We start from the raw sequence: 106,893 nt of genomic DNA on the forward strand, positions 1-106,893 counted from the left end.
GACTGATGTTGTTTAACAGAACGATATGTCGTTTGCGGAAATAAGATATTTCCTGTGTTCTGCCGTGCCATCCCGAACCTTCGGCAGTCGAACGTTTGACCTTGTGCACAGCTGCGCCATGAACTTGCCGCTGGGTAAAGTTCGACCGAGAGGCGACACCTTGCCTAATTTGACATTCAAAATCAAGGCATCACTTGCGAATTCTCTCGACTTTTTTTGTTTGTTTCTTCAAGCAATTTGCCCTTCCCGCCCAATCTTTCATTTCCGGAGGTATCGCGCTGGCTGAACTCAAAGGAAAGCTGCCGAGAACGCAGTAGAGGTGAAGTGCCCTCTCGTAGCCGTGTGTTTCAAAAACGCGTGTTTCACTGAATGTCTAAAGCTGCTACTGTTGCTTATTTCGGGGGCATTTAAAGGGTCAGAAAAGAAGGTTTTTATGGTTTTGGTGTCTGGTGACGTAATAAGACGTCACTGTTTACCCATGCTACATTGCAGTTTTTAACATGTCGTCCACCATCTTTTGAGGCAACATCAATCGGTCCCTCAAATCCACTCCATCCAGGTAAATAATTAGATGATACGGCTTTCGTACCCGAAAAATAAAGTTTCGACTGCCTTGACGATGCGCCTGCTTCCGTTCGTTTGCAGTGCAACTTTTTTTCACCTAACTATGGGCACTCCCCGCAGAGCCCCTGCATGTTTTTGTAGTCGCCATGACTGCATTGTCTTACGAAAGAAGTTGCAGTGCGTAATTTTTGCTGCGGAACACCGTTTCGTGTACCAGTTAGGCTGTTACCTTGCTCTCTGTTTTGTGGTGCGGGTTTAATAGCGACGGCTTTTTAATGGTCCTTGTTTGCAGCGTGAATGAAGTGGTTTGAGCAACAGGACCCCAGCAGCAATGCTCGCCAACGGCCAAGAAATGAACCCCGTGTCTAATGTGAGGCATGGGGCTACTCGATCGCAGGACGATGCAATGGTCGGATACTTCTTCCAGCGCCCGCAAAGTGACCCGGATTTCCAAAACTACAACAAGCAATCCCGCTGGGCATTAGGCGACGACAGCGTACTCGAAGTAAGTGCCGTTCCTCCCGACTTCCTCGCTGATCTGCGTGCGCGATCGCATCGCGTGAACATCGTGAAAACTGTGTGCATCATTCGTGTGTGTGTGTGTGCGCATCGCGAAGCTCGTGCTTGCTCGCGCTGATACGCGCTCGTCTCTTGTCCCGACTTTCTGCACCACTCGCATTCCGCGTCGCCGTGGTAGGCCTACGCACCCCCTGATTTGTTTATTGCCGATCGTGACTAATGAAAAGCGTATCTTTTGCAGTCAGGCTAGTATCTGCGCAGAATGGCTCGTAGATAACGTATTCCAAGCCTCTGGTGCAGTAGTCGACCGCACGTAGTCGCCGATTGATTAGTTTAGTCGCATCGAAGTGCTCGTCCTTGTGCCGATGTCATTGGTTCACTAGCCGTCCGGAAAAGTTGCTCCGAAAGGAAACGAGTTGCAAGCCGCGAGAAGAACGTATTTTACAGCTACAACACTCGGTGGGCTTCGAGGAATTAGTGATTCAATTATCAGCGCCTAGTTTTTGCTTGCACGGTGTCGTGTTTCACGACTTTCCGTTCGCGGGAGGGGGAAAAAAAAAACGCAAATGGCAGCCAAGGTGTCGGCGCAGAAGCGTGGGGTTGTTTTGTAACGGTGCCGGAACTACCTGGTTAATGCTTATTTAGCGATGACAACTCTCCCGTTGTCTTGTGTGCCTGGTCTGCGTCTGTACGTTGCTGTCAGTGCCGTGCCGTTGCTGCTTGTTTGCCGCTGGTAAGCCTAACCTACACCCCTGCACGAGCGCAGCTCTTTTCGCATTTGCCCTCCCGACTTACATGCAAATCAGCAGCGCGATCGGGCGATTAGCGGCGAACGACAACTGCAAGCTCGAGGCGGATCAGCTGTGCAGCAAAAGAAAAGTAAACAAAAACATTAGCCGTTCACCATGCCATGCCTCAGCAAGTTCGTGGGCCGGTCTCAGTGTTCCGACAACGAAAATGGAGAAGCGCTGGTAAATTACCACTCTTTATTTCCTAACCTCAGTGTTATTTTTGCCGCCGAGTGTGAAAACTTTCCGTTTAAAGTTTGTAGAACGGACTCGTGAACTTGGGCAACTCGGCAGACGTTGGTCAGTGGCCAAACGGGATGTGTCATGCAGCCTATATTTAGTTGCGGTTGCTACACATTTTTGACTCGCATATTGGTCGGGTGTTTTCGCTGCAGGGAACTGCATAAGACAATTGTGCAGCTTTGCGATTAGATTGTTACGATTACCCAGCCATCTTGGCCCTGTTGCACCATCATTGAATTATGGAATGCAGAATGTAGTCGCAGTGATGTAATCATGCTATGTAACTGGTTGTGGCAACTGAAACGCTTAATAAGCGAGACATGTTTCGCATGTTATTGATATTTCAGTGCATGAGTGACGGTCATGGCTCTTGATGGCAGCCTATTTACTTGGTGACCTTGAACTATTTCAACAGATTTTGCAAACAGATTGACAAAATTTTTTACGCTAGGAATGCTTTCTCTTTTTTACCTTTTGCACATCGAAGTAGGTATCAGTGCTCAACAGATTTCTCCTGTGTATGCGAAAATTCTATTTTGACGTTCCTAGATCTCGTGAAAATTCATATGCCCTGCATACCGCTGCAGTTGCGTCCAATGACCTGTATGTAAATAAAATATTTTATTCGAAGTCAGCATTTTCAATGCTTTATCGCGTGCATAGGAAAAGCAGCAGTTTTGCTATTGTATCCGAATGATACATTTGCAGTTGTACTTGGGTAATTTTTCATGTGGCAACTTGTGTCATTATAATTTTGTAGGGACTGGCATGTGTATATTAAAAGCAATTCCACTATTTAGGGCTGTGGTGAGCTCCTCTTTGCCAACGTCTTTGTATGCCAGGCTTGTGGTGCACATTCATCATTTAGGGCGTGTGCACTGAGCCTTGACCCACAAGGGGGCAATACTATCGCTGCACCATTTTGAAGGTCCGTTCGTACGTGGGCCCAGCTGTTCGGTCTTCGGCGTGCAGGAGGTGTTACAGAGGTCACCAGACATCAAATTTTCCGCATGAATCTCGGACCCAGCACATGCAGCAAGCTTTTTGCGCTTGTGGCGAGCGCGTTGACTGCCATAATGGCGACCCAGACACTAGCGATCCTTACGGATGGCGTTAAGTGCATACCCCTTATGCACACATTCTTGTGTAGCTTTTTGGTTAATAGGCCTTTTCCGGGTAGGTAGTGTGCGCACGCGCGCCGGCCTCGAAGAGGCACGTGCCATGATTTTTGGTGGCTGAAACGCGATGCCACGTGCGGACCAAGTGTCATCTGGTGCCACAAACATGCAAAAGTTGGCCCCAAAGGGAGGCGCAAACGCAGGTCTCCGAGATTGCCTACCGGCATGTGGCAGGCAGTTTCGGAGTTCAAGAGCCACCAGTTTTCATTTTGGTGACCTCCACTTGGGTTGCTGTTCGGACTAGGAAAAGGTCCATTGTTATGTATTTTTAAAGGAGCGCTGAAATCAAATTTACTCATGTCAAGATTTTTGTGTCGAGTAGCTATCGACCCCCTAGTAGCGATTCGCGACCTAAAATACATCTGAGTGATGAAATGTGTGGAAAGCTTGCCAAGTTTTAGTGCTGGCAGCACTACCTCGCAGCAACATCGAGGCCGCTGCACAGCTGATGCCGCTTCCACAAAAAGTGGTGACGTCACACTGGCGTTTCGTCTGCTAGGAGCGCACGTACAGTCAGTCCAGCTGTGTCTCTTAAGGAGTAGACATGCCTACAGGTCGCCAACATCATCGTCCTCGCCGCCGTCGCGGTCAACATCAGCTAGTGGCGATGACAGCGACCTGGAATTGGGTATCGCCGGGATTCGTGACAATCCTTGCTTGACAAGCTCCGCATTAAATGCAATGTATCAGTCCCGACTGTATTGTCGCGGACGTTTGGAAAGTGAATCACTGCTTTCAGCTGCAGCAGGGCATAAGGTAGGAATAGCCGTAGCCTCGAGAAGAGGCCTCGTACTGTCAGTGAAACCCAACTGGTTCGCAAACACAGGATTTACCCTGTAGCAGCTCGCCGCAAATGCGGCTGTTCTCACAGGCATCGAGTCCCTCTGTTCAACGGCGCTTACGAAGTCAACCCACTGGCTGCGTTGAGGTTCGTGGCTTGGAAAGGCATGAAACGCCACGCACTTTCCGCTTTTTCCATGCCTCGACGTGCAGGTTCTCATTACGTAGCGGTTCCCCGACATTTCGGCACGTATTGTCGCTCTGAATGACCGTACTCACACGCAGTGGAGCACAACGCAAATCAGTCAATGCGATACGATGAATCGCACGCACGCTTCAATATACCAAGGAGAGCCACTAGTGTGGGAGTTGGCTCCAAACACACTCCGAGATCGTCGACTTCATCGTTACTAGCGTATCGTCACTCGGGATAATATTTGTAGAATGTATCACACCGAAACACGTAGCACTAGTGTCGATGTCGCAGGGCAGTCTTATTTTTCGCTTTTTCTCTTTAGCTTTTCTATGCTGTTTGACGTTGAAATAAAATAACTTCGAGGCGACGGGCGCCATTGAAATTTGGCCAAGAAGACCTATGCATATCAAGTGATCGAATGATGGGCACATCTCGATCTTGAAATTTGATGTCAGTGCTTCTTCAAACATCACGCTTTTATATAACATTAAGTATGTCATCGCTGACTGTCCTGTCTAGCGTACCTCACTGTTTGACTGTAGAGAACGTGCTGAATCCTACTGATCATTTTACTATTTTCTTAGTGGTCTCGTATTTTGTTTCATCGTTCAGCATGAGCAAAGTATATGTCCATTTTTATATTAGCAGTCATATAAAAACTGATATCAATGTTCTTTTTTTTTCCCTTTTTGTGTTGGTTCTTGTTTTTGCATGTTGTTTTTATAATTTTTTACGGTGTTGCGGGATGCGCCAAGAGGAATGCTGAACATGAAGTTTTTTGGATTTCATTTCTGGACTGCAGTGATACGCTGAGGAATTTTTGGGATTGGAAGTGACGTCTGCGCACATAAATTCAGGGTTGGCACACGAAGTTTCACGTAATGTCTGTATGTAATACAAGCATGGTCATAGCTTGCCCGCACTATCTGTACTGGGGATCAAAAGCATTTATTGTATAAGTAAAATATTTTAAAAATAATTGCCACACTACACTATGTGTGCTGAACGGTTACCATGATGCAAACGTTCCAGTATATCCCTATTAAAGGCACACAGTGATTTGAGGCAATTAGCGACATCATTGGCTGAGTGAAATGCAAAAGAGAACATTTCGTGTTGTCCTCTGCTTAGGTTTTTCAACTTTGAAGTTAAATAACTTCATGTTTTCGGGCAACAGTCCAGTGCTGATGAATGGCAAACGTTGCAGGGCCTCTTTAATAGCATTAGTTGCACTCGTATTATTGGTGGCGTAATACCTACATCGCTGGAGAAATTTATCACAGCGACAGGTGTCGTTTTTGTGAACAAGTGTCGTGTAAAAAAGGTGTGCAAGTCTTGCACCAGGGTGACGGGATCAATTCTTAACCTATTCAAATCTGGCACTCGAGAATTTAATAAGTGTAGATAAGCATATCTTGCTAAAATACATTCTTGAGCCACAGAAAACAGATCAGGTTACTCGGGAACAGCAAGGGCTATTGATGTATGTGGTGCAGTGCGACAACTAGTGCTATTGATGTGTGTGGTGCTGTGCGACAACTAAGTATTTCATAACTATGGCTTGCGAACTTAAATTGTTGGCTGCCTTCAAAGGTAGCATAAATCATTTTTAATGTATGTAAAACAAACCACACGATTGCCTCTATAATTTCTCTAAACCACGAGCATTGGAAACGTTCACTCCTTTTTTTGTTGTTGTTGTTGTTGTTCCTTGCTCTGAGAAAAGTAGTGGAGATCGGTGCCAGTTTTATGTCCTATGTGATGGTGTATGGAATCTGTGTATAGGCAGCGATTTCCAGATGATTACAGAACATCCTTCTCATCTGCAATAATGGCCAAAAAGCTTTTAAGCCTTTCTTTTGCTCTAGTATATATATTGATCGTCAACATCTGTAAAAGAAAACTTAGAGCGCACAGTCCTAGCACCATTCAAATGCCACAAGCACATAGTCGTAAAAATAAAAATTATATGTTACCTTTTGAAATACTCTTACTCGTGTTAACAACCAAAAAGTGAGGGGCTCGGGAGGCAGCTCAAAATTTAATTTCTAAAATGTTTAGTAGCCATTGTGTTTTCTTTGTGACTCACGTTTGCCAACTGTTGTGGCGAGGCTTGGCGGCACACTGTTGAGAGTTTTAGTTCGTCTCGAAGTGTGCATTTGCTACTACTTTTCTTTTTCGTGTTTTTAAACTTGCCTGTCAAGTCTGTGCAATGTTTGCAGGATTAGTGAACAATGTTGGCATAAATGAAGTGCTTTTGCTTTGTTGCCAATGCTGGGTACAGTCTCGAAATGTAAAGAGAACTGGCACAGCTGCGAACAATTTTCACTGTCATATTGCCGTGTACTGCAGTTAACACGTTGACAATATTGCCCCTGTCTACGTAAGTGTTCAGTTGGCAAGCCGATGTGGATTTTATTGTGTTCTAGCTAGAAAACGTGTTCATTCACTGTCTCCCCCGTGTTCTTAAAAGTACAAGCAAGCCGCAGGCAGAATTGTCTGTCTGAATGGCCCTAGTAAGAAATACTGAATATTTTAATGGCGGGGGAAAAAGCACGAGCTCTTGAAGGTTTCGATTCATCTGTATCCTATTTTATTGATAATAGAACATTTTCCTGCTATACATCCACGCATTTGGCCATTTTTTAAAGTTCATGACGAACTTGTTAACGAGTGCTTTTATAGGCTCAAAAAGTTCATGGGGGCAGAACTTTCTAGTTGCAATTGAATATAGTTAGCATTTTATCCTTGAATGCATTCATTATAATGGAAGAAGCTGTTGAATAGTTCACAAGCATTAAGCCTCAAATCCTAAGAAAATCGAAACTGCAGGGAAACAGCGGGGGCAGTGTTAATTCACGACTGCTACCACTCCTGAGCTCTGCAAAATTATCGCCAAGTTCTTTGAGCAGTGTACGCAATTTTGCATGCACTGTCAACAAAACTTGTACAGCACATCTTTATTCTCTTTCGCCGCAAGGATACTATTCTTTGTGTTTTGCAAAAGCCTCCACAAGGCTTTCTTGTTACTTGTCCAATGCCACTAGACGGGATGGCAAAATCGCAAAGCTGATTGTTCCAAAATTTTCGCTTAGGTAAAGATATGCATGCCACATCAGCTGATGTGCCATGTGTGACTGAATGCGAGCATATCTTTGCCGCGTTGACTCGGGCAATACAAAGGTAAAGCTTATCATAGGTTGAGAAGTGTGCTGCCCTGTTTTATTTATTTATTTCTAGAAGAAGAAGCCTATTGCCAGATGTATTCAGTGCATCTGCGTGATTGAATGCCTCATTGAATGATGCCACCTGTAGCTTTCTTGTAACTGCCAACACATTGCAAAACGGAGCACAATTGTTTACATTTATTACTCTTACAGAAAGATATTGCATACTTTCAAAATTGCCTTAGGCATATATTTGTTTCTAATACTATTACATCTTTTTGTTAATTTCGGGGTGGGAGAGAACTTGTTGCATTGCTTCTAAATGAAACTAAATGCAAAGCATTAATTTTAGTCAAGTTACCAGTAGCGATTTTTCTTACAGTGTGCTCAACATGGCTGAGAGCCATTAACCTCTTAACTGCTTTTATTATTATTTTTAATTTCCAGTGAAAAGTGCCTTTTTTTATTGCTAATTTTGATCTTGGTTGTACTAAAAAGTAGCTAGTCAGTGTTGAATAAATATTTTCACCACATGCTTAGTCAAATCAACGGAATAAAGTTTATTTCTGAACAATATATAGGGAACCAGCTATGTGCTGCTAATCAAATTATAAACACAACAGTTACAGGTGCCACATCTTTCTTCATTTGTGTAGGCTAAGCACACTTGAGGTACTTAACTTGGGAAGCTTCGAGACTGTGTGGAAAATTTCAAAATTCGGAAGAACACAAAGCGGCTTCACTGACAGGCACTTGCAATGTTAGCGTCCGAGGTGTCTTCATCATCACCGGAGGAGCTTCTCATTCACCGTCTTCGCTGTCTTCACTTCCGAACAAAAGATAAATATCTTTACACGAATCAGTATCACTCGAAAAAGATGGCGAAAACGAATAGCTTTTTTTTCATCTTCACGGGCCAGCTAGGCATGGGTCGCCACCACCGCATGCCGGTTTCAAAAATCTATACAAAAGCCACGCTCCTGCCACAGGAAAATGCTGCTATCTTGTGAATAACACGCAATGTGACCCATAAATGCACACTTCTCCGCCTGAATACTAGAGGGGAGTACCTATACCACTAGGACGAGCTCTGCTCGTGCAAAGCACTGAAGGGGTTAATGGAAGGTTAGAATGTTTGGCAGTGCATTAATCACTTGCAAAAATACCCCCCCCCCCCCCCCCTATTTTTTTTGTTTTCGAATGTCATTTATTCATTGTGCATTGCATGGCCCTGTAAAGATGAGTACACCACAGCTGTCTTGTGTGTCCTACGCATTGATTTCCCGCTCTCTCCATTTTCTGCCTTCAAATAGGCCCGTGGCACAGAAGCACCAGAACTGGAGACAGACTTTCAGGCCCTCGCCTTAGAAACTAGTCATCAACTAGAGGTAAGTTTTTTTTTTTTTTTTTTTCCCCGAATCGCCTCGCACTAATGGTTCCTCGTAGCATAGCTGCTCGAGTTGGGCTTATTGTTGCATTGCGGTGTCACTTTTGCCAATGCCAGAGCGCAGATGCACTTGGTGCAGTTTTTTTTTTTTTTTTTTATTAAAACATTTAAAATTTGTTGTATGTGTCTCACTTTTTGTTGACTAGAAAAAAAAATAGTCACGTCGTTGTGGTAAAGAAAGTGGGATGCAGTCGGCAAATAGGAAATGCTTTATTGGACAAGCTTATGTGCCCAGTAAAAGATGGACCTAATGTACAAGCAACACTCGCAACACTGATAATAGCGGTGAGCATGGACATCGGGCATCGACTAATCTGCTTGTTTGTGAAATGCACTTGCTGTTGATGCTTATCTAACCTTTTAGCACCATTAGTGGTGCCCTCATCAGTCGTATAATAAACACGGTTACTCGTGTCCTGCACTTGATTTTAACAGAACAGTCTGTAACTGTCGTGAAGTTACGAACATTTCAGCATGGTCTGTGACGAGTAATGGTGAAGGGCTTTCATGACTGAAGCCCGATCAGATTAACTGTTAACTGTTTTGTATGAGCTCTGCTTGACCACTTGGGATATTTCACCATGAGCATTTGAATGAGACTCGCTTTTTTTCAAGCTAGTTCGTGTGATGTTTCACAGGTGGCAGTATTTGCTTGGCAATTTTTTATTTGAACTGCCATTTCACATTTTTCCGCTGTTTGTGTTCAGAAAATGTTGTGCAGTGAAGGCGACACTTGTGTTGCTTGCGCATCGTTGCAGAAAGAAGCCGTTCGTCATCGTGCAGCCCTTCAGCCGCTGATTATTCAAATACGAAAGATTGATAAGTGGGGTTTAACGTCCCAAAACCACCATATGATTATGAGAGACGCCGTAGTGGAGGGCTTCGGGAATTTCGACCACCTGGGGTTCTTTAACGTCAAATACGAAAGTCACACTTGGTAAATTCACCAGTTCCTCGGGGATGACTATTTTACAAATCGTGAAAGACTCTAATGGGCCATGGAGCAGTAAACTTTAAGCTAATTTCTATGAATGTATGACTGAAAATTTTTTCGTCAATCCAAACATACTTTTTAGAAGCAAAAAATTCTATATAAAACTTGGCCAGCCACACTAATGCTTAGGACAGATGACCAGTGGTCAGTAAGAGCAATGAAATGGATACGAAGGTGCAGCCGAGTATGGCTGACGGTTAGGTTAGGGTAAGGAAAGCCAAGCTAGCTGCCATGAGCACACTTCAGACACACAGGGACACATAGTGCCCGTGTTGCCTCTCTTGCCTGTGTTGTTGTGTGTTTTTTGGGTTGTTTCACAATAGGTTGAGTGATAATATGTTTGCAGGCATAAAATGGAATCTTTTTTTTTTTTTTTTTGCAAGGTGATAAATTTTGTGGAACACCTTTGTCCTGTAGTGGACAAGAATGGGCTGAGGATGACATGCCATAACAAGTACACTAACAAGTTTGCAACGGGGTTGTTGGCACATTGTATAGAATGTTCCAGAATGTCCAGTGTTGACTCACTTTTTTCTAGCGTTCAACGAATTTTCTTGTAATGAGATTTTTCGCTGTATGCTTGTACAGCTGGGCACCAAAAATGTTCTGAATTTACCAGAATTCGTTTTAAGCTGAGGTTTAGAACATCAGCCTTCTCTCGAATCTCTTTGAAGGTGTAGCTTATAAAAAAAAATTAAAGTATAGTGCGACTTAATTGGTTCTCTGTTCGTATCTCAAGCTGAGCTCCTAGCGCTCACCTGTACACTTCATAATTATAATGCCATTTATAGCAGTTTCCTCTTACATTGTAAAGTTACAGACGACGAAAATGCGTGCCAATATCACTGCCCTGCTGTCTAGCTGTTGCTGTTCAGAGCATCGTCAGAGAAATGCTCTCAACAGCAGAACTCCTCGCCATCATGCTAGGCAACAGATGCATCATTCCTCACAACACTCTGCAAATGGCAGTCTTACTCTACTTACGAAAAGCCACATCGCACTTCCAAGAACTTCCACTTCTTCTTTTTCAGGGCCCATTGTCAATTAACACAGTGATAAAGTAGTGAAAGATTTTGTGAGGCTGGACGTTGGCAGAGAAGAGTGCATTTGGCCACTGGAGCTGGCAACAACTGCACAGCAAGATGGCCGACTGATGTGAGCAGTGGGGTATTTGAACAGTAGGAAATTCCAGTCGCCACAGGCTTTAATTGAGAATCAACGATTAGATGGAAGTAGGTGGCTTGGTTTCTGTAGAGGTTGCGATTCAACACGACTGTTCCACTTGCCAAGATGTAGGCGACTGCATCTGTCATGTTGAGCCACCATTTCAGGTAGAATGCATTATTGGGGCACAATGCTACGTTGACAGCAGACGTCTGGCCTTCCGCCTTGCTTTGTGTGATGCAGCTGCCGGAAGCTGCTCTGTGAGGGAGTGGGAATGGAGGTGTCGCGGGGTGGTGACACTGTACCCTCGTGTGGCGTGCAGATCCCCGCCTCAACCAAGAAGCTGTGGTCACTTGAAGAGACGGGCCCCAAGCCCGAGGACAGCAAGGGCCTCTTCCTGGGAGACCAGTGGAGGGACCCCACATGGAGCACAGGCGGCCATGCCAGCACCTCTGGTGAGCACAACTCTGTTAGGAGTTTTCATGGAATTATTGTGCACCCTGTGCACTTCACTGATAGAGCAAAACTCGTGGCTCACTGGGTCATTGCCGTAACACAGCATCCTCAAGTTGAGTTTCGTTATTTCGACCTTTATTTCTTATTGTCATTACTATTATCATTTTCTTTTTTCTTTGACATTGCTTGAAAATGTGGCAGCCCAGAATGACAGCATTTCACACTGGAAAGATGTTAGTCAGCTGAGTGCCTTCGAATAATAAAGTTACAAGATTTGTCAAGATTGTTTTTTTCCCATTTATTTGTACTGTGGTTACTGGCTATTGTGGGTCACTGACTCGTGAAATACACGACAGTGCTGAGTTAGTGGCGTTCGTATGTATGCAGAGCATGCCGTGTCACAACCAATCATGGTTCAGCGACGAAGTGGTTCCTACCCCGGCAGCGAGGGTGCCTCCATGTTGTCGCCACGCTCCTCTGAGACCTCGGGCCTGGGTGTCAAAATGGTCGAGTACGTGCTGGGAAGCTCTCCCACCATCAAGGATCTAGACTCTCGCATGGTTGGCCGCATGCACGTTGGTCCTCCGGTGAGTATGGCATGTTTGCTGCCTTGCTTTCTGGTCTTCTTCTAACATCTTTGGATTGTCATCGACATCCTTCAGAAATTAGCGGACAAATTACTGAGTTGTGCTTGGACCAAATGTTATGATGGTCTGTCAGCTACCTTGGAAGCTCTGCAGGAGATGAGAGTGCTTGCCAGTTTATCAGTCTATAACAAACCGGCAGATGAGATTAAGAAGTTTGCGGGTATAAATTGGCAACAGCAAGCACAGGACCGGGTTAACTGGCGGAACATGGGAGAGGCCTTTGTCCTGCAGTGGACGTAGACAGGCTGATGATGATGATGATGAACAAACCGTGTGTTCCAAAATAACCAGGACGGGGTACTTGCCTCGACCAGGCCTTGCACAAACAGACTAAAAATTGCCATGAGTGCCATTTATGTGTTACACACACGTTATTATTGTGATGTTCTAGTACTTAAAGACATCATTATTCTTGGCTGCTTTTGTGGTCATATTGGGAGTGCCTATTGGCACTTTCTTCTAATCAAGTAATTGTTAAGGGCCATGAAAATCATATAGCTGGATTCTTTCCAGCCATTCACATGAAATTGGCCTTTTGGGAGTGCTTTAGAGCCCTCAAGAGTTCTCTGGAGATATCCATCTCCAGATGACGGCTCTCGAAGGCTCTAAAGGGAAGTATGTTGCAACAAAAATTATCCTCCTAGCGTCATTAGTTTGCGAGTTACAGCAAGTTTTCTATACCCTATGCTCCTATAGCAAAACCGAAACCACATTTCCAACTGTGGTTTTGGTTTCGAAAAATCGCTTTCAAAAGCAAGTGTTGTTTCGTCTATATTAATGCTATTCAAAATACTTTATGCATTTTATTGTGACTGTTATATAAGATAATGTCATTAAATACAACTTTGTGTTTAAAAGTCTTCGTTAATCTCTAACAACAGCCACAAGGGGGGCGCACGATGCTCGTCGGAATTTTTGTTGTTTGCCTTGGTCAGGCTACGTCAGGCTTCGTTCTGCATTTGTTCCATGTGTCAACGTTACTAGGGCTGTATCCTTAGGCCACCTGGACCATATTACGACCAGCATGGGGAAGTGCAGAACACAGGAGACGAGGAAGCGCAAGTTTGCTGGAAATCGCTACACGACGACGAGGCTGCCTACTGACACAGATGCCGGTATTTCGGCGACCGCGAAGAAGCATGGGGACATAAACAAGGCGTATCAGGCTCCACTAGAGAATTATGCGCTCAAAGGGGCGCAAGACTGAAAGTTGGGCTAGTTGGTGATACATTATGGGCAGAAACAGTGCACAAACTCACGGGACGAAGAGAAGAGACACAAACAAGCGCTGACTCTCAACTGAAGAATTTATTGAAATATACAAGTTATCTAAACACATAAGGTAAAAACGCACAGAACATGCGCAGAGGCCTGGCGAAGGATCGTGTCGACGTCTTTAAAAATTTTGTGCTGCGGGTGGTGAGGAGTGTACACATTATTCCTGATTACCTGAATTTACCGCTTTTCGTAAAGTTGAAATAGACTAGTTTCAAGGAACTATGGTCTAGAGTGTGAGTGTGTGTGTGTGTGTAATTTTTTTTCTTGGGTAACTTTTAGTGGTAGAAGTTTGTCCTGATAGTTGTCTGCATTGGTTGCACTCAGACCAACGATCCGGAAAAAGTGAAGAAAGGAAAAGACGGCAAGCTGAAAGATGCAGACGGACGAACTGCGGTGATGCAAGCCAACGGCATCATGCACAATGGAATTGACGACGACAAGGTCTACAAGTGAGTGAGGAACCTCATGGTCATCACCTGGTGTGTGCCACGTTTTCTGCAAACTGTTAGGTTACACCTGACAAGGCTACCAAGCTCATAAATTCTGCTTAGTGGTTGTGAAAGTAAAAGGAGGGGTCATACAGCTTTTAAATTTGTGCAACGCCGCCTATACTGACACCGAAGCCGCGCACATTATATCTGCGGTCTACAAGGACGCAGCTATTTACTTTTCTGGCAGCAAACGCAGGAGGAAAATGGTACCGACACACCTGCAGATGCAGCGGCACATTTTGCACAAGAGATCGAGCCTAGCCGTTGCTGCTCTCGCCTTGGCAACTGCCTTACTTCACTACAGTAGCCCACAATGCACTGCTGCAGTTATTTCAAGTGTTTGATTACAGTGTATTTGTTCACTTTTCAAAACTAGTGCCTGTACAGTTACTTGCTTTTGCTTCTTCTAATGCAATGCAGAGGTACAGCAGGTGCAGCACTTACTTATATGCTGCCACCATTCCTGAACTCTGCTAAAGAGATGATCGAGTCGTTTGAGCAATCTGTGCCTCTTATGCACACGGTTGTATAGGGCACTCACACATACATACCAGGGACGGAAAATAAAAACAATTGTCCATTTGGATTGAAATGCTGATTGGTCAAAATTAAACAAAAACCCTCCATTGCATTGTGTATAAACAGCCATTTAAAGGGGTATATTGGTAAGCTGGTCTTGATGAAAGTACAGTTAAACCTGGATACATTCGAAACCCGCAATAACAAAACCCTGCGAGTAAGAAATACCCCGCGGCAATGAGATATTTCCAGATCCCCGGTGAACGTTCACAGAAGCCCATGTATTATGTATCTCGCGGCAACGAAATGTTTTTTGACAGCGATCCCGCATTAACGAACTTTCTACCACGGTAAAACACTCCGCAATGTGCACTTGCCACTTTGGCTTGGCTTGGATTGGATTGAATCTCCGTGCAATAATAATACGCTTGATGCTTAAGAGATGGTGCGTGCTATCGTCAGTGGTTTGATGTGCAGATGACATTATTGGGGCAGTGCGCGACATGGGGGGTGCGAGAATTATGCGAGTGCGAGGATTACGCGAGTGAATACGGTGTGTGTGTGTGTGTGTGTGTGTGTGTGTGTGTGTGTGTGTGTGTGCGCGTGCGGCGAATGACGGCGGCGAAAAAAATCTAGCGGAGACTGTATGTAGTTGCAATATCGCAACAAAAAAAAGAGTTTAACGTCGTCAGGGCCACACTATGCGCGCGTAGTGAAACTGTGCACATGTGCACAGCGTCAAAACGAAGAGCCAACAACACAGACACAGAAACCACGGGAAACTATTTGATGAAGCGCCCTTCATAGCCAACGCGGCCTCAGATATGTCGCTAACTAAAAGCGGGGCAATGCCAACGTGCAAAAGTACTTTTCTTGTGTGGTTTTTTTTTTGTTTGTTTGTTAAGAGGGGGGGGGGCACACCCGAGCATGCGCACGCAGCGGTGAGAACGGCAGAAATGCCGGCTCGTGGGGTGCAGGCCCGCCTGCCCACATCCGCGCGGGGGGGGGGGGTTGGTGAGAGCGAGCGATCACTCTCACCTGGTCTGACGTGCGTGCCGCCGCCGCTTCGCACTTTGTTGACCGCGGGGAAGTCGCAAAGATGCGCGCTCGTGCAAAAGTGCCAAAATGCAGAGCAAAATTCCTAGATTGCCAGTGGGAAAAATTCATTATATCAAGGTTGTCTCCCACTGTTACTTTGTTACATAGAAGTTGAAAATACATGTACTTCTATGGAGCAATGCCGGGCAATAGGAAAACTTCGTTATATCGAGGAATTTGTTATAAGAAGGTTTAACTGTAGTGCTACAGGAGCTTTGATGGTGCATTTATGAAGTCCGAAGTATCCAACAAATAAAAATTTTTAAGTCCGAAAAATGTGTCGACGACTTTATTCTATGTGTATATTAGTACAAAAATTCCGTAAAGCTGCTGTCAATTTAATTTGCACCTCATTCGTTTTTGCAGCCCTGTTGGGTACAGAGGCGGGGGTGGCAGCCGGCAAGCGTCTCCTAGTGAGGACAAAGGTGACAAGCTGTCCAAGGCTCCTCTAGAAGCCCTGGTCATGGGGCCAGGAAGTTCAGGGCCACCACTGGAGGCACACTTTGATCACCACACAATGGACTTAAGCTCGTTTGATTACCCACCACATGGACTGTTGCCTACCTCTATGGAGTCTCCAGGAATGCTCGACTATACCTCACAGGTATGTACAGACATTCAAGGGATGCCCGACCAACTTGCATAATGTGCAGGCATTGTGAACTCTGCCTTTTTCACGATGCCACAGCAGTTCCGCCCTCATAAATGGATACTTCAATGCTTAGCACATTTTTATTTTTATAAATTCTTTTTCTGAAGATTATGGCATAGGGCTGAATTTAAGCTGGGGATTAGGCTTATATTTCCATCAAATTTTAACTACCATCACAAATTGCAGACAATAACTTGAAAATGTGGGCCATGGTTTTTCAGGAACAGGATAAAAAAAAATGCCTGCTGGAAATTTGATCAGCGTATCTTCAGGTAAAGTCTTCCTTCGGCCACCTTGAGTCGCTGACCATTTATTTGGACTTGGCGGGACTTGCTGAATAGTACGAATAATTGAGAATCTGAAAAAATAATTCACCAGGAAAAAAAAGTGCCTGCATCGTCTCAGTGGTTGAAAAATCTTGTCAATGCACGTCTACACACAAGCACAATCCCAGACGACGCAAGTCAGCCGCTATTTCAGCCAGTTTTTAGCCATAACTGTGGTTGCAGAACTGTGTCAGCCTGCGCAAAATAAGCGTTTGATAACAGTGGTGTGGGCAGCGCTTCATCAGAGTTCACCTGCGCTAGTTCATGGACATGATAGACGATCTCGTCGTCTTCCAACTCAGCACTAAGTTCAAAGCAACATTGTATAGTCGAATCTCATTAATTCAAACACGCTTAATTCGAACTTCCGGTTAATTCGAACTCACGATGAGGTCCCGTCAAAGCTGTGTGTATTTCAATGGGTGAAAACGACCAATAATTCGAACACGCAAGCACTTGCGATAGTGAATTCGAACATATACCGCGTTCTGAAAATGCTCTCAACACCCAACCCAATGCCGTCGCGGCACCTCCGACACCTCAACACTGCGTGCGTAGGAAAGGAAAGGGAAAGAAAAGGCGGCGGTGGAATGTTTGCTCTCTCTCAAAGGCCGATCTGCAACGCGCCTGTGCCATGCTTCTTCTTTTTCCGACCCTGCCACTTAAAGACCCTTCTCCTTCTAACGCAGTGCGCAGAGAGAGAGAGAGAAAAAGCTGCCGTGGAGTGTGGCTCTGTCTCACGCGCCGGTGCCTTGCTTCCCCCTTTTTCGTCCCGGTTACATAACCCTTCTCCTTTCAACGGCATGTGCGAAGAGAGCAAGAAAGAAAAGCTGCCGTTGAGTCTTGGTTCATCTCAAATACCGATCTGCTTCTCTCAGTCTTGAGAAACTCCTCCTTTTTTGTCACGTACTGGCCACGCTGCGGCTTTGGCGCAGAGGGTAGTAGCGCAGATGCAGTCGTCGTCGTCATTGTCGTCGTCTTTAGAGAGTGTCGGCGCTGGACATTGCTACGTGCAACTTTTCTTGCAAAGAGAACGCTGAAGCCGAAGTAGACATGCTTTGCAAGCTGCGTGCGAAATTGACTTGCTGCAAGGCAAACATGTGCAGACGTGCATGTTTGTTTACTTCAATTAATGACAGATGTCTTGGGATTTGTGAATAAATGTAGGTCTTTTGAAACTTCGCCCTTGTGTGTTAGCTCAAGGCACATGCGCCACTGCATTTGGAGCCTTCCGTTTACTTAGTTTTTATTAATTCAAACTTCTTTTAATTAGAACAAATTTTCAGGCCCTTCGAGTTCGAATTATCGAGATTCGACTGTATTGAGGTCGGCCGCCTTGGATCTGGCAGATGATTGTACCGATGGTGCAGATAGAATGGGTGTCGTCAAAGCCATTTCAGTAGATTGGGCCTCGCATGTCAGTCAGCAAAGTATACATAAGTGGACACATATCAGGCCTAGCCACAGAAGCAACAGACAGGCAAGTTCTCAAATGCCAAAAGGGAATGACATCAGGATAGTCTGTGCAGCAGCCTTTGTGGTTCTGTCCTTTCTTTCTCCATTACAGATGTTGCACCGAGCTGACTCAAGAAAGTTGCTCGGCTTGGCTTGCAGTTTGGTCGTGGTAGCCATTGAATGAATACTCTGCTTTAGAACAGCCATTGCGTCTAGCATTAACACACAACTTTTGAGATCAGGAATTGTAATTTACACATTTACACTAGCCAGTGCAACTGTTCAACATTTCAGTGCTGGAAACCTAGCAAAAGGAAAATAATGAAAAAATCCCAAACAGCTGGTCATGTTGTTTGACCTCGTACTGAAGCTACCAGCCAGACTTCGATAAATTGAACAGCGCACCATAGGGCACCCGAATTTTCACTTGGGGGTTTACATTACGTCACTGCTATAGATGAGTAGTGTTGCCGTGGAGGTGTCCGAATTAAGGGGAGACGCGGGTCGAAAAGTCGCGTTTTTTTTCCAAATTTCACCTTTTCTGTTTTTTGTTGCTTTATCATCTTTATACATTATATTTTGACATCTGAAAATATCACAGCGAAATAAGCATCAGAAGTCAGTGAAAAACGCGTCTGAGTGAGCGGCAGTGACGCGCGGCATCACGAAATTTACACAAAACGGGCTGCTGTTCGCGTGCTCGCGGGGCCGCGAAGAGAGCTGTCCGCCATATTGCGGCCGCTGGCTCGTGTAGAGTTGTCCTTACTCTCCACGATCCCGGTTCTTGAAGTCTCGTACGTTCACGAAAAATCTAAAAAAAAAGCAACAAAAACAGTCTTTTCCCGCCGTTTCAAACCGCGCGCCACTAACGCAGGGCCGCCATTGGCTGACAGCACCCGTGTTTTCTTGCCGTAGTTCGCTTCACTGTTTTCCGGAGTTATTTTTCGCTGTTTTCGTGCGATGGCAAGCCCGAAAAAGGCCGTTGCCGACCATCGGAAATACAGAAGTAAGAACAAGTTCAGAGGGAAGCGGCGGAGGACGTACAAGAAAGCCACCGCCAACGAAAATGTCCGCGACGGGCCAGCGGCCGGTAGGCCTAACATCGACCACGGCAACGTCGACCATGGCAACTGCGACGACGAGATCAACGCTGCAGTGAATTTTGTGAGTGCATCGCAGAAAAAGATCGCGTTATTCGAAAACGACGTCAGGCCGAATGCCGATCGTGCCGAAAGCGTAGTGCTGTGCGAGTTGGGTGCATTGACGGCCGTCGTCGCAGGCGCGGCATGCCCCGTTTGTCACGAGAGTAAACTCGCAGTTCGGGCACCGAATAAAAAGCGGAAAGGCCTTTCGGCGTTTCTGGAGCTACACTGCGAGAATGCGGAGTGCTCGGAGAGCATCCTTTCGTCCGCGTACTCGTCGAAGCGGGTCGCGTCAGATGGCGGCCGCGGTGCAAGCAGAAGCTATGACAGCGGGAGTTCGCGTGACGCCTTTGCCGTGAACCTGAAAGTGGTGCTTGCAGCGCGTGCCGTCGGTATCGGGCATGAGCAACTTTCACGATTTTGTGCAGTAGTTGGATTGCCAAACCCTATGCACCATAAGACCTTCCATGCTATCGGCAAAAAGATTCACAGTGCGGCAGTGAAGGCTGTCTGTGAAAACATGCAAAGGGCACGCAGCGTCACCAAAGAGGTGGCTGGTAACAGTGACGTGCCAGTCATGTTTGACGGCACATGGCAAAAAAGAGGCCACAAAAGCCACAATGGTGTGGGAACTGTAGTGTCCTTGGACACTGGTTTGTGCCTGGACTATGAAGTGCTTTCCAACTTCTGCCTGGCGTGCAGTTTGCATAACGACATGGGAGGCGATGAAGAAACATGGCAGGCGTTTCATCATCCCGTTTGTGAGAAGAATTGCGACTGTTCTTCGCATGCCATGGAGGCCGAAGCTGCAGTGCGCATTTGGCAGAGGACTGTGGACTATGAGACACCCCTGCGGTTCACCATCTTCCTAAGCGATGGAGACAGCAAGGCCTACAACGGGGTCTGTGATGCCAACGTGTACCCTGACACTCCAATTGAAAAAGAGGAGTGCACCAACCACGTGGCGAAACGTCTGGGCACCGGCCTGCGGAAGCTGCCAACGCCACTTCCACGAGGGGAGAAGCTGAAGGAGACCACCATCCAGAAGCTTCAAACTTACTTTCAGGTGGCCATTGTGAACAATCGGGGAAATGTCCACAAGATGTACACTGCCATATGGGCCTCATGTTTGCACTCGTGCTCAACAGACTGTGCTGGAAGTCACAAGTTCTGTCCTGCAGGCCCAGACTCGTGGTGCAAGCACCGACGTGCTGAGGCGCAGGGCCAGCCTGCACCGTGCCACACCCCCCTCCTGACCAAGGCCCAGGGTTTGGCAGTCCTCCCAATCTACAAGCGTCTCACAGATGCGAAGCTGCTTGCCCGGTGCCTCCACGGCAAGACACAGAACGCGGCCGAGTCCCTGAACAGCAAAATATGGCTGCTGTGTCCAAAGACCCGGTTTGCTTCCCGGACTGCTGTGGAAACAGCCACAGCCATTGCAGTCCTGTGGTTCAACCGGGGCCACGCGAGCTTTGAAAAGGTGCTGGAAGAGCTTGGGGTGCTTCCTTCGGAGGCCCTGGTTACCCTCAGCGACCGCCGAGACAGCATGCGCATGCACAAGATGAATGTGCGTCAGACCGCTGAGGCGAGGGCACACCGTCGCAGTGCAGCCAAGAGGGCCCGGGTGGAAGAGTCCTGCCGCACCAGCCGGGAAGGGAAAACCTACGGTGCTGGAGAGTTTTAGACAACTGATATTCCCTCTGGACATGTGTGTATGTGTTCAGCACAAGTTTCGTGCTACTGCGTTTTTCATTTTTGTAAATACAGACTTTCAAACTTTCAAACGCGTTTTTCTCATTTCGCAATTTTGGCCAATTTGCATTTTTTGCGGGAAGTGTTTCGGGCACTTAGAATGGTCATACGACGACGAAATTTGGCACACACATTGAGGAGAGTGCGTAGGGTGCCGATATCTACTTGAATCAGCACAACCTATCAGCTGTAAATATCTATTAATAAATTTAATGGTGGTCGAGTGGAAAAAAAAGGGTACTTTGCTACACAGATGTTTTTTTCATAGTTTCAAAGTTGGAGCACAATTTCTAGCTAGATATCGGCACTCTATGGCTAATAGGGAGCAAAAGGAGCCATTGAACAACTCTCTGCATGAACATTTAGTATGCGCGAAAGTTCCCGGAAAACTTATCAAGTTTCACCATTACTTGAAACACAACTCCCAAACTATTGCACTTATGTAAAAACTGATTACAGATTTGGAATCAGGAGGAAAAACTGCATCAGTGGTCCAATTTCTGAAGCTCTAAGTTGAATAACAAAAAAAAAGTGCTTTCGAGGAGCGTCTCCCCTTAAGGGGGGACGCGGCCCTTGAAAACCGAAAAATCGCGAAAAAGTCGGTTTTTGAAAAACCACATTTTTGGGTTGTATGTCTCATAAACTACCTATTCTGTAATTATCAGCACCTAATTCAACCGCAAAGTGCAAAAAAAAAAAATACTATTTTCGAGGCCGCCGCGGCGTCCAAAACAGGCGCAAATCCCGAAATCAAACCAAACTTCGCGCGCGCGCCATTCCCGGACCATGCGGTCGTCCCGCGCCATCTTGGTGTTGTTTTGACCGTGAATTCTTTCTCTCTCGTTCGCCGCCTTGCAAAATGGCGTCGGCAGCACAGTTGAGACGCTATTGGCGTTTTCCCGCGATGCGATGCGGAGCGCTGATTGGCTAGAGCAGCGCATTCATATCTCGCGGGAGAAAGCGTGCCCGCCATTGGCTGCTTTGCAGCAGCGGGGGCGGTCGCTCCTCTCGATGGCGCGTCCAGCGCGCTCGCTTCGTTGTTGCTCTCTGCTCCGTCCGCCTCGACAGACGTCTGCTTACGAGCCGCTCTTCGCCTTGTGCTATCTTTTCGATCATTTCCTCTCGTTTTTTTTTTTTTTTTTTTTGCACTAGTTCTGTGCTTTTCGTCTTTGTTGTTGCGGGCGATGCTGGCAACGAAGCCGAAGTCAGTGCGGAAGTCCGGTGCGCGGAGGCGCGCTATGCGGCTTGTACAATCATCGAAATTCCGCTATTCTGCTGCGGGTGCCGACTGCGTAGACGCTTGCAGCGACGGAACTGTGTTGTCGGCTGTCGCCAGTCGAGAATCCGACACATCGAGTGTGGCTGGAGCCGCAAATGCACCGAGTGTTTCCGAGATCGCCGGGCTCGACACGTGCTCCGAATCGATGCCATCCAGTGTGACACCGAGTGCTTCTGATATCGCCGGACCCAGCACTTCGTCTGAATCGGTTCCATCGAGCGTGACACCGAGTGCTTCTGATATCGCCGGACCCAGCACTTCGTCTGAATCGGTGCCGCCATCGAGCGTGAGTGGACCGTCGCTTTATCTGCGGACGCGTTTCCTAACGAAGGAAGAAATCGATGCAAATGCGAAACGTCGTGACGCCGTTCGCGCTGAACTCGAGTCTACGCCGGTGACGCAGAAGAAATTTCAACTGATGCAGCCGGCTCTTGCACCTGCAGTGACAAGTGAGGGCGAACATTTTTCGCTCGTTCAAATGAACATCTTTAACGTCGTGCTCAGCCGCACAGTGTGCAAAGAATGTTTGAAAGGTGCTATGACTGTCCGAGAGAGCACCAAGCTTGGACTTGCAACAAAACTTGAAGTCGTGTGCGCCTCTTGTGGCACCGTCGATAAATTATGGACATCACCCCGCAAAAAGGACACGCAGGCCTTCGATATAAATGTCCGCGCCATAATGGCTATAAAGCAAATAGGCAAGGGGCAAACAGCTCTTAATGACTTTTGGGCTGCCATGAACGTCTCTTACAGAGGTCTTCACCACAAGACGTTTCAAAAGCACTTGAAAGAGACGTTCAGGAAGCCAGAGGCCACCGCTTTGGAGAAGTTTTATGCTGATTCTGCCACAGCAGTGATCAAAACATATAAAGAAATGGACCCCAGCTTCTGCAAGGACATCACCGTAGTGTACGATGGCACATGGCATAAGCGGGGTCACACATCACACATCGGAGTGGGATCGGTAATTGACTTTACAGGTCTCATCTTGGATGCTGTAGTTCTTTCAAACCACTGCCTTGGATGCCAAACAGGGCCCAAACCTGGAGATGCAGCATACGAAAGCTGGCAGAAGCACCACATTTGCCAGAAAAACAGACGCAAAATCAGGAAGCATGGAAGTGGAGGCAGGCTTGACTCTCTTTGGGCGGTCTGTATCCAAGCATGGCCTGCGGTACACCACTCTTGTGTCCGACAAAGACAGCCGTACCTTCGCTGCCCTCACAGAAGAGAATGTGTACGGGCTAGTGCCAATTGTAAAAGAAGAATGTCTGAACCATGTTCAGAAAAGGATTGGAAGTGCTCTTCGAAACGTTGTGCAGAAAAGTGATAAGCCACTGAGTGGGAAGGGGAAGCTGACTAAAGCCCTCATTGAAAAGCTGACAGGATATTATGGTTGGGCCCTGAGAAACAATTCAACTGACCTAACAGCCATGCAGCGTGCAGTGATGGCAACACATCACCACGTCACATCGACTGACCAGGACCCTCACCATGAACTTTGCCCAGAGGGGGCTCAATCGTGGTGCCGCCATAGAGCCACAGCCTACCGGACTATGTCGCTGCAGCTATGCTGCCCATCTACGAAAGACTGTCACAAAAGTCGCTTCTTCAGCGCTGCCTGGGAGCGAAGACGCAAAATGCATCAGAATCATTCCACTCCATTCTTTGGTCTCTGACGCCGAAGGAACAACACTCATCCTTTATCGCGGTAGAAACAGCACTGCATGAAGCAGTGCTGCGCTACAATGCCGGCTGCTGCAAAGCAACCCAAGTGATATCGGACTCCATTGGACTTCAACCAGGTCATCTGGCCATCCAGCGAGCTCGTGAAAAAGACGCTTTACGACTAAAAAAGAATTCTAAAAGACACCAAGAGAAGATGGAGGCCAGGCAAAAAAAGAAAAAAGTGCGCCAGGACACTTCTAGCTACTGTGCTGGAGCTTTTTGAAGAAAACACGTGTTTTGAACTTTCTCGGCCTGTTTTCTCAGAACGGATTTTTTTGCTAGTTGTGGTGCTGAGGAAAGCAAGAACTCGAAAACCGTTCATCAGATTTGTGTGCCGTTTTTTTTATTCTGTTCCTGAATGACCTTGCAAGGGTGTGACAAGCTCCTTTTTTTTTGAAAATTGGTGCTGTTAATTTATAATAAACAATTAATTTTTGATGAATCTGGTCATTACTGGTTAGATCAAATTCAAAGTTGCGTGAAAATTTGGGGGGGGTTAAAAAAACGGCTTTGTAGCGCCCTGGGATAGCTATCAAGGAATGACCACAATGAATTTCAGCTTTCTACTTTGTCCTGGGATTTCTCACGACTCTTCCTCAGGCACCCATGTGAAGCACCCAGTTAAACCTCAATAACTCTGGAACTAAGAAACACAGCTTCGTGAAACTTAGCAGTAGTGCTAGTTTTATTGTAGTGGACAACCCCTGAAAGTTTCATCCAGATATCTTAAAAAATAAAAAAGTTCGGTCTCCAGGGTAGCCTCCCCCCTTAAGGGGAGATGCTCCTCGAAAACAATTTTTCTTTAATATTATACCTAAAGTTGTGAAACTTTGGTCATAGACTGAGTTTGTAACGCTGATTCCAAATATATGCTTCTTATGTAGCTTTATTAGTTTTTGTGCGAGACACCTCTCAAGAGAAAAATATAGGGCGTTTTGTGCACATCTTTTTTCATAATAAATTTTTGTTTAGAGAAGTCTGCAATAGCTCATTTTGCTGGTTAGGTAAAATAGTATGTTAGATACTACTTAAAATTTATTCAAATAATTTCTATATTTCTAAAAAAAATCAGGAATACCAAAAGTACATACTTTGTGTGCTGTGAGTCAACATTTTAATTGTTTTCAAAAAATGTACAAGAGATATTTAAAATGCATATAGATATCGACATTCTACACACTTTGAAGAGGCTGTGTGCAAAATTTCATCCAGATCTGACCATTTGAAGTACCTGAAATGTGGTGCACAAAACGTAAAAAATGCTGAAAAGTACAAATGGAGAAAAATGCTTTTGAAAGTTTCAAACATCTGTATTTTTCAAAAACATGACGAAAGCACATGAAATTTCTTGCAAATATAGAGCAATATGTCTCAAACACAGCACAGCTGTTCAGAACTCCCTTGGCCCATACGTTTGCCCCTCAGCATACGTTTGCCCAACATCACTGCTGCCGACCATCTCTTTCGTGTGAACTTTCGCTTTCTCCATGTTTTCCTCCACGGCTTTCATGGCCGCAGCATGAACTTTCTTGCCGATCGCAATAAAGTTCTTGTGATGTAACGGCGTCGGCAAGCCAAGAATGGCGCAAAAACGTGAAAGCTGTTCGTGCCCGATGCCAATCGCGCGCGCAGCTACCACTGCCTTGACGTTCACGGCGAAGCTGTCGCGGGAGCTCCCACTCCGATATTCCCGGCTTCCGCTAGCACCGTTCGCAAGCTCACCAGGCACAACACGGCTCGAGGTGTGCACAGAAGAAAGTACCGATTCAGGGCACTCACTGTTCGCACAATGCAACTCAAGAAACGCCGAGAGACCCTTCCGTTTTTCGACCGGTTCACGTACCGCGAGGGTACAAGTGTGGCACGCAGGGCAAGCAGCTCCACTTATCAGCACCGTAAGTGCACTGATATCGCATATCACAGCACTCGCAGAGTTCCGATCGCTTGCTGCTCTATCGTTCTCGAAGAGTCTAATCTTCACCTCCGAAGCGCTCACAAAGTTCAGCGCGGCGTCGATTTCGTCCGAGATGTCGTTGTGCTGGTTAGGGCTAGCCGGAGGCGTCGGGCAGCTGCTTCCCGCTGTCACTTTCCGTAGAGGTTTGCGACGCCGCACTCGGTACGGGATCTTCGCCCGAGCCTTCCGAGCTCGGAAATCGCGCTTTTTCGGTTCGTTCATTACGAAATAACTGAAAAAACGCAGGAAAAGGGCCACAGAGTTCGATCGAGTCGCCGTACACAGTCGAGGACGGATGCAGGCTTTGGAGCTTCGCCGCAGCAACGTCTTCGTGTAGGCCAATGGCGGCCTCGCTAGAGCACCACGTGATTTAAATGTCCAGTAGAAACGCTTGAACAGGCGTCAAAACGTGCCTTTTTTTATTATTTTGGGCCAAAATGCGAAACTGAGGGAGGTGCTGTAGGCTAAACGAAGGCTTTCTCAACCTCTCCAAGCAAACAGCAATGGCGGGAGACGCCGCATTCTCGAGATGGAGACGATCGAAAGTTGCTGATTTGCGACGAAACTAGCACTTTCTCGAGCCACCGTGGCTGAATAAAATAGAATTTTTACTAAATTCTCGTTCGAATTTTGCCTTGATCTTTTGCGGAGTTGTAGCTGAATATACAAAGATAATTTTACAGGTAAAATCTTAAAACTGAAAAATGCCGCGAAAAACGCTATTTTTCGACGCGCATCTCCCCTTTTTTTTTCTGTTATTGGCTCAATCTTGACCAAACCTCACCATCTTGGACAGTTTTTCATGCTGATTTCAAATGTGTAATTGTTTCTGAAATAGCTTCAGTGGATAAAAAGATATTAACATCCGTAATTTAATTAATTATGCACTTCATTGGGGGCTTTTTGGCAACTTAATCAAGCCAGATCCAAAAAATAAATGCATAGCCCCAATGCTGAGGGCTTTCTGTATGGGGTGATGCTATTATTAATTTTTAGGCATTATATAGATAAGAAAACAGACCAGCACTTACAATGGATATTCTGTTCAATTTTCGCTCATTACTATCCATAATTGTAATTAACAGTATGCTTCTAGAGTAATCAAAATAGCATCACCCCATAGGTAATGTTACTACAAATAAAATGATAACCATGTTTGTCATTCTCCATCAACAGTAACATATAAGAAAAACCCCTAAGGTTTAGTGTGGTGCACAAAAACATCGAACTGAGAAAAACTCATTTAAGGGGGGACGCGCCCTTTGAAAACCGAAAAATTGCGAAAAAGTCAATTTTTTGAAAACCACATACTCGGGCAGTATGACTCATAAACTGCCTCTACTGTAAATATCAATGTCTAATTCATCGCGAAAGTACGTCAAATAAATTTTATAACATGCCGCGGCAGCCGGCAAGCGGCGAGCGAGTGCCAAAAATGCCCCAACTTCGCGCGCTCGCCATTTCCCGATCGCCGCCATCTTGATGTTGTTTTGCTCGTGAATTCTTGCGCTTTTTTTTTTTTTTTCGCCACCCGCGGCAGTGGCAGTGACGCTCCGAGGCGGGAGTCGCTCACGATTGGGGGGCTCGCGGAAGCTTTCGAATGTCCCGCTGCCTGGATGCGAAGCCGCGATTGGACAAAGCGCGCGCCTCTCGAGGGAATGGGGGAACGCGCAGCTCCTATTGGCTGCTGCGCGCGATGACGTAGCTGCTTCTCCGGCATGCGCCGGCTCGTCGTCTGCACCGGCGCTTGCAATGCCTGCGTTCTTTGTGTGCCCCGTTTGCCATCATTCCGATCGGTCGTCACACATGCTCCTCTATCTTTCACCGTCTTCACGAGACGATCATCTACCGTCTTCACGAGACGATCTTCTACCGTCTTCACGAGACGATCACTACCGTCCTCACGAGACGATCTTCCGCCGTGTTCACGGGACGCGGATTGTTGCGCTGACGGTCACGATGGGCATTTCGAAGTTCAAGACTCGGCACGCGTTCGGTTCAAGAAAACGTCAGCTGAAGCTCGTATGCATGGCGAAGCTCACCTGCACGCCCACGCGCGGCGACAGTTGCACCGATGCTTCCGCTTCATCTTTTCAAGACGATTGCGTCGACGCTTCTAGCGACGAGACTTCTACACCATTGGCACAAGGAGCCGTCGAGACGAGTGAGGCTGGTGTTTCGTGCTCAAGTGCGCCTGGTGTGTCGCGCTCGCCAACCGCATTGATTCCGGCCCCGAACAGTGAGACCGCGTCGTCGACTGTGCACTTCCAAACACGTTTTCGGACGTGCGAGGAGTTGGCGACGGCGGAGAGAGAACGTGCTGCTGTGCAACGAAAGCTTGGCGCTATGCCAGCGACCGAGAGGAAGTTTCAAGCGATGATGCCTGAACCCGAAGCTGCCACCGCTACGACCGAAGGCGAGAGATATTTCCTCGTGCAAGGGGATGCCCTTAGCGACATGCTGTCCAAGACCCCGTGCCCGCGCTGCCTCGCGACCGGGATGAAAGTTCAAGGAGGCACCCAGCTTGGACTTGCCACGAAGCTTGAGCTGGTATGTCCACATTGTGGAATAGTTTCAAGTTCGTGGAGCTCTGCTCGTCAGAACGAGTCAAGGGCCTTCGACGTGAATATAAGAGCCATTACGGCCATGAAACAAATATGGAAGGGACAGACAGCCCTCAACGACTTTTGGGCAACTATGAATGTTTCCCACCGTGGCCTGCACCACAGAACTTTCCAGAGGCACCTGAAGCAATTCAGAGAACCACAGCAACAGACCCTGGATAAATTCTATGAAGAATCGGCTTCTGCTGTGAAAAAGATGTACAAGGAGATGGACCCATCTTTCTGCGAGGACATTACAGTGAACTATGATGGCACGTGGCATAAGCGCGGACATACATCTCACATTGGAGTTGGTGCAATCATCGAGTATCACACAGGCCTCATCTTGGATGCTGTAGTTTTATCGAATCAATGTCTCGGCTGCCAGGTAGGACCGAAGCCTAAAGACGAGGGCTATGCAAGCTGGTTGAAGCACCATGTGTGCCAAAAAAACACTGATGCCAAGTCTGGGAGGATGGAGGTTGAAGCAGCTGTAACTCTGTTCTCACGTTCACTGTCCAAGCATAACCTCCGGTATACAACCATTGTATCTGATGGGGACAGCGCCACATTCTCTGCCCTTCAACAAGACAATGTTTATGGGCTAGTCCCTATTGTGAAAGAAGAATGCTTGAACCATGTCCGGAAGAGGATGGGCACAGCCCTACGTAATCTTGTGCAGAAAAGCGAACAGGCTCTGGGAGGGAAGGGCAGATTGACAAAAGCCCTTATTGATAAACTCACAGACTATTATGGCTGGGCACTGCGGAACAATTCAAACAATGTGGCTGCAATGCAGCGTGCAGTGATGGCGTCATATTATCACGTCACCTCAACTGACGAGGATCCTCACCATGACTTGTGCCCGGAAGGTGCAGACTCGTGGTGCCGTCATAATGCCTGCAAGGGGAATGGCGTGCCACCTCCAAAGCACAAACACAATCTTCCGGGCTACGTTGCAGAAGCGCTGCTGCCAGTCTACCAGCGCCTTTCGCAGGCTTCTCTACTGCAACGCTGCCTGGGAGCAAAGACGCAAAATGCATCGGAGTCATTTCATTCTGTCCTATGGTCCTTGATGCCCAAGGAGCAACATGCATCATTGATTGCTGTCGAGACAGCACTGCATGACGCAGTTTTGCGGTATAATGCCGGCTGCTACAGGGCCACCCAAGAGTTGTCGTCATCAGTGGGACTCACACCTGGCCACCTAACCATTCAACGAGCTGCGGAGAAAGACTCTCTGCGTCTGAGAAAGGCTCTGAAACGGATGAATGAGAAGCAGGAAAAGCGGCAAAGAAAAAGAGAGCCTAAGGACACATCTAGCTACTCTGCAGGGTCATTTTAGACCATAATAAATGTTTGAAACTTTCGAAGTCAATTTTCTCAGAATGACTTTTTTGGCCAGTGAGGCTGCTTAGTCAGGTGATCTCTCTGGAACTGCTGGTCTGATTTCTATCAGGTTTTTTTATTATGCACCTTAATAAATTGCCCAGGGCAAGACAAGCCCGCTTTTTCAATTTATTGTGTCTGTAATTTGCAATAATTAACTAAAACTTCATTGATGAGAGCCAAATTGTGAACACTAAATTCAGTGCTCTGCTAACATTTTTTGGCAAGGAAATTTAAAAAAAGGGCTCTGTCTTGCCCTAAAGCACCTATCCAGGAATCATCATAGTGAATTTCACAGTGCTAGCACATTTTTCAAATTCTCCCGACCCTGACTAAGGGACCCATGTGGACTACCCTGATAAATGGCTGTAACTTGGGAACCAGTGAACATAACTGCATGAAACTTTGTGGTTATTCAAATGGCTTTGCTATTAGTGTACCCTGAAAATTTCATTAAGATATCTCAACAAACAAAAAAGTTGCCCTTCGAAGGTAGCCTCCCCCCTTAAAGTTTCTAATAACTGTAACTTTTGCTAAAGTGAAGCTGGAGCAATAAAAATGGCACCGTTGTATAGCTCTACATTATGTGAGTATGGCTGTACCAAATGTGACAATGCAGCTTCCCAAAATATTTGCCACAGCTCATTTAAAAACTGTGTACTGGCCGTTGAATCAGTATAAGGAACCCAGTCTACAACTTTGTGGCTGTTCTAGTGCACTGAAAACCAAAGGAAGACACATGTTATATATAAAAACATCGCCCTTTTATACATAAGACACTATTTCAAGTAAAACACACATTTTTGTCCCAGACATCCTTACAATTCTACAGCATGCCAGGGTTGTATGCAGTTTCTCTTGCAGGCTTATGTCGCTTTGCAAGTGTTGCCTTTGTTGAACTGCTCTGCAGGTGCTCCCTCCGCGATTTGTGAAGCCTGGTTTTATCCTTTTCAAGGCTACGACGCATGAAGAGATTTCCTGCACTGTAGCCTAGCTTCTCAGCAATTGCTTCATTGCTCTTCGTGGCCCCCTGATTAAAGTGGCTGATGGCTTCAGCCACTGCTCTTTCTACGCTGCGCAGTGAGGCATGGGTGGTCTTGGGGACTTGTTGCCAAATTGTAGCGTGTAAGCTCTCACTAGGATTCTGGGTGATCCCATCACTGCACCATGAATGATTCCATTAGTGCCGGATGACGATCCGCTGACGTGATGATCCGACGAAGTGCTGCAGCTGGGCCGAATAGAGTGCACCGCTTCGGCAGGCATTTGCGCCAGCGAATCGTCGTCTGAATGTGCTGCCTCGGCAATAACAGGCACTTGCGCCAGCGAGTCGTCGTCTGAATGTGCTGCCTCCGCAATAACAGGCATTTCCGACAGCCCGTTGTCGTCAGAATGCGCTGCCTCGGCCATCTCCGGCGCTCTCGGCAGCGCGCAGGCCGCTCCCTTCTGCCGCGCATTCCACGCTCGCTTTCGTTTCCTGCCGAAAGCTTGACGAGTGTTCTTCTTCAGGCGAGCTTCCCAAGCCATGCCGGCGAAATGCAGAAAGACGTATACGTCGGTACACGAGCGGGTAGCAGACGAGATAACACGCACGAGAGCAGGGGCCGACGGAGCAAAACCAAACAAACAAAAAAAAGAGCGAGCAACAGTGGCCGCGCCGCCGCGCCAGCCAATGGTAAGCGCGAGACGGGGGGGCTCGCCGGCGCGCGCGCGCTCTAGCCAATGAGTGGTCCGGCAGACGGCTTCGCAAAACGGGGGAGGGCAGTCGTTCTGTTGGAGCTACGCCATTTTGAGAGCCCGCAAAACGCGCACAAAGGAACCAGCTTCAAAACAAGCCCAAGATGGCGCCGATCCGCCGGCTGCTTCGCTGGCGGCGCGCGCGGGAAGTTCGAACAAATTTTCTGTTTTGCGACTCCCGTGATGGTTTCAAAATAGATTTTAACCTATTTTTTTATCGAATTTAGCGTTAATAATTTGAGGAGAGGTGCTTATAGGTTCAAAGATTCGAAAAATGCGTCTTTCTCAAAATCGATTTTTTGGCCATTTTTTACTTTTCTAAGACCCGCGTCCCCCCTTAACATAAATGTCAGAATTTTCAGCATCCGAATAAACAGTCGGTGGCTGCCAGCAAAAAAAGATCAAATATGAGAAAATGGGTTTTGATAGCTGCGAGTACAGCTGGTCATGTTGTTTGACCTCGCACTGAAGCTACCAGCCAGACTTCGATAAATTGAACAGCGCACCATAGGGCACCCGAATTTTCACTTGGGGGTTTACATTACGTCACTGCTATAGATGAGTGGTGTTGCCGTGGAGGTGTCCGAATTAACAGGAATGTCAGAATTTTCAGCATCCGAATAAACAGTCGGTGGCTGCCAGCAAAAAAGATCAAATATGAGAAAATGGGTTTTGATAGCTGCGAGTTCATTTTTTGGGTCTAGACTGACCATGCAGATTTTTAAAGTGTCTTTATGCACCTCTGTCTTTTGCTGCTTCTCCTGTTTGTTTTCTGGCTTTCTCTAAGTCAGAAATGTGATCACTTCAAAGTTCATTTAGACGCCAAACCCATTTCAACTAGGCATTCATATAATGATGGTGCACGCGAAAGAGACAATCACAGGCTGCTACATAGATGCGGGGGGTTGTGCACCTATTTTACGAAAGCTATTTGTATGAGAGAAAGGTGGTTATATTCATTGGTTTACTTCACTTTTGGGACAAGGTCTGCGTAACACTTTCTCATGGTGCCATGAGCGTGACCGGCCGTGTTGTCAGGACACCACTCAGGCAGAAAGGATGTCATGAGATTGTAAGCATAAACTTAAAACTCTTGACTGTGCCATCAGTTAATGAAAAACGAAGTGAAACAGAGGTCGGCAGTACAGCGGCAGCAATATAAAATATAGAGGTAGCATTAGCCAGAGTCAGCCATGCATGGAGCAACCGCCGGAGAAGACTACCGAGTCATCCCACACAGCAGCCGATAGTGGCCACGTTCTTGCCCAATTCCTCAAGGAGCACACGCCTAGTTCAGATACAGCTTTGTGTCTGGGGTGAAGAAAACTGAAAGCATAGGCAAATCATGCTTTGGCCGTACCGCCACTGCTATCGCCGAAAAAATCGACTTTTTGAAGTTGACCTTTTCGGAATCTGCAACTGTTTTTGCACTTGTCTGAGAAGTTTCTAGCTTCTCGCGTCATTATTTCTGGCACAAAATCAATTTGTGGCACAAAATCGATCTGTTCCCGGTGAACGTGCTCGCCGCCCTCGCAATGGAGGCTACTGGGAACAGGTAGAGTGCTTGTAACGACGCATCCGCAACGAACAAATTGCGCCGCGGCCTCCACTCGAAAATGTGGCACTCTTACATGAAAAAGAAACTAACATCTCGCTGCTCTTGCAGCCTTGAAATTGATGAGCGAGTGCGCTAGTTTGGTCTGCGACATTAACAACTCAATCTGGACAAGCCGAAAAACATCGTTTTATCATACGACAGATCGCTGATAACATGCGCACATTTGTTGCACATAGGCGCGTCACCGAACTGATAAGCGGCCTAGTCGGCATACGAGCCCACGGCGACCGCATCAGCTCGCAAGTGTGCCTCTGCGGAAAACATGCAGTATGCATTGAAAAAACGTCATTTCGGTGATGCAAAACAAAACTACATGCCTGGTACCTACTAAGAAAGCTGAATTTGCAAATCATTGTAAATAAACAACTTTTCCATGCTACTGTTTGCCCAAAATGGACTTGTTGTGCTACTGTTTGCCCGAAATGGACTTGTGTTTTTGCATGATTTCTCAAGATTCAAATTTTGCTGCAATTACAAATTTTTCTAAAAGATATCTCTGCCTCCAGAGCAGCTAGGACTGTCATTTTTGTAGTGGCATGTAGCTGAATCTTTAGTTTATACAATGGTAGGTGTGAATTTTTGATTGTGATCTTCAAAAATTTTATTTTAAGCGGAAATTGGAGTATAAAGTGGGTGTGTCTGCAACACTGAAATGCAAGGTCCAACACACGTTGCTAAAATTATCAAATCAAAAAAGCACTCTTATTAGTACACAGGCACGTGCCAATAGTAGCTCTGCAATACAAATTTCGTGTGTCATCATACTGGCAAACAATAGGTAAATAATTTTAGGATATTTCAAAAATAAATGCATGAAAATATCTGGCATTTCTTCTCAAGTACAGCGTCCCCCCTTAAACGGAAAATGCTCGTGCTCGGTGCGTTCAGGTGCCATCGTGAGCAGCAGATCAAGGACAAGCTCACTGCTTGCAACCTTGTAGTCATACCTGGCGGCATCACGTCACTACTTCAACCGCTATATGTCGGCCTGAACAAGCCCGTGAAGGACAAGATTCGGGCGCTTACACCAACTGGCGGATCAATGGCCATGATTTCACACAAGGCAACAGGATGAAGCGTGCCTCTCTGCAAGACTTCGCTGCATGGGTGAAGGACGCGTGGTGTGCAATACCATCAGCCATGGTCATCTAGGCATTCAAGAAATGTCGCATCTCGAATGCCATGGACGGTACTGAGGATAGATGCTTTGGGCTGTTCACAGCGATAAGGAGTTGTCCGACAGCGATGAGGACTGACCTCTTACGATACTCGTTACGCCGCCGTAGTGGTCACAGTTTCAGCTCCAGGGCCGGCTTTTTGACTCGTGTTTTATCTTACGATCCAGTGCATTGAAACCCTAATACTTGTTCTCAATGTGCGAAGGTTGACTCCTAATAATTTTTTTTTTTTCTCTTTTGTCGCGAAAAATGGGTGCGTGTTACAATCGATCTCTTACTTTTTTTTTGGCGTGTTATTCGGGTGCGCATTACAATTGAGGACGCGGTAGAATTGAGTAAATATGGTACTTCTTTGGTGACTTGGGCATTCATGATTAAAGGAGAGCTAGTTGATTACACTTGCAGCCCTTATATACAGTGTTCTCAAAATTGAGTTCATCTTTCATAATCTGCATCTTCTCTACAATTGTAAATGTAGAATTGGTAGTGTAGGGAGGTTTATGCGAGTTGATGTGCTTCTTTGCAGTTGTATCAGCAACACCATCAGCAACAGCAGCAGCACCAGACGCAACACCAGCAGCACCAACAGCACCAGCAACATGCTCAGAGAGGTCAACACGGAGGCCCCATGGCGTTGGTACCAGGTGCCCAGTACTCCTTGGGCCAGGGGCAACAGCAAGGAGGCGCACTTGGCGTACCACCTCCCACGGCACCCACTCCTTCACCCTTTGCACCCCCTTCCACACCATACCTGCTGAACCAGGATCCTTATGGAGCACCACCCCATCCTCTGGGCATCGTCACGGGTTAGTACACGCTGCTGAGTGGGATGTTGAGGGAAGGCTCAGATTAGGTATTTGGCACAAGACTCTCGTGATTGTTGGGGCACCATTCTTCACAGTCATTGCTAGACCTAGTGGTGGAGCAGGAAGAGAGACTGCACAGGGATGATGCAAATGGTAAAGATATCGTATGTTTGGTGTTCACGCATGGGATAATCCTATACAGTTTATTTGCCATTTATCCGCGTAAGTGCAATCATTTCTTGTGTCTCATGTTCCCCTCTTGAAGTGGCAATGTTTTTGAGTATACTCAAACCTCATTGTAGCAAAGTTGCATGTTACACAAAAATAAGTTTGTTATATCCCAAAAATTCGTCGTGAAGGTATATTTCAACACTGTGTATATATATTGCCAGACTGTTTTTTGTGTACTTCGTTTTTTTTTTCGGTGCTCTAAAAGGGGGGCAAATAAACAGTGTGACCCCCCTTTCTCATTGCGGAAAATCTCCCAGATTTTGAATCCTTTATGAGGGGAGGCTACCATCAGATATCAACTTTTTTTTGTTTATTGAGATATCTCAATGAAATTTTCAGGATACAGTCGAACCCCGCTACAACGAAACTGACAGGGCGCGGAGAAAATTTCGTACAGTGCAGACCACTTATAACGAAACCGCTTTTTGCGCGAGACCGGTTATAACAGGGGTTTTTTTTGACCACCGGTATGTTGCCCTATAGAACTCAATGTATAGGCCGACCGTTTATTGAGTAGGCGCGCGAAGGAGAATACCGGTTATAGAGCGGAGTCTTTAGGTGCGCGACCATAAAATCGGCGAACGTGGCACGGTCGGCACGGTTTCCCGGGGCGCCGGAACGTTCGGAGTGTGAGCGGGAGAGCGCACGTGGAGACCGCCGCGAAAAGTCAAACATTGCGGAGAAGAGAGGGTACAGTAATGAGGGAGTCAGGGCGACCTTGGAAGGAGGGAGCGTGTTTTCGTCACCGTGGCGACCGTGGCAGAGTCCAATCCGGGTGCGCGCTGCGCGGAGGGGGAAGGGGGGAGCGGTAGCATGGTTTTTTTTTTTTTTTTTCTCAACCTCTTTCTTTTGCCTCTGGATTTGCTGTGTGCGCTTCGCCGTGTCGTTGCTGTCTGAGAACCCAGAGCACGTGTGTTGCGTAGCTCCTGTCGCCATGGCATCGGCGGCGCCTTCAAGCGGTGTGAAGAAACGCCATGCCTTATCACTGGAGATTAAAGAATGCGTCATAAGGGACATTGAGAGTGGCCTAAAGAAGGCGTCGGTGGCGGCGAAATACGGCATTTCCGACACGGCCGTGTCGACCATCTACAAAAACAAGGACAAACTGCGGCAGCAACTGCAGCAAGATTCGTCTTCCCTGTCACGGAAGAGAATACGTACGTCAAAATACGAAGACGTGGACGCAGCGCTGTTCAGGTGGTACCGCGAAGTTAGGGCTCAGAGCATCCCAATAAGTGGCCCCATGCTCCAACAAAAGGCCAAGTGTCTCGGAGCTCTTTTAGGCCACGACGACTTTAATCCACTCAACGGGTGGATTCAGCGTTTCAAAGATCGCCATGGCATCAGCTGCAAAGTGGTGTGCGGAGAAAGTGGCGCTGTCGACGACGAGTCTATCGAAGTCTGGCTTCGCTTGAACTTGGAGAGTACCGTAATTACTCGAATCTAACGCGCACCTTTTTTCCGGTTAAGCGAGTTCATAAATCGCATGCGCGTTAGAATCGAGTACGAACAAAAAATTGCGGTCAATCTATTGCCATTGGCAAATCCAAAATGGCCGCCCCCTATGTGCGTCGGCATGGCGCGTCGGCCATTTCTGCCTATGTGTTTCCCATGTGCGGCACTTCGTACGTGTGCTGAGGAGTTCGTCATCTAGTAGTGCATTAGCATCGACGGCGTGGAAGGGCCGACTCCAAAAACTCGAGTGCACCTCGATGCCGCCTTTAAAAGAAAAGTCATCGCGTGTGCAGAAACGGACGGAAATCGGGCCGCATCGCGGTCGTTCGGAGTTCCCGAAACGTGAGTGCGGGACCGGCGGAAACAAAAGCAGATTGTCGACAGCAAAGCTTCACGCAAAGGCTTCAGTGGACCACATCAGGGTCGGTTTCCGCAAATTAATGAGCTGCTCGGCGAGTATGTGCTTGGGCAGCGAGCGGCACAGCGGCCCGTGACGACAGAACTGCTCCAAGTGCGGGCTATGCAATTAGTCTTAGAAAAAGGTCTAATGCGGAGCCAGTTTAAAGCGAGCAGGTGCTGGCTAACTAACTTTATGAAGAGGAAAGGCTTTTCCCTCCGAAGGGGAACATGCATATGCGAAAAAAAGTTTTGCGGAGGAGTACGATGAAAAGCTTCACAGTTTTCAGAGGTTCGTCCTAAACTTGCGGCGCAACAACGGCTACCTGCTTGGGCAAATCGGGAATGCCGATCAGACGCCTCTTTACTTCGACATGCCTGGCCCCATAACCGTCGAGAAGAAGGGGGCGAAGCAAGTTCACGTGCAGACATCGGTCCACGGTAAAACTACAGTGACGGCAATGCTCTGTTACACGTCAGATAGGCACAAGCTCTGCCCGTACCGTAGATAGGCACAAGCTTTGCACCCACTTTTCTCGCGGGCCAGCGAGAAAAGTGGGTGCGCGTTACAATCGATGTCTTACGTGTTTTTTTTTTTTTTTCGCGGTGGAAATCAGGTGCGCGTTACAATCGAGGGCGCGGTAGAATCGAGTAAATACGGTATGCTGTCGACCTATACTGACAGAGACATTTATAATGCCGGTGAAGCTGGTTTATTTTATAACCTTTTGCCCAACCGCACGCTTTCGCTGAAAGGCGTAGCCTGCTCCGGCCGCAAGGTCTCAAAGGAGCGCATAACTGTATTGTGTTGCGCCAATTTGGACGGGAGCGACAAGCACCGTCTCTTTGTCATACGTAAATCGGCAAGGCCACGTTGCTTTAAAAAGCGAGAGTGCCTGCTAGTGATTTACAAAACCAATAAAAAGGCATGGATGACTTAGGATTTGTTCACCAGCTCGCTTTGGAAGTTTCATGAGGATATGGTGGCAGAGAAGCGGCGGATCGTGCTTATCCTCGACAACTGCACGGCCCACAACGTCAAGCCGAAGTTGACCGCAGTCAACCTAAAGTTTTTGCCTGCCAACACTACAGCAAAAAGTTAACCTCTCGACCAGAGTGTCATTGCAACCGTAAAGGCACTGTACAAAAAGCACATTTGCGAGAGAGGTTTGCTGGGCATGCAGCAGCAGCAGCCTCTTAAAGTGAACTTAAGAGGCGCGCGCAATTGACATGGTGGTCGCTTCATGGTGGCAGGTAAAGTCCGATACCATAAGCAAGTCTTTCAAGAGGGCAGGCTTCGTGCGCAATGCAGAGGCTCTGGAAGACGATGAACAGAGCGACACATCGCTCGCCGATGAGACCCTCAACACTGACGATGTGTGGTCCTGCCTCGTTGACAGCAACTTTGTAACCGCCACCGATACTTTCCAAGAATTTGTCGATGCCGGGGAGTCGGAGCTTTCTGTCTGCAAGGAAGCGAGCACAGATGACGCCATCGTCGCTGCGGTGTGCGGTAGTGCGGAGGTTGCAACGGACGACGAGTGACGGCGAAGACGATGTCGACCCGACGCCAGAACCAGATTTTCCGTGCAAAGACGCATTGGAATACCTCACTAAAGTGAAAACGTACTGCGCGAAAAACAGTTTGAGCGAGAAATCGCTTCAGTGCTTAAGCTTTGTGGAGGATGAAATAGTTCGCAGCGCTGTTCACAAGCATCGCCAGACGAAAATACAGTAAAAGCTTGTTAATTGGCACCCGTTAGTTTGGAAATTCGGATAATTCAGACGGTTCTATTGGTCCCGGCCAAAGTGCATGTTAATCTATGGGACCAAACCTTTGTTATTTCGTCTGAATTCGGCTCCGCACCGCTTAATTCGGACAAATGCTGACGGCTGCTGCTACACAAAAGTGTGATAAAGCAGCGCTGGCACCACTGGAGTGAAACCGAAACCTGAGCGGCATCGCCATCATCAAGTAGTGGGGGCGATCGCAGCGTCACCGAACGTCAGCGTCTTCTTTCTTCTCCACTCAGCGCCTCCGACGCCATTTTCCCTTGTGTTGTCGTGTCGAAGCCATCTCTTCTTGCGGAGTTTTTCTTTTTTCTTTCATTGTGACCGTATTTGCACGCCACCGCCATCGTGTGCTACAGTGATGGCAACGCCGAAAAAGTGGCAGAACTACGACGCGAAGAACTTGGCGACTAAAAGTGGAAATTTTGGAAGCACTGAAGAACGGCGAATCGCAACAGCAGGTTATGACCAAGTACAACGTGAAGCGGAGCACGTTGGGAACGTACGTGAAAAATTAACAACCGATTCGACAAGCCTTCGAAAGCGAGAAGTTTCATGCCTCTAGAAAGCGTTTGCGAACTGCAGCTCATCCCCAGCTCGAAGAAGCTTTGCTCCGGTGGATTACTGACTGTCGCAACGCACATCTGCCTTTGAGCGGACCTCTCATCATGGCGCAAGGTGAGAAGTACGCTGCAATGATGAACATTGAATCGTTCAAAGCGTCAGAAGGGTGGTTTGCGAGGTTTCGAGAGAGACACGAACTTGTCTTCAGGAGTGCGTGCGGCGAAAAGGCCAGTGTTGACGAAAGTGTGACCACCGAGTGGAGAAATGTGAAGCTGCTGGAGCACATCGCCACATATGAACCACGTCACGTGTTCAATGCAGATGAAACTGTTCTATTTTTCAGAGCTCTGCCCGACTAGACGGTGACTTTCAAAGGGTACGCGTGCATTGGTGGCAAGAAGTGCAAGCAAAGGATAACTGTGCTTCTTGCCGCCAATATGACTAGCACGAAGCGCTTGCCACTACTTGTCGTTGGGAAGGCGCTTAAGCCACACTGTTTCAAGAACGTCCAAAGCCTTCCTGTCGAGTACACAGCGAACAGAAAGGCATACATGACATCGGACATTTTTCGCGACTGGCTACAGCAGTTGGACCGGCACTTCACGTCGAAGGGCCGCAAGATAATTATGGTTGTTGACAACTGCAGTGCCCATAACTGTACAGTCGAACTGAAGAGCATCAAAGTAGTTTTTTTGCCGCCCAACACTACGTCTGCTCTTCAGGCGATGGACCAGGGTATCATTCACTACGTGAAGTCGAAGTACCGCAAACACCTGCTAGAGCGAATGATCCTATGCTCAGAAGCTGGAAAGTTGTATCAAGTGGACTTACTTGGCGCAGTGTACATCATCGCCCACGTGTGAAAAAACACTCCGCCGCAAGTCATCGCCAACTGTTTTCGGCACAGCGGTTTTGTGAGGCCCGAGCATGCAGCAGTAGCTGACAATGGCATCGAGGAGGTGTCAGCCGAGTCCACCGACGATGACTGCCCGACTTTCGATGCTGTCCTTCCCACAGATGTGACCTTTCAGGACTACATCGCGATTGATTGTGGTGTCGCCACCAGTGGTCTCCTGATCGATCAAGAGATTAATAATGATGTCACGGGTGCCCATGAAAACCGCGATTCCGACGAAGAATCATGCGAGGAGATTCAGCCGTGACCTCATCGCACCTCACGGGAAGTCTCGGAGGCGCTATTAATATTGGAGGACGCTTGCCTGAATACTCCCGACAGCTTGCGTGCTGTTGGCCATTTGGAACAGTTAAGAAAAATTGTGATGTCAGCCGGAATCTGCGCAAAAACGCAGACAATTACAAAATACTTCAACAAATAAAGGTATGCTTCTGCAGCTTGATTTTAAATGTTGTTTTCCCTGTTCATTCGTGAATTCGGCATTCGGTTAATTCGGACAATTTTTCCGGTCCCGTGAAATCCGAATTAACGAACCTTTACTGTAACGGCGTTCTTCCGCTGATGCCGGACTTGAGAACTTTGTTTCCGTGCGGTGTTGTGATTGTGTTGAATGTGTCTGCGAGTGAAAAGTGTAGTAAATTGCTTTTGAAAGGTGGGTTGCCCTTTTGACATTGGCAAAGGCCGAAAAAAGCATGCTTTGGTTACCGTATATACTCGTGTAAGGGCCGCACTTTTTTTTCGAAAATTTTGCTAGGTGCGGCCCTTACACGAATCAGGCCGATTTAGTACAGGCAGTACAGGCCAAAGGTCTGTACTGTTTATGCAACAGTAGCAGAGTGCAAGAGTCACAAATGACATGCCAGAAATGTTTTTATTCGGATTCCATTTCGCTGTCCTCGTTCTCGGAGGAGCTCGCCTCGGCGTCCGCGTCTTCCCAGAGACGGTCATCTTCGGTGCCGTTCATGGAGTTCGAAATTCCCGTTACCTTGAAGCTTTTAGCAACTACTTCTACTGACATGGCACGCCACGCATTCAAAATCCATTCACACACCTGTTGGAGCGACGCCCGCTTCAGCCGTCCTGTAGGGGTCTTCTCGTGGACGCCTCCAGCCATCCATTCAGAGTAACATCGGCGAAATTCCACTTTGAATGGTCTGTTGACGCATACGTCGAGCGGCTGCAGCACACTCGTCAGGCCACCGGGAATGACGGCCAAGTCCGTACGAGTTGCGGCAACTCGGTTCTTGACGCGGTCGGTCAAGTGGCCCCTAAAGCTGTCCAAAACAAGGAGGGCTTTCCGTTGTAACAGCCCTCCAGGTCTGTTTGCCCAGACGGTCTTAATCCAGTCAACGACCAGTTCCTCGGACATCCAGCCCTTCTCTTGCGCACGTACGACGATTCCCTGAGGGAACTTCTCTTTTGGGAGAGTCTTCCTTTTAAATACGACGTACGGCGGAAGCCTCCTGCCGTCTGCCGTGATGCACAACATCACAGTGCACCTTTGGCGTTCTGCACCAGTCGTGCGCACAGACACACTTTTCGCACCTTTTAAATCCACTGTGGTGCTTTCCGGTGCATCGAACCACACAGGTGTCTGGTCCGCATTCCCAATTTGGGACAGGTCGTATTCATGCTCCCTCCTGAGAGCATTCACGAAGCGATGAAACTTAATGACGTGGTCTTCGTACTCGCGCGGCAGTTTTTGGCAAATCGTCGTTCGGCGCCGAATAGAAAGCTGGTTACGGTTCATAAACCGCGTAGCCCAGCCCCGACTTGCCTTGAATTGTGCCGGGGGTATTTCCATGTGGCGAGCGATGCTGAGGGCTTTGACGCGTATCATGTCAGTCGATACGGCGTAGCCGTCCCTTCGTGTGTCGACGACGTAGTTGACGAGCTCGCTTTCGAGTTGCGGGTACTTGCACTTTTTCCCGCGAAACGCCTTTCGGCTCCTGTTAGTAGCGGCGAGGGCATCTTTCTGATTCATCCAGTAACGCACGCGCTTCTCATCGACGTCGTACTTTCGTCCAGCTTCCCGCTTCCCGTGCTCCTCGGCATAGTCAATCACTTGCAGCTTAAATGCTGCAGTGAATGATCTCAGATGCCGGCCCATCGTCCGTCACGTGCGCTGGCTTCTGCAGGGTTCACTACAACCAACAAAGTGACACCGACGACACCGATCTGAAGTCGCGCTGCCAACGTATCGACACGATGCTAGGAACGATGCCAACAAAGAGGCCGCACAAGGCAAATATGGCGGCGCGCTGTCAACAGCGTGGTCGGCGCGTCGGCGGAAGTAGAATAAAAGCGGAAAAGCGTGCAGCGCCATCTGGCTGTAAATGAACTAACTACACTTTTCTGGCGGGACATTTTGAACTTTTGTTTTTTTTTTTTCGAAATATCCGCTTTCAAAGTTGGGGTGCGGCCCTTACACGAGGGCGGCCCTTACACGAGTATATACGGTATGCTTACAAAGTGGGTAAAGGTTTCGGACTGCAAAGGGTTAAATATCAAGTTTCAAAGCTTGAAACGCACACTCTGGTGTTTGTGCAGGCCCAGCCATGATGCCACAGTACTATGGGATGCCTCCATGGGGTATGTTCCCAACGCCAGCAGCTCCAGGCCTCCTGCAAGGCCAGGGGGGCCAGGGTGCACCACCCCAGCAGGTGCCACAGCAAGTGCAGCAGCAGATGCAGCAGCAAATGCAACAGCAGGTGCAGCAGCAGATGCTCAGAGGCAGTGGGGCACGACCCATGACACCACAGGGAAGTGGCGAGCCACTGTCTCAAGCACCTCCGGGAGGTGAGCTGTGGAGATTCAATTTACACAACACACACTGTCAAAGGAACTGCGCAGCATCTGTGCAATTTCAGTTGTCAACCATTGTTTCAGGTGCCTGCTTTTTTTTTTTTTTCTTTAAAGGATTGCCTGGTTTTTGGAGGTGTTTTAGCATGTCGTGTATTTCGGTACATGCGGTAGCTTTTTCATAATACCCACGAACATAACTATATCACAAATGAATACAATAAACCCTTGGTGATACGTATTTCACTTATGTGAAATGTTCGTATCCACCAGAATGCGTATCTTCAGAAGTGCCTGAAATGGGGGAGGGGGTAAAAAATGATGATTATAATTTATTGCCAGTGAAAACAGTTCCTGCTATCATCCATGGCGTTTTCTTCATTACTATATCATCAATGGTCACCTTCTGGGTTGTGTAGGTGTACATGATTTTGTGTAATGTTCTCACATGCCTCAGCATGTCAAATATATGTTGCATTTTGGTCATTGCAACTGCAGCACGCCTAGTCTCCTTCCTTGCTGACCAAAGCATCAAGCTGTGATTCGGAAAGTTGTCTGGCCATGTCCTCCACTGTACTCAACTGCAAGTTACACGGTCTATATCCGTGTTGTATAATTTAAAAAAAAAAAAGAGAGAGAGAGAGAGAAACTCTGAATTTGGGGAGGGGCATTCCTGTGTTTCACCCTTCAGTTTTCACTTGATTTGTTTACTGTGCTTGCTTGTTTTCATAGTTGAGTTTGACATGTCAACATATTGCTGTGTACCTAATGTTAGAGTGCAAGCTGTGTCAAAAGGACATGCCCAGCATCACCTTGTACACTCAACTGCAGGAGGCCAGTATCAAATGCTAGCACCTCCCTACTACGACCAGAATGGATCGCTAATGATGGGTAACACACGGGCAGTCCGCCTTATGCCGCCAGTGCTGGTAAATCCAGGTGCACCAGGAACCAGCGCTCCCAGCCAACCTGGTGAGTGAGCCACTGAGAATCATCACCCGCCTTTGACTCGATAGATTCATAAAGGGGGCACGTGGCAATGGAAACTTTTTGTTATTTGGCACATGGACTCAGTTTGTTATACTGATACCATAGCCAAAATTAATCTTGCGCTACCATTTCACGTAGTAATTGAATTACAACACGATAGTGATTGTCATCCCTAAGTGAAATTAATTTGCCTCAAGTTTCGTCTATCAGGGGTGGAAGTGCTGTGCCACTAACTCAGAATCGTCACTAACTTGGAATCTAACTGGGAATCGTCCACTGTTACCTTTTGACTATGTACCATTCATTTCAGCCTTAGGCCCATAGAACTCCCAAGAAGTCTTGGTGGCTTTGAGCTGACCGGCGGCCCTGTTGTCACTGTTTAGTGCATGATCAATCACTTTCAACAAGGAAGCAGCCGTGTAACTTCCATATCGCCCCATAGCGTTACTACAGAACATGCAACATGCTGCAACGCGCACTTGCCACTTTGGCTTGGCTTGGATTAGATTGGGGCTCCGTGCATTAATAGTATGCATCATGCCTAAGAGATGGTGCCAGTGTGTCATGGGCTATCATCAGTCGTTTGAAGGAGCAGACATTACTACTGCAATTTTCGGGGGTGCTAGAATTACTCTTCAGGAAAAAAAATCCTACCTTTGCTGAGTAATGGGGATGTGCCATAGATTGCTTGTAAGTAGCAAATGACAGGGATATCATGATTCATTAATGTTCTTACTTCAACCCTAGCCAGTCTCCAGCCTGTAGCATCAAGGTCTAGTCTGCGTTTTGGGGTTTGGCCAATTTCATGCAGGGATTTAATACTGAACTTTCGCCCATCATGAAGCTCTCAAGGCCTTGGACAGGTATGACTGTCTAAGGCCTGCATCTTTAACACCCTTGCCTGCTCGAACTTGCAGGGTCCCTGAATGGTGGCAGCCTACGCTTGCTGGGCTCTGGCAGTGCAGGGGCAACGGCCGGCAGTGGGCCCCCTCAAGGTCCCCAGGGCTCAGGTCTCTTCTCTGCTGCAACCGGGGGGTCTAGCCACCCGTTTGGTGCTGCTGGTTCAGGGGGCTACAACCCGGGTGCTGGCGCATCTGCCTTCTCCGGTGGATTTGCATCTGGCCTTGGCGTTGGCTATGGGGGTTCTTCATCTCTTGGACCCATAGGAACATCACCTGCTGGCCCTGTAGGCTTAGGTGCGTCTATTTCCAGCGCGCTAATTGGCCTGGTCTTGAGAGGCCTCAGGAGGAAAAGCCAAATTTCTAAAATGCTCTTTCAAACTGCCCCCCCCCCCCCCTTATTTTTTTCACTAACCAGTACGTTTTCTTGTGTTGTAGAAAGCAATATCAATACAACAATATCGATTCAAAGCATGCCTGGGAAGTGAATCGGAAGCTATATTTGACCTGAATATAGTGCTTGATATTCGACTTATAAATAGAGCACATAGAATTTAAAAAAAAACAATGTGCTGTAGAAGGCTTTATGTAAAATAATCGAAATAACGCAGGCGGATTTTTAATACCCGATTCAAAATTAGCTTGATTTCCTACCATATTCTTTTCACCGTGCGCAAATTAAGTTCAAGGTGTCGCAACACCACTTACCGTAATTACTCGAATCTAACACACACCTTTTTTCCGGTTAAGCGAGTTCATAAATCGCATCTGCGTTAGAATTGAGTACGAAAAAAAAAAAGAGTACAGTCATTCTATTGCCATCGGCATTTCCAAAATGGCCGCCCCCTAAGTGTGTCGGCATGGCGCGTCGCCCATTTCTATGTGTTTCCCATGTGCGGCACTTCTTACGTGTTCTGAGGAGTTCGTCATATTGTAGTGCATTAGCATCGTCGGCATGGAAAGGCCGACTCCAAAAACTCGAGTGCACCACGATGCCGCTTTTAAAAGAAAAGTCATTGCGTGTGCGGAAACGGGCGGAAATCTGGCCGCATCGCGGTCGTTCGGAGTTACCGAAACGTGCGTGCGAGACTGGCGGAAACAAAAGCAGAAGATTGCCAATAGCAAAGCTTCGCGCAAAGGCTTCAGTGGACCACAACAGGGTCGGTTTCCGCAAATTAAAGAGCTGCTCGGCAAGTATGTGCTTGAGCAGCGAGCGGCACAGCGGCCCGTGACGACAGAACTGCTCCAAGTGCGGACTATGCAATTAGTCTTAGAAAAAGGTCTAATGCGGAGCCAGTTTAAAGCGAGCAGGTGCTGGCTAACTAACTTTATGAAGAGGAAAGGCTTTTCCCTCCGAAGGGGAACATGCATATGCGAAAACTTTTGCGGAGGAGTATGATGAAAAGCTTCACAGTTTTCAGAGGTTTGTCCTAAACTTGCGGCGCAACAACGGCTACCTGCTTGGGCAAATCGGGAATGCCATTCAGACGCTTCTTTACTTCGACATACCTGGCACCACAACCGTCGAGAAGATAGTGGCGAAGCAAGTTCGCGTGCTGACATCGGTCCATGGTAAAACTACAGTGACAGCAATGCTCTGTTACACGTCAGATGGGCATAAGCTTCCCTCGTACCTCATATTTAAATGGAAGACGCTCCCGAAAGGAGTCGTTTTTTCGAATGGTGTGATCGTGCGGGCCGGCGAGAAAAATGGGTGCGCGTTGCAATCGATGCCTTACTTTTTTTTTCGTCGTGGAAATCGGGTGCGTGGTAGAATCGAGTAAATACGGTATACAGACTGTTTTTTAAATAATAGATTCTTGGTTCAAAACAAACTGATTTAGATCACATAATTTCGAATAATATATATCACATATAAAAATAAATGGCATATTTGTCATAATTTTTGTCATATTACCTACACTATCTTCATTCAATATTGAAACAAGGCCAGTGCAAATGCTTTTTTTTTTTTCGAAGTATAAATAGAAACAACTTTGAATTATAGCAGGATTTGACTTTTGGTAGAATACTAGGGATAAGTTGTTAATATGATAAGTTTCAAAACTTATTTTACTTAGGGCGTATAAGCCGGTATAATGAGCTAATATAACAGAGCTAATTTAACCTAATATATAGTAGAGAAATGTTTTCAAGACTTAGCACATTTTACTTTACGTCAGTGAAACTATCTTACAGAAGGTTACATGTGGACTTGCATACACCTGTTCGTTTATTTATATGCTTCGAATACTGTTAATTTTGGTTCAAATATTTGAAGCATTCAAATATTTCCGTAGGCCTATTAGATACTCTCAAACCTCGATATAACGAACCATAATTTAACAAAATATCGGTTGTAACAAAGTAAATAAAAAAGTCTTGCCATAGATATAGTGTTAAGAATAAACCTTCATAACGAATTTTTGGATATAAAAAACTTATTTGTGTGTCAGGTGCAACTTTGTTATCGTGAGGTTTAAGTGTGTACATATATTTGTTCATTTTAAATACTTCAAATATTTGAGGTTCCAGAACTTTTGCCCATCCATATATTGGTATACTCTTGTTTGCTTTATAAGGGGGACACGGGTCTTAGAAGGCTAAAAATCGCAAAAAAAAATCCACTTTTTGAAGCTGACATTTTCGCAATAAAGTTAAACCTCGTTATAACGAAATTGGAGGGCCGCCGCTATTTGCTCGTTTTTCGTTATTTATTTCGTTATAGCCGTAGCGGGCATTTACCGCAAATATTATGCACTGTACTTACCCCAAAAAAATAGCGGGCGAAATAGCATCCCGCCGCACGGCGGTATGCAACAAAATAACCGCATTCCCAAATGAAAAGGAAAAAAGTCATGCACCTGTTTTAATGCACTTCAAAATACACAGCTTGCATTTCAGGCAGGCCCACTTGGTAGCCTCTGCTTCGTCGACAGATTGCGATTCGCCGCAGACCGCTCTCCCGACAATGTCGTGGCGTTCCTTGAAGCGTTGGAGCCAACCCGAACTTGCTACGAAGTTGTCATAGCCCATGATGCAGGCGAAGTCCCTCGCTTTTCCTTGCAGCAAGGCGCCGCTCACCGGCAGATTCACGGCCCGCGTGTCCAAGAACCATTTAAAAACGGCCCTTTCGACCGCTTCAAGGGCAGGTGCCCTCATCCTCTTAGCGCTTCCTTTCACGCCACGTGCAACGGCGTCGATGATGGACTCCTGCTTGCTCAAGAGGGTTGACAGTGTGCTCGTCGATACGCCAAAGTCTCTTGCCACGTTGCCTTTCTTGGTCCCCGATTCGACGGCTCTTATCATAGCCGCCTTCTGATCTAGCGTTATGCGCTTTCGCTTCCCGCCTGGCGCATTCATGTTGCTGGAATCACAAGCGCAGCACGATAAAAGAAAAGGCGGAAGCGGTCGAAAAAGAGAAGAAACACGCACGCAAAAGCAACGCGGCTCACGTCGGCGAGCGACAACACTTGCAGAGAAAGTGACTGTGAAGAGGAAGGGGCGCTCTTTTGCGCTGCCCTCTAGGAACCGGTTACTCAAGGGGAAGGGGGTATGTAAGATTAGGAAGCGCGCCTCAGCGCCATGAGAAAGGGGAGAGGGAGAATATAAAGAAGACACAAAGGAAAGAAAAGGGCGAGACGTTCACGGAGCGCTCCGCTGTCGGTGGTAGCCAAGCGGCGTACGTGCAGCGAACTCTCCTCCGGAAACAGCGCGTGCCGTCTGCTTTGCGCGCGTTGCTGGAGGGCGCGTGGCGGGAGTTTTGAACTGCTAAATACAGTTCTCGCGTTGCGCGCCGTCTCAAATTCGCGTTGTGCACTGTCGTGACATCGGCTCAAAATTTTACTTCCTAACAAAACTTGTTCGTTATATCCCATAACAGGCAAATTTTATCTCGTTAAAAGGAGGTTTTGAATACATTGGTTTGTATGGGGACTTTCAAGGGGAATTAGGATTTGCTCGTTATATCCATTATTTCGTTATAGCCCGTCTCGTTATAACGAGGTTTAACTGTATGTACCTATTTTCGCACCTATCTGAGAAGTTTCTAGCTTCTCGGGTCAATATTTCTGGTGCAAAATCAATTTATAAGATCTCTGTAATATGATGGTGAGCACAAATTGACGCTGAAATCGCGCTTTTTCCGCGCCTAACTGTTGCCGTTACACACAAGCTATCATGTTCATCTTGGTCTCGTTTGGAAGGGTTGTATCTTATATTTCCCGCCACCACTGGCTCGCCTTGCTCATTGGTTTTTCAACGAAATCGTGTCATCGAGAAGCACTAGCACGGGATTCTATTGGCTGCGTAGGGCATGTGACAAAAGCTAGGCATCCGATTGGCCAAATGGCACTTCCGGCGTCTGCTTCACCATCGTGACGCGCACGGACATGCGCCATTTTGTCATGGTGCTACTGACTGCCTGTGGCAGTGAGGAAGTTCCGTGCTACAGTAATTTGTGAAGTGGGTGTGGCCATCGTTCGTTCGATGGGAACGTCAGAATGAGCTCTGCTATGGCTCGGGACAACAAGGATAACGAACTCGCTGCGGTCAACAGCGGTCGCCGAGTCACCGGTGTAGGCCTAACTCGCGTACGAGCCCGTTGGTTGCCGACAACGTTACTCTTTTGCAACCTCATCAGTTAGAGGACGGCAAGTAAAAAGCAGAAGTGAAGCTACAAAAGATATCAATCTTTGTAGTGACAGAATGGAAGCGCAGTCTTATTGCTAAACGCGCCGGTGCCACGGTTCCCCCCAGCCTGGCGAAAGGATCTTAAACTGCGCGACGGGTTGTGAGCGTGGAGTATGCTGCGCGTCGACGAACAACAGAAAGTCAATCCGTTCGCGGTGAACATGCTTGCCGCCCACGCAATGGAGGCTACTGCCAACAGGTAGACTGCTCTTAAAGACGTGTTCACAACGTTGTCGTGGTCTCCACTCAAAAATGTGGCAGTCTTACGTGAAAAAGGAAACTAACAACTTGGCACTCGTGTAGGCTCGAAATTGATGAGCGAGGGAGCAAGTTTGGTTCGCAACATTTACGGGTAAATTATTCTGGACAAGCCGGAAAACATCGCCGTGTTATTCGACGGATCGCGGATGGTGCGCACATTTGTCGCACATCGCTGTTAGTACCGTCGCCGAACTAATAAGCGGCCTTGCGGCAGACGGGCACATGGCGACAACTTGCTACAGGACTTGAAGAAACGACACGCTCGTGGAAACAATCAGTCCTGTTACATTCCTGGTGCTTATTAACAGACTAAAAGTATGTGTGCTATGATATTTTTCACTCCGAACGGCGAAATAAAGTTTTAACAGCATTATTCTCAAAGCACTGATTTTGACCACTTTCTTTTGCTTGTTCGGTTAAAGTGGACCTAGGACAACTAGAGCTGTAATTGTTTTTGCACAGTGCAGCTAAATGTGCACAAAAAAAAAAATAATGCTGAGAGCCTGTTTTTAATGGGCAGCTTCGTTTTTTTATTTTATTATAAAAATTTTTGTTTTTGGTTACATGCAATGAACTTTATTGTGCTGTAATTCAAGCAGTACTAGTTGAATTATCGATCAGCTTGCAGCGTTGCACTCCTTAGGCTTTCTAGTATTCATATACAGTTGAGCCCACATATAACAGCCCCACTTAAAACGAACAATGTCTGCGTGACCGTCAAAATATACATTGTTTTAATGGCAGAAAACCGCACTTTCAACGAACGTCTTCGAGCGCCACTGATTGGTTACAGCGAACGGAGTCAGTGGTCTGCCGACTTCCCGGGAAACCAATTTTGACTACCGATCAGGCATCGGCGAGGTGCCCATACATTCTTATTGTTAAACGCCGATTCTGCTGTGCTTTATCGCAACTCCTTGCCCTTCTCTCGCAATTCTGCTCTCCTCTCTTCATCACAACCCCTTCGCCCGTCTCCACCACTTCGCGACGCCCGCCACGCTGGCTCAAATTAGCTTCGTTTTCCGACTGGAAATGCGCCCAGAGCTGTTCCACGCGTGTGTGCGTCTTGCTCGCTCTTGGTGTGCATGTGTGGTTATGATGGCCGACGGGAGGACTAGCACGCCTTTTCATGCCGCTCAACAAAACGTCGAAAGTTTCGCCACTTGGCTTGAGCGTAATCTGCGTGTTAGGTGTCGCGTTGCGAAGCGCTTGCTCATAGCTGTTGACCACCTGGCAGCCAACTTGCCGCTTCGGGCGTCCCGGTATTCAGCTGTGAAGATGGTGAATATTTCGTGGGCGGCGGTGACGGCTACATGTGCGCGAAACTATTTTCGCGAGGCCGACTTCGTCGATCGTCGCGCCCGATGTTGAACCATAAGCTTCCGAACAGGACCACTGCGGCGGCGATTTGTGGCAGCGCGTCGTCGACTCCGACCTGGGAGAGCGGGTGGGACATCTGTTGCGATGATTTAATTTTGGCCGATGATGATGCTGACGCTGCGGAACCGTGCACGGATTGGGACATTGTGAATGAAGTACGTGGCGAGAGCGATTTGGAGGAATCGGATTGTGAGAACGACGCTTTGGAGCCAGCGCCTCATGCAGCTTATGCCACGGGCCTCGGCGAACGAGCAGCCTGCCGTTTTAAATTAACTTGAGGCCGCGCCCTTATCGTTTCTGCTCTTCAAAACACATGCATCACGGACATTTTGGGGCAAAAAAAGTTTGTGTTTTCACTCGCAACTTTTTTTTTAAAGCTGTGTTTCATTTACTACGAACTTCTGGATACAGCGAACGGATGCAGTGTCACGCTCAGGTTACTTATAAGCGGGCTCGACTGTACATGTTAATGAATTTGTATTTCTAAGTACATACATTTTTATGGTTAAAAATGTTAGAATTCTTTGTTTTCTTCATTTCCTCAATGGCGATTTTGTACACCCTGCATGAAAATTCCTGTAATATATCGGAAACTATTAGAGATAGCAGAATAATTTTCTTGCAGCATGAAGCTATATGTCTGGAGCACACAACATAGGACGCACATTTTGATTTCTCTTGATGCAAATTTTTAAAATTAGTCTTTTTTGTGACCACACAATGGCCACATTCATGAAGTTTAGTGTACTGTAGAGTAAAAAATAATGACCCCATCAAAAAAAAGTTTTTGTGAATTTTTGAAATTGGTGTGTATACCCCCCCCCCCCCCTTAGTGTGGTTCAGTACTGGTGCAATTATTGCGAATGTTTGATTACATTTGGAGGTAGTATATGTTTAAGGGGGGATGCTACACCTTCCAAAAACTCTTTTATTTTTGCGAGTACCTCAGTCAAATTTGGAGAGCCTATGTAGATTTTACTGCTGATTTCAAAAATCTAATTCTTTTTTTGCTGTGACAATTAGTTTTAAAGATATAATGAACTGCGACTTTTTCAATTAAGGCCTAATTAGCTAATTAACTGTAACTTGGATATTGATGTGCAATCTATAGAACCAATTCGGTATGTTCACAGTGTGCAATAAAGTATAAATCATTGTTCTGGGCTATTTCGAAGCAAAGTTGTGGGATGTTGAATATGACATGAAAAATTTCCCCATCTACACTTGAAACAAAAGATCCATTTAGAGAATTTTCTCCAAAAATTATTACAATAAAACTTACTTTACGACACATCCCCTGCATTTATCTTTGAAACAAAAAAGAAATAGTAATGATAACCCAGATAGAACAAGAGATATTGCTCCGGCATAATGGGAAGCACATGAAAATTGTCGTTTTGAGAAATCGAGAAAAAACGTGGGCACACATTTTTATTGCAGAAGATGCAACAAGACAACCTCAAAACGCACCAGAAGCATAGTCTGAATGCATTCTGTGCTCATGCCTCCTCTTCACTAGCTTCCGGAGTTCCAATGAGGCTGTTCTTTTCTTGTTGGAGACAATGCTGCGACGGTGGTCTTTTTCTCTCGCTCTCCTGGCACCAGTACTTGTCGCATTCATGTCCATTTCACCTAAGATTGCCGTTGCAGAGTTCAAATTGCCCGTGTTGAAGCGCAGCACTGCTTCTGCAACAGCTGCTTCAACAGCGAACAGGGACGCATGGTGCTCCTTGGGGGCCAAACTCCAGATTACCGAATGTAGGCTCTCGTTGTAGTTCTGCGTTTTGCCGCGTTCGCACCTCTGAAGCAGGGCTCTTTCCGAAAGCCGGGTATAAACCGGTAGTAATGCCTCTGCCACGTCTTTCGGTAGATTGTAGGCATGCCTGGGGTCGGGCTCACCCTTTGCTTTTGCGGCATTGTGCCGACACCATGAAGTTTCACCAGCTGGGCACAGACTGTGGTCCGAGCATTCATCAGTGGAGGTGACGTGGCGGTATGTGGCCATCACAGCCTTTTGCATCTCGCCCACGTCACCTTCATGCGATTTCAGAGCCCGGCCATAATATGTGCTCAGCCTGGTGATCAGCTCACCTGTGAGCCTGCCTTTCCCACCAAGGCCTCTTTTCCCATCGCACTTTTGTTTCTGCACCAGGTTTCTCAATGCGGTGCCCATCCGTTTCTGTACATGATTAATACAGTCTTCCTTCTGCACGTCAATGTAACCATACACCTTGGCGTCTTGTATGGCGCAAAATGTCCTAGAGTCTCCATCAGACAGCATAGTTGTGTAGCGCAGGCCATGGCGTTCAAGCGACCTCTGAAATAGAATTAGAGCCGCCTCCACTTCCATTTGCCCCGCTTTGCTGTTCGTATTTTTTTGGCATTTGTGGTTAGCCTTCCATTCTTGATAGCCCTCACTACTAGGCTTTGGGCCCACCTCGCAGCCTAGGCAAAAGTTGGAAAGAACGACGTAGTCCAACACGTAGCCACTAAATAATTCGATAACTGTGCCCACGCCGATGTGGGAAGAATGGTCTCGCGTCTTCCACGTGCCGTCGTAGCTAACTGCAATATTGCCCCGGTGGCCGAAGCACAAGTCATCATAAATTGTTCTAACCTTTTCCGCACATTCGCTCATAGCGGACTCAGCCGCTCGCGTTGCAGCGGGTGCCAGCGTGTTCTTCAAATGCCGCTGAAACGTCTTGTGGTGCATACCGCGGTGTGAGATGCCCATTGTTGCGAAAATATCGTTCATTTTCGTTTGGCCGTTGCCGGTAGCCACCATCGCCCTCGAAGCGAGAAGATTTACTTCAAACGAATTGCACGTTTTCGTGCCGTTCGCGCGGGGCGAAGTCCATTCATTCGCGATCTCGCCGCACCTTTCACACTGCACTAGCACTTTCACGGCAAGTCCGTAGTCCCGATCCCCTCTGACGATCGTAGCCGGTCCGTGGCAGGCTTTGCAACACAAGGCACCCATTATCGCGTTTAGGATATCTAGATGCATAAGCAGATAAGGAGCAGCATGGTCCGAGTCCTGTGCGGTTGCCTCGCTACAACTCGCGGTGAAAAAGTCAATTTTCCGTGCAGTTGCTGGCGCCGATGAAAGCCGGTCGAGCGTCGCTTTCTCTCGGGCATGATTTTCTTCAACTTCGGCGTTTGTCACCACCTTGGCGTCGATTCGTAGTCGTCCGGAGTTCGCTTCACCGTCATCGTCGTCGGAGGCAACGCGCTTGGTCGCACCATCGCTGAACGGCCGCGGAGCGTCGACACATCGTTCGTCGGAGTCAACCAAGGGCTCTGATGACTTCGTAGACTTTCTCCCACGACCTTTGCGTTTCCTGCGACCAAATGCGTGCACGGTCCGATACTTTTTTGCCTTTCCAGGCATGGCAATACGATCAGAAGCTTCAGAGTGCTCTGCCGATTTCGAGGCGTCACAGCGGTAACCCTTTCAAAATGGCGTCGGGTCGCGTATGCAGGCGCAAGCCGCGAGCTTCCAGCCAACCGGAAAGCGCCATTTCAGTCACGTGCGCCGTTTAGCCAATGGCAGTGAGCGCGGCTCTTCGTCTTTGAGGCCCCGTTTTTCGAGCCGGGGAAACGCTCAATGTTGCTTACTGAATAAAAAAAACAGCTGAAAACGCGTTCTTTCAAACAAGACCAAAATGGCGCCGATCGAGCGCGTAGTTCACGCGTATCGTAGAGCCGAAACCTGCGCTATTCGCCCTCAATTTAAAGGGCAGGACGCACGTTTTCGGTTTTTTAAAGTTGAATAACGATAAAAGTTGATGGTATTCGGCTATGAAATTTTGTAAATAGGTGCGCAATGATGTCGGGAACGCGAAAAGAAGGTCCGCGAAAACTCGATTTTTTGGCTGATTTTCGGTCCCGAAGTGCCGCGTCCCCCCTTAAGGGGAGACGCGGGTCGAAAAGTCGCGTTTTTTTTTCCAAATTTCACCTTTTCTGTTTTTTGTTGCTTTATCATCTTTATACATTATATTTTGACATCTGAAAATATCACAGCGAAATAAGCATCAGAAGTCAGTGAAAAACGCGTCTGAGTGAGCGGCAGTGACGCGCGGCATCACGAAATTTACACAAAACGGGCTGCTGTTCGCGTGCTCGCGGGGCCGCGAAGAGAGCTGTCCGCCATATTGCGGCCGCTGGCTCGTGTAGAGTTGTCCTTACTCTCCACGATCCCGGTTCTTGAAGTCTCGTACGTTCACGAAAAATCTAAAAAAAAAGCAACAAAAACAGTCTTTTCCCGCCGTTTCAAACCGCGCGCCACTAACGCAGGGCCGCCATTGGCTGACAGCACCCGTGTTTTCTTGCCGTAGTTCGCTTCACTGTTTTCCGGAGTTATTTTTCGCTGTTTTCGTGCGATGGCAAGCCCGAAAAAGGCCGTTGCCGACCATCGGAAATACAGAAGTAAGAACAAGTTCAGAGGGAAGCGGCGGAGGACGTACAAGAAAGCCACCGCCAACGAAAATGTCCGCGACGGGCCAGCGGCCGGTAGGCCTAACATCGACCACGGCAACGTCGACCATGGCAACTGCGACGACGAGATCAACGCTGCAGTGAATTTTGTGAGTGCATCGCAGAAAAAGATCGCGTTATTCGAAAACGACGTCAGGCCGAATGCCGATCGTGCCGAAAGCGTAGTGCTGTGCGAGTTGGGTGCATTGACGGCCGTCGTCGCAGGCGCGGCATGCCCCGTTTGTCACGAGAGTAAACTCGCAGTTCGGGCACCGAATAAAAAGCGGAAAGGCCTTTCGGCGTTTCTGGAGCTACACTGCGAGAATGCGGAGTGCTCGGAGAGCATCCTTTCGTCCGCGTACTCGTCGAAGCGGGTCGCGTCAGATGGCGGCCGCGGTGCAAGCAGAAGCTACGACAGCGGGAGTTCGCGTGACGCCTTTGCCGTGAACCTGAAAGTGGTGCTTGCAGCGCGTGCCGTCGGTATCGGGCATGAGCAACTTTCGCGATTTTGTGCAGTAGTTGGATTGCCAAACCCTATGCACCATAAGACCTTCCATGCTATCGGCAAAAAGATTCACAGTGCGGCAGTGAAGGCTGTCTGTGAAAACATGCAAAGGGCACGCAGCGTCACCAAAGAGGTGGCTGGTAACAGTGACGTGCCAGTCATGTTTGACGGCACATGGCAAAAAAGAGGCCACAAAAGCCACAATGGTGTGGGAACTGTAGTGTCCTTGGACACTGGTTTGTGCCTGGACTATGAAGTGCTTTCCAACTTCTGCCTGGCGTGCAGTTTGCATAACGACATGGGAGGCGATGAAGAAACATGGCAGGCGTTTCATCATCCCGTTTGTGAGAAGAATTGCGACTGTTCTTCGCATGCCATGGAGGCCGAAGCTGCAGTGCGCATTTGGCAGAGGACTGTGGACTATGAGACACCCCTGCGGTTCACCATCTTCCTAAGCGATGGAGACAGCAAGGCCTACAACGGGGTCTGTGATGCCAACGTGTACCCTGACACTCCAATTGAAAAAGAGGAGTGCACCAACCACGTGGCGAAACGTCTGGGCACCGGCCTGCGGAAGCTGCCAACGCCACTTCCACGAGGGGAGAAGCTGAAGGAGACCACCATCCAGAAGCTTCAAACTTACTTTCAGGTGGCCATTGTGAACAATCGGGGAAATGTCCACAAGATGTACACTGCCATATGGGCCTCATGTTTGCACTCGTGCTCAACAGACGGTGCTGGAAGTCACAAGTTCTGTCCTGCAGGCCCAGACTCGTGGTGCAAGCACCGACGTGCTGAGGCGCAGGGCCAGCCTGCACCGTGCCACACCCCCCTCCTGACCAAGGCCCAGGGTTTGGCAGTCCTCCCAATCTACAAGCGTCTCACAGATGCGAAGCTGCTTGCCCGGTGCCTCCACGGCAAGACACAGAACGCGGCCGAGTCCCTGAACAGCAAAATATGGCTGCTGTGTCCAAAGACCCGGTTTGCTTCCCGGACTGCTGTGGAAACAGCCACAGCCATTGCAGTCCTGTGGTTCAACCGGGGCCACGCGAGCTTTGAAAAGGTGCTGGAAGAGCTTGGGGTGCTTCCTTCGGAGGCCCTGGTTACCCTCAGCGACCGCCGAGACAGCATGCGCATGCACAAGATGAATGTGCGTCAGACCGCTGAGGCGAGGGCACACCGTCGCAGTGCAGCCAAGAGGGCCCGGGTGGAAGAGTCCTGCCGCACCAGCCGGGAAGGGAAAACCTACGGTGCTGGAGAGTTTTAGACAACTGATATTCCCTCTGGACATGTGTGTATGTGTTCAGCACAAGTTTCGTGCTACTGCGTTTTTCATTTTTGTAAATACAGACTTTCAAACTTTCAAACGCGTTTTTCTCATTTCGCAATTTTGGCCAATTTGCATTTTTTGCGGGAAGTGTTTCGGGCACTTGGAATGGTCATACGACGACGAAATTTGGCACACACATTGAGGAGAGTGCGTAGGGTGCCGATATCTACTTGAATCAGCACAACCTATCAGCTGTAAATATCTATTAATAAATTTAATGGTGGTCGAGTGGAAAAAAAAGGGTACTTTGCTACACAGATGTTTTTTTCATAGTTTCAAAGTTGGAGCACAATTTCTAGCTAGATATCGGCACTCTATGGCTAATAGGGAGCAAAAGGAGCCATTGAACAACTCTCTGCATGAACATTTAGTATGCGCGAAAGTTCCCGGAAAACTTATCAAGTTTCACCATTACTTGAAACACAACTCCCAAACTATTGCACTTATGTAAAAACTGATTACAGATTTGGAATCAGGAGGAAAAACTGCATCAGTGGTCCAATTTCTGAAGCTCTAAGTTGAATAACAAAAAAAAAGTGCTTTCGAGGAGCGTCTCCCCTTAAGGGGAGATGCTACTCGAAAAAGGTTTTTTCTTTTTTATTTCATAACCCAGCTCCTTGAAATTTTAGGTGTTAGTAAAGCTTGCAGTGCTGATTTCATAACTGCAATTATTTTTTTGATAGCTATAGTAGTTCCGGAGTTACTACAACTTTGATATCAAAATATAGTGTTTTTTGTGCACATAATAAAGCTTACTAAAAATTTTCACACAGAATTGCAAAATGGCTCATTCTGCTGCACTTGAGCAGTACAATACAGAAAAGTACCTCAAACAGAAAATTTATTTGCTACATTTAAAAAAAAATTAGAAGTACTAAATGCATATTTTATATCTCTCTATCAGTGTATCAAGTTGTGTAATAAAAAATTTGTGATGTATAATGCAACCTAAAGTAGATACTTGTATTCTAGAGTGACTGATTAAGCTCTGTGCAAAATTTCATCGAGATAGGACTATTTTATGCCTAAAAAAGATTGTGCACAAGATGAGAGAATTACCTCAAAATGGAAATCGAGAAAAATGCAATTGAAAGTTGTAAATATGTTTACTCATGATTACACAGTGCGATTTGCACAAAACTTGGTGATATCATAGAAGGGACACAGCTAGAGCACCTAAAATTGTCCTGCTCCATATGTGGATCCTTCTCGCCGCTTGAGAAGGGAGTCATCAAGGCGCGCTTTCTTTGCCACGTTCCGCAGATGGGCCCTTGCCTCGGCTGTTTCACACGCAGACATTCTTTCGATTCTCCTCTGGTCGCGGGATTGGCTCAGGGTGATCAGTTGATCTGGTGGGACTACACCAAGCTCCTCTAGCACGTGTTCAAAGCTTGAATGTCCTTTATTGAACCACAACACGGCCATAGCGGCTGCAGTTTCCACTGTTGTCCGGGAGGCAAACTTAGTCTTCGGACACAACCAGATTTTGCTGTTCAAAGATTCTGCAGCGTTTTGGGTCTTCCCTTGGATACAACGCACCAGCAACTTTTCATCTGTGAGCCGCTTGTAAATGGGAAGCACAGCCAATCCTTGAGCCTTGGTCAAGATTGGTGTGTGGTCGGGTGGGGCCTCCCCAAGCGCTTCGGCTCGCCTATGCTTGCACCAGGAAGTCGCCCCTTCTGGACAGTATCGGTGGCTGCCTGCTGTGTTGCTCGATGATGAATGGAAATATGAGGCCCAGATGGCACGATGCATTTTCAGAATATCACCTCTGTTGTTTGTGATTGCAATACGGTAATAGTTCTGCAGCTTCTGAATTGTGCCATCTGTCAGCTTTTCCCCTCGTGGAAGTCGTGTTGGCAGTTTCCGAAGTGCAGTGCCTAGACGCTTGGCCACATGGTTTGTGCACTCCTCCTTGTCCACAACAGCTTCACCATATACCTTGGCCTCAGCGACAGCGGTATAAGCTTTGCTGTCCCCATCACTGAGGAACTTGGTGAAGCGCAATGGTGTTGTGTATGAGGATGTCCTGCCCCATATGCGCAAAGCTGCCTCAGTCTCCATGGCATGAGAGGAGCACTCTGTATTTTTTTCGCAGACAGGTGTGTGGAATGCTTGCCATATTTCTTCCTCATCACCCAAGTCCTGGCGCCGGCTACAGGCAAGGCAGTAATTCGATAGCACTTGAAAATCTAGGCACAAACCAGTGTCCACAGACACAGCAGTGCCGATGCCATTGTGGCTCTTGTGCCCTCTTTTTTGACATGTGCCATCATACATGACAGCAACATCAGCCCCATCCACTTTCTCTTTAGTTATCATCCGCGCTTTCGCCAGGTTTTCTTGCACAGCTTTGGTAGCTGCAGCATGAACTTTTTTGCCGATTGCAATAAAAGTCTTATGATGCATAGGTATTGGCAGTCCAAGAATAGCGCAAAAACGCGACAGTTGTTCATGCCCAATGCCTATTGCACGCGCAGCCACAACTACCTTCACATTGACAGCGAAGCTGTCGCGCGAGCTGCCGCTTCGGTAGCTCCAGTCATCACCGGCATCGGTGGGCTGTCTTTCCGGCAGAACACGCCGCGAACTATGCGCGGCAGAAACCACTGACTCAGGACACTCACTGTTACCACAGTGCAGCTCGAGGAACGAAGAGAGGCCCTTACGTTTACTTGCGGTGTCGCGAACGACGAGTCCAGCGGTGTGGCATGTTAGACAAACAGCACGGCTTACCATCGATGTCAGTGCGCTGATGTCACAAAATACTCCGCTCACAGAGCCACAAACACTCTTCGTTCTTTCGCTTTCGAACTGTTCAATCTTTTTTTCTGATGCGCTGATGAACTTGATCGCGGCGTCGATTTCGTCAAAGTTCCCGCAAGCCGCCGTATCCCCGCTGCCTTGATTAGGCCTAGTGGCCCGCGGCTCGCATTCTTCTACCGCTGCTTTGCGCTTCGGTTTACGTCGACGCCCTTGGTACTTGTTCTTGCTTGCAAACTTTCGTGCTCGGAAGTCTCGCTTCTTCGAGTTATCCATGGTGAACTCGGAAAAACATAGAAACGCACGGCAAGTGCCGATCGTCGCAAGCGCTCAGCGAGCGAGGCCGATCAGATGTAGCCAATGGCGGCCTCGGTAGCGTTCCATGTGACCGGTAGAGATGCGCGAAGCGGCTGCAGCTTGGCTGTATACCGACTTGGAAACGACTGTTTTGTGAAATTCCTCACTAAAATACGAAACTAGGGGGACGCCTGTACACTAGAAGGAGCCTTGATCTACACCACCGAACAAACCCCGATGGCGGACGTCATCGTGTTGCCGAGTGGCGGATTTTCAAAAATAGCCGTCGGATGCGTGAATTGGCGACTTCGGCAGCTACCTTCACTAGCGCAGATCGACTTTTTACCACTTTCTTGTTTGAATTCAGCTATAACCTTTGGGGAAATGATAGTTGAATGATCAAAAGTGATTTCAGAAGCAATATCTCAAAAGTGGAAATTTTCCCAAAAAACGCGATTTTTCGACCCGCATCTTCCCTTAATAAGACTTCTCTATACAATTGAGTTTTTCTTAGTGCAGAGGTACAGCAGGTGCAGCACTGACTTCTGCGCTGCCACCGTTCCTGAACTCTGCTAGAAAGATGATCGAGTCGTTTGAGCAATCTGTGCCACTTATGCACACGGTTGTATAGGGTACTTGTACATACATGACATGCAGGTAGTCACATGCTAGGTAAGCCTGCGCCATTCTATAACTGTATACAGTAGACTCTCAGTAAACTGAACCCGAAGGGACTGGGAAAATATGTTCCATTTAAGGGGCGCCGCGGCTTTCGAATCGCGAAAAATGGCCAAAAAAGCGATTTTTTTGAAAATCCGATTTTCAATTTTCGTAACCGGTTATCTCTCAGATTCCAAAATATCATTCTCAAAAACCGCGTAGAAGTGCTTAAAAAAATTGTTTTGTCACCCAATGTGCCGCATAAAATGCGGAAGTCATAAGAAAAAGAGTGTTTTTCAAGCCACGATAACATGGCAACAGCGCAACCGAGAGCCGACATCTTTGTCTCGTCTCAGAGAGCGTTCCTCTGGCTTCAAGTTTCCCGCATCAGCCACCGTCTACAGGCGAAAAAGAACGCATAACAAGCAAAGTCTTGAAGGTCCCCATGCTGAAGCCTGACTGGCTTCGCGCGCCGCGTGACACAAATGCAGGAGCGCCATTGGTCTCTTGAACAGTTGCCCTTGGCAACGGCACGAATTCTCCTCTCACATGCGTGCGCCTGCCGCTGTCTACTTTTTGCGCCATCAAGCACGCCATTGAAGGGCTGAGCAGATATTTCGGTTGTGGGCGGCACGGTTTCGCCGTAGATTCTTGCCAGCGATCATGGATCGGCCACGGTGTAAGAGAAAATACCGAACATTACATTAGTTTGGAAGTCGTAAGCGCGAATTTCCAAATGTGAAAAAGAAAACGTCGACAGCTTTCATTGCTGTCCCTGCTGCTCAACGTGTTGCTGAGACGCTGCCGTGCTCGTCGCTCGACGACTTCTCGGACCCGCAGCGGCGATCGTCGCTTGATGATTTCTTGGACCCGGGGCTGTGCTCATCGCTCATAGATGAAAAGCCATCAGTAACTAACAGTACAATTCAAGCTCGCTTGGAGCCTTGTTACATATCACCACAAGCCTCTCGTGAGCACGCAGAGGCAGTGAAAGCCTCGCTCAAATCTGTTTCGGCAACTGAGCGAGAAAAATGAGCAGTGCACTGATGTGGAACTCGCAGAAGAGTTTTTGCTTGCACAGCTAGCTGCAATAAATGCCTCATATAGAGATGTTTTGTGCCCAGAATACTTTCAGTGTAAACTCTGTTCTCATTTGGGGACAAGGCATGGTTTGGCAGCACGAATGATATTGAACTGCAATAGCTGTGGCACTGTGTCCACCGAGTGGTCATTATCAAGAATGGAGGGGGGCAAGGCCTCTAATGCGAATATGCATGCTACGCAAGCCATCAAGACCACTGGCAAACGTGCAACTTGTGTAAATGACTTCTAATCTACAATTGCGCCCACATATAACGGCCCCACTTAAAACGAGCTTTTGCTGAAAACGAATATCTGCGTGTCTCAATGGCACAAAATCGCACAGCGAACGGAGTCAGCGGTCTGCCGACTTCGCAGCAAACTACTTTCGACCACCAATCAGGCATCGGCGAGGTGCTCATACATTCTTATTGTTAAACGCCGACCCTGCCTTCACGACCCTTTAGTTGCCGCTCTCCCCGACCCATAGAGGAGGGAAAGCTGTTTCCTTCCTCCGTGCTCCGACTGCTTTTTGTTACGCACCCCTCCGTCCTTTGTCCCCCCGCTACTCTGAGCACCCCGTATCGCCAGACGAGGCCCGTGTTTTCACACTGCCACTGATCTTGGAAAAGAAGACCGGTCGGCCATCTACCCTGTTTTTGATTGCTGGTACTTTCGTTGGGTGTCGCCGGCCTGGAGTGACCAGACCATTTGCCAATATCGTCGGCCACTGAACTGTATCTGATAGTCTGCATCTAGTGCACGCACGTACGCTACCCCACCAATTCTGATAATTTGCGACTCGTTTCGTGTTTAGGACTTGTTCTCGCTCACCTCTCACTCGACTCGGCATGCCTTCCGGGCGCGTGCGGAAGCGTAAAAACGGCTGTTAATTTGCATGGAACGAATCGCGAAATATCGAAGATCGTGAGGCCACGCCAACCCGCCGGCGCAACAAAACTGTTTTTTGACCACGGCCGCCGATTCTTCGAACACCGCCGTGCGCACCGATCCAGGCGTCCGTGCTTTGACTTCCGTGCGCGCAGGCACTCTCAAGTTTTTCTACGTGTGAGTTTCGAGGACTTTTCAAGCAAGCTACCCAACCTGCCTCCTTCCCGTGTGTTTTGGTTTTCAAGGTCGCCCTCCCGCCGCATCCTCCCCTCTCTTGATCACAACCCCTTCACCCGTCTCCACTGCTCCGGGACGCCAGTCACGCTGGCTCAAATTAGTTTCGTTTGCTGACTGAAAACGGGCCCAAATCTCATCCACGCGTTTTGGCATGTGTGTCACGTGTGTGCATCTTGCTCGCTCTTGGTGTACGTGTGTGGTCATGATGGCAGACAAGAGGATCAGCACGCTTTTTCCTACCGCTCAACGAAACGTCGAAAGTGTGACCGCTTGGATTGAGCGTATTCGCGCGTTAGGTGCCACGTTGCGGAGCGCTTCCTCATAGCTGATGACCACCTGGCAGCAAACTTGGCACATCGGGCGTCCCGGTGTTCAGCTGTGGAGATAGTGAATATTTCGTGGGCGGCGGTGACGGCTACATGCATGCGAAACTGTTTTAGCGAGGCCGACTTCGTCGATGTCGGGCCCTATGCCGAGCCTGAAGCTTCCAAACAGGACCACTGCGGCGGCGATTTGTGGCAGCGCTTCGTCGACTTTGACCTGGGAGAGCGGGTGAGACATCTATTGTGATGGTTTAATTATGGCCGATGATGGTGCCGACACTGTGGAAACGTGCATAGATTGGGGCATTGTGAATGAAGTACGTGGTGAGAGCGATTTAGAAGAATCTGATTGCGAGAGCGAAGAAACTTTGGAGCCAGTGCCTCATGCAGCTTATGCCACGGGCCTCGGCGAACGAGCACCCTGCCGTTTTAAATGAACTCGAGACCGCCCTTATCGCTTCTGCTCTTCTAAACACATGCATCACGGACCTTTTGGGAAAAAAAAAAAATGTTTTTTCACTTGAAACTTTTTTAAAACCTGTGTTTCATTTACTACACACTTCGAGATACAGCGAACAGATCCCGCATCACGCTCAGGTTCGTTATAAGCAGGCTCGGCTGTATAATGAACGTGTCGCATAGGGGCCTACACCACAAAACTTTCCAAAAACATTTGAAATCAAAGTTAAAATCTGCCCGTTAAATGGCTGCAGGGAGTGTTTTTGCAGATTCTGTGACAGCTGTACGCTCTGTTTACAGCCAAATGTAGCAGAAATTTGCAAAAAATGTCACAGTAGTGTATGATGGGACATGCATGACACGTGGTCAGGCATCTCACATCGGTGTAGGCTCAGTTAAGTTCTGCACTGGTTTGGTGCTTGACTGTGTCGTTCTCTCCAACAGATACCATGGCTCCACACTTTGGCCAAAAGAAAATGATGAGGGCTATTAGGATTGGAAAGAGGCCCATGTTTGTCAAAAAACACCAACGTAAATTCAGGCCGAATAGAGGTCGAGGCTGCACTAATTTTGTTCAGAAGGTCGCTGGAGAAGAACGACCTCCGGTGCACATCCATTGTTTGTGATGGTGACAGTCGTACTTTCTTGGCTCTTTCTGAAGAAAGAAGATGCGGCTTCATTCCATTGGCAAAAGAATATTGCATAAATCGTGTAAAGAAGAGGATGGGTTCAGCTCTGCGAACACAGGTAGCAAGAAGTAAGAAAAATCAACCCATTGGAAGAAAGGGCGGCCTGACTCAAGAACTGATTAAAAGACTAACGAATTATTATGGGATGGCCACCCATGACAACACTGAAGTTGATGACATGCAAGGAGCCATAATGGCGACGTTTCATCACATCATCTCAAAAGATGAAGAGCCGCACCATGAATTGTGTTCACCTGGACCAATGAGCTGGTGTAAGTACCGTGCTGCAGAAGGTGAAGGCAAGGCTCCACCACCGCAGAAGTATAAACTGGCAGCACATGTTGCGGCTGCATAGCTGCCAGTCTACCAACGCCTTTCTGACCTTCAATTGCTAAGTCGTTGCCAAGGCAAGAAAACCCAAAACGCAGCTGAGAGTCACCATTCAGTAATTTGGTCTATTCTTCCTAAATAACGAAATTCTTCGTTAGTTGCCGCCAAAACAGCTGTGAATGAGGCCATGTGCAAGTACAACTCTGGCATACTCCATTCTTTTCGATAGTTTTGTGCATCGCTCGGCCTGAAACCTGGAGAGCACTCCATTCACAGAGCTGCAGAGAAGGATCAAATACGGGAAAAGAAAAAGTATCACAAGCGCACCAAAGCAAGCATCAAATGCCTAAGAGGCCCCGCATCACAAAGGATACCAAGAACTATGATCCCGGTGCATTTTAAATAAGTGGAGGCAAGGAAGAACTTCTCGAGCAGTTTTCTCAAGTGTTTTTTTTTTTTGCTTACGTGCCAAGATTGTGCAGCCATTTTCTTCGTAACCGTTTCGCCTATCTTGACTCTCTTTTTTTTTTTTTTTCCATATTCCTTGGACTTCAATGTATGTCGTGACATACTTTCTCTCTTAGTGTGACTTTGCAATTTTTTTATTTGACTAGTTGTTCACCCTTAGATTTTAGCCTAGTGTGAAGGTTGCAAAAAGAATCGCAATACGAGAATTTTGTGTAGTAAAAAAAAAAATTGAAGCAGGCATGTCGTGACACTCGGCGTGCATTCAGGTCTACAGCAAAGATTCTTTTAGCCTTCTAGTGCATTTTTTACACTTTCCAGGCACTGTGCAAAGGGCTAAAGACTGCAAATAGTAAAGAAATTTTTAAATAAAAAGTTCTGAAGATACTTTTCTGAATCTTTTGTGGAAGCATTTGGAAGACATGCTGAATATTTGTGCCAATTTTCATCAACATCTGCTAAGTTTTGAGAAAGTTGGTTTTCCAAAGCCACATTTTCCTTAAGGGGAGACGCGGGTCGAAAAGTCGCGGTTTTTCCCGAAAATTTTCGCTTTTTTTTTTTCTGGTTGTATTGGAGTCCTTGGACTATAGTCTTTTACTTCTGAAAATATCAAGCTGAAATTCGCACGAGAATTGATGTAAAAATGCTTCCAAGTAGGGAGTGGCGACGTGAGAAATGTGCGAAAGCCGCTAAAAATGGCATAGTTCGTGTTGTCCTGTCGCAAAAACGACGCGTTGGCCGCCATTTGCAATCATGCACGCATGCTGTGAAGGCCTTCCCTTTCACAATCCACTAGTAGCCTGTTTCATATACTCTCGAAGAATAAACCCAACACAAGAAAAACGGCACATACGTTAAGAGTTTTGAATATCGTGGCAAGCAGCGCGAGACCGCCATTGGTTGGTAGTGCGCTCCGCCTCCTCCCCCTTTTATCCTTCTGGCAAAAGAGCGAAGCCTCAGACGTCGCGATTGAGTTGCTCGGTGTTTCTCTGCAGTTTTGCGTCATGGCAAGCCCCGAGAAGTGCAGTCTAGATAATTGAAAGTTAGAACTCGCCCCAAGTATCGAGGAAAAGGGTGTCAGGCGCTTCCCAAAGCGACAGCGAACGCCGATGTCACTACCGACCAACGCCCAGACTTTGGATAGGCCTAACTGACACCGAATCCCGTGGCGACAGTGGTTGTGAAATAGCCGCTGCCGTGGAATTCGTCACTGCATCTCAAGTGAAGAGTGGATTCTTCTAGAGTGAACGTTGACCAGTAGGTGCTGCTACTGCCAACACGCTGCATTGCGAAATCGGCGCGCTGACTGCCCTTGTGGTGGGTGCGTAATGGCCAACCTGCCGCGAACGGGAACTCGGCGTCCGAGGCAGCTGGAAAGCACAAAGGGCTTTCGACATTCCTAGAACTGTTCTGTGAAAATACCGATTACCCTATATCTACACTTTCATTCACGCACGCATCGAGACGTACTACTTCGGCCAGGGACCAAGGGACGAGCGCTCGGTTCGACAGCGGCAGCTCGCTTGATAGCTTTGCTGTAAACATTGAAGGCAGTTCTGGCAGCACGCGCTATAGGCGCGGGCCATGACTAACTTTCACAATTCTGTGCGATTCTCGGTCTTCCGAGCATTTAGAGCAAGATGCTTTTCATTGTGCCCCAATTTGATGCAAAAAGCATGGTTTCCTAATGAATGCCAAACTTTCAAACTTGTTTTTCTCATTTTTCTTTTCTTTTTTCTTTTCTTTTTTGACAATTTCACATTTTTCCGGCCAGCCTTTTAGACACTTAGACTTACTGTATAGTAACGAAACTTGGCATGCATATTCTTCAACACATGCAGAATGCAAATGTCTACTTGAAATTGCCATACCTACCAGAATTGGTTTGAAAATATTAGGTTATTTTTTTCAAGGGAGATTGAAAATAATCAGTCATTCAATACATTTTTTTCTGCCTTAGTTTCAATATTTCTGCGACATATCTGGATGGGGAACCAACTTCGAGGCTTCTTTTTAAATTTGCCTGCACCTGTGTTAGAAGCCCTGCTACTAATTTATGAGCACCTTTATGAGGATTGCAAAACATGCGCACCATGATTGTCGCTTTTTGAAGAAGCTGTGTGTTTTCAGTTCCAGTTTTCTTGAAAAAAGTAAATTTACAAGTATTCAATTTTGAGGCCTCAATATCTCTGCAACTAGGGCAGGTACTACAATAAATATTTTTGCAATAGAAACGTGTGTAGAATGTAAGTATGGGAGCATAATTTAGAACACAAGCATTTTTAATTGATTATCAAAATTGTAGCACAACTTCAACTGCTTTTGAAAATGAATAGTTCACTTAGCTGTAAAATAACCAAGAAAGGACTAAAAAAAAAACTTGCATACTTTCAGTCTACAGTGCTTAGTCTATGTTGGCATATCTTAAATTTAACTTTTAATTAAGCACTTCTTTTTTATGACGGCTTAAACATAAGGGGATGAACTTAAGTTATCTCAGGAACAAGATGAGTAACAGGAAAACTAATTGAATATTTGAAATCAGCAAAAAAAAACTGCATAATCCTGTGCACATTGATCAAGATCACTGAAGAAATAAATAAAAAATGTCTAAGACCAGTCTGCCCTTTTAAGGGGAGACGCTACTCGAAAACACTTTTTCTTTAGTTTTCAAGTTAGGGTTTCCAAAATTTAGCCACAGAGATATTTTTTCTTGTAGATTCCAAAACTGTTATCAGATTTTGTGTAGCCTCATTACTTTTAAAGTTATTATACATGCAATAGCAAGACACACAAAGGGATTTTTACTCTCACTTTTTCGGCATCAAAACTTTTGTGTAGATGTTTGTGTAATAGCTTATTATGCTTGTCATGAACTACTGTGTGCATTTAAGAGGTTAAAATTACAAGAAAAAAAAGCTGTTACTACAAGAAATGAACAGATCTGCCAAACTTCTTTTTTTCAGGGTTCCTTGTATCATTTTTTGGTATGTTTTTATTGATGATGGCTATGCATCATAAATCAGAATAGATAACGGCACTCTACACACCTTGAAGAATGTGTGTGCCAAGTTTCATCGCAAGAGGACAATTTTAAGGGGATGAAACTATGTGAGTGAAATGTGACCGTGACCAAAAATTTCAAAATGAGAAAAACACGTATGAAAGTTTGAAACATGTTTACTGATTAGGGCGCACTTGCAAACACTCAAAAGTGTGTCTAATGCACAGGCAGTATGTCCAGGGGCTGGCCACGGTGACTAGAATTCACCCGCACTGTATGTAACTCCTTCGCGGTCCTTCTGAGAGGAGTCCTGTAGACGAGCTCTCTTGGCCGATGTGCAGCGGTGAGCCCTCGCCTCGGCAGTCTGTTGGGCATTCATCTTCTGAATGCGCCTCTTGTCGCTGTAGTCCCCCAGGGTGGTCAAGCTTGCTGGTGGTAGAACACCAAGCTCCTCCAGGACCACCTCGAAGCTTGCATGGCCCCGGTTATACCAGAGCACAGCAATGGCTGTGGCAGTCTCCACAGTACTTAGGGAAGCAAACTTTGTTTTTGGACTCAGCAGCGTTCTGAGTTTTCCCTCGAAGGCATCGGGCCAGCAGCTTCTCGTCAGAAAGGCGCTTGTATATGGGCAGCAGTGCCCGGCCCTGTGCCTTTGTCAGAAGTGGTGTATGCTGTGGTGCAGGCTCGCCCATTGCTCCAGCACGCTTGTGCTTGCACCACGATTCTTGGCCTGGTGGGCAGAAGTTGTGGCTGCCAGCACCATCAGTGGAGCAAGAGTGAAAGTAGGACACCCATATGGCAGTGTACATGTCCCGTAGGTTGCCTCTATTGCCCGTGATGGCGATCTGATAATATGTCTGCCGCTTTTCGATGGTGGCAGGCTTGAGCTTCTCACCTCTGGGCAGTGGTGTCGGCAATTTGCGTATGCCAGTGCCTAGGCGCTTCGCAACATGATTAGTGCAGTCCTCCTTGCAGATGGCACCTGCACCGTACACCTTGGCATCACAAACTCCGTTATATGCTTTGCTGTCGCCATCACTAAGAAATGTTGCGAAGCGAAGTGGAGTCTCATACAGCAAAGTGCACTCCCATATCCGTAGTGCTGCTTCAGCTTCCATGCCATGAGCGGAGCTGTCGGTGTTCTTCTCACAGACAGGTCTGTGGTAGGCCTGCCAGATTTCCTCTTCAGAGCCCATGTCGTTGTGTAGACTGCAAGCGTGGCAGTAATTCGACAGCACTTCGAAATCTAAGCACAGGCCGGTGTCCAAGGAGATAGCCGCGCCGACTCCGTTGTGGCTCTTATGGCCCCGTTTCTGCCAAGTGCCATCATACATTACGGCCACGTCACTACTATCAACCACCTGCTTTGTTACGGCTCTTGCCTGGTAAAAATTTTCGGTCACGGCCCTCATAGCAGCATCGTGAACCTTCTTGCTGATTGCCTGGAAGGTTTTGTGGTGCATGGGCTTCGCTAGTCCAACAATCGCACAAAACTGCGAGAGCTGGTCATGTCCGATGCCTATGGCACGCGAGGCTACAACAGCTTTCACATTAGCCGCGAAGCTATCGCGCGAGCTGCCGTTGCCGTAGTGCCCCACCTCCGCGCAGTCGTCAGATGCGGCGGCGGCTTCGCCGGAGGCAACACGCCTCGGCGTATGTGTCGGAGAACACCAGACGCGCACTCACTGTTCTCACACCGCAACTCGAGACAGGACGACAGTCCTTTGCGCCGTTCTGCCACCTCGCGAACAACAAGTTTGTGTTCACGGCAAGACGGGCACTACGCTCCGCCCACTAGTGCCGTCATCGCATCGATGTCGCACAGCACTGCTGATGATACGCCATCAAGCGCATGCCTTTGGTTCTTCTTAAAAAACTTTTTTTTTTTTTTTTTTGTGAGGCGCTGACGAAGTTTGCGGCAGCGTCGAGGCCGCCGGCGAAGTCATTGTCGCGATAGTTGCCGACGCTGGGGTTAGGCCTAGACCTCTCCGGCCCGTTCACCTTTGCCGCAGTCTGACGACGCACTTTACGACATTTTCCCACACACTTGTTTATCGTCCGGTACTTTTTCACCTTGTACACCTGCTTTCTGGCAGGATTCATCGCGTAACTAATTGAATAAATCCTTGCAAAGTTCAGCTTGCGATGCAGAGCGGGGCCGAAGGGACAAGCGGGCACTGCGCTAGCCAATGGCGCGCTCGCTACGGCACCACGTGACGCGCCGCGCGATTCAAGCGGCACGCAGGGGCGTTCAAAAAAGGATTTTTTATAGTATCTTTTTCTTTCCGGACGAGACTTTTCGAGCCTGTGTTCGAGAGAGCGTGGACAACTCTAACCGCCTCAGTGATCACAAATGGTGCACGTTGCTGCTGCCTCGAGATACCGGGGCCGGCAAAACGTCGATTTCGGCAGATTTCAGCGATTTGCTAGGTCTCCGGGGCTTAGTTGAGCGCATTTTTCAGTAACTTCTGACACGAATTACCGATTGAAATTTATTTCTGGTAAACATGAATGTTTAAAGAATCTAATACGACTGAAAACAAAAAAAAGTGAAAATTTCCAGAAAAAACGCGATTTTTCGACCCGCGTCTCCCCTTAAATGGCACTACCTTCATGGCTGCCGTATTTTAGTGCATCATGCGAAGATATGTTTGAAATATTTTATCCAGACACTGAATGGTGGAGGGGATTTGTGTTGCCTCTGTCTGTGTTTTTGTGTGTGTGTGTCTGTGTGTGTGATTTTTTGTAGTTTGCGCAGGTGCAAGTATCAAGTGAAATGCTGTATTTTTAAAATCCATCATATCTTGTTCATACAATGGGCTCTCAACTCTCGATCGCACCGAAGATCGAGCGGCAAAGCAGGGAGGGTGGCGAGTGCATGCACCTGTTTAGACTGCATGCATCCTATGGCTGGCCAAGGGACAGAGGAGGCTGGCATCTCGCACTTTTGCACACGTGTTCATACTAGACAGTTTATAGTATTCGCCGCGAGATCGGGCTATAGGTGGCAGCACTGCCCCGCGAAAGTGTGGATAGGCAGTCGGCGGCGCGTATACGAATACACGCAGTGACGCTTCGTTGCATGCGGTCTGAGCCGATTGTCGGCAAATAAAATGTGTTGAATACAGTTTGATGTTAATATCTACGCTCTTCTCCAATGGATCAGTGCAGGACACTTGTGCAACGTTCACATTACCCGCGAGCTAAGTGCATTCTGGCTTTCATAGGGCCACTCGCCCTTGGTTTCCTCTCTTCATGTTTTCGCACTGAATCACGCCTTTGCTGTGTTGTTTGTACGTGGTTAGCTTGTGTTTCTGCCTGTTACCTCTGATGTAGCGTGACTGAACTACTTATTTACATCTTTGTCATCTGCATACGACAAAAAATAGAGAAAGATCGTAGAAAGCCCGCATATCTGTGCGATGAATTCAGTATCACTACTCGCACTTTATACGCATATGATTTTTTTTCTCAATCTGTTCTCCATGAAATTTGGGACGTTCGATAAATCTAATCAGGAAAGCTTAGTGGCTGACTGCACGTTGAGCTACACTGCGTTTACCACGTGTATGCACATGTTCTTGCACCAGTAAAAATCTTACATAAGAGTTCAGCAGAAAGCTTTCATCGACGGATTACATGCACGAGGGTGCTACAACGAAGGCCTGGTTAATGTGACAGGCACGTTTTTTTTTTTTTTTTTTTCATACGAAAATTATCACTGTCTCCCGTCGGTCAATAACAATGTTACACAAATGCTGAAAACAAAGTAACAAAGAAGGTGAAATTTTCAGTGAATTATATGACATTATATATAGGGCATGCCATCTGAAATAATTTTCAAAGTCTGGGCTCTTTAAAGCGTCCTTGAATCTAAGCACACGGTTGCGCACGGTAACTCTGTTACAGTGTAAGTACCAAAGTTTCACAGTTTATGTGATAGTAATATCTTTAGTGTAGCGGTACCACGACCAGATAAACACAACTAAGGCTCCTCGCATGGTTGATAAACTACAGTGCCGTTGTTGTACAATACCAACAGTGCGCAAGTGCATGACCTAGAGCCTTTTTTTTTTTTTTACAACAGAGTCGTTATAAAACGCTGCATGCACCCAGAATATAATAGTCCTCGTGTGTGGAAGGATGCCAAGAGCATTTTGCGATATGATAGAAACAGGAACCAGCATCCGCTCTAAAATTATTCTGGTGAATGGAGGGTGCGATGTCAATAAACAGCACTCCAGAAAGTAGCACTGTTCGATCTTATTCATGAGCATTAGCAGCCCGAAAGACTAAATGCTTTTGTACGTCGTTTCAGGCATACGTAAAAGCAGTTACACTCGCGGTGACATGTCCAGACAAACTACACTTTGAGAACGTGCATGACGCACGCGCACATAGAAACACGTGGCTAGCAGACAACGCAAGAAGCAATCCACATTTCACCATTTCGGCTAGTTGCCGCCAGGCGGCGAGGCGACTCTTCTCGATCTCGCGGCCAATACCGGGCGTATCGTGGATAGTGGGATCGAAGTGCGGATGCGTAGATGCGCACGTTACCCATACCGCTTACCGTGCACGCGCTGTTTTTCAGATTTTCCGTTACCGTGTTAGCGTAGGTGTACATAGTGTGTAAAACATACACTATGTACACCTACAAACATAGTGTATGTAAAACGCTTTCTGACACCCTCTTCGAAGTGATTTTGGCATAATTGTCAAAAGGTTAACTTTGTTCGCAGCAAACTACTGTTTAAAGTGGCTTCGCTTGCCTTTAGTTAACTTTGACGACCGAGTATTACAGATAAGTTGGCGTACTTTTTGAGCTAGCTTCTCATTTCGAACGTGTCTAGGCCTTACTACAAAATCAATGTAAACAAATCTGCAACATAAATTTTTTTGCGCTTGGTGCATGGTTCATATTTATTTACTTTTATTATTACTAAAATAAACTTTTATCAATGCTTCGCATGATGTCACAGAATTCTCGTTTTCATTTTCACTGTTCTTGCTCTCAGCTCTGGTAGGTGGTGCCATCATCCCAGCTGGGACACGTAAATCATGTAAACGCTATCCCTCTACACTATAAGATGCTGTCCACAGTGAATGTTTGCTGCATGGTAATGCCATTCCCTTAACCTCCGCTATCAGCTAACGGTAAACTATAACTGTCTATTGCATGGCAATGCTTTTTCCGAAGGTACACAAGCTCCACCGCTGTGCTTTCCGCTGGATAGGGTTCCTATTGGCTGCGACAAAGCGGCGAGCTTCAGCAAGGAGCAAAAAAAGATAGGTCACTTAAGCGATGCAGTTCCCCCGCTTTCACCACCTGAAAATTCCGCTTTCCCGCTTTGCGCCTCCTAAAACTTGACACAAATGAAAGCCGATTACCAAGTTTTCTGTGAGGTGTGGCTTCTCTGCAATGTGGCTTCTCTGCAATGTGGCCTCTGCTGCTGATGAACAGTCTTTTTAGGCAGCTCATACATGGGAAAATTCACACATTCGTTGGCTTTACTAAAATTTGAGGCAAACATGCGAAGTGCATACCTTTGGACCCTTGACCTTATGTGTGCAAGATGTCATGTTTGCAACCAGTTCAGTCCCTGTGACCCATTGGGGTCATTGCTTCAAGCAAGTGCAGTTAGTTCCAAAGCAAATGTTTTTCACCTTTCACCTATTTCTCGCATGAAAGACTTTACTCCAGCACAGATAGATGGCACTCCATGTCAGGTAGTTCTGATGCACGACGGGTTTGAAAGTGGCCTGTCCCAAAAACTTAAATTTTTTTGTCTTTTTCCATAGATTTTCATGTAGTTTATATTTGCTCAGTATCTATTACAGCTCTGCTAAATGGGCTCCAGTGATGTAAACAGAATCTTTGTTCTATGTTGCAATCAAAGCTATATAATATACGCAAGTTTTAACGAAATGTTATGGTCAAAAATAATTGAATTTCGGAATCTGTCCTTTTTTTGTTTTTCCAAAATAATTTTCATCTGCTGTACACTTGAGATCAAAATAAAACAGTTGAAATTAATTGACCTCGAATACTTGGGTTGGAAAAGGTTTACAAGACTTTGCAATTTTGTGTAATTTGACTATCTCAAGTTATAATGGCAAATGTGTGTGTGTGTGTGTGTGTGTATGTGTGTGTATGTGTGTGTTGTGTGTTGTGAGAGAGAAGTGGTATACAGTCAACATCCGCTTTCTCGGATGCCCGTAATTCTGGAATTACAGACATGCCTGATTTCCTGGACTCATCTGTAGCACCATCAAGTTTCCCATTGAGTCAGTGTATTGAAATGTTCTAAATTCCGGTTGTTTCTAGCTTTCGCCGTCTGTTTGCCCCGCTGCGGTGGCCTAGTGGCTAAGGTACTTGGCTGCTGAATGACGGCTGCATTTCCGCCTGCATGACCCGCAGGTCGCCGGATCGAATCCCGGTTGCGACGGCTGCATTTCCGATGGAGGCGGAAATGTTGTAGGCCCGTGTGCTCAGATTTGGGTGCATGTTAAAGAACCCCAGGTGGTCTAAATTTCTGGAGCCTTCCACTACGGCATCTCTCATAATCGTAAGGTGGTTTTTGGATTTTAAACCCTAGAAATCAATCATTTCGCTGTCTGATTTTCCAGACTTTTTACCGCTTACCACAGACTTGGAAGTCACTAAGGACGCCGTCATTTTAGTTTTCGTACCCTGAAACTCATCGCGCCGCCATTTTTCGAACAATGCCTCGAGCGTACCCTCGAAACCACAAATGCCGCAATCCAGCGTACGCCAATCCGTTGCCAGTTATAGCTTAGTGAAACCTGTGGCCACAGCCGCATGGTGCTGTGTACAGCCTGTGCTCCGGCAGTGTGAACAGGTGCATTGTTAACCTATAGTCTGCTGTCAGCATGCTTGCAGACTCTTGGAAGGTGGTTACGCAACAGACCATCTACAACTGTTTTTGCCACGCGAGTTTCGTACTGGAGGTCAAGACGGCTGTCTCGCTCAGAGTGGACAGCATGTGCGATGAACTTCCACCCATGGACGATCTGCATGCTGCCGGTGTTTTGATTCCAGTCGGGATAACCTTTGAGAGCTTTGCTGATGCTGACAAAGACCTTGGCTGTGTGCAGAATTGACCGATGACGAGATAATTTGTGAAGTTATGGAAAATTCCGACGACACCGATATTGAAGAGGCAGCGCCTACACAGCCAACGAGCTTGGGAGATGACGCGAGCACCGACACATTCATTGGTGTACAGCGACAGCATGGCGCTACTTGAAATTAAGGCAGACATCATCGCAGTCAAGTGAAACGCCATGCAAACGAAAATAAGGAACATTTTTTTTTGCCTAAGTGTTCACAAATGCGGTTGCACTGGGCACATCTGTCTCTCTCTACAGTGACTCCCAATAAACGAAACTACTAGGCACATCTGGTTGATCTCCTATATATTTAATGATAAAAGTTTCGGGTAGTCTGGACATTTTTTTTTCCACTTACATTGGTTAAATAAAACTAAAACGAGCAAAAATTCATGAATGGCATAAGTGGCCATGGCAGTCTTGCAACCATGAAACATACCGAAGCTAGCCTAGCCAAGCCAATGCAGCAATCGCACATGTCCGCGGCGACTCCGCGCACGCCAAACAGCAATCGACGTCTTGTCATGAACTTGAAATGCAACCAAAAAAAAAACGGCAGCACAATGCACTTTCGCTCGCAACAAAAGTAAAAATCATTCAAGAACTTGACCGCAATTACCTTTCGAAGACGGATATTGCGAAAAAGTTCAATATTCCCAAGTCCACGCTGTTAAGGATATTCAAGAACAAAGGGAAGATTGAAAAAACTATAAAGCTTGAGAACTTCGCTGCGGACAGAATGCGGATGAAAACAACGCCATACAAAGAAATCGAACTTGTTCTTTTCCTCTGGTTCAAGCAAGCACGAGATGCAACATTCCCGATCAGCGGCCCCATTTTGAAGAGAAGGCCAAAAAGATTGCTACTCGGATTGGGATCGAGGACTTACGGGTGAGCGATGGCTGGCTGAGCCGTTTTAAGAAGCGGTATGGTCTTGTCTTTAGGACAGTTCGGGAGGAAGTGCGGCTGTAAATCGATATATTTGTAGCCACTAGCAACAGGGGAGGTTGCAAGAATTTTTGGTAGCCTACGATCAACGGGGGACGTGTTTAGGGTTAAAATGGCCTTGTTTTACAAAGCACTCCTTACTAAGACACTTGCTTACAAGGGAGAAACCTGTGCGGGAGGAAAGCGAAGCAAAGATCGTATTACGGTGCTAGTAGGTGCCAACATGGACGGTAGCGAAAAGTTAAAAATGTTAGTCGTTGGGAAAACCAAGCACTCACGCTGCTTTAATGGTGTGCGCACGCTGCCTGTCACGTACCACGCGAACGGGAAAGCTTAATTGGCTCAAGCAATCTTCAAGACATAGTTGCGTGAAGAGGATAGAAGATTTATCCAGTAGAACAGGAAGGTTATTTTTACTGTTGATCAATGCCCTGCTCAGGATCAAGTCGATAGACTCAAATCGATCAGCCTAGAGTTCCTGCCCCCAAATGCGACTGCTATCATTCAATCGATGGACCAGGGCATTATTCAAAACTTGAAGGTTCTCTACCGCAGCCAAGTCCTCAAGCAAATGCTTCTTTGTGCAGACAACAAAAAAGATTACTATGTCGACTTGCTCTCAGCTCTTCACATTCTAACCTATGCCTGGGAATGCGTGAAAGTGTCAACTGTGCAAAGGTGCTTACATCGTGCAGGATTTTCAAGACAAGAAGTCCTTCCAGATGACAAAGATAACATTGCCGAGGCTGAGGAGGCTGATATTCTCTCTTCAGCCAGCTGAAGAGGCTGATATTCACTCTTCAGCCAGGTGGCACAGTCTACTCCTTTCATGCGAGTGGACTATGAAACACTCTATGAAAACGTCGCCACATGCCGCGAGAATAGTCTTGAGGAACTTATTGCTGAAGTTCAAGATGAGGACCCGTGCTTAATGGTGCATTCAGACGACGGACCGAATCCCGATGTGGCGGGACGGACGGCGCGTCACGTGACCTCACATCAGCGATTCCCCTCGTCCGCGACTCGTCCGCGGGGCTCGCGGACAGATGACCGCAACCTGTTTCTCACATCGGGATTCTGGCGGGGGAAAGCCGATACTTCAGCAGATTAGCTGGAGGTTTCTGGCAACCAGTACACTTTTCGTCTGCTCGCGGCATGTCCTCCATGGCTCGCGAATAGCTGCATGACTGGTCGGGATCATCTACGCTTGAGCATGGGTTACTTAGTTTCCGGGGGGCTTTGTTCTCAGGTGATTAAATACGCAGAAATCACTTTTGGTGGTTCGGGAAATGTCGCCGCCGTCGTTTGACACGCGAGATTTTTAGCCGTCATGATGGTGAAATATTCTAACTTCTGCAACCAGCGACGTGCCGCTTCTAAAAAAAGGATGGGAGACGCGTTCAGAAGTTCTACAAGTGAGGAACAATGTAGTTGAAAGAACATTGTGCCAGCAACTCTCTTTTCTCCTGAAAGAATAACACTCCTCGTTCATTTGTCACAACACGACAGACATCGCAGTAAAGCGTCGCTTCTTGCGGGCATCCATGTTGAATACTCTCAAACCGGTCTGCTTTCAGCGCGCACAGGTGAGCGCCGAACCTGCTGTCGAGGGTAATCCGGCTGTTTTCTTTTAGGACACCGTCCGTCGTGTGGATGTGCCTGCAGGCGGATCATCCGCGGATTACCAGTCCGCGTCCACGAGAAATCCGGATTCGGTCCGTCGTCTGAATGCACCATATGGGTTGATGAGATGGTGTGTGATCTTGAGCCCATTGCAGTGGCAGACAGTGCAGCAAGAGATGCTGGCATCTTGTTGCAGCGCAACGTTGAACACGATGGTGGCACAGATTTCCTGCCCAGCCTTTCGGCCATGTACTCTTACTTTGTGAAAAAAATGCTTGAACAAAGCCAAGCAAACTGTTATCACCTCCCTTTTTCGGGTCAGTAATATTAGCAGTTTTTTTTTTTCTAATCAACTGTAGTAGTATTGTATATTTCAAAATGTTTTTTTTTTTTCAGTTAGCCACAGTAGGTGCTTTTGAAAGAGTCATATTTCATTCATTTTGTGGGCTTTGCTTGAATTAAACTTCTCATAAATGGAACAAGTTTTCTTGCCCCTTCGAGTTCCATTTAAGAGGAGTCCTCTGTATATATATATTGCCACCTCTTTCTAGTAGTGGGTCGTATGCCAAGGTGAAGGCCCACACCACAGAGAAGAAAGAAGTGCACGTGGGCCCTCGCTCTGGCAAACAAGCCCAACCGACGCGCTTGGTTAGAGCCCTGTTGCTCAGACGTCAGAAAATCTTGTCGACACCCCCTGGAGTGACGTGACAACTGGTGGAGGTGCTGGGTAGGCCCCTCACGGATGTTGCAGACCCCTCCTGGAAGCGGCACCACAAGCCCAGTTCGAGTCAACACTCCCGTTCATCGGACAAGCCGCAGGATCAGGGGATTGCCTCCCGAAGCTGACCCTATAGTTCACACCAGCATGATGAGCACGTCCGTTCAAACCACTCTAACAGGTACGGAAAACCCCCCGGTGACTCGGTACACCCTCGAAAGTCCGCAGGTTCCGACACCGTTTCATGGCACCGAGCTCGAAGACGTCGAGGACTGGTTGGTCGACTTCGAGCGCGTGGCTGCTTTGAACGACTGGAACGACGCGGCCAAACTACGACGTGTGTACTTCTATTTAGAGGATGGAGCACGTACCTGGTACATGAATCACGAGGAACAGATGACATCGTGGCCCGAATTCCGCCGCCGGCTCTTGGATACTTACAGAAGTGCTGATCGCCACGAACGAGCGGAACGAGCGATCCAGGCCCGCATCCAGATGCCCAATGAAACTGTCATGACCTATGTGGAAGATATGACGCGCCTGTTCCGACGAGCCGATCAGAGTATGACAGAAGAAAAGAAGGTGCGTCACCTGATGCGGGGAGTTAAAGAGCAGCTTTTCGCTGGTCTTGTACGGAGCCCTCCGAACACGGTCGCCGAGTTTTTGTCTGAAGCTGTCACGATGGAAAAGATGCTTCAGCATCGATCCACCCTGTATGAGCGGCAAGTGAACACGTCCACTGCTCAAGTTCTAACGAATATTGGGAGCAACACCGAGTGTCTGCGCGACCTTATCCGCTCCATAGTACGCGAGGAGCTGCAAAAGGCTGCCACACCACCATTACCTACGGTGAGTTCCATTGCAAGCATCGTCAAGGACGAGCTGCATCATGCCCTTCGTGACCCTGTGAGTCTGAATAACGCCACACCCGCCCCGGCTGACTACCACCGTCCGACCTATGCAGAAGCCTTGAAACGCCCAGTTTCCTCTTCCCCGCTGTTTGTTCAGGCACCTCCTACGGTTTCACTTCAGTCGGCGCAGCCTCTACGGTACTACGAGAACACACGCACACCGCCACCCCTCGTTTACGCCAGCCCTGTGCATCTTGCGGAACAACCAGCACAATACCTTGACGACAGACGTGCTTCGCCTCTGAAATCTGATGTTTGGCGCACTCCTGATCGCCGACCTTTGTGCTTCCACTGCGGTGAAGCGGACCATTTGTACCGCCAGTGTCCATACCGGCGCCTCGGGCTGCGCGGATTTTCAGTATATTCAGCGCCTCCTCGGTATGGCCAGCCACCCCGGGACATTGAGGACTACCTGGCTCAACAGCGCATGCCGCCGCCTTCTGGACGGCAGTCGCGCTCACCGTCGCCGAGGCGCTTTTCATCTTCGCCACAGCGCCATGCTGGCGCACGGTTCTCCAGTCCCCGCCGGGAAAACTAACGCAAGCGACCCTTGGAGGCGAGGTCGCTGGCAGTCGACGTGCTGAAGACCTCCGATCGACGCTAACAGTAAAGGGTGTAGATTCGACTGAGCGATATGTGCGGCTTTCTCTGGATATACCGGTGCTGATAGATGGCTATGCAGTAGGTGCTTTAGTTGATACCGGGGCTGACTATTCGATACTAAGCGGGAAAATGACCAGACAACTAAAGAAGGTAATCACGCCTTGGCATGGCTCCGTGATTCGAACGGCTGGTGGCCACACCGTCTCTCCGCTTGGAACCTGCACGAGTAGAGTTCGGGTCTGCGGTCATACTTTTGTAGGAAGTTTCCTTGTGCTCCGTGAATGTTCACGCGACGTTATTCTTGGTGTTGACTTCCTGCACGAATATGGAGCTGTCATTGATCTTCAAGAGAATCGCATCACCTTCTCAGCCGACCGAGCAATCGACAAGCAGGACGACCAACAACGTACCGACGTTCTTCGTGTTTCTGCTGAAAGTATAACGCTTCCTCCAAGAGCCAGTGTTATTGTCGACGTCACATGCTGTGGATTGCGAAATGGTGAAGCGATTGCAGAAAGTAATTTTGAACACCTGCTGACTCAAGGTGTTTGTGTGGCTAGGAGTATCATACAGCTACGTGATGGCCGATCTCAACTGCTCGTTACAAATTTCAGCAACGAACACCGACACCTTTTCCGTGGCACTTCGTTAGCGTTTGCAGATGAATTACGAACCATTCCCATCTGCTTCTCGTCGGAAGCAGTGGAGGCCGCCGATACGTCTCTAAACAATATCGATATTAATTCTAACCTCACACCAGAAAACCAGACAGCACTGCGGAAACTCTTGCTTGAATTCAAGTCATGCTTCGCTGCTTCCTCTAAGGTGCGCCAGACTTCGATCACTAGGCACAGAATCATCACTTACGACGACGCCCGCCCAGTACACCAACAGCCTTACCGTGTGTCAGCGAAGGAACGAGAAGCCATTCGTACGCAAGTTCGAGAAATGCTTGACGACGGCGTCATCGAGCCTTCCAACAGTGCGTGGTCCTCTCCGGTCGTCCTAGTCAAGAAGAAAGACGGAACGCTACGTTTTTGCGTCGATTACCGGAAGCTGAACAGCGTGACTAAAAAGGACGTGTACCCGCTGCCACGCATCGACGACTCGTTAGACAGATTACGCCACGCCCACTATTTTTCCTCTTTGGATTTAAAAAGCGGGTACTGGCAGATTGAGGTTGACGAGCGAGACCGCGAGAAAACGGCATTTGTGACCCCTGATGGCCTGTATGAATTTCGAGTCCTTCCTTTTGGTTTGTGCTCAGCGCCCGCAACCTTCCAGCGAATGATGGACACTGTGCTTACTGGTCTGAAGTGGCAAACTTGTCTGGTATACCTTGATGATGTTGTCGTTTTTTCTGAAACCTTCCAGCAACACCTTCACCGCCTCAGGAGTGTGCTACAGGCTATTCAATCAGCAGATCTTACACTCAAACCGCAGAAGTGTCACTTTGGTTATGAAGAGCTCAAATTCCTTGGCCATGTAGTCAATGCGAATGGAGTACGACCCGACCCCGACAAACTTGCCGCTGTAGCCGCGTTTCCGCATCCTACAGACAAAAAGACTGTTCGGCGCTTTCTGGGTTTGTGCGCCTACTATCGACGATTTATTAGAGGGTTTTCGAAGATAGCGGAACCCTTGACTCGCCTTACACGCGACGACACACCGTTTGTATGGGCTACCGAACAACAGGCTGCTTTTGCCGAGCTACGACAGCGGATGCAATCAGCCCCTGTTCTTGCGCATTTTGACGAAGATGCTGACACAGAGGTGCACACTGACGCCAGTAACATCGGCCTCGGCGCAGTGCTCGTCCAGCATCAACACGGCAAAGAAAGAGTCATAGCTTATGCCAGCCGCTCACTGTCCCGTACCGAGGTGAATTACACGACCACAGAGAAAGAGTGTCTCGCAGTAGTGTGGGCGATCACCAAGTTTCGTCCGTACCTCTATGGTCGTCCATTTAAAGTGGTGACGGATCACCATGCCCTCTGCTGGTTGGTAAACATTCGTGATCCCTCTGGACGACTGGCCCGATGGAGCTTGCGTCTACAGGAATTTGATGTTACCATCGTATATAAGTCTGGACGGAAGCATGAAGACGCTGATACGCTGTCACGTGCACCCATACCTTTAGTCAATCAAGAAGAAGAGGACGATGACGGTTTCCTGGGCGCCCTTAGCTCATCTGACTTGAGCAGACGCCAGCGAGAGGATGAAGAGATTCGACCGCTCATCGACTATCTGGAGGGTCATAGCGCCGTTATACCTCGCCATCTATCTCGCGTCATGACATCTTTCTGCCTCCGAGATAATGTCCTGTACAAAAAAAACTCCCGTCCTACGAGCCGCGCTTACCTCCTCGTCGTTCCGAAGGACATGCGGGATGAAGTCCTCTCTGCGTGTCATGACGAGCCCACATCTGGTCATCTAGGTTACTCGCGAACGCTCGCCAGAGTAAGTGAGGCGTACTACTGGCCCGGACTTTCTGCAAGCGTGAAGCAGTACGTTAAAAGCTGTCGCGAATGCCAGCGTCGAAAGTCGCCACCAAGCAAGCCGGCTGGATTACTTCAGCCAATTGATCCACCCCACAAGCCATTTGACCAAGTTGGCATGGACATTCTCGGCCCATTTCCTTTATCGTCTGACGGCAACAAATGGGTCATTGTTGCAACTGACTATTTGACCCGCTATGCTGAGACACAGGCGATACCACGAGCCACGGCTTCTGAGGTAGCACAGTTCTTCATGTGCCACATTGTTCTGCGCCACGGTACTCCATCTACAGTGATAACCGACAGAGGAACAGCGTTCACTGCACAACTTATTGATGAAGTTTTTCGACTAAGTAACACTAGGCATCGAACGACGACTGCTTACCATCCGCAGAGCAATGGCTTAACCGAGCGACTAAATAAGACAGTCACAAACATGATCTCCATGTACATCGACATCCAACACAAAACATGGGATCGCATTTTGCCTTATGTGACGTTCGCTTATAACACCGCCGTTCAAGAAACAACCCGATTTACACCGTTTCGCCTTCTCTACGGCCGCGAAGTTCAGACGATGCTGGATGCGATGCTTCCTTGTGAAGGCGCCGATCAATTAACAACTGACGCAGAAGAATTTGCAGAGCGTGCCGAGGAAACTCGCCAGCTCGCCCGGCTACACATAGGTCAGCAGCAACAGGTTGATGCACGACGTTACAATATGCGTCACAATGACGTATCTTACAGACCGGGAGACCAAGTTTGGATTTGGACCCCTGTTCGACGCCGTGGCCTCTCCGAAAAGTTGCTCAGTAGATACTTCGGTCCGTATAAAGTATTGCGCCGCGTGAGCGACGTAAACTACGAAGTGGTTCCGGACGCTACGTCGTCACGATGGGTACAACGAAAACAACCGACCTCTGACATAGTTCACGTGGTGCGCATGAAGCCCTATTTTGCGCGTTCCTAAAAGACCACTTTTCCTGTGTTTTTTTTTTTATTTGTGCTCAGACAATTGCCTCATCATTGGTGAACTTATCGCGTCTAACATTTCATTATTGGTGCCTTTTTTTTTTCATTGTTTAAACTACTTTGTTTTGTTTTTTTTTTTCAATAACTTTGCAGCATCGGGACGATGCTCTTTTTTTTGTTGTTGAGGGGGAATATTGCCACCTCTTTCTAGTAGTGGGTCGTATGCCAAGGTGAAGGCCCACACCACAGAGAAGAAAGAAGTGCACGTGGGCCCTCGCTCTGGCAAACAAGCCCAACCGACGCGCTTGGTTAGAGCCCTGTTGCTCAGACGTCAGAAAATCTTGTCGACACCCCCTGGAGTGACGTGACAATATACACACACAGGGAACTTTTCAGAGCACCTAAACGATGCATTTCTTGAATTGCAATGGGAACTCTATACTCCGGTCGTGACCATCTCCGTCAACAAAAAAATACCTATTAAAGTGTGTTTTCGCTTGCATTCGTTTTTCCTGACATTTTTGCGGTCCCTTGAGGGTCTGGTATATTGGACATCCACTGTACATATGATTGTGTGCATTCATTTTCTTCTCTGAAGTGGTTATTTTTATGGTTTGTTCCTCGATATGCTGTTTGACCTACTGTAACTGTGCTGCAGGTCTTGGTGGGAGCACAGAGTCCCCTCGGCGGGACTCGCTGGAACGACGCGACGGCACGGCAGCCATGTTGGGTGGCAGTCGGGGCCCCTTTGCTGCAACTCTCGAGTCGGCCTATTCGGCAGCAGGAGGGCCCCTGGGCGCAAAGGGAAGCCAGTTCTATGGGGCGCTCGGCACAGTGGCGGCCTCTCCAGGCCCAGTGGGCATGCTGCCCCAGAGCTTGACACCTCCTCCACCCTCCCTCAATGGGTCCTCGTCCAACCTCAGCTTAGGTGAGCACACACGCAAATTTTTACTTTCCGCAGTACAGTTGTGCTATGCTGTATAACAGAGTAATGGTCCCTGTTGCAGTGCATAATTCTCAATCCATTACATGGTGTTATAATGCAAAAGGAACTGGTTAGCAGTAAAGTATTTGGTAAACTTAGGGGCAGGTGCATGTAGTACATGTTGCAGCAGAAACTCGTTACTGCTACACATTATGATTGCAGTTAGTTAGAGGAAAGGAAAGTTCATTTAATTTCGTTGCCATTCTGATTGCTCAACCAAATTTGTGATGCTTAGATTGTGTTTTATTTTGTCAATTAAGCGCATCTCAAATTCAAAGGTCGACCTATATCCTTTGTGTTTGCAATATTATGATAGATGAGTCATTGGCTTAATATTGCAGCTATGGTTGCAAAAGTGATGTATTGCCATTTCAAGGTTACTAATTCGTGGTGCTGTGCTTATTGGCAATTCAGGAACATTTGGGAGCCGGATGATGTCGGCTGCACCTGGGGCTGAGGCCAAGTACTTGGTGCGAAATGGACCCCTCAGCAGTGTTCTGGGTTCTTCCAATGCACTGGTGCCCGGCCGCACGCTCCAGAGAAAGTGAGTGCCCTTTTTCCTTGCTTGTTTTCACTAAAGTTGCCGACGGCTTTTTTAGACTCCAAAAATTCGAACTTGTTGGATATTTCGCACTTCTTAAATGCACTATGAAGGTTCCCGCAACACTACTTAAATTTTTCAACCAATTTTCATGGGGATTTAAGGCCTCAAAATTTGATTTTCTGGACTTCTAAATCATTCATTTTAGCCATGCCAGTCAATATTCAAACCTGGCATGCTGGATTATGCGCGGGTGGGCTTTTTTGGGCGTTTGATTTTTCAGGTGTTATTGTGCACCTGGTCGTGTTGATGGTGTGTCATGTTTTTGAGCCATCGTGCATGTCACGTTCTCTTCTGTTGTGGTTGCTCAGTAGCGCTCAACTGGTTATTGATTAAAGCACTCGGCTATTTATCCGAAACACGTGGGTTTGATCGCTGCCGCGATGGGTAGCATTTTGAGGGGGGGGGGGGGGCGAGAGCACACTTCATTAAAAAAAATTACTGTCAAACCCCTTTCAATAGGTACTAATATAAAAAACAAACTCGTTAAGAGAGACCAGTGTGCCTATTGCAAAATACGAGTTGATAAGAAAATGTGTACGAGGCGCCCTGTATGATGTGATGTGCGCATGAAAGGTCGGTTGGGCTGGTGCAAAACAGCGCGAATGCGGCGAGTGGCAAAAAGAGAGGAAAAAGACAAACAGTGCACGTGCTAAGAGAAAAGGCCCAGTGGAGACGACAATGAAGAGAGGCACGAGGGAGCGACATCAACAACAGCAGAGCAAAGTGGCCCAATCAGCAGTTGCCACAAAGGTCTGAGGAGCCAATCACTTGTTGACATGGCAACCCAGAGAACTCCAACGGGAAGCCGACGAGTCAACCCGAGAAGGGCCATGACAGTCAGCAAGGGGCGCTTGGTCAGTTAGAGCATAAGCAGGGTAGAGGCAGCTCGCCAGCATCACGGTCGGATTCGCCCTGATTGCCTGGCAGAGGCCAAGAGTCTGAGCGGGTTGCTTCGCTTGACCTCAAGCTTCGACGGTCTTTGGATCCAGCGGGAGGATACCGCAGCCACCAGGTCATGGTTGTGCTTTGCCCAGAGTGCTTGGCTGTGGCTCCTGGTCCGTGCATTCGGGAAGAGTGCCCAACTTCGTCAGCCCGGTCTTCGACGCCTACCCGCTCGGTCGGTGCCTACATCTGAGCGTTGTTTTGATTTTCGACTGGTTCCTCTTACGACGGCATCGCCGTACATTTACCTGCTCGACGTAGACGTCCCTGACCCCTTAGTACTGATACTCACCGGTAAGACTGTTCCGGTTGCAGTTGAACTAGAGTGGTTGACGTGTCTGCTCAGAGTGTTGTACATAGGTTGTCAACTGTTTTGTTACCTTTAGTGCGTATTTTGTGTCCTATGTTCGTGTGTTTTGACAAAGCAAAGGAAACAGAAAACAGCCTTGCCTTTTTTTATTGAGAGTGTTGCTGTCCACGACGCAATGCTTACTTATTCCAAAAAACCCCATTCACACCTTGCTTATCAGAGACATCCCACATAAAAGACAATAATTACTGCCTGGAGCATATAACGGGGTTCAACTGTATTTACGGTGTCTCCAAAGACGACAAGGTAGTGTTCAAAGTTGACAAAAATAGCTTCGCGGCAGTGCTTGAAAGCTATTTAAGAAAGCTAGTTTTGCAGGGATCATTTTCAGAAAGATTTTACAATCGAAAGTAATTTTTGGTTCCAGGTCAACTCCCCCAACTTCATATTACTAAGGCAAAATTGGCCGTTTTATAGTCGTCTAAATAGAGTAGTTTTGTTTGCTTTATGCCATGGATCCACCACGCCTCGATTCTTGGATACCTGAGACATCATTATGGAGGACGTTTCGGTTGTTGTGCAGATATTTGCGACTTCAACCGTCTACGATGTAGCCAGAAATGAAATTTTCAGAAATTTTACTTTGTGTAATAGGCGCACCCCTAACTTTGGATCGGATTTTCTGAAAGAAGAAAAGTGTGCCAATTATGCGAATAAATATGGTACTCTGCTCTCTTGTACCCTGCGTGACATTTCTGTCAAGATAAGGCAGAGCTTATTTTCCTGGATCTTGTAGGTGTCATTTCAACTACAGTCGAATCTCATTAATTCGAACATGCTTAATTTGAACTTCCGGTTAATTCGAACTCACGATGAGGTCCCGTCAAAGCTATGAGTATTTCAATTGGTGAAATCGCCGGTAATTCGAATGTCCAAGCACTTGCCACAGTTAATTCGAACATACCGTGCTCCGAAAATGCTCTCAGCACCCCGCCCAATCTTGCGGCGGCGCTACTGACACCTCAACGCTGCGCGCGAAGGAAAGTAAAAGGAAAGAAAAGGCTGCGGTGAACTGTTTGCTCTCTCTCAAATGCTGATTTGCGACGCGCCTGTGCCACACTTTTCCCTTTTCCACCCCTGCCACGTAAAAACCCTTCTCCTTCCAACGCCACGCGCAAAGAGAGAGAAAAAAAGTTGTTGCGGAATATTGGTTCATCTCAAATGTCGACCTGCTTCTCTCCGCGTGGAGACGCTCTTCCTTTCTTGTCACGTGCTAGCCACGCTGCGGCTTTGGCGCAGAGGGTAGTAGCGGAGATGCAGTCTTCGTTGTCGCCTTTAGAGTGTGTCGGCGCTAGACGTTGCCGCGCACAACTTCTCTTGCCAGGAGAAGGCTGAAGCCGAAGTAAACATGCTTTGCAAGCTGCGTGCTAAATTGATTGACTCGCTGCAAGGCAAACGTGTGCAGATGCGCATCACCGTTTACTTCAAATAATGATGGATGACCTGTGATTTGTGAATAAATGTAAGTCTTCTGAAACTTCCCCATCGTGTGTTAGCTCAATACACATGTGCCACTGCATGGGGAGCTCTCCATTTACTTAGCTTTCATTAATTCGAACTTCGTTCAATTCGAACAAATTTTCGGGTCCCTTCGAGTTCGAATTATCGAGATTCGACTGTACCGTGAAATTTCAAGCAAGCTCCTACCTGTTACACTTCTGGGTGCTACCTTTTGCCATATGCCGTATACAGGTAAACCCCTTCATAAGAGGCATGCTTCGGGTGGCAATTCTTGTCTTTTATATGAAGTCTCTTAAATAGTAGGGTACCTTGTAAGTTCTTTCTTATCAACCTGTATTTTACTGTTGGCACACTGGTGTCTGTTATACCCATTTGTCTCTTTTAAAGGGGTTTGACTGTATAGCATGTTAAAAACCTTAAAGGTCCCCTAAACCACCCTGCAGTCGAAGTTTTGTTGAGGTAAGGTAGTTGTGCTCGACTTTACAACGAACACGTAGCCGTGAGAATTTTCGAAACGGTGCTGTAATAGTGGAGTTACACGCGTTAGATGATCGAAACACGACTATCGCTTATTTCCCTCTTTCCTACGCTACCCTCTTCCAAAACCGCTTGGCCTCTCCTCGCTAAGTCAGCTGAGTGTTTCTCCTCACCTCGCGTGGCATGCGACACCGCTGACGCGCTGTTCGAAACAGTGTCTACTTCCAGTTGCCGCAATCCACCACTCCGATGCCCCAGCTCGCTGTCAACTGTGTTGTGTGTGTCATCTGGGTGCGTGTGTCATCTGGGTGCACTGATCGTTGACTAAACGCTGTTGCTGTCTGGCCGTTACAGGCCGCAGATGTCGATTCGCAAGCGGCAACACAACCACGAACAGCAAGGTGCGCGCGAACAGCTGTTTGCAAAGTGACCTGAGGTTGCAAAGTGACCGTTCGGCCACTCGCAAGCATCGAAAGTGGTGACGTCATCGAGTTTCACTGGTGATGTCACACATGTCAGTGGCGGGAGTGGCGGGGACCGGAAAGGAGAAGCTATTGTTTATTTTAAATTGTAGCACGCCCGCTACCTGTAGCGCTGCGGCGTGTAACATCGTTGATTGCGACGGCATTCTGTACGCGATGCGCTTGTTTACTTGAAATGTTTGGAGAAATATTGGAGGGGGTTTAGGGGCCCTTTAAGGGGGATGTGGCCACAATTCTCACACATGCGCACACACATGCACACACACGCAGGCACGCAAGTTTTATTTAGGGACAGGCAGCAAGAAAATCTGTGATCTTCACTTGTCGCCGTGGTGGCCTTGCCGTGACGACAGCATCTTTGAAGTCGGTGAGGCCGCGAGCCAGCCGGTACAATGGGCTATGCTTCTTGGGAAAGCCTCGCATGACAGTTACAGCACGCGCAGTTTCGGATAACCAGGGGCCGTTGTCCACTTCGACATCGCTCTCCTCCTCACTTCGGCTTGAATTGGGACGAGGTGCGACGGCGGCAACATTGTCGACGGTCGGAAAAGTCCAGAGAAGTAACAACGTCGCTGTCCACATCTCGGAAAGTGCCAAAGTTCAACTTTTCTACTCCCTCTCCTTGCCGCTCGAGCACCTCAACAAGGAGGCTCTCGCGTTCTTCGGTGTCCTCACCATCCTCGATGTCTTCGTTTCCTTCCTCTGGCATCTTGAATTGTGCTCGCGCGAAACAGTTCCATATCGTTGCAGGCTGTACCTGCATCTATGAGTGCGCAAGCAGGTGTATAGCACCCAGAAGGTCTATCGTGTACGTTTTATCACTCTCCATGGCGAGCAATATCCTTCGCAACAGATTTTTGCGGTAAATCTGCTTGACACTGCGTATGGTGCCCTGATCGAGGGGCTGGGCGAGCGCTGTCGTGTTGGGCTGCAAAAACAACAGCTTAATAGCCGACAGGTTACCCACATCGACATGCCCCGACGCATTGTCGAGTACGGTGAGTATGCTCCTTTTCTTTGCAGCAAAACGGCGATCCAGCTGGCGCCAGTACTCTTCGAACAGCTGGGCTGTCATCCAGGCTTTTTTGTTGTGCTTGTAAACAACGCCAGATGGCAGCCGAGCGCCTTTGAAGCACCACAGGTTTCCATACTTGCCAATGACCATCAGTGGCAGTTTCTTACTACCCATTATATTTATGCCAAAAGCGACTGGTATGCGATTTTTGGCGTGTTTCTCGCCGGTGCACTTCTCATTCTTAAATGCCAATGTCCTGTTTGGAAGCAGGCAATAAAAAAGTGCCGTCTCATCAAAATTAAAAATTTCGGCGGCATCGTAGGCTGTCAAGGCTTCCTGCAAAACAGTGTCCTGCCATTTAACAGCGCCTTCTTTGTCTGCTGCAGCAGCCTTACCACATACAGCCTTTCCCACGATCCCATAGCGGGCTTTAAGCCGTGACAACCAGCCGTTGCTGCAAGCGAAATGGGGGAAGTTCAGCTGATCTGCGAAAGTTTGCGCTATTTCGGTTGATAGTGGTCCGCTAGCCGACAGGCTCATGCTCTGCGCCTTTTTCAACCAAAGCAGCAGGGCCTTTTCAACTTCGGGATAAGCAGAGTATCTGATGCGGCACCTCTTCAAATTGCTGCCTGTGCCACCCGTCAACTTTTCGCGAGTGTTCCAAATTCCACACACATTCGTCAGCAGCAAGTTCTTTTCGTGGGCTACCGCTGATTTCTTGGCCCCATTTTCAATGGTGTGAATGATAGTTTTTATTTTACACTTCAGACTTGGTACTTCGGCATAATAAGAAGTTTTTGTGTGCAAAGTCAATCGCACCCTTTGTGCACAACACAATTTTAAAAAAAAACTCGACACGCCGCACAAGAAGAACATGGATAACGCAACACCACCACACCGCTGCCACGATCAACACTGCGGAAAAGTGAGGACTAAACACCGAATGAAGAAACGTGCTCAGCCTGATAGAGGAAGAGCTGGCCTGACTCTGTGCTGTTGAGCTGTTCAGAATACGTACTTGGCTTGGATTGAAAATTCGCCCCCCTACCGGGAGCAGCAACCGAGAGTTCCTGGGTAACCAAAAACCGATCTCGAAGGCCATGCTTTTGCACGATGCGATTGACAACAGTCGTATGCGCAGAAAATACGTCAATGTGGCCATGTTTTGACGTCACTATCGCAGGCTGTTGTAGTGCGATCGTCACGGCTAGTGTATCGAACATCTGCGAGCACGAAATTTCGCCGATTTTTGGCCTTGCATGGATAACGAGAATGAAAATATTACTTACTAACCGTATGTAACACCAAAAGCGACTACGGCTTAAGCGGTCAGCCAATACATGGGGTTCAATGGAGATTGGGCAGAGGATTCTTTGCGACTATGTATAAACCGCAGTTGCACATTAAGCGGATACGTATTAAGAGGTTTGACTGAGATACGTATTAAGAGGTTTGACTGTACCCTAAAATTTTTAAAATAGATGCCGTAGTGGGTGTCAAGCAAGTGTGCTTGCAGGAGTTGCCCAATGAGTGTTTAGAAACGACTCTGAAAGGCTGTCCGCTCTTCAAGCTTTCGCTGGGACTGTGATGCGCCATCTGCGCAGGCCTGGATTTTTTTTTTTTTTTACGATAATTAGTGCATGAGTTCTGATGCAATACATGCAGTTTTTTTTTTTTTTCACAATACATAGAGTTTTTTTTTTAATAACATCCTTATCAGGATGTTATTTGTAAACAAAAAAACTTAAAAGGAATAGACCATTTTTTATAATGTCGTCTTGTGTAGTGTTCTTTTGAGTAAAAATCGAAACCACTTGGACCTTCCTAGCATATTTTGTTACTATGCTAGGTTCTTCATCAGCAGGCTATGTCATCAGTTTATGTAACATAGTATAATTTGAAAACTACTCGAGATACCGCAATGAAACTTCATATACAGTGCAGACCACTTATAACGCAACAGCTTTTAGTGTGGGACCAGTTATTATGTGGTTTTTTCTGACCACCGATATGTCACTCGTAGAACTCAAACGCATAGGTGGACCGTTTATTGCGGACGCGTGGAGAAGAATACCGGTTATAACGCGGTCTTTTTTAGGCCCGCGGCCATAAAATCAGCGAAAGGAGCCCACTTTCCCGCTGAGGTGGCACGTTTGGAGTAGGAGCAGGCTGGAATGCGCGAGTGGAGGCCAGCCGCGAAAAAGCAAACATAGCGGAGGAGAAGGGAAGCTACAGTAGGGAGGAAGAGAGAGACCTTGAAAGGAGGAGGGAGAATGTTTTCGGAGTGCGAGAGAGACAGAAGGCAGTGGTGGCGGTAGCATACTTTTTTTTTTTTTTTTCAAGACGATAATATTTCTTGAAGACCTTCGACGCAAAAATTTTGGTCCATTTCTTCTGTACATTTGTCTCTTTGTCCACTCAACGGCACCCGGTACTTGAAACGGCTGACCCCATCCACAGCTCCCAGCAATTTTGCTCAATATTCAGCGTTCATACTTGTGTGATTGTCAATTAAAAATCAATTATTGTGCATATCTGAGGCACCATAACAGCACGTATATATTCTGTATGTGTGTCTTACTGGAAAAGGCATTTATAAGTAATTCTAAAGACCGTAGCGTTTATCACGCTGCACTGACCGTGCAACACTTGCACAAAAAGGCAAGTGTTTCCAACGCTTTGCTAAGACAACACGGTGGCGGTACCTAAGCATCGCCTTGCGTTCTACACCTTATCACTTCTGAGACAGGCGCCCACAGCCATCTCTGAGCCGCTTGCTTCGTTTTTTTAAGATAACTGCCAGATAGCGCTCATGTCTCACGTGTGACGTGACTTGATGCGCTCGTTCACCTCCGCTGCTCGCTCGAGGCACTCTAACGTGCTCCAGAATACCATTCACCGATTTTCTTGCGCAGAACATCAAATAAACGTTTTGTTCACTCTCTCTGGACGCAAGACTATCGTCTTCCGACGACATTTGCAGATTAACATGCAGATACGGGGCCTTTTTTTTTTTCAGTCTCATGAATTGTTGTATTTGTCGTGTGTTCTTTTCTGTTTATCGTGCCGCAGTGGCCGTGTGACAATGTCGCCAAAAAGACTGTCAACACTGACATGTAGTCCGGCCTTGTTGACAGCAAGTTTTCAAGTTGACCAACACTTTTCAAGAATTTGTTGATACCAGAGAGTTGGATCTGCGTGTCTACGACTAAGTGAGCTCAAATGGCGTGATCGTCGGAGCGGTGCGTGGTAGTGCAGAGGTTGCAACCGAAGACTAGTTGGACGGCAAGGACGATGTTGACCCAACGCCGGAACTCGATTTCCCGCTCCAAGACGCGTTAGAATACCTCACAAAATAAAATGGTACTGTGCGAAAAACAATTTGAGCGAGAAATCGCTTCAGGGCTTGAGCTTTGACGAGGATGAAAATGTGCGAAGCGCTGTTCTCGAGCATCGCCAGACAAAAACAAAGGCATTTTTTCGTTGATGCCGGACTTGGGAGCTTGCTGTGGTGTCTTGACTGTGTTAAATGTGTCCACGAGTGAGAAGTATAATAAATTGCTTTTGAAAGGTAAGTTGCTCTTCAGGCATTGGCAAAAGCCGAAAAAAGCATGTTTTTGATTATAAACATGGTACCGTTTATAGTGCAGATTTTTACAACTCCCGTGACTTACATTATAAGCAGCCTACTCTGTATAGCTATTCGAGACAATCTTCAATATGCCTGCCAAATATCATTGCTTTAGGTTGACAACAAAAGTCTTTTTCGAATGCACCTCCTCCTTAGGAGGTGGGCGCAGTGCCATTTCGATTTTTTGTGGCACTGTTTATCGTGATGCTTGCCTCAATAATGCAATATTGGCTTATCAGTAAGCCTAACTTTGTGAAGACAACTTGATGAAAAAAAAGTGATGTTGCTATTTGTTGTTCCAGCTCGAGCCTGGAGAAGCCCCCTGGCCGCAGCCGCCTCTTAGAGGACTTCCGAAATAACCGCTACCCTAACCTTCAACTCAGAGACCTGGCCAACCACATAGTTGAGTTCTCTCAAGATCAACATGGCTCCAGGTAGGTGCTCAATGGTGACTTTACTGCTCTCTCTCTCTCTCTCTCTCTCTCTCTCTCTCCATGTTACGCGAATTTAGTTCGTCAGCTCACTCTATTCGGTGGTCTAGTGGTTATGGTGCTCAACTGCTGACCTGAAAGTCGCAGGATCGCATCTGTGTCACTGTAGTCGCGTTTTGAACGAGAGCTAATGCTTGAATCCGATATACTTTAATTAGGTGTACTTCAAAAAAATTCTGTAGCCCTCCACGATGACATCCCTCATGATCGTGTCCGAGTTTTGGGACGTGAAACCCCAACAATTGTTATTAATTTCTCTGACTCCCTAGCAGTGGACCCATCGTTTGTGCATCCGATCATCCTGCGACTTGTGGAGTGCCAACATCCTTGTAAAGTTGTTTGTGCCTCGTGGTGCATGTGTCTCGTGCATAGGTCACATTTCGGGTTCACAACTACCGAGCGGTAGGTGGCATGCTCGCGAGAGTTTGTATCACCAACATCATCATCATGGTTAAAATAGTGGCGCCGGCAGTGACGCCTGGCGGCAAGCCTTGGTGGCAACACAGAATAAATTAGCGGGTCTCTTTGGCGGGTGGCGGTTAGTGCGAACAGTTGTCTCTAGCGGTGGATCTGCCGTGGGCAGCACCGCGGGCTGTCTGTGGTGGGCCCTCGTGGTAAGTCAAGAGTTGGTGAAGCTGCCTTCTGCGTGTTATTGTGTATGTTATGTTCTCGAGTGTTGTGTAATATTGTGTAAGGTTGTTTAGCATGTGGATCACAATTGATGTGCATAATAATTTATCTGACGATATTTCAATCAAAAATAGTCAAGTAAATATGTGTTTTGGTTTGTTCCGACTGCAACCACTGTGTGTGTTCACTTGAAGAGCATGGCGCTCTCCACATCAAGACCCACAGACTCTTGGTTAGTGAGTACCTTATTGGGCAAGCAAATGAGCTCATCCTTTCTTGGGGCAAACTTACTTGGCAAGCACACCTGATAAGTCAGGTACGCGTGTATAGCGGCGATAATGTGACTCTCTTTGGTTGCAGGTTCATTCAGCAGAAGCTCGAACGAGCGACACTAGCAGAGAAGCAGCTGGTGTTCTCGGAGATACTTGGAGCCGCCTACAACCTGATGACCGACGTGTTTGGCAACTATGTGATACAAAAGTTCTTTGAGTTCGGCAGTGCAGAGCAGAAGCAAGCTCTGGCACTGAAGGTCAAAGGGCATGTGCTGCCCCTGGCTTTGCAGATGTACGGCTGCCGTGTCATCCAGAAGGCCCTCGAGTCCATCTCGCCTGACCAACAGGTAGGTAAACACACTTTCTTGATCGTTCAGTGATCTGGGAGTGCAGGGGAACACACACAAAAACAAAAAGGCATACAGCACAAGCACTCACTAGCAGCTGATGAACACCAGTTGTTAGTGAGCGCTCGTGCTGTGTGCCTCTTTGATTCTTGTGAGTGTTCCCCCCACACTCCCAGTTCACTGAATGATTATGAACTACCTACTAGACCACCTCTCGTATCCTGTTGCACACTTTCTTAAAAAGCGGGAGGAACGAAGGTTACATAGTCTGTCGTGCTTTTTTATTCTTTATGTTGCAAAAGATAGAATGGAGCGAGGTGGCGTGTGTTGGGTGCGGGTCTGAGTGCCTGTGTGTGTTTGGTGTGGTCTCGGTATGGGTAGGTCGGAGAGAGTTGGGCAGGTTGGGAATGTGGCTGTGGATCATTGAGCGTATTGTTGAGTAACAAAGTCTTGCACTTCTGTTTGTCATATTGAACAATTATACATGCTTCAGTGATGCAGTACCGAGTTTTTGGTTTCAGTATATTAGGCGAATGCCGACATGCTGATTACAGTAAAACCTCGTGAATTCGAAGTCACTGGGGCCGCAAGAAAGCCTATAAATAAGCGGGCTTTTGAATTAACTAAACATACTAAAAGTGGGACGCAAGGAAATAATCGGTGCTCGTCCTTTGCTGTGCCGGCTAGCTTGCGGCTCCAGAGGTTATGTTTTCCAGCAATACCTGGTCTTTATTTTGCCGCGAACATAGAGGAACGGTGAGCCTCGCTGCTGCCAGCGGGCAAAAAAAAGAAAAAAGAAAAAACGTCGGTGATCAACTAAAATTTGCGCGTGCAGAAAACAAGACAACTTCACTACAACACAGTAGTCACACGCAGGCAGCATGTTGCCTGCTCCTCGTTGCGTCAGCACGCTATGATGTGACCATTCGCACATTCTTTCTATTATAATTATGAATTTAATAATGGCCAGTAGGACGAAGCTCACAATGTGTTTTGGCTGGAAAAAAAAATTATCTTTGAAACTTTCGAACTAAGTTTTTGAAGTAGGTAATTTTGTCAAGAACTCCGCCAGCAGTGCAAAGACGCGAATTGCTGGTGCAACAGGCAATAGGAGGTTCGCGTGCATCGCGATTTCTGCTAAACTGTCCTCTATTAATTTCTTTACAATCCCAGAAAGACTGGGTAAACCATGACCTACTGACGTTGCGAGAAACATACAATAAGCTGCCGTGTGTCACCACTGTGTTGCAGTGAAGCATGGCTCGTTTTCCGCAGGCGCACGTTTCGGTTAATCACGAGACCGTTTTTCTTCTCTCTCTTTTTTTTTACGCTAGAAGTAGCGAAACTGGGTTCTTCAGCTGCCACTTATTAGTATTGATATGTTGTATTGCCTTGTGGCAATTATTGGCCGTCATTTCCGCAGAATCGCGGCGAAATTGGGATCTGGAACTGGCACAAGGCACCCAAAGTTTTCTACTTAACCGAACTAGTGCCGGCCGCTGCGACAAATTATCCACTCAGGCCTACATTGTGAAATACAGGACCACGGATATCCTTCAAATTAAGTGGGATTTCGAAATAACAGAGTTCAAATTAACGAGGTTTTACTGTATTTAGTTATTCCTTCCTATGGTGATCCTGTTGTGTTGTTTTGTGCAGAAAGAGGTTGTGAAAGAGCTGGACGGCCACGTGCTGAAATGTGTAAAAGACCAGAATGGCAACCACGTTGTACAAAAGTGTATAGAGTGTGTGGACCCTTCAGCACTGCAATTCATCATCAACGCCTTTCAAGGACAGGTGAGGAGACATGTCCTAATAATTGTACAGTCAACTCCCGTTAATACATAGTTCACATGAACTGCAGAAAACATTGAATTAAACGAACTACTATTTACACTTTCAATTAAACAAACTTCCAAACGAACTTTTAAAATGCACGGAAAACTTCACATTTATTGCTTGAAACCTGACAGCTCTCTAAGATAGTCTATCTTCTCTTGCCGAACGTGCCTGCGGCTAGCAAGTTTTCCAAGCACTACACATGTCAAAGTTCTTCTTCAGCATTGTCTTCTTCAACTAAACATGAAAACTGCAGTGCAAGAGCTAGACCCGCAACAACATCGGTAGTCCTTGATGGTGGTTCGTTACTGTGTCATCGTCCACTAGCAAGGCCATCGGCACAATTTTTCGTTCGTTGGGGGCACATGGACGTTGCTGTCCTTAGTGACGGATTTTTCAGAACAGATGTGACTAAGAACATCCTCAAAACTATCGTCGTCGAGTTCACCTGTTTGCACTTGATGAAATTTTCGAGTACCGTAGGCACCCATGTAAGGGCCGCATCCCGTTTTTAAGAAGCACATATTAAAAAAAAAAAAGTTGTGTGTAAAGGCCGCATCCGCACTTCCCTTGACCCATGCGTATTCAAAATGCGCGCGCGTGTGTTAGCTACTAGGTGTTGTCGGTAGATGGCGTTAGAGAACGCGATTCTCATCATCACCATAGAGTACATCATTAGAATAATTTGTTGGTTTTCTTCATGCTAATATGTTCATGAAGTCGGCTAAAAATTTCAAGTTTTTTCAGTGGTGTTCATACACCCGCCAACTAAAGGTTAAAGCGGGATTTTATTTTTAACTTCTGACACTTCTATACAAACACGCTATCCATTTCGGCATTAGCATCACCATCTTTAGTATTTGTGCGTTGTTCGGTCATTGTGCTGTCCAGCTTGCCATGTGCTCGAGTTTGCGCACCGTTGAATGACTCTGGGACTCCAGCTAGTTTTCTGTGAGACGTTTACGTTTTCGCACGATGGGCAAGCAGCTGAATAGCTATAAAGCTGGCTATAAGTTGAAGGTGATCGAGTTTGCCCTCGAGCACGGGAAACAGGCCGCCAGCAGAAAATTCGACGTTGACGAGAAGTGTGTTCGACGTTGGTGCGTCCAGAAGAAAGCCTTGCAGAATACCAATATCAAAAAGCGCGCTTTCCGAGGAAAACAGTGCAAGTATCCTGATTTGGAAGAGGAGTTGCTCCGCTATGTGACTGAGGTGCGGAACGATGGTTTTGCGCTCACTACAGACATGCTGCGCATGAAGGCACTAGCCTTGGCACGTGCGAAAAATATACCGGCCGGGGATTTCAAGGCTAGTGCTGGCTGGGTGCAAAGGGTACTGAAAAGGGAGGGACTCTCCTTTCGGCGAAGGATCACGCTGTGCCAGCGGCTGCCAAAAGACTATACCGACAAGGTGCTTAGTTTTCACAAGCATGTCATCGGCCTGCGCCATCAGCACAGTTATTTGTTGTCGCAAATAGCGAACGCTGATCAAACTCCTGTGTGGTTTGACTCTCCCGAGAACTACACAGTCGAAGTAAAAGGCAAGAAGAGTGTCGCCGTGTGGACCACCGGCGCTGAGCGCCAACGCTGCACCGTGATGCTTTGTGTGACCGCGTACGGGCGGAAGCTACCCCCGTACGTTGCTTTGAAAAGGAAAAGAATTCCCAACGAAGTTTTCCCCAAGGGCATCATAGTTAGAGCCCAAGAAAAGGGATGGATGAACGATGATTTGGTGCTAGACTGGGTGAAAAGTGTTTGGCAGAATAGACCGGGAGCTTTGTTGGCCAAACATTCACTTTTAGTATTGGATGGTTTCCGCTGCCACCTTACTGATAAGGTGAAGGAGCAGCTGCGCCGTGTCGGCACAGACATGGCCGTGATTCCAGGAGGCCTCACAGGAATGTTGCAACCATTGGATGTGAGCGTGAATCGACCATTCAAAGTTGAATTCCGAAGACTCTACACGGAATGGATGGCAACCGGCAACCATGAGCACACGCCGACCGGACGGCTGAAGAGGGCACCGCTTGCTACTGTTCTCGGTTGGGTATTGTCGGCGTGGAGCTCGGTGTCGACGGACATTGTGTCCCGAAGTTTTAAGGTCACTGGGATATCCAACAGCCTGGATGGCACAGAAGATGACTGTTTGTGGAATGATGGTACTCCGCAACACACTATCTCGAACTCCGAGTTAGAGGACTCGTCGAGTGACGACGATTAAGCGCACACGCGGCATACTGCAATAAACGCTCTTCGTTCACTAACTGGTACGTTGTTTTTAGTTCACCAAAAAAAAAAAAAGTTCCGTGTATGGGCCGCAACCTGAACATTAGCCCTCACTTCCTGAAAAAAAAGTGCGGCCCTTACACGTGTTTATACGGTAATTTGGGCTTAACGCCATACTTTTGTGCAGTGTCTTACTTGGCAGTGCCTTCCTGGTCAACTTCTTTCTAGACTTTTGACTTTCGTCACCAGGTCAAGCATTCAGTAGGGGCTAAGAGTTTCCATTATAAAATGTCACCATCAGAACACTCAAAATCAGCTGTGGAAACACGTTCAGCATCAACCCACAGTGCTTTGGCAGGCTAGTTGGTTTATTAGTTTGACCATTGCAACTAGACGCGGACAAAGCAGAACACACAAACACACACACAGCGCTGAGCGTGTGTGTGCGCGCTCTTTTCTGCCAGCGTCCAGTCACACTGTTCTAACTTCAATCTAGCATGCGGCTGAAGCACTCGATGCATCCCAACGAAATACCTAGTTAGCCAATGCGATCTAGGCGATGCCCCGGCCTTGACTAAACAAAATGGCCGCATCGTGAACCGTGGCGCTGCGGGCAGTGGCAATGGCGGCAACAGCATGATTTGACAGCTGTCATGGCACCTAAAAATGTTTCATGTTAATCATGTTAATAAAAAATTAGGGTCATCTTAGGGCTTTCAATTGAAAAGTAATTTCTAATTAACCAACCTTATGGGCTTTAAACTTGAATGATCAAGCAATTTTTTCTATAGGCATGCATGCAATTTTGATGGGACTACTTGTTGACTTGAAACCGAAATTTTCAATTAGCTTGCTTTGAATTATCGGGTCTCGACTGTATCTAAAGGAAGCTGGATCAGTGCACACCAGCAAGTCATCGTTAATATCTCGATCGGGGCGGGGGGGGGGGGGGGGGTTCACTATTAGAAAAGAAAATAGAAACAAAACTTTCTTCTTGAACTTAAAGCGGCTGAATGTCAATTTGATGGCACAGATTTCGTCATTTTTCATATTTTGGCAACAGTACAATTCACTTTTGTCCCGTAAATTATAATGTAGGCCCTTTGCCACAATTTATGGCACCACGGCATGTTGCTGCAGAAACCCTGAAATGGCGTTCTCACCTGTATTTTATTTTTATACATTTTCTGGTTTACCAGGTGTTTTCTCAGATCAGGAGTCGTGCTCTTGGTGTTCTGAAAGTACTTGAAACATGGTGCAGCTTCAAACACTTGAAAGCAACGGAATTTTCACAAATCCTTGCATTTCCTTTTTAATTATTTTTAATAAACATTGTCTACATTTCACAGTCCACAATTTGTGATGCCGCAAGTGTAGCAGATGGAATAGGTAATGCGCCAATCACAATAGAAATGAGATCAAGAGCTTCTGTGAGGAACAAACGCCTTGCACTATTTATTATATTATAATTTGGAGATTTACATCCGAAAACCAAGAGACAATTATGAGAGACACCGTTGCAGAAGGCCCCAGAAATTTAGACCATCTGGTGTTCTCTAACATGCACTGACATCATTGACTAGTCAGGCCTTCACCATTTCGCCTATATTGAAAAGCGACCATCGCAGCCGGGATTGAACTCTTAACCATCAGAGCCGAGCGCCATAACAATTATAACAGACAAGTAAGTGAAATTATAACAGACAAGTAAGAACAGACAACGTGGTCCTTAAAAATTCGCACACATAGCCTAGGAAGTCCTTGAAAACCCTTGAATTTCGGTCATGTAAACGAGCCTGAACCCTGTTGAAATAAGAGCACACAACTACCGTATTTACTCTCATAATGAATCCACCAGCATTTTGGTCCTTGCAAAAAAAAAAAAACTGTTTTTAATGTATCTGTGCATTTTATTTCGGTGTAATAGCCAGTGCTGTTGACCATCGAAACGTTAAATGACTCCATTATGTCATAAAATAACGACTCAATGAAAGTCAAAATATATTTTAACAACCATGTTAAACAGTTACGAGCAGCGCGAGCGCGGATGACATCAACTGAAAGCTAAAGTTGCTCCTTTATGGCATAGGGCCATCTGTCTAATGTAAAAGAAACCTCCAGCTTATAGCGCAAGCGCTCCCACCACAGCGACACCATGATGTGCACCCGCAATGTGTGTGCGCCGCCATCAGATGCTGCGTTTTGACGATCGGCCGGTATGCTAGCAACATGGCCAGTTTCAAAGTTGGTCGAGCATGCGCTGGAGCATGGCAATGGAGTAGCTGGACGACATTTTGACCATGGATCCATGTGCATTGGCCTATACAGGCGCTATAATTACCCTCATGCAAAATTTTCGCTGTATAACTCCCTTCACTTTTTTTTTTCCTACATAATAAACCCTCCCTCCTGATTAGCATCAACTATTCTGAAAAAAGGTGGCTTCATTACTCAAGTAAATATGGTATACAGGGACGGGAGAAGACAGGGACAAGCTTGTCTCTGTCTTTTTTTTTTTTTATTTTGTGGATTATTAAGTATCGCGAACCACTGACTCGCCCAATCAGCTATTCTGAAAGTACACTTCAAAGTTATTTTATTTCTTCGTTTCCCTTTAAGGGTGGACGCGGCACTTAGAAGTAAAAAGTCGGCCCAAAGTTTTCTTTCAGCATTTTCGCGTTCACGATGCCCTGCCGCACCTTTCAGCAATGTTTGGCTTTGAAATTTCACTTATTTCTCAAGTTATAACCCATAAAGAGCAACTTCGCGCAAATGGACCTTTAAATGGAAGTGTAAACTAGCCGTACTTCAACCGCCCACGGTACGCGAACTATGCACTCCACCAGCGACATTTTGGTCTTGTTGGAAAGGTCGCGTTGCTATTTTTTTTTTTTTCCAGTAGACAATTATGTTCCCCTTGCAAAAGCAAAAAAAAAAGCGCAGTCAAAACCACACGCAGCGCGTGATTCCATTGGTTGCTTGACACACGTGACCAAAATGGCGCTACCCGATTGGCCAGGAAAACTCGCTGGCAGTGTCTGCCGGTACTTTGAAAGGGTATCGCCCTTGGGAAGGTGTCGTGACTCGTATCCCCAACATGTTTGTGCATCTCGCTATGCCGGGTGGTACGAAAAATTTCGATCGCTGCGTCATTTACGCCGTTCACGGAAGAAAGGCAGAAAGCCCAATGATGCTACCGTGTCGCGGGAGCAGGCACCAACTTTGTTTGATAACGCCGTTGTAACCAAAGACTGTTCCTAGTGCGTGCGTGGTGTGGACGCTGGCCGCCCGTGTAGTGAAGATATTATCAATGGAGGAGTGTGCGAGACGGCTTCCCTGAATAGCGGCCGCTCTGTGAATCATCACTGCGCCAATGCTAGTGCGCATAGACAAGGGCCTCTCTGACAGTGTGCGCTATGTCGACTTCGGCCGTGTACAGGTGGACACTAATCTGATGAATGCCAGTGAATTTCGTGACGCGCGCTCCCGCAAGACAACCACGACGTTTGATAGTCTTTCGTCGGTGTCTGCAACAGCGCGAAAAATTGAGCATTTTTCGGAGTCAAGTGGTGCGGCAGCGAGGCAAGATGCCAGCAAGGCAGAACTCAGAATTCACACAAAAGCCTCCAATTCGTGATTTGGAGTTTGGTATCAAAAGAGCACCACGCTTCTCTTTTTGTTGTGCAAGCTGCTGCTGCTGCAGAAACTGTGCTGTGCTTCAACACGGGCAATGTCAATAGCTTTGCAGCGATTCTAGAGCAACTGGATAACACGATATTCAGCAGCACATCCCTGAGGGCTAGGGAGAAGGACTGTCCTAAGAGTGCAACATCAAATAAAAAGAGAGCGTCCCAACGTCTGAGAAAGCTGGTCAAGAAAAAGCATAAGGATGGGATGCATCCGGATTATGCCCCTGGTGCATTTTCATAACATTTTATTAGCATTTTTTCAATAAAAGTGTTTTGAAACGTTTTTCTCGTTTTCAAAACATCAATTTTGGCACATTTGCTTTGAGGGAAAATAACTTCTGTTCTATTGGAGCTATCAGCATAATTATTTTTTTGCCAGAAAGCCTTTCTGGCAAAAAAATAATAAATGCATGAAGTATGCAATGTGCCTATTTGAAGGCAATGTACAGATCAAAAAATGTTTTAATTAGGTCACATGCGTGACAGGTAACAGTGGCTTTTTTTCTCTGAACTTTGATGTTAGCTAACTACTGTTGAAATTGGCCCAGCAAATTTTATAGCATATTGTACTTTTTAAACATCCTACATTTTTTCTACACTTTCGCTAGTGTTTTGATGCTTCCTGCTTAGATGCTAATTAGGCTGCAAAACAAAGGACCCAGGTTTTACATTGATTGTGAAGTATTTTGGAAACTACTTGACCTATCAAAAAAGTAATTACGTTTTAGAATTTGCACATCTAAATACACAAACTGTGAAAATTTCGTTTAGATCTATACCTAAAAAACATTTTAAAAAGTTGCCTGTCAAGTGTAGCCTCCCCCCTTCAAAAAATAAAAAGCTTCTTAAGTAGTTATGCGCATGCCACTCAGCGTATTTGTGAAATGTGCTGCTTCCTGTTGTTCCGCAGGTGTTTTGTCTGTCGACACACCCATATGGGTGCCGGGTAATCCAGCGCATCCTGGAGCACTGCACGGGTGAGCAGACAGGACCCGTGCTGGAGGAGCTCCACCAGCACACGGAGCAGCTGGTGCAGGACCAGTATGGCAACTATGTGGTGCAGCACGTGCTGGAGCACGGACGGCCCGAGGACAAGGGCCGCATAGTGGCCGCCGTCCGAGGCAGAGTGCTGCCCCTCTCCCAGCACAAGTTTGCCAGCAACGTGGTTGAAAAGTGCGTCACGCATGCCTCACGCTCGGAGCGCGCCCTTCTTATTGAGGAGGTGTGCGCCTATGTTGATGGGTAAGTAGGGGCCCTATGTCTGCGTGCAGTCACACACTGCGTGTGCTATTGAGCTGCCCTCTGTAAGAGCAAGCATTGTTTTGGATTACAGATTACTTTTTATAGGGACAGGCGTTCAATTCACCAATTGTTCCTACTGCCGTGTGCAAAAATGTTTTTATTTGAAGGTCTTTCTTATTTTGAACGTCAGTCAGCTGGTCGTGTAATTAGCAGCTGAATGGGCTTTTGTGTCGCATACACTCAAGCATCTTGTTTATTGAGAGAGGGGAAAAAAGGCGCAACAGGTTGCTTGTGGGTGGATCGGCACTTGGTGTGACCTTGAGCTTTTCCATTTCAGGCCTCACAGTGCCTTATACACAATGATGAAGGACCAGTACGCCAACTACGTGGTGCAGAAGATGATAGAGGTGGCCGAGCCGCCTCAGCGCAAGCTGCTGCTACACAAGATCCGTCCGCACGTGCCCTCGTTGCGCAAGTACACCTATGGCAAGCACATCCTGGCCAAGCTGGAGAAGCACCTGCTCAAAAGCGGCGACCAGATCCTCTCCTCGGGAGGCGGCCAAAGCGGCACCTCCAATGGGGCCCTCTGAGGCGCTCGCTCGTCCCCTCTCTCTTCCTCTGCGTTGCCACCAGACAAGGCGACATTGGGGTGCTGCAGGTGACGACAAGCCTCGCCCGTCGTGCACCATCAAAGCAACAGTGCAGGCGTGCGTTGGTGCATTGTTTAATTTGCGCATTCGCTGCGCAGCTTTTCTTTGTGTGGCGCTCTTTTTCCCTGTTCCTCTGTTAGGTGGTGAAGCCCTTTGGCCGAGACGCAAGTGATACTAGGAGCCCCTGTGCAGCTCTAGCTTTTTTGTCGCCTCTTTGCGGGGCTGAAAAATGTGCACAAGCCCTGGGGGTTTCCCTGTTGTAGCTGAGTGGTGCTTTTGCCCGAACCTCTCTACACTAGAGCGCGCTGTGTCTCTTTAAAAGGTAACCGCCGTATGTTAAGCTCTCATCCTCCTTTCACCCCCTTTTGTCCTCGCTCATTTCCCACATCTGTGCTCTTACCTAGGCAAAGCTGCGATCACTTAGTGTGAATGCCGCTTTCTACATTGTTGTTCCTCGCGGGATCACCTATCGGGTGCAGCCGTCTGTGCGAGTACAGACTTTTCTTTCTGTAGACGTGACATTTTTCACTGTTATAACATTCTGGTCTCCTTGCCAAGACTAGTTTTCATGTTGTACATTCTATTACCCTAGTTTTCTTCACGCACTCCTCCCGCCTTGTTCTTTTTACTGGGATTGTAGGGGGGAAAAAATTGGTGCAATTTTTTGTATCTCCATCTTGCGCTAGATATTAGATTGCACATGGGATCATGATTGAAAGAATCCTGTTGTTCAACTGATCACTCCCTAACTTTTCAGTGTACAGTGTTAAGGTGCTTGTTTTGCCTGCTTTGTGTCAAGATTCATTTAGGGGTTTTCTGCCTACGCACGTGAAATTTCTATTGGTCACGAGGCTGGAAAGGTTTTTTTTTCCCTCAATCGAGCGTTCTCGGGCGACGAAACGTCTCCGCATCGGGATCAGAATCCCATGTGCAGTTCTGCCCGTCTCACTTCCCTCCGCTTTGTACAGCATCTTGTCAGCAGTTTGTACAGCAATGCTGTTGGCAATCATCCCACACTTTCTCATTTTTCACAGGTTTTTCATCCTCTCCCGTATTAACCACTCAGCTTTTGTTTTTCAAAGCTTGTCATGACAAGGCAG

At 47.3% G+C, this 106,893-nt stretch overlaps 1 protein-coding gene across 4 annotated transcripts; it reads left to right on the forward strand.

The window, feature by feature from the left end:
- The first annotated feature begins 423 nt into the window (after positions 1 to 423).
- Positions 424 to 106,133, forward strand: LOC119170295 (pumilio homolog 1). 4 transcript variants are annotated; one of them, XM_037421425.2, is made up of 18 exons: positions 424 to 559; positions 857 to 1,069; positions 8,749 to 8,823; positions 11,363 to 11,495; positions 11,884 to 12,083; positions 13,746 to 13,870; positions 15,896 to 16,133; positions 34,869 to 35,148; positions 43,052 to 43,300; positions 44,135 to 44,275; positions 45,211 to 45,489; positions 85,100 to 85,369; positions 85,841 to 85,970; positions 94,711 to 94,842; positions 95,890 to 96,148; positions 97,808 to 97,945; positions 104,812 to 105,143; positions 105,481 to 106,133. In XM_037421425.2, the coding sequence occupies exons 2-18, from the start codon at positions 896 to 898 to the stop codon at positions 105,731 to 105,733; spliced, it is 3,408 nt and encodes a 1,135-aa protein (XP_037277322.2). In that variant the 5' UTR covers positions 424 to 559; positions 857 to 895; the 3' UTR covers positions 105,734 to 106,133. The 4 variants fall into 4 exon arrangements, with proteins under 4 accessions (XP_037277322.2, XP_075733337.1, XP_075733340.1 ...); XM_075877222.1 differs by having other exon boundaries at positions 439 to 559; positions 962 to 1,069; XM_075877225.1 differs by lacking the exons at positions 424 to 559; positions 857 to 1,069 and adding an exon at positions 1,852 to 2,054.
- The last annotated feature ends 760 nt before the right edge of the window (positions 106,134 to 106,893 follow it).

Source organism: Rhipicephalus microplus, chromosome 2 (assembly GCF_043290135.1).
Source record: "Rhipicephalus microplus isolate Deutch F79 chromosome 2, USDA_Rmic, whole genome shotgun sequence".
In the NCBI taxonomy this organism is placed as follows: domain Eukaryota; kingdom Metazoa; phylum Arthropoda; class Arachnida; order Ixodida; family Ixodidae; genus Rhipicephalus; species Rhipicephalus microplus.

What these genes read in the sequence shown, in the direction of transcription:
- LOC119170295 (XM_037421425.2), top strand. Translation starts at nt 896, where the DNA reads ATGCTCGCCAACGGCCAAGAAATGAACCCCGTGTCTAATGTGAGGCAT. An exon ending in GCATGCACGTTGGTCCTCCG is followed by an intron (nt 12,084 to 13,745) that starts GTGAGTATGGCA and finishes GGTTGCACTCAG; the next exon opens with ACCAACGATCCGGAAAAAGT. An exon ending in TCCTCTGGGCATCGTCACGG is followed by an intron (nt 35,149 to 43,051) that starts GTTAGTACACGC and finishes GTGTTTGTGCAG; the next exon opens with GCCCAGCCATGATGCCACAG.